This window comes from Alexandromys fortis, unplaced genomic scaffold (assembly GCF_014885135.2).
Source record: "Alexandromys fortis isolate MF-2015 unplaced genomic scaffold, M_Fortis_MF-2015_v1.1 scaffold_72, whole genome shotgun sequence".
In the NCBI taxonomy this organism is placed as follows: domain Eukaryota; kingdom Metazoa; phylum Chordata; class Mammalia; order Rodentia; family Cricetidae; genus Alexandromys; species Alexandromys fortis.
Genome location: NW_026067969.1, coordinates 1,096,501 through 1,238,166, shown reverse-complemented (window position 1 = coordinate 1,238,166; position 141,666 = coordinate 1,096,501). Strand labels below are relative to the sequence as shown.

Sequence of the window (141,666 nt, the reverse complement as noted above, 5' to 3'; positions counted from 1 at the left end):
CCTTCATCCACTTGGGCTGGTGGATTCTTAGCCATGCACCGTGGCTGCCTACCCAGAAGGGCCCAAGACCCTCACCCAGAAGCGATGCCAAGGCCCCCAGCAGCCAGGATAAATAGTGCCAGATGACCTACCTCATGGGTGTCAGGGAGTATTGGTGTGAGACAGGTTTTGTCTTATCAGGAACTCTGGAATTGGCCACTCAGCACATGCCAAGTGCCAGAGTCATCCTGGCTTTCCTAGAAAGCTGTGAAGTCGCCATCCTTCGACCTGCCCCTGCCATGACCCAGTGATCTTGGAGCCTCTGACAAAATCTAGCTTTGCTCAGAAAATTTGTGTCAGCATCTTGCGTTTGAGCACAGCCCTTCATCCCTTTGTCCTGTGGTAAGGAGGAAGATGCTGCATCAGCAGGCCCCTGGCTTTGTCCAGCTTTTATGATCTAGTGGAAAACTGCTGCTGGCCCAGGGATGCCTGCAGAGGGTGTGCATGGGGGTACATGATAGACTCGTTCAAGCCACATACTCCTCCTACACTGCTCATAGGTGGACCAGCCCCCTCCCTGCCAGTCTAAGAGGGACCTGAATGTGACTTTGTACAGAGCTGGCCCCACCAAAATGGAAGTATTCTGTTTTGGCTCTCACGACTCTGCCTGTGGAAGATTATGGGCCACTGTTAAGGGACCCACACGAAGGAGAGGAAGGCAACAAGGACCACACAGCAGCTTAAAGCCAGGACCCCCTTTTATGTAGTTAGGATGTGGGAGCTTCAGAGCCAGGGCAGAGCTCTACTGCAGTAGGAGGGGCAGGCCTGCCTTGACCTCTCTGCTCTAAGGATCCAGCTTCCAACCCCCAAAGATCTCCCGGATCTCCGCAGGCTTCTGTAGAAGGGCTAAGGGGTGGATTCAAGGACCTAGAGCTGCCAGCAGGGAGGCCTAAAGAAGCTGTCTCTGCCCCTACAGAAGTATAATACTACCACATTGCCCTTGGAGGGTGGGGTAGAGCTAGGAGGGAACCAAAGAGACCAGACCCAGAAGGAGATACAGCAGGCCCCTTGCTGGGTTGGAGGGGCTCAGTGACTGGGTGACTTGGAGGTTGGGGGTTTCAGTCAGAGCCAGCAGGGTCACTGAGGCAGACCCCCTTCCCACCCTTAAACTCTGCATCCCTGAGCCAAGAAGCTGGCACCAGTCTTCCTGGATCCTTAAGTGATAGATGAACAGGATAAAGACAGAATTCTAGCAAAGCAGACTGCCTCCTCAGGGACGAGGGCAGCTGAGCTGTCTGGGCAGGGTTGGGACAGAACAGAGTGAGGAACAGGGAGACGGGATTTCTATGTGGGGTGACTCTAGTGGGTATGTGGTTCTATCCTGTGATGCCTCAGGAACAGAAATCATCTCCGGAGGTAAAGGTGCAGGTGCCAACCCTGGACTGCACACAGCAGAAGTAGAGAGTGACTCCTGTGGGTTATCCATTCCTTCTCTCTCTTTCAAGAAATGTAATTAAGGGGCTGGAGAGATGGCTCAGAGGTTAAGAACACTGACTGCTCTTCCAGAGGTCCAGAGTTCAATCCCCAGCAACCACATGGTGGCTCACAGCCATCTGTAATGAGATCTGGTGCCCTCTTCTGGCCAGCAAGCATATAGACAGACAGAACACTATACATAATAAATAAATCTTTACAAAAAGAAAAAAAAAGAAATGTAATTAAAAAATATGTCACNAGCCATCTGTAATGAGATCTGGTGCCCTCTTCTGGCCAGCAAGCATATAGACAGACAGAACACTATACATAATAAATAAATCTTTACAAAAAGAAAAAAAAAAGAAATGTAATTAAAAAATATGTCACCCCAAAGGCCGGGCGGTGGTGGCGCATGCCTTTAATCCAGCACTCGGGAGGCAGAGGCAGGCAGATCTCTGTGAGTTTGAGGCCAGCCTGGTCTACAAGAGCTAGTTCCAGGACAGGCTCCAAAGCCACAGAGAAACCCTGTCTCAAAAATCAAAAAAAAGTCACCCCAAGAGTACAAAGTCACCCCAGAAACAGTCAGCCATGGCCCTCTGGTCTTTTTTTATTAGCATGTATGAATTACATATAATAATGAGTTCCATAATATTTTTCCTACATATTTACGATGTATTCTGATTCACCCATCACCCTCTCTTCTCTTCATATAGATGTCCTTCCTCTTTCCAGCTAGTCCCCTTCTGCTCTATGTCTCTCGTGTGTGTGTGTGTGTGTGTGTGTGTGTGTGTGTGTGTGTGTGACCTGCTGAGTTTCATTAGGGTTGCTTACAGAGGCGTAGGTGAGCAGGCAAGAGAGAAGGCTCGGCAGTTAAGAGGACTGGCTGCTTTTCCAGAGGACCTGGGTTTGATTCCTGGCACCCAACTGTCAGCTCATCCATTCAGTTTCCAGAGGATCTATTGCCCTCTTCTGGCCTCTGCTTGCACGGCACACATGTGGTACACAGACATACATACATGCAGACAAAACATCCATACCTGCAAAATAGAAATAAAGGTTAGAAGATAGAACAATGAAGACATGGGTGAAGGGCTATTGACAAGAGCACAGGTAACTTACGGGTGGCTCTACCACTGAAGATAATGCCTCTTTCCCTCAGCATCCATTAACTACCTGCAGCTCCTCAGGGAGAGGTGGGGCCTTGAGAACCCTTCTCTCTGGCTAGAATCTCCAGCTCACTGCTGCTGGATCCAGAAAGGCCCATTCCTCTCTCTCCAAACCCCACCCTCTCTGGAAATCTCCAACAAAGAAAAAGACGCCAAAAAGCCCAGTTCGCATTCTTGGCAGCTGCAGCGGCTCCTCCCCTCAAGTTGCCAGCAGCCCAGGTTCTGGCCTATAGCCTGCCATACTTGGGCACACACCACCTTCTGGAAGACACTTCATCACCCCTTACCTACAGGGTATTTAGATACCTGCTTGATTCTGGTGTGTGACTTCCTCTGCCTCTTCTGCCTCAATCCCTGGAGCTGGAGAACTCACCTGGAGTTGCTTTGCTCAAAGCAAACCTGTTCTTCTTTTTAACCTCTTTTAGATTTATTGATTATGTATATAGTGTTCTGCCTGCACACCAGAAGAAGGCACCAGAGCTCATTATAGATGGTTGTGAGCCACCATGTGGTTGCTGGGAGTTGAACTAGGACCTCTGGAAGTACAGCCAGTGCTCTTAACCTCTGGAGCCATCTCTCATCCCAAACCTGTTCTTTTACTCTTTCAATTTGGCTTGATCTGGCTAACTGTGCCAGCAGAGAAACCTACTATGGAGATACAGAAATCATATTGCTCTCTATGGCAGACTGTTGACAGGCCTTACGTCCATGTATGTGTACAGCACATGCACACTTGCATACACACAAGGGTGTGTGTGGGAGAACACTCTTCAGGGATTTAGGGAACTCCATCCACACAGTTGCTGTGAGTTAGCAGAGGGTACCACAGCCATGTCATACCCAGAGGACAGCATTCCACAATTCTCCACCCCTTATTCAACATTTTGGTTCTGCTTTTGTGATGTTCCCTTGGCCTTGCAGGGTAGGGGGTTGGGGGTGATATAGATTATTTCCTATTTAGGGTGAGGGATGATGATATAGATGTCCTATTTAGGGCAATCAACTATTTTTTTTTCCTTAGCACTTTGACCATCTTGTCTCCTCTTGATGGGGCAGGATCTGTCCCTCTTGGCAGAAGCCCTGGGTAGCCCCTGGCACACACACAGGCCATCCCAGCTTGTGGTTATACTCACTGAGGAGGAGGCAGAAGCCTGGCCTCACCCTGGTCTTGTTGGCCTCTCACCCTGGGATGCAAATAGAGGGCATTATGATCCCCACCTGGGAAGGGCAGTCGCGGGAACTTCCACTGAGAGCTTAACTTTGGCCACCTGGGTGGCGGCTAGCACTCTGCAGCTCTTGGAAGGTAGGGTTCCTGGTTGCGATTGTCAGTCAACTCCTTACAGGCCAAGGCTTCCTCTGTGACTTCCACAAGGAACTCCAGGACCTGGGGGTCTGATGTGGGAACTAGGAGGTGTTGGGGGGATTCAGACTCTATATAGGAGTGTATGTGGTTGGCTTGGGAACTGGGGCTTCCGCCCTGGGAGTTGGTGTCTTTCTCTGGCACCTGCCTCTGTTGAGCCACCTATGCCTCCCCTTGCCACTCAGTCAATCATGGACAGGACACAGCACCCTAACACAAGGGAACTTCTCCAATCTTTCACCGAGGAGGGAAAGAATAAGCTATGTGCCCTGTTCCTTAGGGATGGAGAGGACGTGGGAGTGGACAGTGATGACTTGAGCCTGGGACACCTAGCAGCAGGGTAAGGCGCTCAGCAGAGCCTTTCTTGGAATGGGCAGATCTGAGTCAGATAGCCTGGCTTGTTGTATCCTCCCAGTGCCTCCATGCTGGAGGAGGCTGGAGTTCTTGCTGGGCCTCAGTTAGATAACCTAGGGGTAAGGAGCTTTGGTGAGTCGGAATCTCCAGGGAGCAACAAGGGTGTGGGCCTGAAGAGCTGTTGTAGCATGAACTCAGGGCATCATTTCAACAGCCAAGAAGGGCCCAGTGTCCACCGATGTCGAGGGCTGACTAGTCAGGAAGTCTGCCACCTGCCACCACAGGGACAGACCCCCATAATGCTGGGAAGTGAGGCAGTCGTGGAAGGACATGTTCTATGGGATTTCACCAAAATGACGTCCCCAGAGTCCTCTGATCCACAGAGACAGATGGCAGAAAGTTGGCGTCACGGCCTGGGTTGGCTAGTGGGGTTGGGTCTATATGGGAAGATGAGCGTTCTCTGGATGGATGGTGGCAGGGGCTGTGCAGGTGTGTGGCTGCATGATGCAGCAAACTTAAAAGTGGTCAAAACTGAGGCTGTGTTGATGGCTCAGTTAGCAAGGCACTTGTGGGGTAAGCCCGAGGACCAGAATTTGGTTCTCCAGAAGCCATGTCAAGCTGGACATGGTAACACACATCTTACTTCCACTGCTTCTATGCCAGGATGGGAGTTAAAGGCAGAATTCCTAGAAGCTTATAGGCCAGCTTGCCTGGTGTACTGTGCAATAAACAAGAGACCCCGCCTCAAACAAAGTGGAAGGTAAGAACTGACGCATGAGGTTGTCTTCTGACTTACACACATGCACACAATCACATGCATACATGCATGTGCACACATGTGTGCCATGGCATGTGTCTCTACATTCATATATATACATACATACATGTAAAACATGGTCAAAATGGTAAATTTTTATGCCATTGTATTTTACTAAAACATGCATTGTGAGCTGAGCCGTGGTGGTGCACACCTTTAATCCCAGCACTCAGGAGGCAGAGGCAGGTGGATCTCTTTGAGTTCAAGACCAGCCTGGTCTACAGAGTGAGTTCTAGGACAGCCAGGGCCACACAGAGAAACCCTGTCTCAAAAAACAAATAAAATATACACTGATTAATGATGGAATAGATTCTGAGAAATGTATCATTGGGAACAAAATGTTCTCGTGGTGGCAACACAAGCCAAGAGTCTATGGACTCACACCAGTCAGAGCCACATGTGTGGCCAACTATTGAGGAGACGGTCTCAGCTCGTGGCAGCACACCTGTATTTCAAGAGTAGAAGAGATAGAAAGGAACCCCCTCATTGCTGCTGGGAGGACTAGGTGTGTCAGTGCATGCTGAGCACACAGTTGGTCACCTCTGCACCCCAGGTGGTGGGGTCGCCCAGTTTACTCTCAAGGTGAGCAAGGCTCTAGGCTGCAGAGGAAGGCTTGTGCTTTCCTGTCACCTGAGGTCACTAGTGTTCCCATCAACAGTGATGGGAGCCAGCACATCACTAGTTGAGCCTCCCTCCACCTAGCAGAGGGGTATTATTTTCCTCCACCTGCCCTGCTTGGCCAAGGTCAAGAACCCCTTCCCTTCTTCCCCTGTGAGGCCTTTCTTCTGCCCTTTTTTTCCTGCTAAGCTTTGCTTACCAAGCATCCCCCTTTCTTGGTGGGAAATGACTCTGTGCAGCAGAGACATGCTGACTGAACACTAGAGTACCTGCGTGGGGCCAGCCCTTTGTGAGCTTATGTGCCTCCGTGCCTCAGTCTCCCCAGGTTGTGTGGGCAAGGCCACTTTCTCTACCCTTGCTTGTTGAAATGTAGTTTGGCTCTGTAGGTCTATGTGGGCCAGATGGGGACTCGACACTCAGGAGACATTCTAGAGATGGAAAAGTTCTGGTCAGAACCAGGCTGCATACCATGTGTTATTCTCCTGGCATAGAGAGGGTAGCCCCTGCTCGCCGGTGGACTTGGCTCTGTCCTGCGTGTGGAGAGTAGGTGATGCTACGGATGGAGGCAGAGCTTGGGTCACGGCCACCCTTGCACTGACCTTTGTGAAGCCACACTGCCACCCTTCACAGTTCACTACATAGCACCATCACTCACTGAACCCCAGCAGCCCACGTCTGCTCAGCTCTGTTGCTGGACTCACAAGAGCCCCAGGAGGAAAGGTCTCAGTGCCCCTGGAGTCCTGTGTTGCCTCCTGTTCTGTCCTCACACCAGTACTAGGGGTTAGGGTCCTTTCGTTTGACAGGAAAAAGAATTCACAGCTACTGGCCAGTGGGATGGTTCAGCAGTAAAGACACTTTCCACTAAGGCTGACTGGCAACCTGGGTGGGGTACCCCGGATTCTAAAAGAGAAGGAGAGAACTAACTCCCACAAGTTGTCCTCACAAGTTCCACATGTGAACCATGGCACACACATACCCCAAAACACATCGGTTCTACTTATGAGGGTCTCCCCACCCTCACATATCATGCTGATTTACATGTTTTTCCTTTTTCTGTGGTACTGGGGATGGCACCAGGCTCCTTACATGCTAGACAAGATGCACTATTGAGCTACACTCCTGTCCCTCATTTGTTTTCTAAAAGCCCTCCATGGCCACCGGCAGGCCCACAGGCTGCTTGCCGCCCTACACGTGTTAGGCACCTTGAGTATCCTCTGGTTCTGATTTGGGTCTTCATCTTGGTCCTCCCACACTCACAGAGCCATTTGTTAACAGGCTGCAGGTCTGTCCCACGGGTCTCTGTGTTTCTGTGACTTTTGTTTGCTATAGGGTGGGCACTGGCCAGTGTTACCCTTCTCCATCTAGGAAACATGGGCTGCACTTTTCTCCAAGTTTCTGATGTGATCACACCTGGCCTGGGATTGTGTCTGGAGAGCATGCTGGGCCCTGGAGTCACCCCTTCCCAGTTCTGGCCAGGGAGCAGTTTGCTCCTGAGTCTGAGAAGAACCCTAGAAGCTTTAGGGCACTTCTGTGCCTTAGTTACATGCCCTAAAGCCCTTTCTTTTTTTCCTTCCTTTCTTCCTTCCTTCCTTCTTTCTTTCTTTCTTTCTTTCTCTCTCTCTCTCTCTCTTTTATTTTAATTAGTCTATTAATCAAGGGTCTCACTATGGTGACATGGGATTTTCCTCTGTATGCTGTGATTACCATTAATGAATAAAGAAACTGCTTTGGACCTATAGCAGGGCAGAACTTAGCTAGGCAGGGAAAACTAAACTGAATGCTGGGAGAAAGAAGGGTGGAGTCTGAGAGAAGCCATATAACCCTTTCCACCCCCCCACCCCCCCACCCCCCGGCTAGAGACAGATGCTGGGAACTTTACCCGGTAAGCCATAGCCACATGGTGATACACAGATTAATGGAGATGGGTTAAATTAAGATGTAAGAGTTAGCCAATAAGAAGCTAGAGCTAATGGGCCAAGCTTTAATTAATACAGTTTCTGTGATAATTTTGGGGCTAAGCGACCAGCAACCAACAAGTGGCTCTCTCCTTCTACATTATGTAACCCTGACTGGGTTGGAATTCACTACATAGACCAGGCTGGCTTCAAACTCACAGAGATCCATCTGTGTCTGCCTCAGAAGTGCCGGGATTAGAGGTGTATGCCACCATTCCTGGCCTCCTGAAAACATTTCTCATAGACCCAGAGCTGCCTGTGAGAAATTAGGGGGAACAGGGAGACAGGCTTGTCCTGGGGGCTGTTCCAAACCTGTTTTAGTGTCATAGAGGGTAAGTCCCCAGTAGAGGTGGGTGAACCATCTATTCCAAGGACAGGCTGGTTACAACCACAATGCCTCTAGCCTGGATTTCTGGGATCAGGATCTTGAAGCTGTGACCACTGACAAGCCACAGCCAGGCTCAACAAGAATGACCTGGGAGAACCTGGCTTCTGGCTGGGCTTTCATCTAACCTGTGAGCTGTACTCCCAAGATAGCTGCCCCCAGGAGCACCGGCACGTGAAGGCAGGAGGCCCAGTGTCCTTACCAGTTTATGTCAGCTTGACACAAACTAGCATCATCTGAAAAGAGGGAACCTCAGGACTGGAGAGATGGCTCAGAGGTTAGGGGCACTGACTGTTCTTCTGGAGGTTCTGAGTTCAATTCCCAGCAACCACATGGTGGCTCACAACCATCTGTAATAGGATCTGGTGCCCTCTTCTGACCTGCAGGGACACAAGTAAGCAGAATTCCATATACATAATTAATAAATAAATCTATTTTTTTTTNTTTTTTTTTAAAAAAAAGAAGGGAACCGCAACTGAAAAAAAAATCTCTCCATAAAATCCAGCTATAGGGTATTTTTTTAGTGATTGATGGGAGAGAGCCCATTGAGGGTAGGGCCATCCCAGTGGTGGTCCTGAGTTCTATAAGAAAGCAGGCTGAGCAAGCCAGGGGTAGCAAGCCAGTAAAGCAGCACCCCTCCATGGCCTCTGCATCAGCTCCTGTCTCCAGGTTCCTGCCCTATTTGAGTTTCTGTCCTGACTTCCTTTGATGATGAACAGTTATTTGGAAGTGTAAGCCAAACAAACCCTTTCCTCCTCAAGTTTCTTTGGCCATGGTGTGTCATCACAGCCATGGTCACTAACTAGGCACAGCATCTCTTCTTCGTCAGACCAGTGACTGTTCTGCCCCAGTAAAGCCAGGATTCTGGAGCTAGAGAAAAGATGGGCGTGAGACCAGTGGCCTGCATGTGCCTAGTAGTGGGCCCAGGGGTCTCGGAAAAGCCCCTCATTTCCTCTGAGTGCCAGGCCCGTGCTCCCAGGGGAGCAGGATAGGTGCCCTCAGTCCCTGGAGCCCCAGACTGTGGGAGTCTTAAGGCTTAAATTTTTGCACCCTGAGATCCCATGAAGGTTCAGGGAATAGAGGGCTCCATCATTTGGCTCATGAAGGCAGTTTCCAAGAGGACCTGGGTAGTCCTAGGAGATCATCTGAGTCACCCGGACCCACCTCCTACAGCGAAGTCTCTTCCGTGTCACTCCCACCACGTGGATGCTGCAACTGAAGCCTGGAGAGGGGGCAGCTCCCACCCAACCAGGAAGCAACAGGAGCAAGAAGGAGGCCCTTGCCCTGCTCCCAGCAAAGCCTGGGGAGCCCTGTGTAGTGTTGGCAGGTGTCCAGCCTCTTTGCCTGTGAGTGTCACAGGCCAAGGGGTGCAGGGAGGGTTGACAGGGTGTCAGGGCCTAGGACTGGCTGTCCCTCTCATTTCTACCCAGAGTCATGAAAAGAATGGAATGTAGTCGACATTGGCTCTGATTGGCATAGGGGCAAGGAACTGGGTTCAGGGCAGGCACGGAACACTACAGAAAGCACACTGGAAAAACTTGGGGTGTCTGAGAGACCTTGAGCTTGACCCCGACTAAAGAGGACCTGGGTCCTTTAGAGGGAACCTGTGATCTCCATGCTCGGGCCTAGAGACTGGGAGGTCATTAGCCTTTGGGTCAGTGGGGTCAGAAGATAAGAGTCCAGGGCTGCAACAGCCTTGGGTTTGCTTAGGCTGGGATTCTAGGAGTGTTCCACCAGGCGGTGGTGGTGCACACCTTTAATCCCAGCACTCTGGAGGCAGAGGCAGGCGGATCTCTGTGAGTTCGAGACCAGCCTGGTCTACAAGAGCTAATTTCTAGGACAGGCTCCAAAGCTACAGAGAAACCCTGTCTGAGAAAAACCAAACAAATGCTCAGATTCATGCTGGGCTACTGCAAAGGGCTTGCACTATGGGTGTGGAAGACTCACCCTTGAGGTCTTTCAGGGGGGGGTGGAAAGAGAGATGCCTGGCAACCAGGCTCCAGAGCCACCCTATAGAAATACAGAACCGTCTCTTCCCACGGCAGAGAGGTTGGCAAGTGACCCTTCCCGAGTGGGAAACATAAATTATTAGGCTTGAAAGCTCAGGCCATTTAGGCTTCACTCGATTGGCAGAGGCCCACGATGCCCTCTGTATCTTGCCGTTGGATTATACATCCGTACCGAGTGCCGACTGCTCAGAATACCATTCCTGGAACGGAGGCGGACAGCAGGACTCTCTGGAATGAAAATCAATTTGATTAGAGCGCAGTCAATTACCGCGGAGACCACGGCTGTGATCCGGGCAGAGAACCAGCTCTGAAAAAAAAAAAATGTGTAAAACTTTCCGAGGGATGGCCTGCCTGGGGGAGGGGTGCCAGACCCAAGGCTCCCTGGGAATGTCCACAGCTCAGGCACAGGCTGAGAGGTGTGGAGTGCCCCAGCCACTCTTTTTCCACTCGGCCTTGGCTCCAGCTCCGTCCTTACTTCTGGCCTTTCCATTTAGATGAGGTAACACCCATGTCCACAGTGAGGGTGTCGGAGGCTTAAGTGGCAATGTTTTTGAAGTGCTCATTGGTGCCTGGTGAGTAGGAAGTAATTGGTAAATGTGTTGGCGGGAAGACTGTGCCAAAGGTCAGCCGCCTAACACCAGGGCTCTAAAGGGACCCCACCACCCCCTGACCCTAAAGAACTGAAGCGATAGCTCAGCAGCTAAGAGCCCTTGTTGATCTTGCAGAGGACCTGGGTTTGGTTCTCAGCACCCACATAGTGGCCAGCAACCATCTGTAACTCCAGTTCCAGAAAGATGTGGTGGTGCCCCCTTCTGACCTCCGTGAATATCAGCTATGCAGGGCGTGCATATATACACAAGCAGGCAAAACTCTCATATACACAAAACAAACAAATAAATATTATAAAAAAGAGTTTCAGGATGATTCTGTACCAAGAATTGAGGGAAAGCTGAGTCCAGCCACAAATGCCTGCCTGAAACAAAAAGAGAAGGCTCTGTGGTTTATGACACCTTGACCCTCAACCTCTTCCTCTACAAACAGAGCAATAACACCTCCCGCACGTGGTCCAGGAAGGAGTGATGCTGTTACAGGGTCCCCACGGCATCCTTGTCTGTTGAGCTGGAATGCACTGAGTCCCACTGTCCCACAAGGGAGCTAACACTGCTCTATGCTGCCTTCTCTCTCATAAGCCTTGGTCAGGGCTTCAGGTCCCTCTCTGACTTCCAATCTTCCCCTTTGTCCTCTATCCTCAAAACTCTGAGGTGGACCTGGCACACTGTGGTGTCCCCATCCATTCCTCCTCTCCTTCTTCTCTTCTTCTTCTTCTTCTTCTTCTTCTTCTTCTTCTTCTTCTTCTTCTTCTTCTTCTTCTTCTTCTTCTTCTTCTTCTTCTTCCTCTTCTTCTTCTTCTGTTTCTCGAGACAGGGTTTCTCTGTAGCTTTGGAGCCTAACCTGGAACTCGCTCTGTAGACCAAGCTGGCCTCGAACTCACAGAGATCTGCCTGTCTCTGCCTCCTGAGTGCTGGAATTAAAGTGTGCGCCACCACCTCCCAGCTGCTTCAGCCAGTCTTTGTGCCGTGAGGCACAGGCACACATGTGCACTGTGGCCCTGCACTCAGAAGCCAGAGCTGTCAGTGATGGGGCTCCAGCGCCATCGTCTGGATGGGAGACCTTTGGAGTTGTATGAACTCTGAGATTTTGTAGAAGAGTCACAGTGGCTACAGGACTGGGGTGGGATGGACGCTGGAAGTCCCTTGGCCATTCAGTATCATTGGGTACCGCAATGCACATTGACAGCAGGTGGTGTCAAAGGTACCTGCACCAAAGGCCGGCTTCTCAGTAGCCCCTCATGAACAAGCTCACTAGGAGCTCCAATCCACACTAGCCTGGCAGGCGAGAAGGGGTTGAGGCCCAGGCTGAGACTCATTTAGCACACTGGGGTAGCGACCTCCTTTGCCATCGTACTTCAGAAGCTCTGGTGACCCACCCCTTAGTGCCTTGGCATGGCCTTATGTCTCCAGGGTCCCTGATGCGCTCAGATATCATATCAGGCACTGGCTCCACTCACCAGCTGGTGATTTCCACAGTCAAGCCCTTCTCCTCACAGAACCAATCATCGTGGAGACGTACCAGACTCAGGTGTTCAGGTAACAGAGCCACTCTGAGTGGCATGCTTACTGTGTTTGTATTTAAAGTAGGGTCACTGAGCAGATAACCATGTAGGGACACTTTTTTTTTTTCCTGAGACAGGGTCTCTCTGTGTAGTCCTGGCTGACCTGCACCTCTCTCCACAGATCAGACTGGCTCTGAGCTCACAGAGATCCACCTGCCTCTGCCTCTGAGTGCAGGGATTAAAGGTGTGCACCACCACCATCCAGCCTGTGTAGGGACACTTTAAACTCAGAATTCCACACAAACATTAAATTTAGATTTAGTATGATAGCTATTGCATGGAAATTAAAGACTCGTTGATTATTTGTGAATATTGGTGGTGTCTGACAGCTCCAAACTGATGCTTTCTGTATCAAGCACCCAACTCTCACCCAGAGGTGCCGCACGTACTAAATGGGTAGAGAGCCTCCTCTGTCTTCCAATCCTCCGCCTTTTCCCTCCTCCCTCTTCTCCCCCACCCCCTACGCTGGCTCTCAGGGGCAGAGACCAGTCACAGTAGCTCCACACAGTTGGGTCCTGCTGGTCTGGTACACACCATGGGATCCTCCTGAAGTCTCTCTTTCCTTCCTTGTCTATTTAGCAGGAAGGGAAACAGAGGCTGAGAGAAAACATTTGGCCAGAGTGGTAGGGCTCAGAGTGAGGCCTGTCTGGGTAGCTCACACTAAGGGAGGAAGACCTACTGACAGGGAATATCTGACTTAGGAACTTGGGGCCTCCCTGGATACCAGCACTTAGGCATGCTTAAAAATCTTCCCTGAGCAGGGTGCAGGAGGGCTTCTGGGTCTCTGCTCCTCCTGTGTTTTCTGTGTGGTCCTTCTGCACTCTCCCTTCCCACAAGCCTGTCCACTTTGCGGGGGAAGGATGATTCCTGGAGCTGCCCCCACTGCCCCACTGGCCAGCCCACCTCAGCCTCTCCTCCACTTCCCCTCACATCAGGCCAGGAGGCCGCTAAGTGCTTGGGCGATCTTATGCCCACAATAAATCTAATCATTCTGTCTCTCCAGGAAAAGGAGGAGCCTCAGGCGTTAGACTGGACAAATATCAGCTAGCTCTCCCCGCAGGCCAGTTGTGTTCCCACCACACTTCCTGTAACGGGCATTTGTGCTATTAATAAGCCACCTGGCTGACATTTATCACCTCTTTCTGGGGGAACTCAGTGGCCTCCGTAGGGGTTGGCAGGTAGCTGGGCCCTGTAGGTCTGGGGTACCGGGTAGCCCTAAGAAGAGTTAGTGGCCTCTCTGTGCATGGCCAGCAAAGCAGCCACATACATCCGTGGCCTGTACGGGAGCCCCACCAGCTAAGGGCTGCCACTTGGAGAGGTTATGAAGGCCAAGGCTCACGTGTAAGGTGTGGTCCCAACATCCTTCGCTGCATTTTCCCTGCGTTTAGATCGAGGAATATACTCGATGGCAGAACAGCTGCCAGGGATGTGTGAGGTCCTGGGTTCGATTCCCAACACTGCAGGAAAGTCATGCCTGCAATGCTGATGACTCTACCATTTCAGTAACAAGCCCTGCTTGGGCTCACTTAACCCTAGGAGTCCCAGGTCTCCTCTGAGACCTCACCTCCAAAGATTTCTATCTGTTGTCTTTTTTTTTTTAATATTTATTTATTATGTATACAATGTTCTGTCTGTGTGTATGCCTGCAGGCCAGAAGAGGGCACCAGACGTCATTACAGATGGTTGTGAGCCACCATGTGGTTGCTGGGAATTGAACTCAGGACCTCTGGAAGAGCAGACAATGCTCTTAACCGCTGAGCCATCTCTCCAGCCCCCTGTCTGTTGTCTTAAGGCAGCTTATGGGCAGCCTGAGGTGTTAGGCCAGGTCAGGGGACGCCAATCTTCGAAGCCAAGACCTTGCAGGCTGTCCCAATGGGAGTGCGGACTGCATCACAGGTAGGCTGCCAAGGAGGCCCCAAGGCTTGGTCAGAAGCCCAGGGCATCTCCAGTCCCTGCTCTCCTGCTGTCCTCTGCATCAGAGTTTGCCTTTTCTGCTCTCTCCGTTCCTCTCCCGACCTCCTCTCTTGCAGAGCTCCTAACGTGGGTTCCCTGGGCCCTAGGGAGTAGAACATGGGGTGTCAGAACCACTTGATAGTTGGTGATGCCTAGAGGAGTGCATGCATGTCAGTTCAAACACATGGGGACCCAAGCACTCAGCTACCTTCCTTGGGAGGGACAGCGTGGTGGATTCCCACTGGTCAGTGTGATGAGGCCAGGGGTTCCTCAAAGAGAGCCTAGACAAAAATGTGGTGGACAGGAGAGCAACTACCCTAAAATACAGAGGGGAGGGTGACAGGCTCCTTAGCCCCAGCAGTCTTCCTGGGCCCACACCTTTGAGATGGGAAGCTGGGTTTCTGGGTGCCAGTCGTAGACCCAGGACTCAGAGCCCAAGCCAGATCCAGCTAGGGCAGGCAGAGGCTAAGGAGGCCCCAGAAGGCTCCAGCCACCCTAGAACAACCCACTCCATCTCTTGTTCCCTGCCCCCTAGTTTCTGTGGGCACGATCCACTCCTGTGTTTACCCAGGGCGATTTCAGCTGCGAAGCTGTCGGCGGCAGTCTGCAAACAGCCCCCGACGCTGCCTGCCAAGCGTCGCCAGCCGCCAGCTTGCTTCGCAGGCGGTTCACACAAGCTGCCCGGCCTGGCACCAGGCTGTTAGCCGGCCTCCCCCAGGAGCTGGCAGCATCCCCAGGGTGTCATCCCTTGGTGTCCTCATCTGCCAAGGGCTGCTTTCTGTCCAGCCACCTTTGCTGCAGTCTCTGAGTACCCCTAGACCCAGGAGGAAATAGGGGATCCCAGGGTTCAGTGACACCTCAGGAATGATTGAAGAAGTCTGGGGAGATGGTAACCCTGAAATCCCTCAGGACCCTGGTAAGGGGTATACAGTACCCTTGAGGCTTGGGTATATGCCACCTGTATCTGAGCAAGCGGGCATCCTCTGAACTGACTCTGTGGTTCACCTGGGGCTGGAGACCTGACTGCCTTTGGGTCTCTTTATTAGATGATGCTGGTCAATCCGTTACAAGTACATTTATCGTCCTGAGATATTTCCTTCCTAACCCTGCAGACTGTGGATACTCAGTCTGGCTAGAAGAGTGGCTGTAGACCTGAACTCTCCTCTGCCTGAACTTCCTGGCCCTAGGCATGCATGGGGTGGTGGACCATCATTATTGGGAGAGGTATTAGCAGTTGATGAGCGCCTATTTGCTCCAGTCCTTGGTCCAAGTTCAACCTTGCGGACGTGAGGAGTTGCTAGGGTCACACTCCCGTCAGCTCTGCTGTGTGCTGCCTCTTGAGATTCCAGAACTCTGGACTGGCTTCCTGTCAGCCTAGACCTGCCATGCATCCTGCTGAGGGATGAAGATGTTAGAGGCCCCAGAAATCTCTGAGGCCTGGCACTCTCAGAGCACCCCAGTTTTAAGACAGCATGCTCCCTTCTCCACTCCTGAGCTCAGCCGGTTCTATTTTAACTGGTTCATCGAGGCCAATGCCACAGGTCCAGGGTCCCCTGAGGGCAGGAGACACCAAGCCTGGCCTTAGGACTGGCCTACATCCTTTAAGATTAATAATCCTGCTGTCTTATGGCTTCATAATTAAGTGCTCGTTCATCCCCATTACCATCAGGATGATTTGTTGTCCTCTGGACAATGAAAGTCCACCTGCTCAGGCAGGGGCCTGCAGGCAGCTCTGCCAGAATTATTGAGCAAGGCCGGTACCCGAGCCTGCAGGTGACTGCCAGAGACAAGAGATGGGGTGCCCACCCCTGGGACCATGTCTCCTTTGTTTTAGTTTTCCAAATGTTCTGTGGCTTAGAGTTAACCCTGGGACTTCTTTTGTGTGTGTGTGTGTGTGTGTGTGTGTGTGTGTGTGTGTGTGTTTTTGAGACAGGGTTTCTCTGTGTACTAACTCTTGTGGATCAGCCTGGCTTTGAACTCAGAGATCCGCCTGCCTCTGCCTCCTGAGTGCTAGGATCAAAGGCGGCAGCGCCACCACTGCCTGGAACCCTAGGATTTGTTTACTGATCTCAGGAGCTGTCTGAGGCTAGGACTGCAGATGGCTTGGCCCTGGCATCTAGCAGACCCCACCAGACAACCTCAGGGATCAGAGATGCTACAAAGCGGTATGGATGACCTCAGAAGTGCTGTGTCATATGCGCGCGCACACACACACACACACACCACACACACCACACACACACACACAACCCCACGCACACAGGCACACATACCTCTCTCTAGGACTGGGTCCTCAGCCTCTCCTCTCAGCTCTTCTCTCTCCTGTGTCCTTGACTCCATCTTCGTAAAGTGGGACAGATCTGTGTCTCCCCCCACTTCTGAGAAGGAGGCCTGTACCGAGATATGAACAACCACTCACAGCCTGTCTCTGATACCTGTCGCGCTCCATCCTGAAGCACTCTGGGCCAGTGAACCCTCCCCAGCCGTCTGGGCCATGTTCTGTCGTGGCAAACAGGTTACGTGGTCTTTGCAGGTGCAGGTTTGTGAGCCAGGTCACTGGGAGCCACCCCAGTGACTCAGACCCTGCAGGACCAGGACCCTCACCTGGCCCACAACTCTGTGTTCCAGCTCTACCTGGACCTGAAAGGTGGGAGGAGAACAGCAGCTGCCTCTGATCCACAAGCTGACTTGGGGCTCGTGGCCACAGAGGTCACCAGGTGGCCATTCTTTCCCCTCCCCACTGACTCGACTCTAGCTGGCAGGCGCCAACAGTGGAAAGAGGGGTTCACCTCTGCACCCCATGCTCTCCCTGTGATTAAGGACAGTGCCTGCCTGCCTGTGCTTGTGGAGCTGAACACTCGAAACACCCACGTCTCAGGGTGATTCGGGCACCCTGTAACCATGCATGGCACCCGTAGCCATAACTCACAACGAGTACACATAGACTGCTTTATATGACTTGGGGCTTTTTTTCAAGTTAGGGCTAAAACACATAGTAAGATTTCACCCCCATCTTGTGGGAAGAGAGAATGTAAAATCATGAATTAACAAAGGATATTTGATCAAACATAACCTCCCAATAAGTATCGATGTTAAAATTACGGTTATTAGCCATATTTCCTTTCAGGAGCAGTTAGAGTCACTTCAGAAGGTGAGGCAATTAATTTTTAAGTTTATGTTGCACATTATAACACAGCAGGCCATTAACAAGATGGCAACATTAACCTTAATGTACTTGGCAAAGACAGCTGTGGACATTGGCTGGCCGGGCTCCTGAGCTGCACAGGCCCGGGACATCCAACAGGCCAGGGCTGAGGGACTTCACCCCACTTCCCCAGCCAGTGGAAAAACCTCTATCCAAGTTCACCAGCCTGGTGGCAGTGGTTGCTGTCCACCCCAATGGAAAAGGCAAAAGTGTCCTGGGCCAGACCTGGGTAGAAAGCGACAGCTTGGACTCTCCCACAAGGAAGACGGAAGCTGGTGAGGGTCCAGTGAGTGGTGAGAGTCTCTGTGTTGGCTGGGATCAGAGCTCAGAGCTCAGTCTGGACATATGGTTAGAAGGCAGAGACGTGTGTCCCTGTAGCCTAAGAATCTCCTTCCACAAGCCCCTCAGAGTAGACACCAGGGTGCTCCCACTTTCCAGGAAAGGTTCTGGTTCAATGCTGCACCAGGTAGGGCTGGCATTCCTGCCTGCGGTGACTCCAGAGCCAGCGAGTGCATTCCTCCTCCAGGCCCTTGCACACCCCTTCTGTTGCCCCTGGCTGCACCCTACCTACAGTGTGTCCTCTGCAGACTCTACACCAGTAGAGACACTTCTGGGTGGAGGCGGCGTCTAGACACCAGGGAGAAGGGGGGACCGACTGGAAATGTGTGCCAATTCATCTTTGAAAGAAGCATCCCAGGCAGCACTGTGGCTCCAGGGTGGAGCCCTTGTTTAGTATCCCCACGTGGGAGGTCCTGGGGTCATCTCCTGAACAAGAAGGAGGGACCATGAGAGGTGGAGAATCTTTGGCCAGGACACAAGAGGCAGAAGCAGAAAGCTCTTGAACTGGCTTGAGTAGCCAGGCCACACAGGCCATGAGGTTACTTGGAGGATCCTCACCATCTCAGGCTAGCTGGGGGCTTGCCTAGGGCAGGGGACAAGCCTGCCTCTGCTCCATCTGGACTTCATAGGCTTTTAGCCAATTTTCTTGCCCACAATTGCAACTGGGAGTGGCTGGCTAGGAGGTGTGGACTGTGGTTGGCCCTGGAGTAACTGGCAGAGGCTGGGCGGGAGGGTGTCCAGGAGCAGGCAGGAGAAGGTTTGCCCTGAGGGGACAAGCCAGAGAACCAGACCAGCACTGAATCTTTTCCCTGGTATGAAGCTTGCTCCCCTCAGGTCCCAACTCAGATGTCAGTCGGGTCTCAAGCCGAGGGGGGAGCTTGGAGCATGGAGACTTGGAGATGGAGCACACCTGCGTTCCACAGCTGAGCAAAGGTAACAATTGGAAACGGTAAGGGCATGAGATATAGGAGATGCAAAGAGTGGAGGAACTGGGAAGGCTGACTCAGACTAGGGGCCAGTAGTGGGGTCCTTTCTGCTGTCGGCTAAGGAATGGGCTGGCTGTCACCTCCAGGAACTTTTCCAGCCTGTCTGCCCCAGCAAAGCGTCTCCTCTCCCCAGTTTGTGTGGATCAGGAGTGGGGAATAAAAGCTGTGTTGGGCTGGATGTGTGGGGGCAGAGCCCAGCAAAGGTGGGCTCACCCTAAGTTTTCCCTGGACATGAGGGGTGCTCCCTACATCTAAAGAAAGCAGCAGAGGCCATGGCAAGGGCACCTACCAGGTACTCTCCAGCAGACCCTGAGTGTCAGAGCTGGCTTCTAGCTCAGCTAAGTCCTGTTGCTGGTCCCTGTAGCCTGACCCAGGCAGGAACCTGTATCCTACATACCACATGGCTGGGCTGGAAGAGGTGGCTTTGTAGACGAGATGAGGGCAGAGGGCTGGAAAAAGAAGAGCCACCCATTCCTTCACTAACTCACCTCTTACTGCTGTCACTCACTCGCTCCTTCAATGGTGGTGCTTCTCAAGGCCTGACTAGCAGTATGGGACACCTAGTTTCCAGAGGCCTGTGCTACCTGGGGCGCATTTGGGTGCTGAGAGCTCCTCCCTTAAATCCAGGTGTCCCAAGTCCCTTTGAGAGAAGCCTTACAGTCACAGAAGGCACTAGAAGACACCCTTCCTCCTCATTCAGCTCCCCATGGTGTTGGGTACCCTTGTATTCTTAGTTTCCTGTCTGTGCCTCTGTTGCACAGAAGCTTCCTTGTCTCTGTGTGGTCGTATCCTGAGGACACTGGTCACAGCAGAGTCAAGGTCTTCTGTATTCAGTGTGGCTGGATTTCAACTAGTGTCTGACATTATATGTCTGACAACCAAACCCAGAGAAAGCACTGTCTGAATACCTGGGTGGGGGTCAGGACTTGGACCTGTCTTAGAGTCTGCTCCCTCTGGCTCCCGCCCTACACTATCAGCTGGAGACAGGCAAGCCCAAGGTATAGGCTCAGCACATTACCTCAGGCTTGACTCTTTTGTACACTAAAGCTAGCCCAACTATTCTCATTGGAAGCTGAGGAAAGCAGGATGGGAGGTGCCCTGCTCACTGTGTGAGAGCCTGGAGGGGCCTGGCTCCTGAGGGGCCTGTCTAGGACTCCCAAACTCTGAAGTGATGTGCTGCTTAATCCCCACCACGCACCAGGTAGACTCTTGAGTCCTGAGACCCCTTTGCTACTGTTGTGGCTCTTGCCCCAGGAGATGAACCTTCCTCCCACCTTGTAGGGCCAGTTAGAACCTCAATTAGCATGAGCTGATAAACGGGGAGGGACAGGGGTGCCGAGACAGTAGCCCTCTTGCCATCTTGCCTGGGACCTCTGCCAACAAGACTCAGATGGATCTGAAATGAGCCTGCCGGGTCTCACACCTATAACTTTAAATTAAAAAAAAAAAAAAAAGCCATGTGCTGTTCTGGGCTCCAGCTCAGCCTGGTGTGGCAGCCCCATAAAGATCATGTTATAGTACAAGCCATTACGCGCCGGTTTACTGTACACACATCTCTTAATGGTTCGGCAAACAGCAGCCTACTCACGGGCAGGGAAGGAGAACAGCTTCATTTGGGGTAACAAATGATCCTTGATTTGATTTTAAATGCAATGACAGCCAAATTTATTTCTTATTTAATCACTTCCCTGCGCCGCAGAGAGAGCGGGGCGATATTAACTCCACGGTGAGCAGACTGCGGAATCCACGCGAAGAGACGACCCATACATTATGTTTACAGGGCAGAGCGAGGCTGCTGTGCAAAGCACGCCACTAGAATGGGCATTTTTGTCATTTACACAGTGGCTTATATCATTATTTCTTCCTGCTTCCAATTTTTCAGTAATAAAAACATAGGCAATGTGATTCTCTTTGCATTACAGATAAACCATCTTGATTCTTTATTAAATATTTTTATTAATCTGAAGTGCTGTAAAGTGTCGGGGCAAATAAATCAGGCTGGCAGCAGTCATTTCCCTCTGCCGGTAGGAGCTCCATAAAGTGGCTTCGGCAAAGCGCAGTGCCCGGAAAGGCCCAGCTTCATCACTGGCTCCTGTCTGCCCTGCTTCGTGGATGTGTACACTTGGCAGAAGTGACAGTAACGGGATGTTTGTTCTTCAAGATCCAACTGGTTTGGGAAATCACTCTACAATCCCCCGGTTTGTGCTTTATTTAATTAGAAATTATTCTCAGTTTCACTCTGTGCCGGCTTGGGAAATGCCCTGCCCCAGCAAGGCTAGGAAGGAAGGGGTCCCCCAGAACCCTAGAGAAAGGCCGCCACTGGCCAGGGCCTAGGTATATTTGGGGGCTATGCCCAGGGTCATACTATAGCAGTAGTCCTGGTCTTAACAGGGGCAGACCAGCAACAGCTGAGGGTGGGCAGGGATGATGATGCCTTTCTAGCTGCTTGGCTCCTCACCCCTGTTTGTTTTCTCTTCCCTTGGTGGAGACGTGCAATTAGAGAAGTGGGCTAGGATCATTACAGGGCACCGTTTTTTACTGGAACATTCTCTCTCCAGCCTCTGCTAGCAACCCATTTCAGAGCTGGTCACAGTTACAGGCATGGGATTTGTTTCATCAGCATCTCTCCTTTTCCCTAGCTGTCTTATTCCTTAGGGAAGCTGACTGGTACCACTCAACTCTGAGACGACTACACAGAGAAGACCTCTCTGGGGTTACCTCCTCCTGGCTGTTGGGGTCATTGCTGCCTGGGGAATCTGGATGCATTTGCTCTTTGGTGGGGTATCTGACTAATGGGAGGTAGGTTGTCCTTTAATACCCAGGTTCATGGCTGGGCCTGGAGTTAAAAAGAGTTCCAAGGGTTTCTTGGCTTCAGTGGGACAAAATGTAGAGTCAACTCATGTGTGTGTGTGTGTGTGTGTGTGTGTGTGTGTGTTGGTGCCAAGGCTTTGCGACTCTGGAATTCCATTAGTCATGAGGTCCCATGACCTTGACATCTGCTCAGTCCTAGCCTGCCTCTTGAATGACAACGTCTGCCCACTTTGGGGTGTAGCCTCCTTCCTCAAACAGAAGCAAGGCTGTTGAGTCTTGTGACAGCTCTGACCCTGCAGTCCTGGGCCCGGTGACCCAGACAAGCCCTGACCAATGTCTAAACCATAGCTTCCAATTCAAGAATAGAATATCCACACGCATCTTGTAGTCTCATTTTCTCAGGCTGTGAACCCGGACCTGATAGACATCCTAGGAATGTTTCTCCCAGGTGATGGTGGAGGCTGGGCCCCTGTGGAGTGTCCATTAAGTGCAATGTCATTAAAGGGACCACAGAAGACAGACCAGGGGAGGACAGGCCAGGGCAGGGTAAAGTAGGAGAAAGGGAGAGGATGGCACAGTGGGAGAGGCAGATGGAAGATTCTAGAAGAAGACCAGCTTGGCAATACCTCCCAGGGTGACCCCTCAGAAGGAAGGTGAATGCCCACAGCTCTGTAGGGCCCAGCACTTGAAGTAAAGGGTATCCAGGGGACACTTCCAGAGAACCCTTGGTTACAGCCACAGCCGTGCTCAGTGCCAAGAATTCAGTGCTGAGTGTCTCTATGACAACCTGTGGGGGTGGAGGGTGCTCATGTTCCTACTTTCCACTGCTTAGGCCAGGGGTCAGGGGTGGCCTGGCTTCCCACATGGGGCTCCTGCTCTCCTCCTTCAAGCCTGTAGGTCCCCTACCTATAAAGCCTTCTTTCAAGTCAAAAGTGTTCCTGGGGTTTGGACTGTGTGCTGTGTGTATCTGGGAGATGTGTAGTTCCTGAGACTCAGCATTTGAGATGGGAAGGTACAGGACAGGGATGCTGTCTGGCTGGGCACCAGGAGAACACTGAGTCCCTGCCACCTCCTCAGCAGGGAGCATGAATGAAGCTCATGTGTCCTGACCTGCCCAAGGAGCAGAGGCTGGTGATACCAGCTTGGCTACTAGGCTTAGGCCAGAAGTGCCAACTGGGCAGGGCCAGCTGACTGGTTTTACTGGAAGGATAAGGTGGCTGGGGTTGGTGGAGGAATGAATATTTGGGACTACCCAGGCAAATGATCCTATCCCTTCTTTGCCTCAGTTTCCTATCTCACTGGTGAGAGTGTGACTCTCCTGGACAGCCACACTTCTGCTGCCCAGGCTAGAGACTATCTCACAGGGACCAAGTGGGTGCTTGCTGTGGTCACTGTGGGAACCAAGACTCTGAGTGCTGGGCTTCACTGGCAGTGCCCACACACTTGCTTCAGTGGTTTCATGAGCTGTCTAAGGGCACTCAGGGTATAGGAGGCTTATGTGGTGGCTTGAAGGGAAACCCATCCCTCCCAGTTCCTCTTGTGAGCTGGTCCTGTCCACTTTGGCACAACAACTGGAGACAGTGAGGTTGGTGACACCTTGTCTCCAGCAGGGGTTTCGGTTCAGGAAGGGGCTGTTTGGACACCAAAAGGGGGTGGATCCCTGAATGCTCTAGTGGGAGGACCCGACCTCTTACCAAGCAGAGACATTTCTAGAAGCTAAATCTTTAGGTGTTCCAGGGGAAGAGCAGGTGTGTTCATGGGCCTCTGGGTTAGAATAGGTTACTGCCACCTGTAGGTGGGAGTGGGTCCCTGCCATCCCCCATGGCTTAGGTCCCCTAAAGAGAAGCCTGAGCTTCTGTCTAGCCTTGAAGCTCCACTCAGACCCGGAGTCATGGACAGTGGCTATTTTGTGCTTTCATTCCAGTGACTGAGTGCTGTCTTTTCTGCCAATTGTGACGTTCGCACAGTTGGTGGAAGAAAGGAAGGGACCGGCCGGGCGGTGGTGGCGCACGCTTTTAATCCCAGCACTCGGGAGGCAGAGGCTGGCGGATCTCTGGGAGTTCGAGGCAAGCCTGGTCTACAAGAGCTAGTTCCAGGACAGGCTCCAAAGCCACAGAAAAACCCTGTCTTGAAAAACAAACAAAAAGTGGGCTGGAGAGATGGCTCAGCGGTTAAGAGCATTGCCTGCTCTTCCAAAGGTCCTGAGTTCAATTCCCAGCAACCACATGGTGGCTTACACCTGTAATGAGGTCTGGTGCCCTCTTCTGGCCTTCAGGCATACACGCAGAAAGAATATTGTATACATAATAAATAAATATTTAAAAAATGTATGGCCCAGATCTATACCATGTCCTCAAATATGGTGCTAAAGAGATAGCCCAGCAGTCTCAGCAATTACCTCACAGCCTCAGCCAGGACCACGTGCACACAGGAGACTAGTCTCTCAACTCATCCAGGAAGCCATGGACACCTGTCCCCTGAGAGCTGACATCCGCGTCACTGTCACAAGTGCGATGCAGCCGCTGCACCTCTCAGATTCTCTGACGGTTCCCACGGGAGCACTGAAAAAAAAAAAAAGAAAAACAAACAAAAGAAAGAAAGAAAGAAAGAAAGAAAGGAAGGAAGGAAGGAAGGAAGGAAGGAAGGGACCTTGTCCAGGGGCAAAGATTGAGGGTTTGGCAGACCTCACCCAGGCAAAAGCAAGCCATTCCTGACTCCTCCTGTGCAGCTCTAAGTAGGGTCACAGAAAAGGGCCCTGTGTCTACTGTGCCCACGCACTGTTTGCAGGACTTTGTTCACAGGTGCCCCGGTATGTACGTTTGGGTACGCTCATGCCATGCCACAGTGCGCATGTGGAGTTCGGGGGAATGGCTTGTGGGAGTTGCTTATCTCCTTCCGCCATATGGGTCCTGGGGATTGAACTCAAGAGGGTGGCAGTCCCAACTCTCTAAGAAACAGCCGTTCTTCCTAGAACACTCACTCTGAAGGAGGGTCCCCAAACCGCAGGCACCTCCTTAAGCCTCCCAGAGTCATTCTTATCTCTGTGACACTTGTGTCTGGAACCAGGAAGAAAGGCCTAATACACATATCTTATTATAATTTTGGGAAATTCCTGGGAATTGCTAGCCTTTTGAAGGAAGGAGTTCTGATGCTTCTTACAACATTGATGAGCCCTGGAGACTTTGTGCATCCAGTCACAATAACGAATACCGTGTGTGTGTGTGTCTGTGTGTCTGTGTGTGTGTGCACGCACGCGCACACACGCTGTATAGCTGCAATTAAAACTAGTAAAATTACGTATTTGGGAAATCCTTGGGGGGGGGACAGTTATGCCTGTGTAAAGGGGCGCAGGAGCCCACTGGAAAGGCCGAGAATGGAAGCAGGTGGAACCAGAGTAGCCGAAGGCCTGGGTTGTAACTGGAGTACATGAGCACCTTGGGTCTGTGCTACATGGAGTGAGCGAAGGAAGGGGTGAGTGGGGGATCGGAGACAAATCTCTCTCTCACACAGAAGAGAGTTCCAGGTCACTCAGGCACTTGGTTGCTCACCTCTCACATGTGGGGGCACAGTTATTTACTTTCTTAGGGCCAGGAATGGGGTGGCACTTCCCACAGAGTAGCCTGGCACAGGGCCTGCCAGGAGAGCAAGGTTGACAACAGAAATGACAGGCTGCGCTGGCAGGGTGGGATGAGGGCGGCCTCTGCAGGACAACCCCCGTAGTCATGAAGGGAGAACCCAGCCAAAGGGAGAGAAAACCCCTGCCCAGATGCACTCTGAGCGGCAAGGCCACCAAAGGAAAGAATGGTTGAGATGTTGGTATAGCCAAGTGGAACCTAGGGGGATACTGGATACAACACGTGCTGTCCCGGCACAGGATGGACAGCAAGTGAAAACAGCAGACCCGGATGAAAGAGACTAGATTCCTGGGAGCATGGGTACCAGGCAGTTCTGGGGTGTAACGTGGATAAGCCACGCACTTCATAGGCTGGGACATGTGGACCAGATCCTGTGTGGATTCCTCCAGTCCCAGACTCCAGACTTCTTTTGTAAGCTGGCCCGAGTCATAACCCCGGCCCTGGCCATCTATGGGGCACAGAGCTGTTACAGCCGCCCCATCTTATGTCGCAGCTGTGATGGACATCGCACCATTCCCCACAGAAGGGGAGTCTGGGGGAGAGCCTGGCAGAGGGCTCAGGGGCACTGTTGCTGGCTCTGGGAGGGACTTCAGAGAGAGACAGTGGCCGGAATAACCACATTTAACCCATCATAATGTGGAGAGTTTTGTTATGAAAAACACCAGAAAGCCATTAATGTAAATCATGAAATATTCATCAAGGAAGTCACTTAAATGTCTTGTGTTCCCAGAAGTGGCGCTGGGTTCTTCCTGCATCCGGGTGCCAAACACCAGCTACTGAACTCTTCCTACGCATTAGCGCTCAACTGGAAGCCATCGCTCATACCACAGGCGGTGGCCTCTGTGCCCTGGCTCACCTAACAGGAGTGGGAAGGTGTTGGGGGAGCCATGGCCATTCTTCTCCCTCATGTGTCACCCAGAGTGACACTCGTCTCACTAGACAACCCCTGGATCAGTCCATCAGTTCATATCCCTGCGTGAGCATGACCAGAAAGGGAACTGCCAGGCTGGAGAATGAGTCAGTGGTTGAGTGCGCTGGCTGCTCTTCCAGAGGACATGGGTTCAGTTCCCAGCACCTACGTGGTGGCTTATAAACATAAACACCCCTCCCCCCCCCACACCCGAGACAGGGTTTCTCTGTGTAACAATTCTGGCTGTCCTAGAACTTGCTTTATAGACCAGGCTGGCCTTGAACTCACAGAGATCTGCCTGCCTCTGCCTCTTAGGTGCTGGGATTAAATGTGTATACTACCACCACCTTGCATTTATAAACATTCTCTCTTTTTTTGTTGTTTTGTTTTGATACTGAAAAACTCAAACTGCTTTAGTTTGAGTAACAAGTTTATTTTTTCAAAAAGCATATATAGAGGGCTGGAGACATGGCTCAGTGGTTAAGAGCATTGCCTGCTCTTCCAAAGGTCCTGAGTTCAATTCCCAGCAACCACATGGTGGCTCACAACCATCTGTAAAGAGGTCTGGCGCCCTCTTCTGGCCGTCAGGCATACACACAGACAGAATATTGTATACATAATAAATAAAAAAATAAATATTAAAAAAAGCATATATAGACAATAAACAAAGTAAACCTTTAAAAGGTTGTAACTGCCCTTGACACTGCTCCGCAAGTCTAAACATTTCCTCTTAGTAATCATCATCTTCATGGAATCCATTACTTTTCTTCTGTTGAATTTAACTGTTGTTTTCTTTTCTGTCTGTTGGCTGACTTTCTCAAGTATTTCTATTAAACCTTGTTCTGACACCTTCCCACTTAGCTGTCCATACCGAGCCATCTGTATAAGGTAGTTCTTCTCTACTGTTTAGTTTTTTCAGACTTTACAAGTGCTAAGTTACTTAACCTGGCCAGGGCTGACTGATCCAGAACTTGGGCTAAGATACTGTTTCTCATTTCTGCTTTCCTTTGCTTTGCTTCCTGTTGGGCTGCATCACCAGGATCCCCGTGCTTGGCCTGCAGCTCCGCTAGCCTCTGCTTCCTCAGCTCCTCGAGCTCTTCGTCCATCCGCCATGGCGTAGCTGTCCCACGTCGCGCAGCCTCAGCCACCGTCAGGGGTCACGCAGCCGCATTTATAAACATACTTAACTACAGTTCTAGAATACCCTCATCTGGCCTCCATGGGTACCAGGCACACACATAGTAGACACACATGCATGCATACACACATATACATAGGAAAAATACTCATAGATTAAATAAATAATAAATAAATGTCTTTAAAAAAGAGGGCATGAAGGTGTGAGCAAGTGAGGGTGGATCTGGGAGGGGTTGGGGGAATCTGCCTAGGAAATGGGGGTCTAGTTCTCTTTGGTCTCTGTTCTTGTCAGGCAGGGCAGATGTTTGATGAAACTTCTGGGCTTCTTCAGGACTTTGACCCTCCAGCTGGCTACTCACAGGGGACAGAAGATGAACCTCCTGGAGCTGTACACAAGGAGGACCCTAGCCTAGCAGAGGGAATGAGTGTGCTGGGAGGCCCTGAAGGACAGGAAGTCCCCAGTGGGGTCCCAGGAAGCCTCTGTCTCATCTTCCTGTGTACCACAGTATCCTGGAGAAGGCTGATGCTCATCTTTGGACTTTTGATTCTCTCCATGTTTTCAGGGGTTTCCTGGGCCTTCAGAGCCTGGCCAGGGTAGGAAGGGTCAGATGAGGCTGGGGCAGGAAGTGGGGAAGCTCTGGCCCCTGTTCCTTTGCTTGTGTATACCTGGCCCAAGTTAGCCAAAGAAGCCAGGCAGTGGTGGCACACACCTTAATTCCAACGCTTGGGAGACAGAGGCAGACAGATTTCTGTGGGTTCAAGGACACCCTGGGCTACACAAGATTAAATCATTCTAAAAGAGAAACAGAGCTCACACCTTTAATCCCTGCTCTAGGGAGGTGGAGACAGGAGTGATATGACCGGTTGGAGAGAGGAAGATAAGTCAGGAGGAGACAGGAGTTCATGGCATTCGGTCTGAGGATTCGTGGAGACAGGATATTGTGCTTTGGTTCCGAGGATTTGGTAGAGGTAAGAAGTAGTGGCTAACTGCTCTGCTTCTCTGGTCTTTCAGCTTTCACCCCCTAATATCTGACTCCGGGTTTTATTATTAAGACCACTTAGAACCCGTACTACAGGGTTTCTCTGTGTAGCTCTGGCTGTCCTGGAACTCTTTCTGTAGACCAGGCTGGCCTCAAACTCAGGGTGATTAAAGGCATGCGATACCACTACCTGGCAAGAACCTTGTTATTTCCACAACCTCTGTCATGGTCCTGACACGTTCCACAGGGAGCTGATCTCTCAGGCCCCCTCGTGTGCAGCGTTGGTCTCTGTCATGGCCATCCCTAGGATGTCTATATTCTTTCTTTTCCCAGAGTTGAGAGGACCAAACTCAGGGTCTTGTGCTGGGAAAGCTTTAGACCCCTGAGCTAAATCCCCAGCTCTTCTAGACAGCCAAGAGTAACTGTGGCCACCCCACTGGCTCACGGGCACACTGGGGATGGGGAGGGCTAAGGAGGACCCAAAGTGAGCAGGCTATATGAGATCCCAGAGGAGGTGGGGTCTCGGGAGGTGGTGGAACCTAATTCTGAGCCTGTGGGCTCTGTTATAGGCATTGCCCTGGGTGAATCACAGGGCAACGTGAGGAAGAACAGAGGGTACAGAGGGTGAGAGAGCCTCACACAGCTGGCACCACATGGAACCTCTGAAGGTTGGGAAAAGAGGTTTTCTCTAGACAGTCTGGGATGAAGCAGTGGTCATGATGATAGTGCTGGGTTTGGGGGGGAGTCTGGGTGGTCCTTCTGTGTGTTGTCACCCTTGAAAGGAGGCATCTTAGAAAGTGTTCCGTCCCACAAGAACAATCAGGGAAGAACATTATGAAATTTGATTTTTCACTTACTGTGGACTTAGTAAACTGTGGTTTACTGGGCACTTGAGTCAGCCTCTAATTGTCTTAAACAGCAGAGAGAGCCTTGGAGAGCTGCTGCAGGGAGGCTTGGGAGACTCTGCTCCTTCATCCAGCCCTGGAGCGCCACTGGTTCTACCAGCGCAAAACAGAAGATTGACATCGGGCCAGACCCTTGGTCTTTGTCTTTCCATTTCAGATACAGAGGAGATGCAGAAAATCCACCTTGGTGTTCAGTCCTGGTTCATACTTCCAGACAGAAAAGTCTGTGGGAGTTAAGGTTACACAGGACTAGCCTGCACCAGAGTTAAGATTGGAATTCAGTGTCCATGCAGGTCTGGGTCAAACTTGCCTTCCAGTCACTCCAATCTTAGCAGCAAGACACAGAGTGGCTGCCAAGGCCCAGGAACCTAAGAGTGGGCAGCATCCCCTGTGCTGAGGGGAGGGGTAGCTGCTTTTGACTCTATAATGATATTCCTCTAAGCTGACAGAGAAGCAAGATGACCTAGTGTCCCCCTTGGTCTTTTGAGGAAGGGACAGGGCCCTGCTGCACAGTTGAGGGCCCAGTTCCCAGATGACCGGAATGGTGGCTCTCATCTCATTATTTTGGGAGCTGGGAAATTACTATTCATGACAGTAAACTTAAAAATGAAATAATAAGTCTGTCCTTTTAAAAAGCAAATTACGATGTCAGAATATTCATGAGCTGTGACTTCATGGGAAATGGCAGCCGCCGGGAGATTATCATTTGGTTAAGTCAGCAGCGGCAGAATTTAGGGAAATGTGCCTGTCAGTCTGAGGAGATGGTGATTAATACTTCCTGTTTGCGGCCCCTTAACTGGTGCATTTTAATGTAATAATTAATTAACCTTGGGGATCAGTCACTTTTCACAGCTCCCGATGCCGTGGCTCTGGGGCAGTGGAGGCAGCCTCTTTCTGCCAGATTCCTGTCCACCCTGGGCACTGGATCCTCGGGACTGGCCTCCTGAGGGGCTGAGAGGTCACGACTGAGCCCTAATCTCAGTGAGAGAGTGTGTACACAAGGGGGTGGCATAGGCAGGACAGGGGACAGGAACCCAATCCTGCGCTAGTAAATGTCTGTGCCTTCCCCTTAGTGCTGCACGTTGAGGGTCCCTGGACTCATGTCCACTTGGAACCCTAGCATGTGGCTTTTCAGGAGAGGGTCTCTGTAGGTACAGTGGTTTAGGATCTCAGATGACCTCGCTCTGGGGTTTAAGTGGCACTAAACCCCACATTGAGTGTTCTTACAGGAGGAGGGAATGAAAAGAGGCAGAGGGAAGAGGCCAGTGATCTGAGCCAAGGCTTAGGCTGCCCAGGACTGAGGGAGACACAGGAAGTGGGAGGGGCCTGGGATGGCCAATCTCACTGGGAACTTGTTGTTGATGACTGACCACCAGCATAGGTGAGAAGGCATTTGTGGTGTTTGGAGTCACAGACAACCTCATGAAGCTGCAGCTACCCCAGGACACTCCAGCGGTCTGCCAGGGTGGCCAGTGTCAAGGCCAGCTCAGGGAGGTCCTAGGGGAAACTCTTTAGGAACTGGATCAGAAGACCTGGTGCTGGCTTTTACAGTGAGCAGGACAACTCAAACACCAGCATTCTCCTCTCTAGGTCTAAGAGTCTCCCACTGTAGAGGGTTGACCAGAGATACACTTCTCAAACTGGATCCCCTCCCGTGCACTCTAAGGGAGCATGGGATCCGAAGCCTGCCCTTCTATTTCCTTCACTTGCTGCCTGGAAAACACAGTCATCCTTCCTAGCTATTCCCAGCACCCTCCTCTGGCAGTGCGTGCCTCAGTACTCTGTAAGTGGCACTGTCCAAGACAGCTCAGGTTGTGGGTTCTGCAGAGCATCATTAGATTCAAAGTGGCCATGCCAAGCTTTGGGGTCCTGGGTCACACACACCTGCTCATGCATATATGTGCACCACAATACCTGTGATGACTGTTATCCTACAGACACACACACGCATACTCCCGTATAAATTCATGCACATATGTGGACAAACATATCCACATGTATACATCCATATACATGCTCACACATATATATGCTCATTCAGGCTACACAGCCAGCCAACTCACAAATACCTGCTCTGAGCTGGACAGCAGCTTACCTGCGCCGTCTAGTGGCTTTTCCCAGGTACTGCAGTGTCAAATTTGCACCCTGGGGCCTCTGTCCTGTTCAGGGCTGGCAGGAGCATCTGGGTCAGACTTGATGCCTTTTTCCAGGGAGACCCTTTCTAGCTTGTCCAGCATAGTTAATGCCAACATAATATGTACAATGACACCACACAGGGCTCAGTGGCTTGGGGCAGGTCTCCGCAGGGTGCTTACCAAGGCAGGGGATAGGGAGGTCATGGGAAGGAGGGCCATGTTCCTGTCAGCCACCATTGAGGGATGCCAACCTCCTCCAGTGAACTCCTGGTGCTGGGGTAGAAGCCAGTACCTGGTTGTGGCAGCCGTCTCACCCCAGGTCTCCACACAGGGCTAGCGCTTTCAGAATCACAACCCTCTCTGGCTCAGCTGGGCCCTCGGGCCTGCCACGCTCAGACCAGTTGAGGTGGGAGCTGGCAGGCTCTGAGGGTACCCATTTGGCTTATTCTCTCCTTGAAAACCATATGGGTAGGAGGAGGTTCCTAAAGGTGTAAGTCGTGTTACGTGCTACAGGTTACTCAGATCCTCCTCATCCGGTTTTATGGGCTAGGGTCTGGGCTAGGGGTCCCATATGAAGGTAGGAGTGGGTTCATCTAGTAGAGTGTGTATCTAGCCCTGTATAGTGTGCTTTGGGACCTTATCCTGGTCCCCTTGGCTAACAGAGGTTCTGAGAGAGCCCAGGAACACCTTTGTAGATTCCTTTCCTCTCCGAAGTGGTTAAAGCTGATTTCAATTGCTTTAATCAAGAGACTTCAGAGCCTTGCCTAGCCCACCTTAGGAAACCGCGATCAACCAGTCAGGGAGCTCCCTTGCCTTCCCATGTCACACCCCTGGCATAAATAGCAGGTACTCAATAAACACATATCTTTCTATGGGCTGGCAGGGAGGGGGCATCATGTTTTCTGAAGCAGAGACTGAGATCAGGGAGAATCTGAGTCTCCATGCAAGTCCCATGCCTGAGCCAGGTGAGTGAGTGTTAGGATTCAGATATAACGCTAGCCTGCACAGTCATTGGGCAGAATGTGCCCAGGCAGTACCCTGGCCAGCCCAGTCCTGGTCTATTCAGGGGTCCCTTGAGGGACAAGCTCCACCCACTCCCCCACTTTCTTCCTTTCTGCCATTCTCTCTCTCCCTCTCTCCCCCTCCCTCTCTCTCTGTCTCTTCCTTCCTTCTCTCCCCAACCCTCCTCTCCTCTCAATAAACTCCACACCCAAACTCTGTGTGTATGGCATATTCTGTCACCCACCGTGGTTTGGACCCACCTGCAATGGGATGCCACAAAGGTCCCAACTTGTGCTGTTTCATAACATTGAGTAGGGAGAGAACCAAGTGGGTGTCCCTTGAATACTACATCAGCATCTGCATAGCTTAGCCTTAGAGAGGGCTGTGACCTTCAAGCTTCTGTAGCAAGGCTGACCTGGGAGGCTGTGCAGAGGGCTTTGAGTGGTGTCTCTGTGTCTACGTGGAAGTCTGGGTCTGTTGGAGGTGGGGACTTGTCACCCACTGGGGAGGGACAAAAAGCATACATTACAAAGACCACTGTCCCCACAATTTCTCCTGCTTACCATCCCTCTCCTGGGGATCCTGGAGAGCCAGATCTAGTGCGTGGAAAGGACTTGTTCTGTGTCCCTCTGGGCAATCCCTCCAGCTTCTTCAGTGGCAGCGTGCTCATACTGACTTTTGGCTCTGTGGAAATACTTTGCCAATACTCTCAGTATACAAATGGGGAGTCCAGGCAGCCATGACAGGCTTCCAGGAGAAAAGTGCCCTAAGCTTGAAGAATGGGCTGAATTGCCTAGGCTTTGGACAAAGAACAAGGATTTGATGGGGAGAGGACTGGGGGATTTGAAGATCAGCTGCTCAAACCCACTGCTCACAACCTGCATGGCTCGGTTCTGGGAACATCCTCCAAGACTGTGATCTGTGGCAGGAGCCTTCACCTGCAGGGCCTTGCGGACTGGAGACCCCAGGGTGGTGCAACACCCTGCACCCTACAACACCATGTTGTACTTAGCTAGAAATAGGTTCTGCGGACCCTTCTGGGCCTGTCTAATGTCAGAAGAAACATTGCTTGTGACAGGATCTCATGTACCCAAAGATAACTATTAACTTAACCTCCTGATCCTTCTACTCCTTTCATACCACCATACCTAGCTCAATGATAGTTATTTTTCATAGGCACCTGACCCTTTTCACACACTTCTGGTAAGGGAGCCGGGAACCCGACTGGGAACTACACCTCCCGGCATGCCTCGGTGTACTTACGTATTTCCTGCGCGGCGGCGGCGGCGGCGGCGGCAGGGAAGCGCCTACCAGAAAAACCACATCTCCCGGCATACTCACGAGCGGACATTACGCACTTCCGGTGCGGCTGCGACAGCGCGCCCCTGGCGGCTACTGCGACGACGGCAGCGGCTGCGAGGGGACAGCTCCGGCCCCTTTAGAGACGGGCGGCCCAGCCGACAGGAGCCGGGGCGGGGCGGCGGCGGCCAGCGAAGGAGCGCGCGGCGGTCCGGCCCCGCCCCTGGTCCTCCCGCCAGCTCCGGTGACCTTCACGGATTCGGGCGGCCGGCGCAGGCTCCGGCGGCGGCGCGATGTTCGTGCAGGAGGAGAAGATCTTCGCTGGCAAGGTGCTTCGGCTGCACATCTGCGCCGCCGACGGCAGCGAGTGGCTGGAGGAGGCGACCGAGGACACGTCGGTGGAGAAGCTCAAGGAGAGTTGCCTGAAGCACGTAAGGCCGAGCCCCTTACGACCCCGTTGCACCTCTGCCTCCTTCCTGGAAACCAGAAACTTAGACTCCTGTCATGGATTCCGCCCCTGAGTCCCATCTCCACCCCAGACCTTCGCTTCTGCCCGGAACCCGATCCCGGGATCCTTTGTACAGCCTGCGGTTCCCAGCCGTCGCACCTCTGGGTCGGGTTGGGACAGCTCCTGCCGCTCCTTTTCGGAGCGAGCCGCAAACCTAGGAGAGAGTCCGGCTCGGCTGATGGGCGAGATTTATTTAATTTCTGCAATATCTTGAGGTAGTGAAGGCAACAGTGAACGGAGACCGGGAGAGAGAAAGCAAGGGCTCATGGTTTCCTAGTATTAGGGCTTGTTTGATGTTGGGATGAGGTTTTTGTTTTACGTAAGGTTTCCCCAGAAGCTGAGAAGTAATTGGATCCCTTTATTAAGAGAGTCCGCTTCTTGCCTGAGAGCCAGCTACCAGGAGCCCCTGGCCTGGGCCTGGCTCTTAGCTGTAGTCACTTAAAATAGTCTCAGTCTGGGAGAAGTCCCTGGGCTTCTGTTTTCTCCTGGGGCAACAGTTGATTGAGTGGGAAGGTCCAGGACTAGGATCTCCTCACCAGCAAGTGGCCTTTGTAAAGTTTACTTACATGCTATAAGCTTTGTACTATAGTTAGCTTTTTGGTTTTAGGTAGTTCAGTCTTGGGATTAATTCTTGAAGCCTCTTTGCCTCTAAACTGCGCTCAGTTAAAGGTGAGAGAGTTAAAGGTGTTAGATCTCGTGGCCTATGGAAACACTATACCTGACACGATTGGTGCCAGAATTCATATTAAAGGTGGCCACAACTTTTTCGTGGAGACTCTGGGAAGTCAGGGACCTGCAGTGGTAGGTAGTGGAGCATTGTGTTGCCTCTAAAGTAGTCTTCAAGTTTTTGTGGCAGCTCCTTGGAAAGCGTAGTTTAACATCTCCCTTGTGGGGTCAATCTGTAATGTCAGGTAGACACCAGGAGATCTGGTTCAAACCCATGCTATTGCACAGATACTGGGTAACCATGGGTCTTGGCTTCTGTGGTTCACGTCAAGGAGGCTCACATGAGCAAGGGTGAGATGTATTTAGACTGCTTTCTTGTTTTTCTTCTTCTTCTTTTTTTTTTCATTTTGGAAACCAGAACATTTATTTTATGACAGATTGAAATCCTCAAGATGAACAAGATGCGGCAACAGCTGCCTTCTTGGGCTTAGGGGCTGTCCCGTCATAGAATCCATGTCTGAATCTTTGATAGACAATTTTTAGGTGCCTCATCCGCCCAGTCCCGGTAGTGTTCGTCTCTTAGCCTTGGCACTCCAGTTATACTTTCTCTGGCACTTGGCAGGGTAGCCACATTTGCCACAGGTACACTTCTGAAGGTGGTAGGCCTTAGAGCCACAGCGGCGGCACAACGTGTGCGTCTTGTTGCAATGCTTTCTGAAGGATGACTTTCCTTTAGTCATCTTGCTTCTGCCGCCGAGGCCAAAGAGACCTGCAGAGCTTGTTTTTCTTCTTAACAGGTTCTCATGGTCTTGCTATCTAGAAAACCCACAGGGTCAGCACAAGCGAAAAGGTTGGGGACTCCTTGGGCATCTAGACTGCCTGGGCATTTACACTTGTCTAGTTCTGTGCTGTGTCCTCTACCACCTGGTTGGGTTCCTTGGGGCTAAACTCGGAGTGACTCTGAAGCCCGTATAAGGATTGAGGGAGCCAGTGAAAATGTGTTGTCAACCCCAAACCACATCAACACGGGATGTCCCCTCCACTAGTGTGGCATTTTGCTTAACCTACTAATGGTGTGGATTTACATAATCAGTGTGGCAATATTTTATGAAGGGACTGGGAAATGATTCGTAAATGCTTACTAGCAAATTTCAGGAACAGTGGGGAAAATTAGGCAACTGATTTTGATATGGTGCTGATTGTTTGTGATAGTTAATATTTCAGTTGGTATTGCAGTTACAGCATTTTGAATTTGTGGGTCTTTATCCTTCTTTAAATTGAGATCTTATTCCACTCTGCACTTTCCAGGTGTGAGGATACAGCGTAATTAAATAACAGGACTAGAGAGCGGAGGATCAGAACTGACCCACGTCCAGGCCCCGTCATCTCCGAGTCACAAAGCGCTCGTCAGAAGAGAGGGTTTTCCAGTTGTCCCTGCCTGTCTCCCTGGAAACCTATCAGTGCACATCACGTTTCTGTCTTGACTCGACTTGCTTTCTGCTCCACACACTTGTACTGGCGTTGTTATTCCTGTGATTTCTCTTCTTTCTGCTTTACCAGGGGGGTATGATTCAGTCTTTCAAACTGTTCTTCCACAGTGTGGCTGGAAGTCTACTGCTGTATCGAGGAGTCTTGTCATTGTAGTTCTTAAGGAAATGGATTTGTTTTCTGCCTTTCCGGTTTTTGTTTTATCCTAAGTGACTTCACCGTGGTATTCCCCAGCTCCCATTGCCTGTGTCTGGGAAAGGGACACAGTAACCCTTTTTTCTAAAGGGGGTTAGTGGTGGTGTGGTGTGATGGAGCTGTAGTGTGGAGGAAAGTGCCCGTATGAAGCGCAGAACAACTGTCCCAGGTCCTGTGAAGATGTACAGTACCAGACACGAGCATGAGGAGCCAATGCAGACACCTCTGGGATATATGTATGTGAACATGCGGTTTGTGGTGGTGTGTAGCCATGACCTATGCTTATGTCTTGGTTCTGGTGTGCTGTTGACATGCTTCAGAATACAGGGTTTGTTTTTTATTGTGTTTCAGACTATATTCTGAACTTGACAAATCCACTAGGATTAGCTACAGATTTTTGAACTTCAAAGTAGCCCACTAATGGAAGCAGAAGGGGTGTTCTACTCTTTATTTGCTGTGACCAGGTACTACATAAAAGCATCTTAAGGGATGAGTTTATTTTGGTTCATTGAAGGGATGCAGTCTTTATGGCAGGGAAGATGGCTCTGTGGTGATGGGAGCTTGAGACTGCTTGCCCTTTTATCTTTAGATCAGAAAGCAGAGAGAGGGCAGTGCTGGCCCTCAGGTGGCTGTCTTCTTTTTATTCAGTCTGGTCTTCATCCCATGTGATGTGCCTTCACATTCAGGGTTGATCTTCCCCCTCACCTAACTTTCTGTGGAGAAGCCCTCAGTGTCACCCAGAAGTACCCCTTATTAATGCTCGACATTAATAGCAAACAACCATTCCTAGGTTCAAGTTCACATTTTCACAGTGGTGAGCATGTGGGTTGCTGTAAGGTAGATTCCATGTTATATGCCCATTGATTTTAACAGTTTTGTTTGTGTATGATGGTCTACTCTTCAAAACTGTCTTCCATCTGAGTCTGATGGAAGATTCTAGTTTTCTGCAATTCCAGCATTTAGAGGGGAACTCATGCTTCAGATTTTTTCTTCTCTTCTGGTTAGCAGCCATATGTAGAGGTTGTTGAGTGTGTGCATCATGGTATCAAAGGCCTGATAAGCCCTATGTCCCAGATGTGCTAGGTGGCCCATTCTGGGATGGGCCAAAGCTTCCTCCAAGCCTGTGTCTCAGTCTCTTTCAGTTTTAGAAAGTACTGATGAGCCATCTCATTGGGCTTCCTGGACTTCTTCCTTTTTAAATCTAACACCAAGGGATCCATAGCAGCAAAAAACAGTTATAGCCTTGGTCTTGTTCTGAGTTTGGGGAGGGGCTGCAGCTGACTTGGCATGATGTGTGGTACCTGGGCCTGGGAAGGCTGTATGTTGCTGGGCAGTGGTGAACTTGTGGAAACTTGTACCAGTATACTTGTGAGTGTGTCTGGTGTTGAACACACAGGCACTGAGTCCCTGTCTTTGTCATGTGGCACTGGCAATGTGTTCTTGGTCTCTGTCTACATGACAGTCTCAAAGGCAAGCAGGACTCTCTCTATCCTTGGAGATGGGTGAGTGCTGGGGCCTGGCTGAGATCGTGAGCTATGTTTGCCAGGCCTCTGCCTACAGTTTGTGGTGGAAGGTTGGAAGGGGCTACACAAGCCTCCACTCAGTACGTGAAGGCACTTGTTGTGAGGTAGCTTCTCTGGTCACCTGCAGGGTCCTTTTGGAGATGCTGTCTTCCTCAGTACTTCTGGTAGTTTGCTTTCTAGTTCCTGCCTACTCCTCTGCCTGACACTGTTTCTAGGTTTATGGTGCCCTGGGGGGCATAGACACAGCTGTGAGCCCCCTGGTCTGCTGTAAGCTGCATCTGGAATATGGTAGGATCTTGTGTTCCCAAACTCTTAGCCATCCTAAGAGTCTACTGTGGGCTGGTGATAGGCTTAACGGCCTGGCAGGATCAACGCTTGCTAACATATCACTCATCTTTTTATCATGTCTGCAGATTCTTTACTGTCGTTTATGCTTTAACATCTGGACTAGGAAGGAAACACAATAATTCCATTGGCTGGGGACATGGCTCAGTCAGTAAAGTGTGTGCCGTAGAAGCTGGAGGACTTGGGTTGGAATCCCCAGCACCCATGTAAAAGCCAGTGGCAGCAGCACATTGTAATCCAGGCATTGAGGTGGGGTGGGGCAGGGCAAAGACTAGAGGCAAAAAATCTCTGGAGCTTATTGGCCAGTCACCGTAGTTGAATTGATGAGCCTGGTTCAATGAGAGATTCTGTTTCAAAAAATAAAGTGAAGAGTAGTTGAGGGAGACTCCCAACATTTGCCTCTGGCTGTCAGATGCTTGTGGACACATATGCACACCCACATGAAACATATATACACTACACACATACACTATGCACAGAGATAGGGAGAGAGGGAGGGAAGGAGGGATGGACACAGACAGACAACAGACACAGAGACAGAGAAGAAGCCTCAGTAATTCTGGGTGTGGCTTGAGGTGTTAGGCCCTATGTTACTCCCATCACAATTCAATTTTGTTTATAGATATGTGGCTTGATTCTCCCCCCAGGGTGCTCATGGGAGCTTAGAAGACCCTAAGAGTGTGACCCACCATAAGTTAATACATGCTGCCTCAGAGAGGGTGCTGAGTGACACCAAAACTATCTTGGAAGAAAACATCCAGGACCAAGGTAAGGAGGCCTTGAGAGGCAGTATCCACAGAGCATGGAGCCTGTGTCCCAGTGCCACCCACATGGTGCTTTTCTGAAGCAAGAGACCAAACTGACTCTGGTTCTATTTATTTATTTATTTATTTATTTATTTATTTATTTATTTATTCATTCATTCATTCATTCATTCATTCATTCATTTATTTATTTATTATTAAAAGAAGTGTGCGTTTTGATGTACTTGTGAAAAATAGCAGAAATCTAAACTGAACAACTGGCAGACATCTGAGAAGCCAAAAGGGAGTGTTACGTTTAATCCTGTTTTAAAGAAAAAAATTCTGGAGCTTCTGGGGCTTTATTTTTCTATTGGACGCACTCATCACTGTGGCTGTTTCAGGGTCCGAGTGGTATTCTTCTGTTCTGCACACCTACTTCTTCATTCATACGTGACTCTGGGAGAAAATTTGTTTTCTGTATGTCATTCAGATGTGGACTTCAGGCTGTCATCCTTTATGATTGGCTGTGACTAAAGCTCAAAATGGCATGGACGATGATTCCCCTCCCCCATGATGAACTGTGGACTGGCTCCAGTTCAGGTTGCTCAGGCTTTAGGTCAAGTTATAGATTCACAGAGTTTTAGGACCAAGCCCTTGAAAATAAGGACATTGTGTAAGATGTCACCCAGTGCTCTGTATGGTTCTCAGGAATATGCTGTGCCCACCTCAGAAGCCACAGGTCATCTGTGGTGACCCAGTGGCCACTTCAAAGCTGAGGAGGGAATGCTGGCTTGACTTGGGGGGTACCAGAGAAAACCCCTGACATCAAGCATCCAGCACCATTCTTGTGTGTCGTGTGTGTGTGTGTGTGTGTGTGTGTGTGTGTGTGTGATATCTCACTATAGCCTATAGCCTGGTTTGCCTTGAACTAATTATATAGCCCAGGCTGGTCCCAAACTCACAGTATCCACCTGCCTCTGCCTCATGAATGCTGGTATTAAAGGTGTGCACCACCATTCCCAGCCCTTTTATTCTGCAGAGGTGTGTGTCCACATATGAATATGCATGTGGGGGTCGGGTTGACGTCACTTTATGCACTGAGGCAGGGTCTCTTGCTAACCCAGAACTTGTCTATACAGCTGTTCTGACTAGCTCGTCTCTGCCATGCTTACCTGTCACTCACGTGGTTCTGAATGAGTGGGGATCTGAACTCCAGTCCTTACTCTTCTATAGAAAGGCCTTAAACCACTGAGCTATCCCTCCCGACCCCCTTCTGGTACCTTTTATGTCATTTATGGCTATGAAATGGTAACTGTCTTCATAGATACAACTGTTATATTTTTTTTTAGATGTCTTGTTATTGATAAAAAAGCGTGTTCCTTCTCCACTTCCTAAGATGGCTGATGTCTCAGCAGAGGAAAAGGTAAGTTTCAAAGTTTGGAACTAAGGGCTCTTTACTGGTAGGTGTCTCTTGTGCTTCTGACTTCAGAGTGCTTGGTTTATTCCCTGGGCCTGTATAGTCCCTCTAAGGGGTCCTTCCTCGTGACTGACCTGTTCTGCTTGAGTGTGTTCGTGATTGGTGTCTAGTGACAGAGAGCTGCCATTGCGCTGGAAGCAGAGAAGAGTGAGGGCACCATCCCTTAATGGGTGCTTCCTCCTGTGCTCCAGTGTGAAGTGCCAGTGTTGATCTGTCTTTCCCTTCTCCCAGAAGAGTAATATAGAAAGCTGTAGCTAGATATATCTGCACATAAAGAGCGGGCATGCACATGCATTGTCCTGTGTTATGCAGTTATGTTGAGTGCAGTGTCCTGGAGTTTATGTTAGAGGGTGATCTGTGGCTTGCGCCTTCCCTTTATCTGGGGCCTTAGGAAGGTACCCACTTTGTTGTTTGCGTAGTGACTGCTCCAGAGCCCATCCTTCAGCAAGGTTCTCTTAGGCAGTGCAAGATGCATCCCGAGCACAGCTTGTTTCAACACCAGACCACACACCTGTGCTTGGTGGAGAGATGATATTTTAAAGATTAACTTTTAAAACTTTTTATTTGTGTATTTGTGTGAGTCTGTGTTTCTCTGCCTGCAGAGGCCAGAGAATATATCTGATTCCCTGGAGCTGGAGTTACAGCTCCTGAAGTGGGTGCTAGGAACTAGACTTAGGTCCTGTGGAGGAGCAGCAAGCAATCTTACCTGCTGAGCCATCTCTCCAGTCCCAGGATGTGTTCTTTTAAAGAGCAGTCACCTTTGTTTAACACCTTTTCCTGTTTCAGGAGTCTGTACTTTCTTTATATGTGCTCTGAGTGCCAGGGAAAGTGTTGTCTCAGGGAAGGATCAGGCCAGCTCTTGGGCTGGATCCATGGCCTGATGCAGATGAGCTATTTTGGAGACTCTTCTGGGGCCAAGGATATGTGAGAGCTCCTGGGTTTCACACCCTCCTTATCTTTGGCCACCTGGCCGTGGTGGTGTGGGTGTGGGTACTGACAGGCAGCAAATGGACAGCTCCATCCACCTTCACCAGACAGATCCTGGGCCACCCCTGCTTTCCTGAGCCAATGGCAGAGCTCATATTACAGACTTGAAACTCCTGTAGCTATTAAGAACATAGTTCTGATCACAAACTGTGTGGCCTACCGTTTGCTTAGAGTACTTACTCAGAGTACCTGGCTAGTAGCTTGCTAGAGCTGCCTTGACATAGTATATAACTACAAAGTGAAACATCGTGGCATTATTTAAAATTCTAAGTAAAAACAATGCAGTTATTAAGAGTCGAAGAGTACTACAAATCTAATAAAAATCGTACTGGACTCATAACTGTAAGTGTTGGGGACAGATCTCAGCTGCCTTGCGCTTGCCACCGAAACCCATCCAGCCCACTCTAATTCTTTCAGCTCTTATTCTTGGCAGTTCTCTCTCTTTCTGCTTCCTAGATACTCTGCATTCCTTGCTCTTTCTGCCTTTACCAGAGTTAGATTGTGGCTTCTTAGTGATAAGGATACAGCTTTCCTCCTAGTCTCCTTCCCTCAAGTGATAACAGAAGATGGGGTAAATACTGTTTTCTGTCTACTTACTGTCCTAGTTTGGGTGTTTATTGCTGTGAAGAGATACCATGACACCTACAGCTCATTTAATTGGGGTGGTTTGCTTACATTTTTAGAGGTTCAGTCCATTGTCATTATGACTCGGAACATGGTGGTGTGCAGATGTGCTGCCTCATCTTGCAACAGGAAGTCGACTGACAGTCACACTGAAGGAAGCTTGAGCAAAAGAGACCTCAAAGCCCGCCCCCACCGTTACTCACTTCTTCCAACAAGGCTACAACTACTTCAACAAGCCACATTTAATAATGCCATTCCCTTTGGGGGCCATTTCCTTTCAAACCACCATATTCTACTCCCTGATCCCCAAAGACTTATAGCCATAAAATAGTGCAAAAAAATGCGTTCAGTCCAACTTCAAAAATCCCCATAGTCTCTAACAGTCTCAAACTTGTTTCAAAGCCCCAAGTCTATTCTGAGATACATGGCAATCTCATAACTGTAATCCCTCTTTTGTAAAAATCAAAATAAAAAAGCAGGTCACAGGCTGGAGAGATGGCTCAATGGTTAAGAGCACAGACTGCTTTTCCAGAGAACCCAGGTTCAATACCCAGCACCCACATGGCAGCTCACAACTATCTGTAATTCCACTTCCAAGGGATCTGACACCTTCATACCAATGCACATAAAATATAAGTTGGGAAAAAAAACATCATATATTTCCAACATATAATGGTACATATAATTCCCAAAATGCAGGGAAGGGAGCATAGTGAGGAAATACTGGACAAGAGCAAGGTCAAAAACCAGCCGGGCAAACTTCAAACAGTGCAGTTCCATGTCTGATGTAAAAAATGCGCTTTAGATCTCCAACTCTGTTCAGCTCTGTTGACTGCAACAAATTCTTTCTCCTGGGCCAGTTCCACTCCTGTTAGCAGCTCTCCTGGGCTGGTATCTTACATCTCTGGCATCTCTAACATCTTGGGTTCTCCAAGGCAATCTAGGCTTCAACTTCACAGCTTCAAGAAAAATGGCCTGTCTTCTAGACCTCCATTCAGGGACACCCCGATACATGCCTGGCCTCCGTGGCTTTTATTCCATAACTCCTTTCTTCTGTTCTTAACTCTCAAACCAGAACCATGTGACTGAAGCTGCCAAGTTCCGCTGTTTGCTGGGGCTGGGACATGGTCCCCTGGTTCAGTTAGATCTTCACCAGCCTTCTGTCTTCACTGCCTAAACTTGACTGCCTGAAACTTTCTTTGTAGACCAGGCTGGCCTCAAAGTTGGAGAACTGCCAGCGTCTGGCTTTACAGTGCTGGGATGAAAGGTGTGCCCCACCACACCTGGATCTGAGCTTTTCGTTAGTTTCTTTTCACCAGCTGGAAACTTAACTGGGTGGGGTCTTACCTTGAGGCCACCACTCCCTTTATTCCATTTCTTAATCCTTGAACAGAGGATTTAGCTTCATTCCACTTTCTCATGGTCTTTTTTTCCTCAGATATTTTTCCTTGCTTAGCTTGCTCCTTTTCATTATATATCTGCATTTGAGTTCCCACTAATATCCACATGAAAGCATCTATACTAGGCTGTTCGGAGATTTCTTTTGCCAACAAATTAATACAAAATTCTTCACTTTACTCAGGCAGACTCTTTGGATAATGACAGAAGGCAGCCACTTCCTTCACCAAAATATCATGAGAACAATCTCTAGGCAAGATACAAAAATTCTCCTCTGAAACCTCTTGAGTAAGCCCCCTGTAGTTCACATAACTCTTAGCACCTCTGTCTTCCATGCTCCTACCAGTATGGCCCATTAAGCAGTGCTTAAAGCATTCCATGGCTTTCTAAACTCAAAGGACCAAAGTCCAAATTCCTCCAAACAAACACATGGTCATGTTTATGACAGCAATACCCCAGTCCCTGGTACCAACTTCTGTCTTAGGGTTTCTATTGCTATGAAGAGATACTATGACCACACCAACTCTTATAAAGAAAGCATTTGAGGGCTGGAGAGATGGCTCAGTGGTTAAGAGCATTGCCTGCTCTTCCAAAGGTCCTGAGTTCAATTCCCAGCAACCACATGGTGGCTCGCAACCATCTGTAAGGAGGTCTGGCGCCCTCTTCTGGCCTTCAGGCATACAGACAGAATATTGTATACGTAATAAATAAANTGGAGAGATGGCTCAGTGGTTAAGAGCATTGCCTGCTCTTCCAAAGGTCCTGAGTTCAATTCCCAGCAACCACATGGTGGCTCACAACCATCTGTAAGGAGGTCTGGCGCTCTCTTCTGGCCTTCAGGCATACAGACAGAATATTGTATATGTAATAAATAAATAAATATTAAAAAAAAAGAAAGCATTTGAGGAGGCTTATAGTTTCAGAGGTTCAGTCCATTATCATCATAAGGGAGAACATGGCAGTGTTCTCTCTCTCTCTCTCTCTCTCTCTCTCTCTCTCTCTCTCTCTCTCTTTCTTTTGTGGTTTTTTGAGATAGGGTTTCTCTGAGCACAGTCCTAGCTGACCTGGAACTAGCGCTTGTGGACCGGGCTAGCCTCGAACTCATCCACCATTGCCCAGCTGGTAGTGCTACATCTTGCTGGCAATCAGTTTCACTGAGGGAAGCTTGAGCAAAAGAGACCTCAAAGCCCATCCCCACAGTGACAAGCTTTCTCCAACAAGGCCACACCTACTTCAGCAAAACACATTCTAATAGTGCCACTCCCTTTGGTGGTCATTTTCTTTTGAACTGCCACACTTACTACTGTTGTTGAAGTATTCTTCTGTTCCAGGAGCATAATGTGTTAAGATATTTTGACTTGGTGGTAGTGGCATCCACCTTTAATCCTAGCATTAAAGGGAGGCAGAGGCAGGGAAATCTCTGAATTCAAGGCCAGCCTGGTCTACAGAATGAGTTCTAGGACAGCCAGAGCTAGAGAAAAAAAAAAGATTTTTGTTTTGGGGCTAGGGATGTGACTTAGTGGTTGAACACTTGCCTTGTGTGTTGTGTCAGTTGCTGCCCACTGTGCAGTCTTTCAGTGCTGTATGCTGGGTTTCTGTTGCCTTCTCTTGTTGCCACTGGCTTGTTTTCTGTACTTAGTACTTAGGCTTGTGAGGACAGAAGGCTCAGCTGATTCTTGTGCATTTTTTTCTGAGGTTGTGGGAGGATGTGTCTAGGTGCTTTTAAGCAATTGACAGGATTCTGTCACTGCTGTTAGCTGGGTGTTACTCTCAGTTCCTAGAGGCAGTTTGCATGACCTTCCATCTTCATCAAAGAAGTGGAGATTTTTAGTGGTTGAATCCCCTTGCTGGAAAGAGTGATATCCTTTGTAAGGGCCCTAATGGCCAATCCTAAAAAAATCATTGTGCTTTTTCTGCATTCAGCTGTGCCAAATGGCAAAGCCCAAGCCCAGGGCTGATCATTCCTGCTTATTTCTTAGTATCTTGCAGTCTTTGGGGGCTGTTATCAGGAAGCATAGGGCTATCTGAGTTCTTTTCTGCAGAATTGGGTATCTTCTGTCTTGTTCCTTTGGTGTGTCAGACTTGACATCACTGTGATATAACACCTAAGGAAACATGCTAGAGGAAGAATTTATTTTGTCTTAACTTCAGAAGTTTCTGTCTGTGGTCAGCTGGCTTTATTGTTTTAGCTATTGTAGTGCAGAAACCTGGAGGAAGAGCATAGCAGACAATAGCTGTTCACTGCATGGTAGTCAGGAGGCAAAGAAGAGTGGCAGGAAGGGGTCAGTCCAAGTTAATACTCTGTAAAAGACACATCTGCAGCTGGGCAATGGTAGTGCACGTCTAATTTAATTCCAGCACTCAGGAGGCAGAGGCAGGCAGATTTCTGAGTTCAAGGCAAGCCTGGTCTGCAGAGCTAGTTCCAGGACAGCCAGGGCTGTGCAGAGAAACCCTGTATGAGGAAAAACAAAACAAAACAAAAAGATACATCTTTACCCATTTCATCTAACCTTGTCCCCAGAGTTCTGCCATTTCCCTACTGACACTTTGATTCTGTCAACGGATGAAATCATTGATTAGGCTCCAGTTCTCAAAGCTCTTTTGGAACACCCTCTCAGACACACCGCAGGTGTGCTTTACTATCTTCTCTGTGTCTCTCAACAAACAGGATAGGTGAAACGTGACTTCGTCTTGGTCTCCAGGCTTGGCAGTCCACATCTGATCTGAACAGAGTGTTACTCTTGGCCTGCTGTGATCACCTTCTTTCCCTGCTCCGTCTGTCTGTCTGAAACCTGGGATTTCTATATCCTGAGGAATTGTGGAATTTCATTATGCACTCTGAAATAGACTTTCCCCAGATTCTGAAGATTCAGATGTTTCAATTCTAGAAATTGACTTCTGGATCTTTTGCATATTCTAAGACAGGGCCTTGCTGTGTAGCTCTTGTTAGCTTGTACTTCTGTGTAGACTAGGCTGGCTTTGAACTATTGGAGATCTTCTTACTCCAGCCTCCCAAGTGCTGGTATTACTGATGTGTGCCACCACACCTGTTTGTTCTGATTGTTCTTGATAATTTCTTTCTTGCTTTCTTTCTCTGAAGCTATTGTTGGCTGACCTGGTGGGCTTGCCTCCTGTGAATTTCCTTGGCCATATCTTGTAACCATTCTGTATCTTCTTTCCCTGGCTGTTTTGGCTCTTGCTGGTGGCACCCTGGTGTGTTCATGCTGGGTTGGTATGACTTCAGGTTGCTGGTACCAAGGTACCCACCTCCCTTACCTGCTCCCCCTCTTCCTTTTCCTCACTACTTCCTTATACTCCTGGCCTCTGAGAGCCCTGGAAGCTTGTTGGTGCTTTGTGCCTAGATGACTTGTGCCAGTTGCTGAGCTCAATGGAGCAGAGACCCTTTTGTACCCCTCTTACTCCAGTCTACCCTGTTCTTGTTGGCTTGCTGATTATGTGAGTAGCTGGGGTAAACAAGAAGCAAAGCAGTAGCAGGGTACAGGAAGGTTCCCCCTTCCCCCTTCTCCCTCCCTTGTTGTTAGGACCGCTGTTTTTTGTTTTCAGGCAGTTCAGCCTAGAAATAACCACTCAGAAACTATACTATTTAAATCACTGCTTGGCCCACTAGCTCTAGCTTCTTATTTACTAACTCTTACATCTTAATTTAACCCATTTCTAGTAATCTGTGTATTGCCATGTGACTGTGGCTTACCAGCAAGATTCCAACTGGTGGCTGTCTCTGGCAGAGCTACCTGGCTTCTCCCTGACTCTGCCTTCTTTCTCCCAGCATTCAGTTTAGTTTTTCCCATCTACCTAAGTTCTGCACTATCAATAGGCCAAGGCAATTTCTTTATTCACCAATGGTATTCACAGCATACAGAGGGGAACCCCACATCACTCTCTCTCTTAAGTGCAGGCTCCCACTTTAGGCTTTCAGGTTTCACCAGACTGTTGTTGGCTAAGGCCAGTGAGGCAGAAGTATGGTTCTGGCACCGGTATCCCAGTGCCCTTCAGTAGGTTGGTATGGCCTTGTTGTATCCTATGGGCTCTTGGCATTAACTATGGCCCCAATACACCCTTTGTGTGCCTTTCTGGACCTTCTGAACTTGCTGAGTGCTGTTCCCTCTGCTGGTCTGGTTTTCTCTCCTGTTCTTATCTGTGAGCTTCTGCCACCTTCATCTTTCCTTTCATTCATGGAGGCTTGGGAGACCTCCGGGCTTCACTGCAGCTGTGCGCTCCTCTGGAGACCTCTGCCCCAGCCCACTAAGGTACCACAGGGCTGCCACTCTGCAGCACCAGCCTCTCTGTCTTCACCTGCATATGGTTTATAGCAGGTACGATCATGTCCTAAGCATCTTTTGGCTTCTGCTTCTAATACTGTGCACAGCACTTTCCAGAATCTTCTAGCCCAAGGGGATCACAGCTAAGTCTTAAGAGGTTACTGTTCTCCTCGCTTTTGGCTGTTGGTCCAGATTCATTGTCATACTCTTCATGTTCCTGGGCTCTTCTTTCTGACTTGAATCATTTTCTCTGCAGAAGAAACAAGAGCAAAAGGCTCCAGACAAAGATGCTATCCTCCGGGCGACAGCCAACCTGCCTGCCTGTAGCACAGACCGGACTGCAGTCCAGACCACCATGAGAGATGTGAGTACGTTCCTAGTGTGGGGCTAGGGGCATGTCCTGTGGGGTAGCAAGAAGCTCTTTAAAAGTGTTTAGGGTTAGTATGGTGGCTGACATATGCTTATGGTCCTGGCATTCAGGAGGACTTGAGAAGGTGGCTTGAGCTCAGGTTTGAGGCTACCTTAGATATTATAGTCATAACACACACACACACACACACACACACATCGGAAACAGAATATTGAGGGACTTTTTACTACTTTTGAACTGTTGTACAAATACTAATTTTCTCAAACTACAAAACTGACAAGATATCTGTATCACTGAACAGACAGGCAGCTGTAGGGAAATGATGGCTTCGCTCTAAACACAACAAAGCTTTCATGGAGGAGGGAGTCTGAGCGCCCCAGTCACTTCGGAGAAGAAAACTAAGTTGAAGTCAAAAGCCTGCAGCTTCCATGGGCTAATCCATGTGAGAGTATGCATATGTCTATGCAGGAGTCAGGGAAAGTGGCCAGCATTTAACTTTCAGCGGTTCTGGATCCGTACTGACAGTGCTAGGAGCCCAGCTTCCCTGGGGACTTCTTGAAGAGTTCCATTTGATAAGAGTTTTGTAATTCTTCTGCATTGACTTGGACATGTGGCCCTCCTTGGTTTCTATGGGTCCAACCCTGAGTAGGGTCTCAGGAGGCTTTAGGTTGTTCATGTCCCATCTCCAGGCCCAGTACCAGACAGGGGGCTGGTACAGAGGGTGAAGGGATCTCTGATCTCACCAGTCTAGGGGTTTTGTTTATTAGTGAGACAGAGTCTCACTGTATAGCTCAGGCTGGCCTTAAATTCGCAGAGATCTGCCTTCAGGTGCTGGGATTAAAGATGAAGGCCAACATGCCCTCAAAGATTTGGAGGGCTATGTCCAGGGTAGAGTTGCAGATTGAATCAGGTTTGTTGGATATTCAGAGAAATGATTTTTTTTTTTTTTGGAGACAGGGTTTCACCATATAGGTTAGGATGGCCTTAAACTTGCAGCACTCTTTCTGTCTCAGCCTAGCAAGAGCAGGGATTACAGGTGTGCATCGCTGTGCCAGGTATGATCTCTTTCCTTATTCTGCTGCAGTTCCAGACTGAACTCCGGAAGATCCTGGTGTCTCTCATTGAGGTGGCACAGAAGCTGTTAGCACTGAATCCTGATGCAGTTGAATTGTTTAAGAAGGCAAATGGTATGAGTGGGTCCTAGCTTGTATCTGCCAGTTGTCTGCCCAAGCCTCAGAATGTGTCCCTAGCCCTTACACTGAAAGCAGGTTCTGCTTTTGGTTGTTGGCGGGAGTGGTTGGGGGTGGGGGTGGGGTGATTCCTGGCCTGTTATGTGGCCATTTCTTGTGTGTACATAAGAGCTGATGTTAGGGCTCAAGTTTTCTGTGGCATCCGTAATTGCTAGGAGCCTTTGCAGATGAGCTTATGGGTGTCAAAGGACTTAGGAATCCTCTCATGGTAGGACTTCTCTTTCTTCTCAGCAATGCTGGATGAAGATGAGGATGAGCGAGTGGATGAGACTGCCTTGCGGCAGCTTACAGAAATGGGCTTTCCTGAGAGCAGAGCCTCAAAGGCCCTTCGACTGAACCAGTATGCTTTCTTTCTTTCCTTTTTGGAGCTTGACCTGGGCTTCCCTGTGCCCTCCCCTCCCAAACTCTGATGGAGCAATACTTTTTTTCTCAGATTTATTTTACTTTTTATTCACCTGTGTATATACATGTGTATATGTATACCCCACCCCCAACTCAGATCCTCTGGAAGAGCAGTATGAGTTCTCTATCTTAACCTCTGAGCCATCTCTCCAGTCTGATTAAGTCATTTCTAATATGTGTGTTTTAAAAGACGCACCTTAGAGGCGGGCGGTGGTGACGCACGCTCGGGAGGCAGAGGCAGGTGGATCTTTGTGAGTTTGAGGTCAGCCTGGTCTACAGAGTGAGTTCCAGGACAGGCTCTAAAGCTACATAGAAACCCTGTCTCGAAAAGCAAAACAAAACAAAAAGATGCACCTTATTGTTGTGTCTCAAGTAGTTTATGATCCTTTTGGTGTGCATGTGTGTTTTGAGGGTCTCTGTCTTGGACTCCTGGACTCATGCAATCCTTCTGCCTCAAGCTCCTGAGTGAGTGGGACTGAAGGTGTGAACCACCATACCTAGCTGCTAGGAAAGTTAAAAATCAATCTGTAAGTAGGCCCTGCACCCTCAAATTAGGAGAGCTCTAAGCCAAACTTGCCCCCGGCAGGGCAGTTCTTTCTTAGTCTTCTTGCACTCCTGGTTTCAGTCTCTTATTCAGATCCCGTATGAATACTATAGTCCAGAGCTGGTCAACGGCTGTGCTCTTTGAGCTGTGGACCTAGGACCTAGACTCCTTTATCCCTTTGTTTTGAGCACCTGTCTGTGCTTGCCCTGTTGGGTCTTGGGAGTTTGAGGCAAGGGCTGTGTGAAGGTTTCCATCTCCGGAGATCATCTGCTGCTGTTGCTGTTCTTGCGGTCTCTGTTGAATTATGTTGGAGTACATGGGATAGGAAAGTCTCCAGTGACTATCCTGGATCTCTTGTCCCCTTTCAGCATGTCAGTGCCTCAGGCCATGGAGTGGTTAATCGAACACTCGGAAGACCCAGCTATTGACACACCTCTTCCAGGCCATGCCCCGCAAGCAGGGGCAGGTGCTGCAGCTACCACCTCCACCTCCCATGAAGCTGCTGGGGGAGCAGCTGTGGGAACTAGTGCTGGAGATGAGGAGGCCCGGGATGAGCTCACAGAAATCTTCAAGAAGATCCGCAGGAAAAGGGAATTCCGAGCCGATGCGCGGGTATGTGTTGGGGGCCTCCGCCTGAGGTTGTCTTTGTGTTGTGTTGTGCAAGGAAACTGGGAGGCCTGGAGTCTGGGTGGGAGTTCCCATTTAGGCCCGGGCAGACTTGGGTCTTCATAAAATTTTCCGTGCTCGGGTTCAGTTGGCTTCTTTCTGCTCAGTGACATCTCCTGAAAAGCTGAGTGTGCAAGCTTCTGTCTGCTAGAAGTTTGCTGCTGCACCTGTTGCTGTGGCCTTTGGGCTGGGTGGGCAGTGTTCCGAGAGCTGGAGGAACATCTCGTGGGCTGGCAGTGGAGTGGGAATATGTCATGCTGGCTGACTACTGGACAAGGGCCTGGGATCTAGGATATCTGTCTGCCCTCTATCAGCTGCCACAAGTGCACATTTATGGCCCCACCTGATCATCGCCACAGGCTGATACTTTCTTGCCTTTGTGTTCTTTATCTCTCTCCTGTTCTTGGCTGGAGTTTTGATTCCTCCTTTGGCCTTTCACTTTCTTTCAGGGGGCATATCTGCCCACTCAGGGCACATGCTACCTGCTCTTTGGATTTTGGCATGTTGAATAAATGGTTTTCTCAGGGCATCAGCTGTGGCTTGTATTTTCCTTAATAATCCCATTGGCTAGGTTGAGAGATTTCTAAAGATAAATGGGGCTTTAGTTGTGCAGGGCTGAGGGAAACTGGCAGCTAGGGCCTGTTTAGTTAGTTGTCCTGGTGCAGTCATGTGCAGTACCAACTGCACTTCCTCTGACTTCTGTCCTTGCTCTGCTCTGGCTTTAAGTAAAGGTCTCAGTCCCCTTTCCTACCTTAGGTATGCCAAGTGTGATCCATTGCCTGTGACTGACTGAAACAAACCTGTACTGCACGTAGTACTGCTCCCTGGTGGGCAGTGTCCTCTGGTGAGGCTGACCGGCTTGTTCTTCCCTCTTAGGCTGTCATTTCGCTGATGGAGATGGGCTTTGATGAGAAGGAAGTGATTGACGCACTCCGAGTGAACAACAACCAGCAGAATGCTGCTGTGAGTGCCAGCAGATTGCAGCCTGCGCATCTAATGTCACCTTTACCTTATGTGGCATGCACTGGGAATGTCCCTTGTCTCGGAGTTTCCACACATAGTTGGTGGTGGCACTTTTTATGTGAAATGCTAGGGCAAATGTTTCAAACAGAAACTGAGAAAATCCTGGACCCACAATGCTTTTGTGTATATATTCTGTGAGTTATTAGCTGTTAAGATCAAGTTCCATAGGATGGGTGTGGTAGTGCGAGCCTCCAGTCTCAGCACTTGGGAGGCAGAGGCTGGTGGACCTCTGAGTTCGAGGCCAGCCAGGGCTCCACAGAGAAACCTTGTCTCAAAGAAACAAAACAAACAAACAAACAGACAAACAGAAAAGATCAAATACCATGTCATGAACACACAGTGGCTGCTAACAGGTTCTCTGTCCAGGGAGTACTGTGTGATGGGCCTATGGCCTCCTCACGTGTGTGTGGAGTTGAGGCTCAGACACCTGAGGCACAGTTCTATATCCAGACTTCCCAGGATCATTGGCTGTGGAGAGATATTGCCATACTGAGGTTTCCCTCAAGTAAAGCCAGTGTTAGGGACTATGCTGTGAATAAGGCCATGTCAGTGATCAAATTGAACTGCAATGCTAGCTCTGCTAAGAAAACAAGGTTGATACTTCCTTCTGTCTCTATCCTGGCTGAATGTGGACCAGGTTTGTTTATGTTAGGGCCCCTTCCTGGTATTGCAGCAGCGGGGGCTTGTGGAGAACCACAGAAAGGGACAGGTAAGCCTCAGGTGCTTTGAGAAGGGACTAACTGCTCCTCTGATGTTCTTGGTTTAGTGTGAATGGCTGCTAGGGGACCGGAAACCATCCCCTGAGGAATTGGACCAGGGCATCGATCCCAGTAGCCCTCTGTTTCAGGCCATCCTGGACAACCCAGTGGTGCAACTGGGTTTGACAAACCCTAAGACATTGCTAGGTATGTGTGTCTACTTAGACCAGCTTGGGTAGGGGACACATGGTGGGTGGGTTTCCTGCCACAAGCCACAGGTGCCAGTAAGAGGTTTGGGCACTACTAGTGTGCCATGCAGATTGGCTTCTGCAAGGCATTTTAGGCATCTTAGCTATACTTCTGAAAGCCTGGTCCCTGGAAGTTGGTTGGGCTGTCTTGGTGGGATGGGTATCTGCAGAAGGTCACTGGAGAATGGCAGAGCAGTGGTCTGAATGGGGATAGGAGATGAGGAGATGGTGTGTTTCGGCTTTTGCTTATTATTTATAAGACACTTCTTTGATAATTATTTTAACTTGTGATATATATTTATATATTAAAAATTTGCCATTTGGTGGTGGCACACCACCACCTTTAATCCCTGTATTCAGGAGACAGAGACAGATCTTTGCATTTGAGGCTGACCTGGTCTACAGAGCTAGTTCCAGGACAGCCAAAGCTATGCAGAGAAACCCTGTCTCGAAAAACTAAAAAAAAAAAAAAAGAAAAAAGAAAAGAAAGAAGAAAAAAAAATCCACATAATGGGGCTAGCAAGATAGCTTAGTTGGTAAAAGAGTATTTGCTTCTAAGTCTGAATTTGACCCTGGAAATCACATAGTAAAAGGTGAAAACTGACTTCTGCTTGCACAGTGGCACGTGCATTCCCCCTAAACAAACAAACAAACAAATAAATGCCAAAAATATAAATAAAATCTATACTTTTAAAAAGCGACAGAGCTAAATAGCCTTGCATATGGCATTTGTTTGTCAACAGTACAGTGAACCAGTTTTAGTGGTCATGTCCCACATAGCTGTCATCATCAGTGTCCTCAGTACTGGTCCGGGGAGTGTGTGCAGATCGCTCAGGTCTCTCCTAATAGAGCATAGAAACAGATGTGGCTTACCCGGGCAGTCCCAGAGAAGGACAGCCTAAGCTAGGAGTGAGACCTTGTCTCAAAGAAACAATAGAAGAAGCACAGTATTGCTTATACTCTCTAGATTCCTTTTGGCATCTAATGTAACATAAAAGCCAGGGGATTGGCTGTGATTCTGAATTGTTCAGGGATGATGATAAAATGGAAAACTCCATATGCATTTGTGTAATGCACATTTTTTTTTTCTTGAAGTTTTATGTTTGTTTGCTTTTTTTTTTGTTTTGTTTTGTTTTTTGAAGACAGGGTCTGGCTATACAGCCTCCTGAATCAAGGTGGGTGTTTCCTCAGAGTTTTATTCCTGTGAATGTAGAGGGCCGACCCATCCAATCCCTACTTTCTCTGAGCCTTCACATGTTTTTCCCATACATCACTCATCCCCTTGAGGGCCTTCCTTCCTGGGCTTTCCTGTAGGATTTGTTTTGGCCACTCTTTTATACATATTTTCTGTCACTTGTCCCTGCCTTATAATGTGGCATCGCTTTTTAGGCTACTTCTGTGGCTTACTGCCATTATCTCCTCCTGTGAGGTATACTATTCCATGGGCCAGAGATGACTGTATCCTGCTGTCCAGTGGTACATGGGTTTTTTCCTTGCATTCAGGACCTTGTTGCTGTCCCTCATGCACATGGGCTCCTGTGGGCTGGGCTTCCAGAACCAGTGGTGAGCACAGAAAAGCTCCTGCTGCCTGAGCCCAATGTGTTTTGTGCTCTCTGGTTTCCGATGGAGTTCAGCAGCAGTGTGTGACATCACAAAAACTTCTCTGTCTTCATGTCCCTTTCCTTCTTTTTCTCATTGTTAAGGAAGCTTTCACATTGTGAACACAGGCCCTTCCTAGTTTACTGTGTATGTGGTCCCACTTTTGGCTTCCTATCAAGTAGCTTTTGGGAACAGAAGTCCTCTATTCCTTGAACTTGAAAGGTGCCTGTTACCTTTATGTTCAGAAAGACATATCTCTTAGGTTATTGGAGTATTTTGTAGTTTAAGGCCATCACTTAGCGGAAAATGTGTGTGTGTGCGTGCAGGTGTGGGTTGTAGCACATGTGGTATAAGGTCCAGAGTTTGCCCTTATGTGTTTGAGCTGTGTTGTTGGTGTTTTTGTTATCACTGGTCCTTCCACACTGACAGCATCACTCTCCCAACCCTTACCAGGCTCTTTGTGGCTCTTTTTTTTTTTTTTTTTTTTTTTGATTTTTCGAGACAGGGTTTCTCCGTAGCTTTTGGTTCCTGTCCTGGAACTAGCTCCTGTAGACCAGCCTGGCCTCGAACTCACAGAGATCCACCTGCCTCTGCCTCCCGAGTGCTGGGTGTAAAGGCGTGTGCCACCACCACCTGGCTCTTTGTGGCTCTTAAGAAAATACTAGGTGCTGTATTGGGATCTGACCAAAGGACTGTGTGTGTGCTGGGGATCCAGGGCCTGGCATGCTAAGTACACACTCTGAAGAGCTTTCTTTTTGTTTGTCACTGAGGATCTTGCTGCGTGGAGGCAGTGGGTTTTAAGGTACATTTGGTCAGATAAAAGAAGCTCTCCGTTTTAGGTGCTGGTGTTTAGCCTTATTTTTTTTTTTTTTTAGATTTATTTATTTATTATTATACAACATTCTGCCTCCATGTATGCCTGCACACCAGAAGAGGGTGCCAGATCTCATTACAGATGGTTGTGAGCCACCATGTGGTTGCTGGGAATTGAACTCAGGAACTCTGGAAGAGCAGCCAGTGCTCTTAACCACTGAGCCATCTTTCCAGCCCGTTTTTTTTTTTTTAAGACTATTACATATATATTTAGCTAGTGTTACCCTTTCTTCCTTTTTTGAAATAAGCCACCTGGAGTAAGCACCCTTAGTCTGCACCTAGTGTGTGTGTGTGTGGTGGGGGGGTCTGGGTCTGGGTTAGGACCCAGATACGTGAACTGCTCCTCACAGCAGCAGCCTGTTCACAGGGCAGGGTGACCAGCATAATGGGACTGAGTTGCCTGCAGCAGTGGCACATGGCTCTCAGCCATGTCTGCACTGCAGGCTGCTCCATCGTGAAGTACTCCTGTGAAGGTCCAGCCTTCCATGATGTGTTCACTGTGCTTGAGTATGGAGGTTTTTCCAAGCTGATGGTGTTAAATCTGCTGGAGTACAAAGGGTTATGCACATGGCCATTTCCTGTGGTGTCTGGAAATGGGAGTTGCAGGCTGACTTGAGTCTTGCTGGTGGCTTTCCAGAGTTGACGTGCACTGAGGGACTGTGAGCTGGAGTACTAGGAGCACACAGGCAGTCCGTGGCTTTGCCAAAGATGTGAGCAAAGGCAGCCGACCACCCTGCTGAAGGGCCATGGGCTGTGGGTGCTCTGATCACACTGTCTACCTCCCTGTTGACAGCCCCCGAGGTCTGACCTCTCTTCTCAGGCACTGTGTTGGCTTTTAAGGGTGAGTGCTAGGGTCAGTATTGAGCACTTTGTGTCCCTGCCCTCTATCACTACAGGGCCACTGGGAAAGGCTCAGTGTGCCCATTGGTTTTGGGTGCTGCCACTCAGCTCTGTTGTCTTCCCACAGCATTTGAAGACATGCTGGAGAACCCACTTAACAGTACACAGTGGATGAACGACCCAGAGACGGGCCCTGTCATGCTGCAGATCTCTAGAATCTTCCAGACACTGAATCGTACGTAGGTGGTGCCTACTGTGCTCCTTGGCTGTGCAACCTCAGCAGCCTCCGAGGCAGTGGGCACAGGGCCCAGCCGGGATCTTGCCTGGATCACAGCTGCGGTAACTCTCCTTCCCTGACCTTACTGCTTATCACCTTCTGCCACATGGCTTGAAAGCTGCCTTCCTAGCTTCTGCCAGGTGTTTACAGGAAGTGGCTCTTGCACTGGGAAGGTGAACGATTGCTGCCCCCTCCCCTTCAGATGCTCTGCTGGGCTCCTGAAGTGCTACTTGAATTGACCCTTAGGTGTTTGCTTGTGGAGCCCACTGTATTTTAAAGATGGCATGTTCTGATCCAAAGTGTTATGTCAAGTGTGCTAATTTAACCAGAGTGACTCACAGATAACTTTAATAAATAAACCCTTTTCCTATTTTCAGTTGTCTTACTCCACGGCAGCAAGGACATCACATGTATTCTCTAGGCAGTGTGCATGCAGCCTCTGCCCAGAGCAGCTGTCATTGCCACTTCTCTTTTTGAGACAGGGTTTCTCTGTAGCCCTGGCTGTCCTGGAACTTGCTCTGTAGACCAGGCTGGCCTCAAACTCAGAGATCCACCTACCTCCAAGAGTGCTGTGATTAAAGGTGTGTCATCATCATGTTGTGCTCCCCACTCCCCCCACACTTTTATTGCCACTTCTTTACCTTGGAATATTGATCTTCTGGGATGGCCTAGCTCAAGTTGGGTCTAGGGGCAATGACATTTGCTGGAACCAGGCTTTTTCCGCACAGGAACAGCTGGCGGAACAGGGAAGTCTCCTAATGCCATCCTTTTTTTTTTTATTTATTTATTTATTATGTATACAATGTTCTGTCTGTGTGTATGCCTGCAGGCCAGAAGAGGGCACCAGACCTCATTACAGATGGTTGTGAGCCACCATGTGGTTGCTGGGAATTGAACTCAGGACCTTTGGAAGAGCAGGCAATGCTCTTAACCGCTGAGCCATCTCTCCAGCCCCCCTTTTCTCTCTTTTTTTTTTTTTATATATTTTTATTTTTTAAAATTCAAGTGAATGTGTGTGTATATGTGTGTATGCACTCATGGGTGCGTGTGCTTGTGCATGTACTTTGTGCCACAGTGCACTTGTGGAGATCAAACCTACACAGGAATTGGTTCTTTCCTCCCATCATGGTCCCAGGGATCAAGCTCAGATATCAGTCTTGTGCACCAAGCCTTATTTTTTTTTTAAATACCTTTTGACTCATCTTGCTGGCCCATGAAGGAGTCCCCTTCCTGTGACCCCTGCTCAGTGCTACTGTGTAAAGCTCTCAAGTGTGTTTAAGCATCTTTATAAAGCAGCCTCAGTTGCCTGACCCCCACCTCCATGGTGAGCTGTAGCCTTGGCACTCACCCTGTTGCAGAATCATCTAAGAACATGTTTCTAGGTGCTGGGTAAGTAGCTTGGTGGGTGACGTGCTTCTGCATAAGTGCAAGGACTTGGAGTTTGAGTCCCTAGCACCATGTGAAAAGCTAGGCATGGTGGTTGTGCCTGTAACCCCAGTGTTTGGGGAGGGTAAGTGGAGTTTTGATCCTGGAGGCTCACAGTAAGCTGGAAAGTGATAGAGGAAGAGGCACACAACAAGGACTACGCTGCTGTCAGTCCATGCCAGGCATCTGCCTATCTGCCTAGTGAGTTGAAGAGTCAGGGAGCAGAAGCTCCGAGGGAGGGTGGAGAAATGACTCAGTGCCTAAGAGCCCTTGCTATTCTGGCAGAAGATTCAAGTTTAATTCCCAGCATCCACATTGGGTGGCTCACAACCACCTGTCTGACTCCAACCCCAGCTCCAGAAGATCTGGTTTCTTCTAGTCTCCGCACACACATCCAAATATAAATAAAGGGGTTGTGGAGGCCATGGAAGTGTCCTGTACTTGCAGATAGGCCCCGATGCTCTGGGTTTTTTGTCCAGGATCTCTGTGTGTTTTCTATAACATAAGTGTCCTCGGAGTGACCAAGCAGACGAGCAGCTGTGCCCATGTGACAGCTTCAGAAGCTAACACAGATTGACTCTGTAAAAGGGTCTTCATTTGGAGAGATTGGATTTTCTGTTCTTTTTTTTTTTTTTTTGTTTTTTTTGTTTTTTTTGTTTTTTTTTGAGACAGGGTTTCTCTGTGTAGCCCTGGCTGTCCTGGAACTCACTCTGTAGACCAGGCTGGACTTGAACTCACTGAGATCGCCTGCTTCTGCCTCCCGAGTGCTGGGATTAAAGGTGTACTTACTTTCAACCAACATGGATTTCCCCTTCTTGATTGTTCTTACAGAATGCTTCCCCTGCTACTGTGAGCCTTATGTGGCTCACTGGTAGCCCAAGGGTCTAGGTTGCAAATGCACTTTCTCCAATCTCAACCTCTGGTGTGCATACAGCAGTGGGTCGATGGGGTTGTAGTTTTTCCGGCATTAAAAAGAATCTTGAATTGTTAATGGTGCGTGTGAGAGAGTATTTTTTGAGCCACAGTGCGTGTATTGAAGTCAGAAGATATTTAGTGGAGTCCATTTTCTCCTTCACTTTTTTATATGGATTTTAGGTGTCTGACTTAGGTCGTCAAGCTCACCTGCAAGCATTTTACTTGCTGAATCAACCTCCCAGCTCTGGGTCATAGTTTTAATTCACTGTGGAGTTCTGGAAAGAACCACAGTGCTGGTAACCAGTCTGCCCTGGGGCCCCAGTGAGTAACTACTCTAGTGCCAAATTTCACTCCTTCTTTGGCCACTGGGGAGTGCACAAGGCATTGTTGTGCTCTTGCTACTTGATACACATTCAGCCTCCTGTGGAGCCTGTTGGGTGAGCGCTGTCTAGCAGTCATTGTTTAGGCTGCTGTTGCATGGCTGGCAAAGCATGGATTTGTCATTCTGTATGTAGACTTGAATTGAAAGCTGGGACCCAGAGAGAAAAAAAACACTGTGCCTTGAGCTGGCTTTAATTTCAGTTTATGTCTCAACTGTTGGTGGCTAAGTGACTTCAGCTAGTTGCAGTGGGTTCTGTGGCTCTGATATGGAGCTTTTGCTGATGAGGTATGGACATAGGTCTGGTGACAGAGGTGGGTTCTGTGGCTCTGAGATGGAGCTTTTGCTGATGAGGTATGGACATAGGTCTAGTGACAGAGGCCTGGTGGTATTTGCACAGTTGTCTTGGGGTGGAGAGGGAAGACTCCCAGGTATATTTGGATTTGGACTCTGTACGTACAGAAACTGTAGTCTGAGATGCATGTCATGGGGCAGAATAAGGAGTGGACATGGCACTCAAGAGCCCACCAGACATAGAGTTTCTCTGTGTAACTGTGTGGATTGTGGACCAGGAATAAGGGGTGGGTGGAAAGGTATGCATGCTGCCCTGAGGAAGAGTATGAACCACGGAGTCTTTTGTCAGCTGGCCTGTCGGTTTTCCATCCTTGCTAGACCCTTGCCACCTTTTCCCTGTGATGCCCTGTCCTTCATTCATACCCTATGACCCCAGCATGGCAATGTTGAGACTGGTCCTTTGGGGGTCTTGTTCCCTGCTTGGTTGTATAAGGCCTGTAGCACCTACATGTTCCTGTCAGCAGGTTGCCATGGGAGCCCAGCTGGGAGGTGCCTACCAGCTGCAGAGCTGTGCAGGTAGATGAAGGCAGGGAGTGGGAGGTGGAGAACCATTGCAAGTTGTAAAAGGTGAAGATCTTGAGTCTAGGGTTGGCATGGGGGTTGCAGAAGGGAATGGGGAGGGAGATGGACAGGAAAGTCGTGGGGATAGAGTTCTGTGCCAAAGAAAAGGGCCTGAAGGACAATAGATACAGATTGCAGACAGGGAAGGGAACTTGAGTATAGGTGAGGGTACTCTCTTCACTACCAGAAGCCTTGACTCCTAAGCATAGGACTACTCTAGAGGGTGGTGCACCCCTGGCTGCTGTATGTTTTCCAAGCATAGCTCCAAGAGCAGCTATTTACCAAATATAGACTGGTGTATGATTCATCAATCCCAAGATACCCTAAAGAAGTGAAAGCAGGCTCTCCAGCAGGTCCTGTGTTCATTGCAGAAGCTGCCACGTAGCCCAGAGGTGGGACATTCTGGGTCAGCAGCCTGTGGTCCATCCATCATGTGAGGCACTACTCGGCCTTATTCAGAGGGAAATCCCCTCCTACAATGGGAATTGATCCGGAGGAATCATGTTGAGTGACAGGAGCCAGACAGGTTTCCAGAGCTTACAAAGCCAGGACAGGAAGTGAACTGTGTGTTTCACGGGACAGTTTCAGTTTAGGAAACGGAAGTTATAGAGAAGTGTGATGACGATGGTTGACTGTGAATGTGTTAGTATACTGAACTGAAGTCACAGTGAAGTCGGCTTCCAACTCCAAATCTAGGACCAAGGGATGAAAGAATGTAAGGGTACATGTCTTTTAGTGATGCTTAGTGAGGAGAAGCAGCGGCCTAGCTTAGAGTGCCTCAGGAGACAACCTTCCTTGCATGGGTGGGTGCCCTGGAAGAAACCCTTAATTGCCTGTTCCTCTTTCTAGCTTCTTTCTGGCCAAGCTGAGTGACCCAGCACTCTGCAGTCTGGTAGTGCTCCCTGGGGACAAGAATCAATTCTGATCAGCCTGTCAGGTTCCACGCCCAGGAGAGTTGGCAGAGAGACCAAGATGGGTGATGCTGTGCTGTCTATTGAGAGCTACTTGGGTGTAGAATAGCCCCTAGAGAGATGCCCACAGGAGGCTGTGTGACTGGCAGCCATGCTGAGGACTGAAGAGCTGTGCCTCAGGCTCAGATGTCTAGATGGAACAGATGCAGAACCATCCTCTACCCATCCTTTCCGTCCTCTGTTTCATGGGAACTGTGAGAGCCTCACAGGTCCCTGGAGAGAGGACGAGGCTCCCAAACACCCTCTGGGTGCTACAAACAGGCCCCAGTTGCTTCTAGGCTTCTGGTGCCATTCTAAAGGAGGGTTCATTTGGATTTCAAAGGTTCCTACCAGCTGAGAGGCCCTGACTCCTGGTGTCATACTGACGTTTTGGGGCTCTTCAGGTCTCTGCCCCTAGTGGCTGGTCTCTGGTTAGATCATAAGGCACAGGCCAGAGAGGCCATGGTGGTGGTGGTGGTGGTGGTGGTGGTGGTGGTGGTGGTGGTGGTGGTGGTGTATGGCTTGTGCAGACCATCCAGCTCCTTGGATTCAGTTCTTTTTGTTATGTTTTTACTTCTGACCACCCAGCTCCTGGATGACAGCAGCCATTTCTGCCAGGTGCCCTTATACACATGGGGCTGTGGCTTGCCTTGTTCTGTCCTTGACTTTGAGGGCACCGCTTTGTTCTGATATATCCTGGTGCCCTGCCCTGCAAACTGAAACCATATGCTACTGTGTCCCTTGAGGGTAGGTTTCCAGTTAAGAAGTGTGATGCCATGTGTAAGGTCTCCCCTACCATTGGCCACACAGAGACAGGTTACACCTAGTGTTTTCCTTGGGAGCAGCTCTACTCCGTGATTTTACTGTATCCGGACAAGGTGAGACCTCTGATCATAGCAGCTGTATCCTTGGATATGCAGAACCTATATCCAGGCATGGATGGATATGGAGATATATATCCTGGAACTCACTCTATAGACCAGGCTGACCTTGAAGTTACAGAGATCCATCTGTCTCTGCCTCCTAAATGCTAGGATTAAAAACATGTGCCACCATCAGGCACTAGGCATGACTTTGACATTTGGTTTTATCCAGTTTGTGGAAGTCTTTTGGAACTAAGGGTCTGTGTGTAGGACTTTGCCCTCACTACCTTGGGGTTACGCCTCAGTTTCTTCCTTTACATAGACAGGAGTTTGGAAACTGCTGGTGGGTAGCTGCTCAGACCTGGGTCTCTGCTGAGCTGAGTTCCATCTTCCTTCACACCTATTTTATTTCACTTTGGTTTTTCAAGACAGGGTTTCTCTGTGTAGCCCTGACTGTCCTAGAACTCACTCTGTAGACCAGGCAGATCTTCCTGCCTCTGCCTTCTGAGTGCTGAGATTAAAGGCTTATGCAACCATCGCCCCACCTATTCATACCTAATTTTAATGTGGGTCCCAAAGAAATGTGGACACATGTCCAGTGTGCAGAGATACAAGTGCCCCAGGGCCACACAAAGTCAAGCCTTGATTATGTTCTTCAGCATTTACCCTGTCTCCAGAATTCAGAAGGTCCAAAGATGACAATAGGTAAACAGTGCTTATGTTCCAGAAGCAGCTGGCCTTGAGGTGTATGAAGACCACTCAGGAGTGGTGTGGCCAGAGGCATTTGACTGGGCTCAGGAGACCCCAGACTTGGATCTGGGTAACATGGAGTTTTTCTATTTGCCACTGTCCAGATGAGTGTTCTCATTCACCACAAGGCTGAAATCTTGGGCTGGCATGGGTGAAAACACAGCTATGTCCTTGGTTTGGGCTGTGTGGTCCACAGATACCTGACTAGTAAGGAGACAGCCTCCAGGCCACTCAGTCCATTGTACAGCACAGTGCCTGCTGTGTGGGTGAGTGGTGGGGTGGGGGCTGGTATATGTTCCAGGAGGGCAGGCAGCCAAGGGCTTCTCAGCAGGCCCAGAGCTGGGATAGGGGTATACCATCTTAGGCGCTTAGGAACTATAACTCCAGTTGCATAAAAACCTGGGCAGGCTTGCTTGTCTCCAGAGGCCTAATGGCCAGAGGAGCTTTAGTAAGTGTGTAGCAGACATCTAAGCAGAGGACAAGTGGGCATCCCCGGAGCTTGTGGCTGCATTCTGTAGGATTTAGGAACATCATGGTTATGTTGTAATTTAAAAAATGGCAGGCAAAAGAAAGACAACATGCAACAGAACTCATGTGGAGGGGTTTTTTATTGGGGGAAAGAGAATGGGAAAAAGGGGGAAGGGAAGACGGGAGACCAGCCTCTGGGGATAGGAGCATCAGAAGAGGGGAGTTAGAGAGAAACAGAAGGAGATGGGAGGTAGTCAAGGCCCACCTTTTAAAAGGGAACAGTGAATGTGCACAGGAGGAGCTCTTAGTGGCTGCAGCTGAGGACGTATCCTGACCTTCCTTAGGGTACCTTTAGTACCTCAATAAAGCATTCCGTCAACCAAACGAGAGTCCATATATCAAGTTTAGTTGGGGTGGGGGTTGTGCTGAATTTTAGTTTTTTTTTTTTTAATTCATAGCTCTTTTATTTGGATAGCAGTCTCATCATATGTGGTGAAGAACATTCAAATATGAACCCAGTAAATCCAGTATGTTAAATATTGGTCTTCAAATTTTATAGCCACTTATGATGCCACGTTTGCCTGTCATCTCCGATATAACCACAGTCACACTTCAGTGGCCACCAACTATTCAACACACCTTCCTTAACTGTTAATTATTGAAGATACCAGTTTTAGCACCTGGAACTTTTTTTCAAGCTCTGCGTAGCTGCTACAGGGAGCTCAGCAGGGAGTTGTAATCAGGTCAACCTTGGTGTCTTACCAAAATGTGGCCAATTGTGGCTTGAGTTTACAGTGCTGGGACTTTCTCTGGCAGGTTACTGATGAACTCAGCTGTGGTCTAAGGTGGAAGGTCCATCACCTTGAACCACCATCTGAATGTTACCTCTGGAAGCTTGTCTGTTGTTCGGTGTTTTTTATCTGTAATTCAGTTCTCCAATTTACAGGAGATAAAAGCTAATATGAGATACATGGTGGAACCCAGTTTCAAGAGGAAAAAAGAAGACTGAGTTTTTAAACCATTTGTGTTGAGGAACTAATTCCCTTTACTTCTCTAAGGCTATTTAAAATCTAGTTTCTCTTTTTCTTTTTTTTTGGAAATATGTACAGAAGTGGCCTGTGTTTAGAGTGAACAGCGGATGGGTTTTCTGTATGTGTGCAGTGGGCCCTTTCCTGTTGAGAAATGACATTCTGGTGTTTACTTAGTTGTCCCCTCATGCTGGGTCAAGGATACCAGAGCTATATGCAGGACCAACTCCATCTCTTTCCCCCACAGTGAATAAAGTGAAAATTGTGTCACCCTAGGAACTAATTCTGAGGGGTCATCCTCATTTGGGGGTCAGGATGGAGCACCATAAAATTGTAAACCTTTTATTTCAAACATGCTACAATCAAAACAGCTTGAATTTGCCTCCAAAGCTGTGTGTCTTACTATGAGCAGGATTTACTTAGCAGAGAAGTGCTCCCAATGTGGCTACCGCGCTTGCTGCCCACCCAGACATGGCACTAGCATCATCCCTCCTCTCAGCAGCTCTAGCTGTTTTCTTTTCAAACTGGAAAAACTCTAGAGAATACACCAGCATTTCCACATCTGGAAATACAAGGGGGCTCTGGAAAGAAGACACTGGCAGGAGGGGCACAGACATCATCAGTTGCTTTTCCCTCTGGTGGAAAGCAGCCCTGCTCGTCTCGGTGTTAATCAGCAGGGGAATGGAGGCATGGAGGTGATGTAATTGCTGGGGATTCCCATCCCCTGGAGAGTCTCCTATCTCTAGTGTCAGTCCATGGGCTCTGTCCAGTTTGGGGCAGTCAACTTCAGCCAAGAAGAGGCCACGGGCTTCCAACCCACCCAAGGTTCCGTTGAGGCACTCTGGGCCTTGATGGGGTTTGCAGGGAGGGTCACACCGAGGGTCCCCAGCTCCTGGATCTGAGGGCACTACCAGGAGCAGATGATCTGCTGTGAGATGGAACCCAGGAAAGCCACTGCCAGTCTGGATTAGCTATAAGCCATACTCATCCTCAAGACCCTCCCTGGCAATGGTAACCATCAGCTCCTGAAAAAATCGGCTGTTCTGCATCCTCAGGTAGAAGTTGCTATTGATGGCGATGCCACAGACAGTACAATCCTGGTCTTTTGTATTCAGCTTACCGTCTGGCTCTCCCAGGCTCTTGGGGATTTGGAAGGTGGCTTGGTCTGAAGCAGTTTATCTTCAGTCATGTCCACTGGGGGAGGGATGAAGGGAGAGTGGCAGATGTGGATGAACACCTTTCCTTCTGAAGAGTTGGTCTTTATACAGAAACCAGGCTGGGGCTGGATCTGCATAGAGATTCTGGCCTGGCTATCTGGGCTTGCTCTTTGGAAGCTGGCAGCAGCAGCTTCTGAAACCACACAGCCTCATTGCCTATTGACTCTGTGTCTCTTAGCCCTGGGGCCAGAAGCTTCGAGTCAGCCATAACCCTGGGAAAAACTAGGTATCTGAAACATGGAGAACTCTTCCTGGATAAACAAAGGTGGCCTGTTGTAGGGCCTCAGTTGACTCTTAACACACAGTACTGTTGCGCGAGTTCTAATTGGTCTTAACAATAAAAACCTGGAGTCAGATATTAGGGGGTGAAAGCAGATCAGAGAAGCAGAGCTGCCAGCCACTAGTTCTTACCTCTACCAAATCCTCAGACTTGTTCCTCTCTCTGCCCAGCCACTTCACTTTCTGTTTCCTCCTCCTAGTGCTGGGATCAAAGGCGTGAGATCCCAAGTGCTGGGTTTAAAGGTGTGTGCCACCGCTGCCTAGCCTCTATGTTTAACTAGTGGCTAGCTCACACTCTGATCCCCAGAGAACAAACAAAACATCACCACTCAGTACTCAACCTCTAACAGTCTACAGTCCCATTATGATGAGGGCATCGTCCTCAAGTCTGTTGGGTTTGTTGGTGAGTCCTGTTTGGTAAATGGGTAAAAATTGTATCTCTTTTCTAAAAAGAACTTTGAAATGGGGCTAGCAAGATGGCTCAGTGAGTACAGGTGCTTGCACTAAGTGGGTGACCTGAGTTCAATCCGTAGACCCGCAGGATGGAAGGGGGGAAATGGCTCCTGCAGATTGTTCTTTAATCTCTGCCTGTACACTATAGTACATGTACATCCTCATACACAAAATTTACAAAAATGTTTGAGATACAATATTATGTCACACAGTTCACTCTTTTGAAGTGATTCGGTGGTTTTTAGCACGTTTCGCACATCTGTCTAGATCACGGCATTCCTGATCCATGCCCATCAGGCCGCAGCACTTCAGCTCCTCTCGATCTGCTGAGTCAAAGCACATTTTCCACTCTGGCTTCTTTTCACTTAGCACCAGGCTGGAGCACTTCCCCTGCACTATAGCCCGGGCCGGTGGTTCATTCCCTGTAGGAGTTAGGTATTTTCACCAAGCTGATTCCTTTGTATCATAGGCCATTGGACAGTTGGACCCCAATGTTTATGCTTCATCCATTGACGGACCCCTGACTGTACTGTCTCTTGACTCTATGGATAATGCTGCTGGTGTGTGGGTGTCCATTTTTGTTTGATGTCCCTTCTACATTCCTACTGGACACAGGTGTCCACACCTAGTCCCTTCTGTGCTATGTACCCCTTGGGTAAGCTGTTAAAACCCAGACCTCTTCTGAGAGGATGCCCTCCGTTTTGAGACAGGGTCATGCTGTGTGGCACAGGCTGTCCTATAACTCTCCATCCTCCAGCCTCAGTCCTCCCAGGAGTGATGCTGGGATTACACGTGCATGTCACTACACTAGCAAATTAAAAATCACTGTTGCAAATGTTATTTTTCTCCCTTTGCCATGACAGAGATGAAATTTAAGGCCTTACACATGCAAGGCGAGTGTGCGACACTAAGTCATATCCCCAGCACTGTTTTCCATTCATTCATTCATTCATTCATTCATTCATTTGGTTTTCTGAGATGGTTTCTCTATGTATCCCTGGCTGTTCTGGAACTCACTCTGTAGAGCAGGCAGGCCTTGAATTTCTAGAGATCTGCCTGTCTCTGCTTCTGGACTGCTGAGATTAAAGGCATGCTCCACCACCGCCCAGCCAGCCCTGTTTTTCTGAAGATTTTGTGTGTGTGCATGCGTGGGTGTGTCTGCCTTTCTGTCTGGGTGTATTTATGTGCAAGGGACTGAGATAGTTGAATCTCCTGGAACTAGAGTTAGAGGCACTTCTGAGCTGTTATGTGGGTTCTGGGAAGTGACCTGGGTCCTCAGCAGGAGCAATTAAATGCTTTTAGACCCATCTTTCTAGCCTATGCTGGCCCCATGTTAAAAACAAGCAATCTAGGCTGGGCGGTGGTGGCACACGCCTTTAATCCCAGCACTCGGGAGGCAGAGGCAGGCGGATCTTTGTGAGTTCGAGGCCAGCCTGTTCTACAAGAGCTAGTTCCGGGGCTGGAGAGATGGCTCGGTGGTTAAGAGCATTGCCTGCTCTTCCAAAGGTCCTGAGTTCAATTCCCAGCAACCACATGGTGGCTCACAACCATCTGTAAAGAGGTCTGGTGCCCTCTTCTGGCCTTCAGGCATACAGACAGAATATTGTATACATAATAAATAAATAAATATTAAAAAAAAAAAAGAGCTAGTTCCAGGACAGGACAGGAACCAAAAGCTACGGAGAAACCCTGTCTCAAAAATCCAAAAACAAAACAACAACAACAAAAAAACAAACAAACAAAGACAACTGTCAAAATAGGGCTTGGTGTGGTGGTGTATACCTTTCAGTACTTGGGAGGCAGAGGCAGCTAGATCTCAGTTTGAGGTTGGCCACAGCTACATAATAGAGACCCTGCCTCAAAAGAAAAAAGTCAAAATAGCACATACAAATGTGCTGCCGTCTCATTCTTTGTCAATGTCATGTATACAAGCACAAGGCCAGAGGTCAATGTTGGGTGTCTTCCTTAATCAGTCCTTAATGTGTACAGTATTCTCAGTATTCTGCCTGCATGTATGCTGTAGGCCAGAAGAGGGCACCAGATCTCCTTACAAATGGTTGTGAGCCACCATGTGGTTGCTAAGAATTGAACTCAGGTCTTTTGGAAGAGTAGGCAGTGCTCTTAACCACTGAGCCATCTCTCCAGCCCCCCCCCCCCTTTTTTTTTTTGACGGTTTCACTGTAGTTCTAGAGCCTGTCCTGGAACTAGCTCTTGTAGACCAGGCTAGCCTTGAATTCACAGAGATCCGCAAGTCTCTGCCTCCTGAGTGCTGGGATTAAAGGCGTGTACCACCCCTGCCCAGCTTCTTCATCTTGTTTTAAAAAATATTATTCTTATTTTTTTATGGTTTATGGGTGTTTTTTATATATGCGTGGCACATGTGTTCCTGGTGCCTGTGGAAGTCAGAAGAGGGCACTGGATCCCCTGGAACTGGACCCAGTTGTGAGCTACCATGTGTGTGCTGGGAACTGAATCCAGGTCACTTAAGCCATTGTTCCTGTCTTAGGGTTACTCTTCCTATGATTTGACCAAAAGCACATTGGGGAAGTATGGGCTTATCTGGCTTCTGCTTCCACATCACTACTCATCACTGAAGGAAGTCAAGACAGGACTGCAAAGAGGGGCAGGAACCTGGAGGCAGGAGCTAATACAGAAGCCATGGAGGGGTGCTGCTTCCTGACTTGCTACTCCTGGCTTGTTCAGCCTGCTTTCTTACAGAACCTAGGCCTTCCAGCCCAGGGATGGAACCACCCATAATGGGCTGGGCCCTCCCCCATCAATCACTAGTAAAGAAAATGGCTTACAGGAGAAAACGGAGGTATTTTCTCAAGTGAGGTTCCCGTCTCAGATGACTCTAGCTTGTGTTGAGTTGACATAAACTAAGCTCTTAACCAGAGTCAGCTCTCTAGTCCTTCCATCTTAGTTTTTGAGACAAGGTCTCTCACTGAACCTAGCTTGCCAGTTTAAGCCAGTCTCATTGCACCCTCTAATCAAATGCTATCCAGTAAACACATGTGAACAGGAAATAGACCTCAGAACAGGTGACTGGGAGAATTTCTGAGTTCTGTGTCCTAGCTGGTGTCTGCCTGAATTTTTTTAAAAAAATTTTTTTTATGGCTATGTAGCAGAGGGTAGCCTTGAACTTGCCATCCTCCTTCCTCAGCCTCCTAAGTACTGAGATCCCAGGTTTGCATCACCACATCCGGCTTCTATCTGGTTTTGCACATAGAAGTGTCTCGAAGGGATAATGTTTTTGTTGGAGACCTCAGAGAAGTTTGCACTGGGGTGTGGAGCAGCCTCCCTCCCGATTCACCTCTCAGCTCTGTCCAGATTTAAGAGAAATGAGCCCAGGAAGGGGAAGGGGAGCAAGGGGAGCCTGCTCTCAATGAGCCACACAGCCTCTCACTAGCAGGAGCTCCTATTGTGCTCTAAACCGGGCACTGGTGGAGCTGTGAGTATATAGGGAGGACTCCTGGAAATACCGTAGACTCCCAGCTCCAGGGTGGGAGCACACAGCTGTCCTAGCTTATAGGGAAACTGTTACAAAGGCTTACCTGCTCAGTGTCCTCAGGTGCGAGAGCCCTCCAGGTGGCCTCCTCCCAGCTTCCTGTGGTGCTATCTTGCTTTTTGTTGTTTTTCCAACACAGGGTTTATCTGTGTAGCTCTGGAGCCTGTTCTGGAACTCGCTCCATAGACCAGCCTGGCCTAGAACTCACAGGGATCCACCAGCCTCTGCCTCCTGAGTGCTGGGATTAAAGGTGTGTGGCCCCCCCCCCCCCCACTCTGTGGTGCTGTCTTAAAACTTTTTCAGAGCTTCCTGTTGTGCAGGGAGGTATGGTCAGGGGTCTTCCCATTATTCATGCAGGGCCAGGATGCTTTTGATTTCTCTGCTGTATGCACAATTCTGATGCAAAGGCCAGGAAGAGTGCAGTAAATACTGTGTTTGAGCAGGTCATACATATCAAGCCTTCTGTGGCTATATTCCCTTTGTGGACATGGGCCATACTCGCCACTGCCACAGATCGGGAGTGGGCCTCAGAGTCACACTGCATCACGTTCTCCCTGGCATCAGTGATGAGCCTGTGTCTAACAGTAGTGACTGACAGCATATGGGGTCATGCCTGTTGTGTGTCTGAGTGGGGGCAGAGGACCAGCTTGAACCAGAATTTTTAAGAAGACCGGTCAGCAGGCCCTGGCTTGCCAGGCAGACTGTTGGCCTCCTCTGGGAGACTCTAGGGGGTGAAGGACAGGGTTGCAAGCTGGTTGTGTGTGTGTGTGTGTTGTTACTGCCCACTGTTTGATTGGCACTATCATTGTATCCTGAGGATTCAAGGGTGGCCAGAAGGAGAAGCTGTTCCTCTTGTCTCCTTAGAGCCTGCTAGTGTCTCTGATAAGCCACGCTCACCTCCTCCTCGAGTTTGTTGTAGGTGCTGGGACAGAGCTTCTCCTTCCCATGTTAGCTGTGGGCACTGTGCAGAAGCGTGGGCCAATGGCTTTGAGGGAAGATCCTAAAACTGAAAACAAGCTCAACACCTAGACAAGGGCTAATCTTGCCAACTAGTGTCTCAGAAGGCAGCTAGTCTCTCAGAATACAGGGCTCTGACCAGCCCAGTGTAGCTACTTTTCCTCTAGGCTCAAGGTCATTCTTCTCTGTGCAGCCTGCTGCAAGGGACCTCGGGCTGTTCCTTGAGCCTGGGGCACCCTGTGTTGCTGAATCCTCCATCTGCTTGTTGGCCCAGTGTCACCAGTGACTCCAGCACATCCTTTGATGGTTCTATCCTGGTCAAACTCAGTAGGTCTCCCTAAACCTTCACCCATGTTGTAGCCTCCTGCCCACTTGTAGCAGGGAATGCAGCTGGCATCATGTTCTGTCTCTGCAGCTGAGACAACTGTCCCAGGCCTTTTCTTGTCTAACCAACCCATAGTGCCTTGGCTCTGCCACCAGTACAGAACTAGCTGGTGCCCACTCCAGTCAACCTTCCTGCCCCAACACCTCCTGCTTTCTCTCCTGCTGCTAAAGGAGGAAGAAGAAAGGCCCTCCCTGCTAGGTTTTGGCCCAATCGTATGATGCCAGCACTCTGCCAACCTATCCAGCACCAGACCTTCCTACTACTGCAATATGCCAGTGGGCATCCCAATGATGTAATCTTGCCAATCTTAAAATGGACTTGGTCTACTGTACCTTCTGTAGCCCCTAAGTCCCACCTCCCCTCCTGAAACTGCACCTATTGTGAGAATTCTTCCTCTGGGGAGACACAAACCAACCCTTTCCTCATAAGGATAAAGCCTCGAAGACAAACCAGAGTTCACTGTGTGGAACCAGTGAATTTATTGGGCTCACTTACAGAACATGGGTGAAGTGCTAGTTATAAAAGGGTGGGACCCAGAGATAGAGGCCAGCCTGGTCTCTAGAGCGAGTTCTAGGACAGCCAGGGCTACACAAAGAAACCCTGTCTCAACCGCACGTCCCAAAAAGTGTGGGACCCCAAAGCAACTATAGCAGATTTTTTTTTTTTTTAAATCCTGGCTGTCTTGGAACTTGCTATGTAGACCAGGCTTGCCCCTAACTTCTGGAATTAAAAGTCTGAGACACCACACCTGACTTTGCACCAGAAAGTCTTTACTCATCATGGGTGTTTTCCTAATTGCTGCAGAATGGAGGTCTATCTGCTTTAACACCTCCATAGGTCATATGCAGTTAGAGCATTATTACACTCAGATGGCTGGAAGGTGCAGCAGGGAACACTTGGACTCTCAGGTAAGGGTTCAGTGACCCTTCTCACACACCCTCCTTCCAGCTGATCTGATAAACCTGACAGCTGTCTTGCTCAGAGGACAGTACCCCATACCTGCTGTCCGTTATGGCACTGCACCACCTGCCTCCAGAGACCTTGTCTCTCTGTTACAGCAACTGCATCCTGCGCCTGGTGGAACCTCCGTTTTTCCTCATAGGAACAGTAATCCCTGTCTTCCCTACCTCACCTTTACCTCAGCTTTTCTAAAAGGGTTGTTTGGTTGTCAACTTGAGGGGATTTAGAATCTAGGAGACAAACTCCACGACACGTCCATGAGGGCATTTCCTGAGAGGTTTAGCTGAGGGGACAGGACCCACCCTGAACGTGTGTGGCACCATCCTATGGGGGTGGCGATCCAGACTGAATAAAAATGAGGACACAAGCCGAGCCCTAGCATTCATTTCGGCCATCTCACACTCCCCCTGCTATGCCTTTGCTGCCATGATGTGTTCTGCCCTCAAATTGTGAGCTACTTGTTAGTATTTGGTCATAGCACGCGCGCACGCGCGCGCGCGCACACACACACACACACACACACACACACACTAGTAATACAGGATGCAATGCAAATGCTCATTGTGAAGATGTCTGTCTCCTTCAGGCCTTTGTTTCACAAAAGTGCCTGTCAAGGATAGGAAGAGCCCATGAACAGTCACTCTCCAGACTCCTGAACTAGCTTCTTTCTCCTCCTCTGCCTCCTCCATCCTGGTTGAAGACAAGGCTTTGGCCCAAACCCCTGGACTTGAATAAAATAGACAGATTCCTAGGAAGACACAAAGCATGGAACTTGACTGAAGAAACGTGATTTGAGCAGACCTCCAGCAAGGAGGAAAGTCTGTCATGAAGTCATCTGTTGGCCAGCTGGCTCGCTACACAAGCCTGAAGTTTGGTCCCTGGAGTCCACTGTGGAAGAAGAGAGTTGACCCTGAAAGCCATCCTCTGACTGGCACAGTGCACCATGGCACATGGACTTGTGTGACCCTCCTCACTACAAGCCACCCAGTAAGACCAAACCAGTCTGTGAGATACTGAGAACATTCATACCAGCTCCTCCCGAAACTGTTAAGAGGACAACAGTTTCCTCTTAACCTAGATGTCCCTCAATCAAAGAATGGGTAAGAAAAATGTAGTACATTTACACAATGGAGTACTACACAGCAGAAAAAAATAATGACAGCTTGAATTTTGCAGGAAAATGGATGGAGCTAGAAAATATCATTTTGACTGAGGTAACCCAGACCCAGAAAGACAATTAACACCTGTACTCACTCATAAGTGGTTTTTAAACATAAAGAAAGCCAGCCTACTAACCACAATCCCAGAGAACTTAGACAACAATGCGGACACTAAGAGAAACTTACATAGATCTAATCTACATGGGAAGTAGAAAGTATAAAAAGACAAGATCTGAGTAAATTGGGAGTATGGGGACCTTGGGGGAGAATTGAAAGGGGGAGGGGAGAGGCAGGGAGGGGAGCAGAGAAAAACGTAGAGCTCAATAAATATCAATAAAATATAATAAAAAAAATCCAAAGCAAGTTGAGTTGGGAGGAGAGTTCCCATCACATCTTTGGTCATCCTGGGAATGTCTTTTTCAAGGTGCATTATTTATTTACTTAATTTATTTTCATACCTGTATAAAAAAAAGGGGGGGGCGGGCATAGTGGGTGGCTCATGTCCATAATCTTAACACACTGGGAGGCTGAGTAGGAGCTTGGCATAGAATGAGTTTCAGACTAGCATGGCCAATAAGGCTTTGCCTCAAATAATTAAACCAAACCAAACCAAGATCACAAAAGGAACACTCCCAATTTACTTACTTTGACCAGTAGCAATCTGCTACTAAAACCACCCACAGACACCACAAGCAAAGTGAAGACTAGAATCTGCCATGAAAACTCAACAGATAGCAGTAAATGAAGGTAGGTACATATAAAAAGGATTATGCTCATGCCAAGTGGAATCTCTTCCAGAATACAGGGATAGATCAGTATCTGAAAACCAGTCAATATACACCACAGACAGAATTGCACATGACCAGCAGGTGCAAAACAAAGCCCTTGACAGAAAACACGGTTTCCAAACTGAATGTCTTCAATTCCAGCACGGGGAGGGCAGGGAGAGCAAAGACAGGTGGATCTCTGAGTTCGAGGCTAGCCTGGTATACAGAGCTAGTTCCAGGACAGTTAGGCCTACCTTGTTTCTAAAAACAAACAAACTAAAAGCAAAAAACCCCAGTTTCATGAGGAAGAACATTGTGCCAACTTGGAATAGATGGATTTCTTGAGCTTGATAAGGAACACCTACCAAATCCCCACACTCATAGTCACTGCAAAACGCTTTCTTCAGGTCAGAGTAAGACAAGGAGCCTGGTTTTCATGCCAGTCCACAGGGCTCTAGGCAAGATAGTCAGAAAGGCAAGAATGAAAAGGCTCCCAGATGGGGAAGGAGGAGGTAAGGCAGACAGACTCCTCTACCCACAGAGGACATGTCTGTATCAAGGACATCTCGAGAACCCACCAAGAAACCATCTAAACTAGCAAATGGGTTCTTCGGAGCTGCAAAATACAGGGCCAACACACCAAATCTCTATCCCTGACCCCTTTTTCACCTCTCCCATTTGCCAGCTTTGTCCTGCTACCTGCCTGGTACCACCCCACATCCCAGTCAGGCCAAGTTCTGCTGTTCCAACCTTTGGCCTGGGGCTCTGTGTTTAGTGGCCTTGCTGTTTCTTACACACTGGGGTTTAGATCAGCCTACTACAGCAACCCAGTCTACTGTCAAGGTCCGGCCTCGACAATCTTCTGCTTCCCAGACAGACTCACATCAAGCTCACGTCTTGCCTCTTTCTACCCTTATGTCCCCCTCTTGTCTCTCCCTGGCAACCTAGCCCTAACAAATTTTTATTTTATTTTTGAGACAGGTCCTACTATGTTATTTTGGTTGACCTGGGATTCGATTAGAAATGGGTGTCTTTGAAGCCACAGAGATCCAATTACCTCTGCCTCCCAAGTGCTGGGATTCAAGGTGTGTGCCACACCAGACGTCTATGCACTTTTCGTTTTTGAGACTGGGTTTCACCTCTAGGAGCTGAAGCCGGCCTTGAATTTCATTCAGATCCTGCCTCTACCTCCCCAGTGCTGGGGTTACAAGCATGGGATACCATGTCCAACCTCACCCACCTCTTATTTATTTATTTATTTATTTATTATTACTTTATAAATAATACCAATCCAAATTTCCACTTCCTCCCCTCCTCCCACTTCCCTATCACTCTCCCACCTCCCCTCCCAGCCTCCAGTCCTAAGAGAGGGCAGGATACCCCGCCCTGGGGGAAGTCCGAGGCTTCCCCCCCCTCCATTCAGGCTTAGGAAGATATGCATCCAAAGAGAATAGGATTCCCAAAAGCCAGTACGTGCAGTAGAGACAAATCCCAGTGCCACCTCATCCACCTCTTGATCTGATTGCATGCACTCTCTCCTCGAACATCCACTCTACCTACTTACTGTCTTTTTGTGGGTAAGGGATGATCTGACTATGACAGAGGTTGAGCACCCTGAACCTTACAGGGCCACTACGGCCACCCACACCCCGCACACCCGGGGTGCTGGGTTCCTGCTGCTTCCCCGGGGCTGGTGCATACACCATCGCCTCTCCAGTGATGTCTTCCGCATTGCGCATCCAGGTTTCACAAAAATACTCTTGTTCCTTTCAAGCACTAACGCAGGCCACACGCGGCGCTGGTCTTAAGCATCCATTCCCCTAGGCGCCGAACCTGAGCAAGAGAACGTGCCAGTGTCCGTCTGGGGTAGTGGGGCTCGAGGTTGCTCCGGACTCGAGCGCTGATCTCAGGTGCTGTTTCCAAGCCGCGTGCACTCAGCCTGCCCCGGCGGCGACGTCTCGCGATCTCCGTCGGCAGGCCCAGCGCCCGTGCAAACCCTAAGGGTGCTCGGTTCACAGGGAGCCGGCTTTAACAGAGGAAGAGACGAACCGCCTCTGAGCGCAGGAGTGAAGCTCCTTCCACCCGCGGCGCCCGATGGTAATCTCCCAAATCGCTGAAAAAGAGGCGGGTCCCCAGCAGAGTATACTGCGCCTGCGCAGATCCGGGCTGGGGCGGGGCAGGGGCGTGTCTACTGTGGTAGAAGAAGGGGGCGAGGCTGGGTGGACCGGCGTGGTTACTGCGCTTGAGGAGGAGGTAGGGGCGGGGCCGAGGGCGTGTCCACGGCTACTGAGGACCCGGACTGGGCTGGGTTAGAGGGGCGTGCCTGCTGCTCTGGCAGGGGACGCGGGCTGGGGGCGGGCCGAGGGTGTGTCTAGAGCGCCTGAAGAAGGGCACAGGTACTGAGCTTGCGGAAGGAGGGCGGGGCGAACGGGGGTATGGGGGCGGTGCCTACTGCGCCTGCGGAGAAAGGTGGGGCTGCGGGAGGCGCCAAGTGCGCCTGCGTGACGCGGCGGCGGCGCGTTAGCTTCTACCCGTTGGCCGCCGCCTCAGCTGCCGCTCCTCCGGGGCCGCGCACGCGCCGCCACCGCCGCCGCCCCCGGCCCGTGCCCGCACCGCGCCTGCCCCGCGCCTGCCTTGGCCGGCGCTTGCCCGCCGCCGCCTTCCCGGCCGGCTCGGCGCCTTCTCGGCCTCGGCTCGGCGCCCGCAACATGCAGCAGCAGCAGCCTGGGTGGCGGCGGCGGCTGTGAAGCAAGGGCCGTGTGCCCGGGCGGGCGGCGCGGGAGGGCGGCGGCGTCTTTGTTGCGGCCGGGCCGCCGCGGCCTTTGTCTGCAGATGGACGCGGGCGGCCGCCCCGCCGCCGAAGGCTGGAGGAGGATGGAGGCACCGCCGGAGGGCGCCGACCTGGTGCCGCTGGACCGCTACGACGCGGCGCGGGCCAAGATCGCAGCCAACCTGCAGTGGATCTGTGCGAAGGCCTATGGCCTAGGTGGGCGGGCGCGGCGGGGTCCGGGGCAGGGGGGATGGGATTACTGGGGGACGAACGGGGAACGAATCGGACTCCGGGTTGGTACTAGAGGGGAGCCGACGGGACATGGACTGCTGTCGGGCGCGACCGAGAGATGTCGGACGGGTGCGGGAGCCGGGGGATGGGACCAGAGGGAGACGAACCGGGGTCGGACGGGATATGGGACCAGAGGAGGACGCAATAGCCATAGGATGGGACCAGAGGGAGACAGACAGGGAATAGATTGGACTAGGTATGATACAGAGGGGACAGAAAGGGGACTGACATGCAGGGGGATGAGACCAGAGAGGATCGGACGCTGGACGAACCGGGCAATAGGACCAGAGGGGATCCGATGAGTCGGAGGGATGGGGGACACGGAGAAAGGTCTGGGGACGAGGAGTGGAGACAGCCAAGGTTGGGAATGAGGCCGGTGACAGGGCCAGGGCGCGCCTTCGCGTGGTGTCGGTTCAAGACTTGCTGTCCTGGCGGGTGGCCCAGGTGAGCGAGCGCTGAGGTCGGCCGGAGTAGGTCCTGGCACGGGACTACGCTCGTGTATCATCCATACTCTTGAGTCTGGGGGGGGGGGGGTAGAGGGTGCCTGTCTGGTGCAGTGTTGTTCTCTGGCTACTGGACTGGCCGTCTGAGTCCAAAAGGGACTTTCTTATGTGAGTAACGTCCGTTTAGCCATCTCCTACTGCAACAGTGGCCAGAAGGCTTAGTTTGAATAGTTGGAGGCTTAGTCCAAGGGGACAAACCCAGAGTCCCAGCCATTCTGGTTTATATATTATGAATTTTGATACTTTCCAGAACATGAGCTATTGGATACTCCAAAGATAAATTTTGTGTTACACAAATTGTGCAGAAACAACCCCTTTGGCTAATTCCTGTTGTGAAGAACAAGGTAACCTTGTGATGAAACCTCATTTATGAGGCGTAATATGCTTAGTGGATTAAGACGTTCTGGCTTGGTGCTCTGGGAACTTTGTAGGCCAAATAATGCTGGTGATGAGTTGACTGGGAGGCTCTAGTATCAGTGACAAGTACCTTGTTTCAGGCACAAAACTAAGTATTAAATACTTGTGAATCCCCTTAAAATGAAGCATGAGTCACCCTTGTTCTGGCAGAACCATTACAGACTGGGTTGCTGGAATAACCCTTTCAGGAGAGGGTTAGGTGACCAGTTTAAAAAACTTGCTAAGCAGGTGTTCTCTGTGACAGTGGACTGTGTCACATCAGGGCCTCCTAGTCCTAGTCATAAGGACAAGCATGTTTTGGGAGTAAATAAACTGCTTCCTTTATTTTATTTTAACCTTAATGCTATGGTGTAAAGCTAGCAGTGAGGAAGTAGTTCTGTCTTTTACAATTTTTAGTTTTATAATTCTTGGTCACCGTTTTTGTTGAGTTTCAGGTTTTGCATGGTGGTGGAGAAACACTGCTGTGTAATTGGCTTTATCTGACTTTAAAAAGTACAGTTGAAGAAGCCAGGTGGTGGTGGCGGCTCATGCCTTTAATTACAGCACTTGGGAGGCAACATAGAGAAACCCTGTCTTGAAACCCGCTCCCCCCTAAAAAAAACCCCAGAACACCGAATAACCGCTGAAATGGATAAAAAGGTGTCTGATACCTGACTAGAGCAAATAGTGAGTGCCTAGCCAGTGGTCACATCCATCATTGCTGGCACCACACACCCTTGTTACCTTAGCACCTCCTCCACTGCTGTAACTCTTTGCTGTTGTTCTAAGCTATATTATTCAGTATATTTGTTTATTTTTGGGGACAGGGTTTCTTTTTCAATAATTTATCTTCACTGTATGTGTATTGGTATGAAGGTATCATATCCCCTGGAACTGGAGTTACAGACAGGTATAAACTGCCGTGTGGGTGCTGGGAATTGATCCCATGTCCTCTGGAATAACAGTCAGTGCTCTTAAACACTGAGCCCTCTCTCCAGCCCCGAGACAGGGTTTCTTTGTGTAGTCCTGACTGCTCTGGAACTCACTCTGTAGATCAGTTTGACCTCACTTACAGGGATCTTCTTGCCTCTGCCTCATTAGTGCTGGGATCAAAGGCGTGGGGCACCACAGCCTGGCATTGTTCAGTTTTGCATGATCTTTCTTTCTTTCTTTCTTTCTTTCTTTCTTTCTTTCTTTCTTTCTTTCTTTCTTTCTTTCTTTCCTTCTTCTTCTTCTTCTTCTTCTTCTTCTTCTTCTTCTTCTTCTTCTTCTTCTTTCTTTTTTCTTTTTTGAGGCAGTGTCTGGCTTGGATTCCTGTTTAGACCATTCTGGCCTTGAACTCAGAGATCCATCTACCTCTTTGTCTCCTGAGTTGCTGGCATTAAAGATGCATGCAGACATACTGGCCTAGTTTTGTGTATTGTTGAACCTTTTTAAGTGCTGTCTTTAGAGGCTTTCTTTTCTTCTATAGATTATGTTCATAAGTTCATCTTAGCTCCCAGCATTCTTTTGCCCGGCTGTTTAGTATTTGACCAAGGCTAGCCTACCACATGCCATTGTCCTACTGAGAGGTGCTGGTTCATTTCCAGCTTTTTGCTCTTAAACATGGTGCATCCTAGTGCACAGCTCCTAGTCTTATGTACAGATTTCACTCTTGTGTATATGTATTCTTTTAACCTTTGTGCTGGGCATGGGACTCAAGGCTTTGCTAGGCAAGTACTCTTGCTGAACTGCCATCTGTGTTTTTAAGGTTGGCCATGTGGAAATAGTTTACTTAGACTCTATTTACTTTGTAGTTTCTCTAGGAGGGTGTGTTTAGCAATAACATTCAACTTGGTATCTAGAGATAAATTTTCCTCTCTCTCTTGTTGGCACCTGGTTTAGTTTTATTCTAGTACCAGATTACTCATGAGGTCTTGTTGCCTCATCAAATAATGGAGCAAATGGGCTTTAAGGTTTTAGATTCTTTTTTTTTTTTTTTTTTTTTTGAGACAGGGTTTCTCTCTGGAACTGGATTTGTAGTCCAGGCTGGCCTGAACTCACAGCTATCCTCTTAACCTCTGTGTGTGCCACCACGCCCAGTGGTTTTAGAATTACTTAGAGTGCTTATTTGAGGACTGGGAGGAAGAGCAGGACTGAGGACTAGCAAGGGACCCAAGCCTAGGTGTCCCTATGACCTGAGTCAGGGCCTCTGCTAGCAGAATGCACATCATATGTGGGTTAGAGGTCTGGTCCCTTCCGTTCATTGTTGTAAATGAGAAGGTTTCCATTCTAGACCCAGCTTCGGCATTTGGGAGGTGCCAATTTTTATGACCAGGCTGGCTCAGCTGGACAGTTGTTTATGGTGTTCATAGCCTGGTATGGATTTACTTCTACCAGCCTGGAGTTGTATCTTCCAGAAATCAGGGTGGGGAGGGAGTTTTGGCAAGATATAGGGGACATCCTCCTGCCCCCCCAAAACAACTCTGTTCCTATTCCCAGGGTGAATCTTTATCATTGGCGATCTCCATGTGATCTCATCTTAGGCTGCTATTCATTGGTCATGCTGCTTTCCATTTGGATGCTTCAGAGACAACTTAGTTTGGGTGGGCGGTCATAGGGAAAGGGTCTTGTATGTTTTATGTGTTTTGCACTTTTTGGTTAAGTCTGGAAGTGAAAATAGTTTTCCTTCTGTGTAGGAGTTGGAAGTGTGGTGGAACTGTGGGGCTAACTACTGGAGTCTCCATTGTCACTTGCCCCGAGAGTCCATGTTCCTATTTCAGCCTGCAATCTGTAGTGAGTGGCAGGCTCTGGAGCTCACCCTAGGCCTTGGGCTTATGGTTATGAAGAAGCATTTTCTCAGATTTTTTCTGCTCTGGTGCCACAACCTAGATTTGGGCTCTGTCCTATACTTCTGTTTTTAGGTTCTTCTTGGGGAATATGATTTTCGGGTGTGTGACTTTTGTTATGCTGCATTTGATTAATTGTGAAGCTGTGATTCTTTGCCTGTCTAAACTACTTGATGGTCCTAGTAAAGAACAGCCAATATGGAGGCAGAAGCGAGGATAGGCGGGGCCAGCAGGCAGAGTATAAATGGAGAAACGAGAAGGCAAACGAGGAGCAGAAGGACATCAGGGGTCAGCCACTCAGCTACACAGCAAGCCATGGAATAAAAAGTATGGAAGGTTATACAGAAATAGAGAAACATAAAAAGCCCAGAGGCAAAAGGTAGTCGGAATAATTTAAGAAAAGGCTGGGCATTTATATTTAAGAATAAATCTTCGTGTGTGAGATTTATTTGGGAGCTGGGTGGCGGGACCCCTAAAAAACCAAAAGAGTAAAAGATCACACAACATGTTCTTTCTCTTCTTTTTCTGGCAACTCTTGCATTACATTGACAGTCTTTTAGTTATTTTTTGGGAGTAACTTATTAGGCATGCTGAAAATTGTTTACTTAAATGTGTTTGCAAAGAGGAGCAAAGTCTGCTTAACTGTAAGAGTATAGTGGCATTTGTGTGAAACCTGCAATAAATAAGTTCAAAGGGGTGATTTGAAGGACCATTTATTTTATAGATAGTGTGCTAGACCAGGGCTGCAGCAGTCCTGGCTTTTGCTTCTGGTTTATTTGCATTGTATTTGTGCCCTTAGCAAACTCAGAGGTATCTAGATTTTGGTTCCAGGGAATAGTGGGGGAATATGAGTTTTTATCTGTCAAGGACAGCGGAACACACAGGGACCGGATGAGAAGGTTCTCAACTGTTTGCAAGGAGATTGCTCTGTGGCTCAGCAAAAACTGATTTGTCCTTTTGCCCCAGAGCTGAGCTGTCCTGAATCCTAGGCCCAGTCAGGAGCTCATCCTTCTCATCTTACCACCAGCAGCAGGCTGGGTTGGAAAAGGGTGGTGACCTAGCTGGAGGGTTAGGTCTACTAACCAGGAATGTTGCTCTCTGTCCTTTTTTCGGCCCCCCAACTCCTGTTCTCCTATGCTCACCAGAGTCCTACAGACTGCTACTTTGAAAAACACGCCGTAGAATAAGAATTCCTATGCTGACCTGTGACCAATGGAGCCCAGTTCCTAGGAAATATGTGCTAGAGCCACTGCAGGCCACAAAGTGCTTTTTTACGTTGGTTGGCCTGGCCAGTGTTAGGAGCAGAGCCCTCTCCTAACTCTAGGAGTCACCGCATTGCCAGATTCATGGTATTGTTTGGTTTAGTGGCATTTGGTCAAAAGGAGTTTTGTTGTGATGTTTTACTCTTTCGGCTTTTAGGGGGGCCCACCACCCAGCTCCTAAATATACACAGAGGCTTATTATTATAAACACCCGCCTTATCTTGCCAGCTTTTCTTAAATTAGCCCGACTAATTTCTTAAACCTCTGGGCTTTTTATCTTTCTCTATTTCTGTATACCTTTTTTTAATTCTCTTCCATGGCTTGCTGTGTAGCTGGATGGCTGTCCCCCCCCATGTCTTCCTCTCCTTGTGCTCTTGCTTCTTTTCTTCCTCGTTTCTCCTTTTTTTATACTCTTCTTTCTGCCAGCCCTGCCTGTCCTTCCTCCTGCCTTAAAATAGCCAATAGGCCATTCAGCGTTTTATTAGACCATCAGGTGTTTTAGACAGGCAAAAAAAAAAAAAAAATCACAGCTTCATAGAGTTAAACAAATGCAGCATAAACAAAAGCAACACACCTTAAGACAATCCTCCCCAACAGAGCTCGCTTCTTGAAACCTTTTTCGATAGCTCCAGAGCTGGCTGGGACTGCTCACTGCTCCTTTCTTTTCCTGGACTGGGCAGGTTTCCCTGGGAGCAGTCTGCTGCCTGAGCTCAGTTCAGAAGTGTCTTACCAAGTAGTTCTAGGTCACAATTTGTTCTGACCACTGTTTCATGAGTTTAGATTGTGGTTTTATTTACTTTTATTTTAAGTGTCTGGGTACATTGTCTTCATGTATATATCTGTACCTGGTGCCCTCAGGCTAGAAGAGGCCTTCAGGTCCCCTGGCACTAGGCATATATATGGTTGTGAACTCCTTGTAGGTGGTGGGAATTAAACCTCAGTCCTCTGGAAGAACAGCCAGTGCTCTTCAGTTCAGGGCTGAGCCATTTCTCAGCCCCTACACTGTAGTTTTTAAATAGCCTTTTGTTATTCTTGGCAAGTGAGTTGGGTGTTTCTGGGTGGGCGGGTCCAGGAGCCTCAAGTGTTTGCTGATCGTGAGAAGTCTGATACTGTAGGGGCTGCTGCCTGGCAGCGGTTGCCATGACCCTTTCTCTGCAGGGTGTCTGGAGAATCTCCTATCTTCTTGTTTTGGTATCTCTGCAAGATTGGGGGTCCTGGCTCTCACATGTACTGTTGTGCCCACCTGCAGAATACTCTGGTGCGTGTTATGTATGTGGGGGGAATTTATGTCTTTAGAGTTGTGCTAATACATGTTCTCCTTCCTGGCCTGATGCCAGGAGCTAAATACTAATCAGAGAATGAAAATCTGTCTTTAATCTCTTAGCTAATCCTTTGTTTGACCCTCCGAAGGGTTAGCTACTATTGTGTTTCAAAATGTTAATTTTGGCTATACATTCAAATGGCTTTTAAGAGGGGGACTGGTTGAGACAGGGTCTCACACTATTTAAGGCTGTCCTGGAACAAACTTAACTGCTGCCGTGTTGTGTTGATTTTTGTTTCAGGATAGCCCTGTCAACTTTAGGTATGCTAGTGCTCCCTCTATCTCAGAGTTGCACTGTTCAGTGACCTGGTTGGCTGTCAATTTTCATCTTGTCTGAGGATGACTAACATGGAGCCAAGATTAGTTTCATCTAATGTCTATTATGTGCATAACTATTTTTTTACAGTATAGGAAATATAAAGGGAAAAGACACATGGTGCCATCTAAATTTGTTGATCACAATCCTCATGAAATATGGACATTCATGGAGGCAATGGAAGGGTTGAAGGTGACTACATAGGACTGAGGAGACAGCTCAGACACTAAAGAGCTTGTGAGGCACAGGACTGGGGAGATGGCTAAGATTGGTAAAGTGATTGTTAAACAAGCATGGAGACTTGAGTGCAGTCTCAGAACCCATACTAAAAGCCAGGTATGGAGCTGGTGAGATGGCTCAGCAGATAAAAGATGCTTGCTGCCAAGCCTGACAACCTGAGTTTGATCCCTGGGACCTAAATAACGGAAAGAGAACTGGCTCCTACAAGCTGTCCTCTGACCTCTACACATATGCTGTGGCATGCATGGGTATACATGCACACATACGAATGAATAAATATTGTTGTTTTCAAGATAGGCTTTCTTTTTGTAGCTCTGACTGTTCTGGAACTCGCTCTGCAGACCAGGCTTGCCTTGAACTCAGATATCCGTCTTGCTGCCTCCTGAGTGCTGGGATTAAAGGTGTGTCCCCCCCATCACTTGGCATAAAGTAATTTTTAAATATTAAAAAAAGTCAGGTGTGGTATATGGTTGTAATCCCATACTGGAGAGGTAGAAATGGGTTCTCAGACCAGCCAGACTGGCCTACTCTTTGACTCTAGGTCAGTGAGAGACCATGAGTCAAAGAACAAAAGTGCTCTGAAGGGTGGTGAAGGCCTGGATAGCCCCTGAGAGCAGGGGGTGGGTATCTGACTGCACCACTGTGTAGCAGCCAAGTGATCTTGTGCATTGAGTAGATGAACTGTGCTTAGGCAGAGGCGTAAAGGCTGACACAGTAGGTGATTAGTTTGGAAATAGTCTGGGGCCAGGTTGTTTACCATGTTCCTGGTGTCATTAGGGATTTCTTTGTATGTGCCTGGGAACACTTTTGAATAGGAGATGGTTTGCTGAGAGCCTGGGAATGTGCTTTGAGCAGGTAGTCCCCAGTTGCTACAGTTTCAACCAGTCAAAATTAGAGGTGTATCAGTCCAGGTGAACAATGTCTTATGACCCGTGGGAACTGAATGGAGCTTGGAAGGTCACACATGCAAAGACCTATAAGGAGAATCCTGGATGGTGCCTCATTTACAGAGGAGCAGATGCCACTAGCAGGTCAGGTGAAGAAGAAGATCTGGATCTGGAATGCCCCATAAAGAAGTATGTAGTCTAGGCAAGGGCAGGGAAAAGGAATGGAGGTAGGTGTGGGTGCAGCTAGCACAAGCCTAGGCAAGTGGAATTTAGAAGCTGAGATTAGCTTGGACAAATGGCTGAGTTTCAGTTATTGGGATGCCTTAAATGACAAATTGGTAAACCCTTGCTGGGTTTACTTATGGACTGTTCTTAAGGATATTTTCCGAGGAGGAAAGAGATCTGGCTTTTTAGCAGGGCATAGTGGGTACTGCTCAAGTGGATTCTTGTTTATTAAGTGGATGCTTGTCTTGGACCTTTATTGTAGTATAGTTGATATACAGTACAAACTAAGTTTTGGTGGTGTGCCTCCTCCAGATCCCTGTCTCATCCTGGCCTTCCTGTACCTCTTCCTGCCTGGGGTTTCTTATTATTTAAGCACATCAGGGTCCTGCACCTCTTTGTATCTCATGGTGTGCAGGTCTTTGCTTAGTAATAGTATTCCATTGTATGGCTAGCCCATTTGTCTGTTGGTGAATGCTATTGGGGTGGTTTCTAGTTTTGGGATATTATGAAAAAGCTGCTGTGTGCATTCATTTCTCTGGACAGATACTTTTATTCATCTTAAATAGGTGTAGAAGTAATGGGTCATGAGATAATGCATTTTTAATTTATAAGAAAGTATGAAGTTTTCTAGAGTAATTGAGTCATTATTTCCCATGAGCACTATATGAAATTCTTTGCCTTCATGTCAGTGCTTGGTGGTGTTGGTCTTTATACTTTTAGCCAGTCAAGTGGGTGGATTGCACCTTCCTACTGTGGTTTAGTATGCATTTCCCTGATGACAAATAAAGAGGAACTTTTTAAATAATGCCTTTTGTCCTGTTAGTTTCTTTCCATGTAATAATAGCTTTTAGGATCTTGGACAATATAAGAAAAATTAAACTATTTTGAGGTTTATTAACATGTAGTTGTAAGACGTTCTGCAAAGATTCTGGATGCCTTTACTCAGTTTCTCAATGGTAACTTCTTTTTTAAAAAAATTTACTTATTTTTATTTTGTGTGCATTGGTGTTCTGCTTGCATCTGTGTCTGTGTAAAAGTGTCAGAAGCCCTGGAACTGGAGTCACAGATAGGTGTGAGCTGCTATGTGGGTGTTGGAGATTGAACCAGGTCCTGGAAGAGCAGCCAGTGCTCAGAACTGCTGAGCCATCTCTCCAGTTCTGCCAGTAGTAACTTCTTATAAATCTATTAGAAAATTGCAGCCAGATTTTACCCTTTCATGGCTGTGACTGCCTTGTGGCCTGACTGTTGTTGCCCTTCCTTTTCTAGTTTTTGACTAGACTTAGCCTGCTGACCCCTGCTTAGACAAGCAGTTACTGTGGCAGTGCTACCTTCCCTGCAGCTCACATGTGTTGGTAGTTTATTGTGTGGTTTTGTTTGTTTGCTTGTTTTGGGATGAAGGCTTATGTAGGCCAGGCTCAACTTAAATTTAGGGATGACCTTGAACCAATCTTCCTGCCTCTACCTCCTCAAAGTGCTGAGATTACCATGTGTGTCACCATGTTGGGTTTATGTTTTCATGTTTATCTATTTCTATGTGTGAAACATTTCCTTTGATGCTTGCTTTTATTTCATTTTGTTTGCTATGAAAAATACCATAGCCTAGGTAATTCATAAATGATGGAGATGTATTGTTTACAGTTCTAGGGGTTGGAAGTCCAAGTTGAGTGCAATAGCAGATCCTACACGTGATAAGGCTCTGGTCCTGGTTCCATACCCAGCACCCATAAAACTGGGTATTGTGGCATGTGCCTGTTATTCTAGTACTTGAGAAGTAGAGAGGAGGATCAGGAGTTCAAGATCATCCTTATATACAGCAAATTGAAGACCAGCCAGAACTTCATGAGGTCCTGTCTTTATTCCCATCCCACATTTAAACATTCGAACACAGCACAATGCAAATATACCAGTTTGATACTTACATGCTGAGGAATGAGGATGGGAAATATTTTTCTGTATTAAGCTATTATGTTTCTATAGGAGCAGAAAATATTATGTTATAGTAAAAACATTGCTGTTCATGACACACAGTATCCTTGAATCTAAGGTTATATTCAGGTTATATTTGTTGGCTTGTATGGTATGATGGCATGTACAGTGTGTATGCTGTGTGTTCAGAACCAAGGCTGCAGTGAAGTTTTTTGATAAAACATGAGTGAGCACTGTCAGAAACATTTTGGATCCATGATACATTTGGTTTTGAATTGATTTTCTGGTTGTTGTGTGTTTGGAAACTTTTTACTGTTACTATTTACTTCTAGCTCCCACATTCAGTTATGTTGCCCCTATGAACTCAAGACCTACAGTGTAAGAAGCTAAGACCTAGAATATAATTTATTTTGGTGAATGTTTGGGCATGTAGCAAAGATCATTTTAAACAACTTCTTGCTCTCCTCGCTTGCCTTCCAATCCTTCTGTTCCTTTTGGCTAAGCCAAAGAGCTTTCCTTCAGGCTCTGTTGACCAGATGCAGAAGGTCCAGGCCCTTGTGCAGTTCCTGTCTGGACCCTCATAGATTAAGTTATGGCAACATCTCCCATTTCAAAATCTCCAGCTCTGTTTGATTCATCAGGACACAGGCAGAACTGAGGTGTGTTGCCCACAGACCCTTGGGATAGAACAGTGCAGGTGGAAATGCCATTCATACCTTGAGCATGAGCATGATATTCTGAGAAGAATATCAGAGTAAGAAACTAAGCCGGTTATTTTGAAGGAAGAGAACTGAGTGTGAGGTGATGAATTGGGGCTTTAGTTTTCTTTTCAGTCCTTTCTCTAATCTCTTAACATTAATCCTTTTTCAATGCTACTTCCCTCCTCTCCTTTTGTTCCTGTTAACTGGTTTATTTAAGAATAAAATGCCCAGGAGTTCCCAGATCCAGATGACACTCACTAAGAGGGTGGTGGGGATTTTCTACCTGTTGTCACTCTGTACCCCCTCATGTTTTTATATTCCCTACAGCTAGCTTCTTTAAACCATCTTGGCTTCTAGGCTTCTGTAGAATGTGAGTCCTATGGACCCAGATTCCAGCAATAAGCATTCTGTCAATAGCAGCCTGGGCTTTGTGTACAGGTAGTCTTGGTGTCCTTGTTGGCTCTGATAGCCTTGTCAGTTGCTGATGAACAAGTGCTAGTGGATTTGTCTGCTTTATTAGCTCTGTCAGATGTTTTATGTATTTTGAGTCTAGTTAGTATTAACAGTAAGCATCATTTACTGTTTGTCTTTAGTAATTTGTGCCCTACCTACCTTTTTTTTGTTTTTGTTTGTTTTTCACGACAGCATTTCTCTGTGTAGCCCTGGCTGTCCTGAAACTAGCTTGGTAGACCAGGCTGGCCCCAAACTCACAGAGCTCTGCCTGCCTGCCCTGAGTTCTGGGCTTAAAGGCGTGCACCACCATTGCCTGGCCTCCTCTGTTTTTTCACAGCCTTCATTGTACTGTCATCCTCACTTAGCTGTTTTTCATTTTGTGCAGTATGCTACCATGATCAACTGCAGTCTGAAAGTGTTTAATGGAAAAAAATCCAGAAATAATTTCTAAGTTTTAAATTGCATGGCGTTTGGAGTTGCACAGTAGTTCTCAACCTTCCTAATGCCATGACACTTCAATGCAGGTTCTCATGTTGTGGTGACCCCTGACCATAAAATTACTCGGGTTGCTGCTTCATAACTAATTTTGCTGCTGTTATGGATCATAATGTAAATAAGTGATATGCAGGAGATCTGATATGTGACCCTATGAAAGAGTCGTTCAACCCCCAAAGGAGTCTCAGCTGCAGGTTTAGAACCACTGGAGTAGTGTGATTAATCATATACTATCCTTCCTGGGCTCTTAAAATTGCTTTACTGTGAATTGAACTTTATCAGCTACATCTGTATAGAGGAATAGGGTTTGGGACTACTTCAGTTTCAGATGTCCCTGGGTGTCTGGAAACCAGTCCTGGCAGAAGAGGATAGAGGGCATTGTAATCCTTTCTGATAATGTAACAGCTGCTGAAAGAGTTTAAAGATTTCTCCAGGAAATCCCATGACAGAGAAGGAATTACTGGAGGAGAAAGGTGTCCTGGAGAGTGTTAACTTATGGCTCTGATAATTTACCTGATACTTATAACTAATCCCACAGTGCCTAGTTCCTGGCTTTTCCTTTTTTTTTTTTTTTTCTGTAAACTGTAATGTGGCTAAAGGGAAGGCTGAGAGAAACATATTTTCCTTTCCTCATTTGGGTCTAAAATTTATATTTCCATTGACCAATTTCCTTCTCTCAATTTTTTGGTAGAGAAACCAGCAGTGGACTTCAGATTCTACTAACACCATCTTCTTATTTTTGCATAATATAGATATATTTTTTTCTGCCCTACATCTGCCCTAGGCTATACCCCTAATCATGGTGTATCTGTTTCCATTTTATTTGTTTATTTGTTTGTTTGTTTGTTTGTTTATTTATTTATTTATTTATTTATCATCCTTATCCTCTCCTTCCATCTGTTATTCCCTCCCTTCCTTGTTTCTTTTTGAGACTAGGTCTTGCAGTGTTAAACTCAGGCTAGCCACAAGTTGGTTTATCTTGCTGAATTAGAAGTGAGTTTCTTGTGAACAGCGTATTTGTTGTTTGAGATAGGGTCTCTATTATGTAGCCTTGGCTGGTCTGGAACAAATTATGTATAGCAGGCTGGCCTCAAACTCAAAGACATACGTCTGCCTCTACCTCCCGAGTGCTGGGATTAAAGATGTGGGCCACTAGGCCCGTGGTTCTGGTGTGGTAGTTTTGTTTGTACAGTGTTTCAGTGAAAACTCCAAAGGACAGTCTGCTATAGTTATCATACTGCTCATTTCTTCCTGCTATTTTTTCTTAATGCTTCATTTTCTTTCTCTTTGGAGGACTTACTTTAGCCATTTTCATAGTTATTATTTTTTTATTTTACTTACTTACTTTTAAAAATTATTATGGGAGGCAGAGACAAGTGGATCTCTGTGAGTTAGAGGCCAGTCTGGTCTACAAAGTGAGTTCCAAGAAAAAAATATATATATAATATTTGCTTGTGTGTATGTCTTGTACCACTCCCCTGCTTCATGTACAGGGAGGCCAGAAGAAAGGTGTCAGATCTTCTGGAACCAGAGTTACAGTTGTGAGCCACCATATGACTTCCAAGACTCAGGTACTCTGCAATATCCAATACTTTTAACTGCTGAGCCGTTTCTCCAGTCCCTGGTTATTTGTGTGCTGGTTTGTTTGTGTTTGCCACTGTGTTTGTGTGGAGGTCAGAGACAGGAGTCGGTTCTCTTCTTTTATTATGGTGGGTTCTGGGGATGGAACTTAAGTCATCAGGCTTGGCTGCAAGCACTGTTGCATATTGACACCACAGCTTCAGATGACAGTCCCACTGTCACAGAATTCCCTTCACAAGTATGTCTTTCCTCTGCTTCAGAATTTTCTTTTTAGCTTTAGAAGTTTGAGTATATGTCTTGGCTCAGATTCCTTTGGGTTTTCCTGATTCATGGTTTGCTCAATGTTTTTATGTTTTTGTTTGTTTTGTTTTTTGAGACAGGGTTTCTCTGTAGCTTTGGAGCCTGTTTTGGAACTCGCTCTGTGGACCAGGATGGCCTCAAACTCAGAGATCTGCCTGCCTGTGCCTCCCGAATGCTGGGATTAAAGGTGTGCGCCACCACCTTTCGACTCAGTGTCTTAAAACCAGTAGGTTGTTGTCTTTCATTGTATTTGGTAAAATTTCAGTCATTAATTTGCTCTGTACTCTCCTTGCCACCTTTTCCCTGGGACTCTGGTGGACAGCTCCTCTTCCGTAGCTCCGTCTTTTTTCTTCTTCTTCCCCATTCTAGTCTCCTTCTTCTGCCTGTGGTTCAGATTGGATGGATGCTATTGATGTAAGCTTAAAACCAGCCATTTAGTCCTATGCCATTGTCACCCTGCTGTTCAGCCTGTCCAGTGAGTTTCTAAACGTCTGTTGCTCTCCTTTTCGTTTCTATATTTAGTGTTTTAAAAAACTTTCTTTGCTGAACTTTTCTAGTTTGCTTCAGAGTTTAATTCCTGCAATCATTTTGTGCTGGCGACTTTCACATGTCAGAGATGTTTCAACACTTGCATGCTGGTGTGTGTCAGTTGGTCATCTTACTGAGTGGCAATTTCAGGTGATTCCTCATCATCTTAGTTATTGCGTGAGGAGGCAGGGCTCTCAGTCTGACTTTAACAGCCAGTCTCCTGTCAGGTTTGCTTGCAGCCTTGAGTTTCATTGTTGGCTCTGGTTGTAGTAAGTCCTGTGCCCCAGCCCTGTGCTTCTGGTTCAGTCTACTCATGGGCCTCCCTGCTGCTGTTGCTTAAGGGCAAGAGGAACTTCCCAGGCTGGGTAGGTGGGACGTTGCCTACAAGACTGCTGGTTATTTCACACAGTTCTGACAACTTATCGACCCATTTTATAGGACAGAGCTGTGATTGGCCAGTGATAGGCAGGACCATTCCTTGATGTGGACTGCTTAATTATGCATGCCTTTTCTTTGAGCCTAAATGTCATGTCAGTACCCTAAAGATGGACTTAGAGGTCACTGGACCCCGCTATTCTTCCGAGTGTGATCACAGTGAATACATTCTTTTCTGTCTGTCTCTGTCACTTGTACCGTTAATTGGTGTATTGATGACAGGTAGCCAAGCCTAGCTCGTTGGGGATACCAGGGACCAGAATTATACCCAGAATCTCTGTAACAAGGTGATTCCCTTTACTGGAATCCCCAGCTGTATGGGGAGAGGAATTTCATGACCAGCAGGGAAGGAGAGTTATCTTCTCTGCCAGGTGCTTTTGGTGAGACCTTGTTTGTTGTGTTCCCTGGTCCATGTGGCTCTGACTTTAGGGAATGGTGTCTCAGGTTGGATATGGAAGCAGAGCACCTTTGCCCCACAGTGTCTCCATGTCCCCTGATGTTTTATTGTTATTGGGAGCCTCCTCTTGATCCCCTCCTTCTAAGGCTCAGAAACTAGTTAGTTGCCTTGCCTGCTTTGCCCGATGTACTGGGAGTCCGCAAGCATCAGGCCTGCCCTTGGTGGGGGTGCCCTGCAGTGTGAAGTCCAAGCCAGCATCCTTCTCTCCACTTCCTAGTTCCCCTCTGCTTGTCCTTGATTTTTTTTTTAATATTTATTATTTATTATATTCTTTCTGCGTGTATGCCTGAAGGCCAGAAGAGGGCACCAGACCTCATTACAGATGGTTGTGAGCCACCATGTGGTTGCTGGGAATTGAACTCAGGACCTTTGGAAGAGCAGGCAATGCTCTTAACCGCTGAGCCATCTCTCCAGCCCTGTCCTTGATTTTTTCAGGGTTTGTAGCTGCCTTCTACACAAAGGGGCAAGCAGGACTGGTCTGTTGGCCTGGCCTGACAGGAATACCTCTGGTACATTAAATAAAAAATATTTTTGCCTTTGGATTCTGTCAGTGTGATTGTAGTGCTTTTTTGACGTGGGTTTCCTTTTTGAGTCTTGCTGGTATTTTTAGTGGTTTCATAAATTTTACAAGGATTGGAAAATTCTCTGCAGTGTCTGCTTAAACATCCTTCTGCCATGTTCCTTCTCCCTTCTGGGCTTGCAGTTCCTTTCTTTGGTCTAACAACCATTGCCACTTGCTTTCTCATCAATGTCTTATTGTTATACTTACTATTTGAAAAATGAAGCTTGTGCCCTGGCTGTGCTGAAGCATGCATGAGCAGCCCATATATGGCAGTTCTGTTGAACTTGTACATGTTGGGTTTCATGGTCTAAGTTGATGCTTGCTATCTACTCATCTTCATCTCTCAAGTGTCTAATCTAAATCTGCTTTCAACAGCTCATTTTATGAAACTGGTTCAGTCAGTATGTGTGTGTGTTGATTGTTGTTCCAGAGTTTCTATTTTGCTCTTTCTCTAGTCCATCACTTTTTTCTTTATTAAAAATACTCTTACTTTTCTACCTTGTCGTCCACAGTCAGCTAGTCTGTGGATGATCAGTTCTGTTGCATTCTGTGGGTGCCTGAACCTGACGTTCTTTGAGTTTGTTTATTTTAGGGTTTGCTAGGCTTCCTGAGCTTCTTGAGCTGGCCTTGAACTCAGCAGGATCCTCTTGTCTCAGCCTCTGTCTACTGCTGTGTTAGAGCTTTCACAGTTGTTGCCATTCTAGTTGCAGTGGATTTAGCAAATAGATCTCTTGAAGTGGCCAGGACATTTTTATATACACCTGACTGTAGTAGGCTTTCTTGGACCACCAGCCTGCAAATCATGACACACAAACTTATTAGTTATGAATGCTTGACCTTACCTTATGTTTGTCCCACTTAACCTGTTTCTCCATCTACATTTTGCCTTAGAGCTTTTTACTTTTCTTTCATTCTGTATATCTTACTTTCACTGCTTTCTCTGTGTCTGTCTGTCTGGTGGCTGGCTGGCCTGGGACGTCTCTTCTTGCTCCCTCCTCTCCTATTTATTCTCTCTGCTTGCCAGCCCCTGCCTACCCCTGTACTGCCTAGTTATTGGCCATTCAACTTTTTATTAGACCAATCAGGTGCCTTAGGCAGGTAAGATGAAACAGTGACACATCTTTACATAGTTAAAAAAGTGCAGCCTAAACACCTTTGCATAGTTAAAAGTTTTAGTCCACAACATCCGACATCCCTTCCCTTTTGTTTTGAAATTTCTCCCCACTCTCTGAGGTCCCCCTCCTAACCTCTGACTAGTAGCCCAGTCTGCACATCTGAGGCTACACTGTCCAGAGAATTCATGGAACCTTCTTTTCCTTGGTGTGCCTGTTTCTGATGCTGCTGAGGCATGTTGATTTTGGTGGCTCTCCCCAGTGTGTTTGGGTGGAATAGGGGTGGCCATATAATTGCCAATGTCTCCTGACCACTTACTAGTTCCTTTGGCTTGTCTTCCTTGTCTGCCTAGCCCAGGGTGAGCCACTAGTCTGACTGCTCATGTTCCATTCTCACTGTGCCCTCTTTCTTGAGTGTTCATACATATCATACATAAATGCTATCTCTTTAATTTGTACTTCTGCTTTGCACATGTTGGCCTCTTCAGAATGCCGCCCCTCTCCCCATATAGCTGTGCGTCCCTTATGGAGCTCCTCTTTCTGCTATGGTCATCTTCTGGGCCATAGTTCCTACTTCAGTGACAGGGCCTGTCCTGTGCCTGGCTGGTGTCCAGGCCTGTCTTCTACTCTAGGAAACAGCAGTGAACATTATTTCCTTATCCTCTTCTTTCCATTATTTCCCAATACAACCTGTTCTAGTTTATTCTTTTTTGTGCTTCTAGAGTATATAAACCTACTCAGTGCCCTGACAGTTGAAGGCACAGCATTCTCCTATTCTGAACTGTGTTTCTTAAAATTGTCTGATGAGAGTCATTATCTTTTTTCTTGTTTGCCTAAGCTGGGCTCTGTGCATACTTCAGTGTGATGCTTCTTGTTATGGAAGTTGCCTACTGTTTTTTTTTTTCCCCCTCTTCAGAGCCTCAGAGTGTTTGTTGAGGGTGATGGTCTTCTACCTCCTTTTGATGGCCCGGAGTGTTCATGCATTTCCCAGTTCCTGCTCAGTAATTGTTCAATGATTATGAACTGCTGTCTTTGCCTTTTATAGGGCAACAAGTCACCCCAAACACTCAGAAGACATTTACAGTGCTTTTGTATTATTTTTAAAATATTTTATTATCATTATTATCATCTTAAAATTATGTACGTGTATGTGTGTGTGTGTGTGTGTGGGGGTGTTGTTCATATGAGTATATTGCCACAGAGGCCAGAAAGGGTGTTGGAACTTTGCAGGCAAGTAGTTATAAGCTGCCCAATACAGGATCTGAGACTCAATCTTGATTCTGCAAGAGCAGTATGTGTTTTTAACCATTGAACCACTTCTCTAGCCCTAAATTTCTTTGTTTTAAGAGTAGTTATTGACTGCTATATATTAGAAGAACAGACGTGAGCAAACATAGCTTCTGATACGAGCTGAGCTGAGTATTATCTAGGAACAGACACTGCACTGGTGGACTGGGAGAAGTAGGTGCTCCCTTTCTGAGCTAGGGACAGTGTCTGCCATGAAGGGCCAGAAAGGAGGTTCAGTTGCTGAGTGGGCTGTAGCACTTTGTAGCTGGAATGGAGGGAACTCACATATTGTGGTGAATCTACTGATCTGGGATTGCTGTCATGAATCTCAAGTGTACAGGAATGGTTATTGTTTTTTAAGGATCCGATGTGCTGATTACATGAACCACCTCAGGCCCAGGGAAACATTTCCATTTGGACACTTAGCCTGGATGGTTTTTTCTGTCTTGCTAGCTTCCAAGTCCAGGATGTTTATGTCTTTATACTGTGGCTTGAGCTCCAGATCCTCCCTAGGTCTTCCCTTGTGTCTGTCAAAGACTAGCTCTTGGTGTGCTTCTGTGGTGTCCTGTCTCTCCTGCAACAGAGAGAGGCTCTGTAGGGTCCCTTCTGAGCTGTGCTATTTCTGCTCTCAGAAAGGAACCTTACCGGCTATCCAGGTAAGTGGCTTGGGGAGCCAGTATGGCTTGCAGTATTCACATGGATGTTAATGTAGGTGGGTCAGAGGAGGTAGCTGGGGCTAGTATACATGTTGGGATAGACATACATCCATGACTTTTCAGGTCTCAAGGTGGGTAAAGTCCCCCAGAGGTGAAGTCAGATGTGTTCTTGGAATTTTTGAATATGCAAGAAGAACCTGGACAGAGCTTGAGGTATGGGCTGAAAGTTAGGCGAGGGGTAGTAGTAGCTCTTGCTGGGAGCCCTGGTAGCGAGGTACTGCTACTAGGCACTTAAAGAAGGTGTAGGCCTAAGAGGACTCTTGTCTATTTTCCTGGCAGCAGCACAAACTTGGGGTTTGGGCTCCCTAGCTCAGAACCTTGCTTGATTTTTACCAGTCTAGAACCAGATCCCACAGTTTCTGATGGTGTGATCTGTGCCTCTCAGTTCTGTTCCATGGGACTCCTCACTCGAGTGTGGTGTGGCTCGTCCCCTCTTTCTGTGCTACACACTTGGCATACAGCTCTTTCCTCAGTCATCTGACCAGGCAAGCAGAGGCCTTCCCATGTGGAATACCCAGGGCTCATCCTTTTATTACCACCACTCTCTGTTTAGTGTTAGTACTGTAGATGGCTTCAGAATAGGATGCTACCCAATGTATGGGTTTTGACATCCTCTAAGCCTGGGCAGCGAGCACTGGTGCATAGCCCTGTTCACTACTTTGATTGCTGTAGTGACCAAATCCTATATGCACAACAGAGCTTCAAAACTAAAGTGCTGTGTAAACTCTAGCCATGTTGTTAAGAAATAAGAATCAAAAATAAAGTCGGGATTGTGGAGCGGGGCTGGCAGTGGGTAAACGTGCTTGTCATATAAGCCTAACAGAATGAGTTCTGGAACCCATGTAAAGGTGGAAGGAGAGCGCCAACTCTACAGGGTTATTCTGTCTTTCACACTCATGCAGTAGCTTGTATGCACTCCCTCATATGTATATACAATAATAAATTTAGAAAACGATTGTGAAACAATAACAAGAGTCTAGAGACCAGTAATTAGACCCGGGCCTCAAAAAAATAGTACCTATCAGAAACAAAGAAGGGAGCAGAGAAAGGATGCTGGGGCAGGGGAGGTAGCTTCTGAGAGCTGACCTTTTCTCACTGTGGTGGCTAGACCTGGCATAAGGCTAGAAGAGTTTGGATGTTTTCCTGTTAGGGTTACTATTGCTCTGATGAAGCACTATGACCAAAAGCAAGTTGGGGGAGGAAAGGGTTTATTTGGCTTACACTTCCGTGTCACTGTTCATTATTGAAGGAAGTCAGGCTAGAAACTCAGGGCAGGGACCTGGAGGCAGGAACTGATACAGAGATCATGGAGGGGTGCTGTTCACTGGCTTCCTCCCCATGTCTTGCTCAGTCTGCTTTCTTACAGCCCCAGGACCAACTGCTCAGGAGTGGCACCACCCACAATGGACTAATCAATCACTAATTAAGAAAATGGACCAGGCAAGGTGGTGGTGGCACTTCCTTTAATCCTAGGACACAGGAGGCAGAGGCAGGCAGATCTCTGTGCGTTTGAGGCCAGCCTGGTCTACAGAGCTAGTTCCAAGACAGCTAGGGCTACACAGAGAAACCCTGTCTTGGAGAAAAAAAAGAAAGAAAGAAAATGGACTGGGCATACATCTTTAATGCGAGCATTTGGGAGGTAGAGGCAGGTGGCAGATCTCTGTGAGTTCAAGGCCAAGCTTGGTCTCTGTAGTGAATTAGAGGACAGCCAATGAGATTTAAAAAAGAAAGAAAGAAAGAAAGAAAGAAAGAAAGAAAGAAAGAAAGTGCCCTAGAGGCTTGCCTGCAGCCTGACCTAATGGAGGCTTTTTCTCAATTGAGGTTCCCTCCTCTCAGGTGATTTTAAGTTGTTGATACAAATCAACTAGCACAAATGTCCATGGATTGTGGGGTGATTGTTTCGTTTCCACCCATTTATTTGAATGCCCTTCTTGGTGATTGCAGCTTTCTAAACTCTCCAGGAGGTAAGGATGTTTGAGAAGACCAAACTCTCAGGTCTGGGGCTCTGGGTAAAAGAATGAGATTCTTTTTCAGGACTTTGTACTTTCAACAAAGAATAGGTTTCAGTATCTTACAAGTGGTGCAGAGAATACAGAATCAGTGTAGCACACTTGGTCCCCTGGTCATGTGTCTGCTGTAGGCAGTGAGTGCATGAGAGACCAGATTGCGGTTGGTTCCTGTCTCTTTTGACATTGGACATGTCATATCTTTTTGCCGTGCCTCATTTTCTTGTCTGTAATGTGGGCACATTAGTCATTAGTCTTGATCAGTAGAATTATGATTAAATAGTGTGCTGCCTGAAGCAGAGATGAGTGAGTGAAAGCTGCTTGCCTTTGTTCTGTTGCTACAGTGCACCAGATTTGACTCATTTCCTAAAGAGGAAGCTGTTGAGTCTCTGCTGTTACCTGGATCTTGATTTTGAAAGAAGACACACAGAGCTCCCTCCCCAGAACTAATGCCACTGTGTTCACAGCCTTCTTATTCAGGGGTCACCAGATGATGCATCATCTCAGCCCTGTTGCATATTGGTTTCCTTTGAGCCCACTAAGACCCCAGGACTTTTGCGCTTGTATCCCGCCATCATTCAGGTGATGGTGGAAGTTTAAAATGCCTCGTATTACCTCTGTTGTGCAGATGCTAATGAGACTGTCAGTTGGCCCTGGACCTTGGTGTGTTGATTGTCACCTGGTCAGTGGGCTGCACCTTGGCTGACATTGTGCTGGAAGGTACTCCTCTGTGTGTTCTCATCCATCTGGTGATGCTCCAGACTGGATTGTGCATGACCACTCACCCAGTGCTCTCTCCTGCCATAGACAACATCCCTGAGGACCTCAGAGATCCTTTTTACATCGACCAGTATGAGCAGGAGCACATTAAGCCACCCGTCATCAAACTTCTCCTGTCAAGTGAGCTGTATTGCCGTGTCTGCAGCCTCATCCTAAAAGGGGACCAGGTGGCTACCTTACAAGGACACCAGTCTGTCATTCAGGCCCTGTCCCGGAAGGGCATCTATGTGATGGAGAGTGATGATACCCCTGTGACAGATGCTGACCTCAGCCAGGCACCTATTAAGATGGTAAGTGTCTGACAGGCATTCCTTCTGTTCCCTTGGATGAGCAGGCAAGACTCAGTGCCCTGCTGTTAGGTGACAGATGGTGAAGTCTGTCCATGTGCATTGGTGGTCCTTAATGACATGCCTGTATTTTAAAAAAGGCCCCCATTCTGGAAAGAGCAGCTTGCTTCTGGTTCTTCTCACTGTGACGCAATGAAGTGTGACGATGTAAATGTGGTGGTGCACAGCACTGCAGAGCCTTTCGGTTGGATGGCTATACTAACCAAAATCAGTCGCCCTGTCCTCAGAGCTTCTTCCTGGTCCCTAGCCCACTATGTCTTTGCATTGCTTTTGTTAACTTGTTCCCTGGCATTTTGTGTGCCATAGCTTTTTTCACTCACTTTAAGGATGACATGTTGTGGGTGAAGAGAAAGTTCTGAAGAGACTGAAGGTAGGGTGATACAGAAGAGTGCCCTGTTGGCATCCCAGAGCCTTAGGAAGCAAAGGGAGGGTACAGCCTCTTCCCACAGCTTTTTCAGGGCTACAGAGGAAGCTTATAGTCTGCTGGTAAGAAATGAGGACCCTGTACCACTATTGCAGTCTAGAACAGTGCCCAGCCAGTGTTGTTCTTTGTGGGGAAGCCAAGGCAGAAAGTTTTTTTGCATTGGGACCTGGTTTAGGATACTGACTGCTGCCTCTGTCCCCAGAGTGCCCACATGGCAATGGTGGATGCCCTGATGATGGCCTATACTGTGGAGATGATCAGCATTGAGAAGGTGGTGGCCAGTGTCAAGCGATTTTCTACATTTAGCGCCTCAAAAGAGCTTCCGTATGACCTCGAGGATGCCATGGTATTCTGGATCAATAAGGTGAGTGCCTGTCTAGCTCTCTCTTGATCAGGAGCTGTCTGCTTCTTGTTCCCCTTGCTGGGACTTAGGCAGTAGGACTTGTCATTTAGGGCTGCCTTATGCTGTATCCAGCTAGGTGTCCAGTAGGTTAGCAGACAGTCCTCACTCCTGAGCACTGAGAGTAGAGCAAGATGAGTTGTGTGTGGAAATGTACATATATGTGTAGTGACAGCTAATGAGGTTTCATTTTTATCTGAGATACTTGTATATAGTACTTGTTCATGATCTTTGCCAATAATTATTGGGGAGGGATCAAGTTTCTTGTATATTTCTGTGTTTGAGTGATTGGTTGATTTTTATCACTGTATACGTGTGTATACACATATACCTATGCGTGCCTGTGGAAGAAAACCTCAGGTGTTGCTTCCACCTTGTTTGAGACAAAATCTTTGGATCTCCACCTCACATTTTACTGTAGGAACACAGATTTCAAACACTTGCTACTGTGCTGGCTATAGGGGCATCGTGGCCTAAGATAGAGTCATTTTGGAAGAGAGGACCTCACTTGGAAAAATATACCCACTAGATTGACCTGAGGGCAAGCTTTTAGTGTGTTTTCTTGATTGATGGTTAATGTGGGAGATTCTAGTGATTCTTGGTGCTGTAAGAAAGCAGGTTGAGCAAGCCAATGCTGCCAGGAGGTAGCATGCTTTCATAGCCTCTGCTTTAGTTCTTCCAGGTTCTTGCCCTGACTTCCGTCAGTGATGTACTGTTACCTAGAAGTATAAGAAGAAATAAATACTTTCCTCCCCAAGTTGCTTTTGACCATGGGGTTTTAGTGCAGCAATAGAAATTATAACTAGGGGCTGGAGAGATGACTCAGTGGTTAAGATCGCTGGCAGTTCTTCCAGAGGACCTGGGTTCACTTCCCAGCACCCACATAGCAGCTTACAACTGCCAGTAACTCTACCTCCAGGGGATCTGACACCCTCGCAAAAATACCAATGCACAGAAAATAAAAATTATTTTAAATAAAAAAAACAAAACAAAATAAAAAAAGAAGAAACTATAACTATAGTTTTTGGGGATCTGAGTTGGTTGCTTATGCTTGTTTAGCAAGTATTTTGATAGGTTTCTGAGCTTCCTCCCCCCCCCCCGCCCCACCCCACCAAATCCTGCATATTCATCAGGGTTTCTGTTACTGTGAAGAGACACCATGACCACAGCAACTCTTATATAGGAAAGCATTTAATTGGGGTGGCTTACAGTTTCAAAGGTGTAGTCTGTTATCATCATGGTGCGACATGGTGGTATGCAGGCAGACTTGGTGCTGGAGAAGGAGCTGGGTGTTGTACATCTTGACTCACAGGCAACAGGAAGTGGTCTGATACACTGGGTGTGACTTGAGCATATGTGAGACCTCAAAGCCCACCTTTACAGTTCCTCCAACCAAGTCATACTTACCACAACAGAGCCACACCTCCTAATAGTACCATTCCCTATGAGCTTATGGGGGCCAATTACATTTAAACTATCCCCCCCTTTTGGAAAAAGGTAACCTGGGTTGGCCTTGAACTTGCTGTGTAGCTGAGGATGACCTTGAACTCCTGCCTCCTAGGTCCTGGGGCAGGCGCACAGACATACACCATCATGTCAGGCTACATACATATTCCAAGTAAATAAAATATATTTTTTGTCTTCTGATTTGTCCATGGTAGACATAATGTGCTGATTTGAGATTATGAAAATTATGCACAACTGTCACGTAGCCCTCCATTTCTGTCCCTTGTTCTTGGGTCACAGACACATTGGCATTCCACCATTAGATTTAAATTACTGTGTTTTGGTATCTGCTTATACAACCATATTCCTGTTCTAGGACCACAGTTTGTTTTTCTTGCTTCAGTTTTCATAAACATCATTCTTACCTAATATTTGTATTTAATGGCTTTCTATTTCTTTAGCATTTCCACAGCAACTTACAGTCCTTATTTTCTTGTTTTCCTTGGTGTGGCTTCTCTAGTGGTTGCTAGATTGTAGGCTTTTTCCTTGGTCAGAGTCATCAGATGTAGTGTGTTTTCTGGCTAAATGGTCTCCCAACTCTGCATCCAGGGTGAATTGTCCAGCATCCAGAAAAGTGGAGCTCTCTTGTAACCTTCACATTTGTGTATTCTTAGAGTCTTCTCTACAACTTCACAGGGGCCTCATAGGCTTCAGTGTTGAGGTATGTATAATGTATTGAGTTTTTTCCTTGTGGCATCCCTCTGGGATCCTGTCTTCCCCTAGCTTAGATAGTGGAAGCCTAGTCTGCCTGCATTTCTGCCATCCTGGACTCCTTTTCTCCTCCTAGCTTGAGGCTTAGTTGATACAGCCTCTACTGTGATTGAGCATCTTGGGTGGAAAATCTGGCACAGGACTACAGCTGATCAGGTGTATATCATTTTGGTTCTCTGTGTTGAAGGTGGCCTGAATCATCTCTGGTGATCACTTAGGGTTTCCTTACCTCTTAGGTGTTCTGAGTTGTACCATTGGCCCATCTTTCTGGGGCTCATTTAACTTTTTTTGGTGTGTGTTATATGTTATATGCATATATGTGTTTGCATGTGTATACGTGTGTATATGTGCATTGGCATGACTACATATGGAAGCAAGAGGTCAAAAGTTGTAAATATCTTGCCACCAAGTTTTTTTAACTAGGGGCTTACACTGAATGGATTGCTCCCTAATTGGCTAGAGTGTGTGGCCATTTCTCTTAGGTTATCTATCTCCATCTCAAGAGTTGAGATCGATTGATTGATTGATTGATTGATTGATTGTTGGGTGCTGGGAATCTGAACTCAGGTCTTCATGCTTGCACAGCAAGCACTTCACCTCCTGAATCCTCATCTCCAAGATTTTAAACTCACTCTACTGCCGGGCGATGGTGGCGCACTCCTTTAATCCCAGCACTCGGGAGGCAGAGGCAGGCGGATCTCTGTGAGTTCGAGACCAGCCTGGTCTACAGAGCTAGTTCCAGGACAGGCTCCAAAGCCACAGAGAAACCCTGTCTCGAAAAACAAAACAAACAAACAAACAAAAAAAAAACAAAAAAAACCTCACTCTACTGAAACATAACTAATGAACCATGCCACATATGGACATGATTCCTTGCATTTTAACAAGCGATGATATCCTTTAAATAGCCACCACAGTCAAGGCAGTTTTTTGTCATCCGTAGAATGCTGCCTTGGGCTCCTTTGCGGCCAGCCCCTCCCCCAGGCCCAGACTCATACCCATCTGCTTTTATCTTTCTATCAGTCTATCTGTCTAATTTTATGTGCATTGGTGTTTTGCCTGTATGTATGTCTGTGAGGGTGTTGAATTTCTTAGAACTGAAGTTACAGACAGTTGTGAGCTGCCATATAGATGCTGGAAATTGAACCCAGGTCCTCTGGAAGAGCAGTTAGTGCTCTTAACCACTGAACCATCTCTCTACCTGTCCCCCCCTCCCCATCGGCTTTCTTAATGGGATTAGTTTTGCTTCATCCAAGTTTTGCTTATAATGTTATTGTAACTTCTTTCACTGCACCAAATGTAGCTGTAAGTAGTTTGGTTCTGTTTATGCCTTGTAGAATTTCTTTATGTGATTGTGCCATGGTTTGTCAGTCACCTGCTGAGGGACATCTGGGTGTTTTCCAGTTTTTGTCTATTTTGAATAAAGCTGCTGGGGCATTTGGGTGTGTATCTCTGGATGTTGATATTCTTTCTTTGAGTAAATACTTAGTAGCATTGCTGGGTCAGATGAGTGTATTTTAGCATTCTTGGTTCTTTGTTTTGACAGAGTCTCACTAGACCAGGCTGGCCTCAGTCTCACCAGTTGCCTCTGACACCAGGCGCTGGAACTAAAGACCTATTCCACACCCAACGTTTAGTTAAGTCTTTAAGAAAAAAGAAATGCTAGAATATTTTCTAAGTGAACACCTTTTTAAACTCAGGGACAGGATAGAAATCTTTTGGCTCTAACTGTTAATCAGTACTTGATCAGTTGGTCTTTGATTTGGGGCCATTTGTGTGGCTGTGTAGTAGAATCTCTTCTGTTTCCTGATGTTTATATTTTTGCAAATCCTTATTTGGCTGTTTTACACAACTTTTATTTATTTTGTTTATGTGTTTGAGATAGGGTCTTACTTTGTAGTTGAAGCTAACTTGAGCTTTCTGTCTTCCTGCCTCAGTCTCTTGAATGTTGTGATTACAACTGAGTGATATCATTCTTGGTTAAACCAGTTTTTAACTGGGTTGTTTGTCTTAATCTAGTTGTAAGAGTATGTGTACCTTGTTAGGACTGTCTGTTGTGATTTTCTTAGTCTTGGCTTCTTACCATTTCTTAGTAATTGCTGTACCAAAGCAAAGGTTTCTGGAATTTTGAAGCCCAGTTTACATTTTTCTTGCTAAGTGTTTCCTGCACTGCCCCAAGATTCAAGGATTTGCTCCCTTGCTTCCTTCTAGTGGTCTTTACTCTTGCCTTGAGCTTTCTGATGCACCTTGAGTTTATCCACTGTGCAAGAGGAGGGAAAGGAATGAAATCTGCCTTCTTTTTGCCCAGAGAACATTTAGAGTCTCCCCGTAGCAGAGATTTTTCTTTCCTCTACATGCTACTCTGGCAGCAGCTCCATTGGGACCCATTTGAGTTGCACATGGGAGTCTGCGTCTAGGTGTTCCTTGTCTATTGAATGGTGTGACTAGTTCCATGGTCACTTGAGGTGAGTGCAGCTTATGCAAACTGTAGAATGTAATAATGACTTGAATTTGGACAACATATGTCTTTGAACTGGATTCTTATTAAAGAAAACATTGTTTCAGCTCTAGTAGGTTATCTGCATGTCCTCACGAATTTTTAGAATCAACTTGTTCGTTTCTACAAAAGCACTTGTAGGGATTTTGATTGGGAGTCCATTGAATCTAGATCAGTTTGAGGGGACATGGATGTGTTACCCTGTTGAGGAATGCAGTCATTGTCCTTTTCATGAAATTTATCCCCAGAATTTCAGTGTTTTGAGTTGTGTTGCAAGTGGTGTTTCATAGTTCCATTTCCAGTTGCTTGTTGCTAATCTACAGAAGCACAATTTAAAAACCCTTTTCCCTTATGGAATTGGCTAGGACCTCTTGTAGAATGTAGAGCTGAAGTGGTAGAAGGCGGCATTTTGTTTGTCCCTAATCCTCAGGACCCAGATGGTGCTCTGCAGTTATCTTCCGAGCATTACATGTCTCTGCTATTTAATATTTATTTTCTCCTTTTACCTTGATCTTCTTTTTTTGTTTCACCTTAAATTAATTAATTAATTTATTGCGACAGAGTTTCTCTGTATAACAGGCCTAACTGTCCTGCAACTTGCTTTGTAGACTAGCATGGCCTCCAACTCTGCCTGCCTCTGCCTCCTGAGTGTTGGGATTAAAGGCACGCCTGTCTAGCACAACAATGCCTGGCTTATCTTAAATTTATTTTTTTAGAGATAGGTTCTAATTCTTTAGCCCAAGCTGCCCTTTGAGTTCCCAGCATTTCTGCTGTCCTAGCCTCAGTGTTCACCTCTTGATTGTTACTTGCGCATAGCAACTGAGCATATTTATGCAGTGATGTTTAGTACCATGTAATGGTTAGATCCAGTTAGCATATCTGTAATGTCAAGTATTCATCTTTAGGCTGAGAGCAGATGAACCTTGTTTCTAGGGGCTGGGCAAGTAGCGCAGTGGGCAGAGATGCTTGTCTAGTGTTCAGGAAGCCTTGGGTTCTAGTCTCAGCACTAAAAACAAAAGCAAAATGAAATGTTTCAGCTATTGGAAGCATTACACACTCTCTGCATATATTGTTAAGGTAGAAAGCTAGTTCCTTCATACTTGAGCTTCGCTTCTCCTGTGTGAGGCCATGAGGTGGTGCATCCCCTCAAGCAGTGCTTTGCTTTGTCTCATGGACTTACCGATGCTGCGCTTCGTCATTCCCTTTATTTTGTTTCATTTGTGGTTTCTTGTTTAGTGGGTTATCTGAAAAGACTTGTTTGATTTTTAATATTTGGAGGGAATTTATTCCAGACACAGTTTTGTATTTTGGGCTTTATTTTTTAAAGATTTCTTCTTATTATTTTTATTATGTAGCTTCTGGGGGTGGGGGTGGGGCATGTGCATGCAAATGCATGTACCTGCCCAGGCCAGAGGTATAGGATCCCTGGAGCTAGAGTAACAGGTGGTGGTGAGTGCTAGAAACCAAACTCAGATCCTTAAAGAGCAGTATCTGCTGTTAACTGATGAGCCATCTCTCCAGCCCCTGCTTTTTGATTTCCAGTTTAATTTGGTGGTATGGTTTGAATTCCCTGGGATGACTGAGTCCCCTTGGCAGCTGGTGGTACCTTCACTAGTTACAGTCTTCCTACTCCTGAGGGTCATTCTCTAGGGGAACAGGAGCTGCAGTGTTGTCCACTTCATGCTTCATTTTGTCAGCTCTGCTTAGGTTCAGTCTGTTATTAGGGTTTGTACATTTTTACAAATTAACCCCTAGTCTTTAAGCTGTGTCTATCAAAAGTGAGAAATAGCCCTTGTCCCCAGAGGCTTTCTGTGTTTAGAACCCAGTATTTTTTCTAGCTGCCTTGTGAACAGTATTGTGCCTGTGCTTTACCTCTTTCCTTCTTTGTACTTGTTTTGTGTATGTGTGTGTGTTTATCTCATTATATAGCCTGGCTTGCCTTGAACTTATATGTAGGCCAGGCTGGCCCCAAACTCAACAGAATCCACCTGCCTCTGCCTCGTGAATGCTGGTATTAAAGGTGTGTGCCACTGTACCCAGCCCTTTTGCTCTGTTGTCTTTTTGTTTAAGTGGATTCTTGAACACACTGTAGTTAGCCATCCTCATTTATTCATTTGATAGCCTCTGACTTGTATTAGAGTGTTTAGACCAGTTAGATTAGTGTTATTGTCCATGTGTCTGAATTTTACCATCTGGCCTGATGTCTGGTTGTCTCGTCTTTTTTTTTTTTTTTTAACCTTCCCTCCTTTCTTTCTTTGGGTTACCTGTAGTTCTCCAATATTTCATAGGGGTTGCTGTAGGTTATGACGTGCATTGTTAGGTTGCCAGGGGCTACTGTGACCAGAGTGATATATTCACGGTAATAGGAGACATATTTTTCTCCTAGGAGTCTGTTGTTGTCTAATTCATTTTATGGCAGCCCCACCTAGTTAGTTCTTTTATTTTCAGCAGTCATTTGTTTATTTTGTTTTCGGTTATTTTGTACTAGCTGTGGTTGTTGCTGTGGAGGCTGCTGCTGACCAATGCTTTCTGGTTCTTGTGCCCTTCCTGGTTGTGAAGAAACAGCAGTTCACAAAGACCATGTGGTGTCCACACTGCAAAAAGACAAAGAGAGTCTTGATATTTTAAGAAGATATTCTCTTTGTTGGAGGGGCATTGAGTATTGTTAAGTGCAGGTGTACAATGAGACCAGAGGAAGATGTCTGTTATTTCTTCTCTTCTTTCCTTATCCCCATGTCACAGGGTCTCTCATTGAACCTGGTTTTGGCTAGACTGGTTGGCCTACAGTGATCCTCTTCTCTTTGCCTCCCACAGTGTTGGGGCCACATGTACTGTTGGCCTGTACTACGTGTACTATGGTACTACTCACTATGAGACAGTTTTCGAGTTGGGCAAGGGCCTGGAGATTTAAACATACACACACAGACAGTGACACAGGTCTTCCTTGAAGCAAGAATGCCTCCTTTATTGTGTTCAATAAAGGGCAGCTTATATTGTGCTCTGGCCATGCCCCAGCTCTCAGGATCTTTCAGTTGCAGACCCATCAGGGTCTTGAGTTCAGAGCAGCTGCAGGCTGTTCAGAGCAGAAGAAAACAGTTTGTTGACAGGAGATTCAGGGTCTGGTGGTCTACAGCCACAGGTGCACCTAGTCATGCTCAACTTAAAAGAAATTACATTTTTTAAAGATTTATTTATTTATTATGTATACAACATTCTGCCTCCATGTATGCGCAAACACCAGAGGAGGGCACCAGATCTCATTACAGATGGTTGTGAGCCACCATGTGGTTGCTGGGAACTGAACTCAGGACCTCTGGAAGAGCAGCCAGTGCTCTTAACTACTGAGCCATCTTTCCAGCTCAAGAAATTACATTTTATCTGTCTGTATATAAAAGTATGTGTGCTTGTGCTAATGGTGCCATACAGAGGTAAGAGGACAACTTGTGAAAGTTGATTCTCTAATTCTACTATGTGGGTTCCAGGGATTGAACTCGTATTGTTAGGCTTGGTAGCAAGTGTCTTTACTCACTGAGCCTTCTTGCCAACCAGCTTCCACCTTACCCCTCTTTCAACACTGGGACTTACTGAGCCATCTCCTATATATTTTTATTTACTTTTGGTTTGTTTGCTTGCTTGCTTATTTATTGGTTGACTGATTAATTCAGGGTCTCTCTCTATAACTCTGGCTGTCCTGGAACTCACTCTGTAGATCGGGCAAGTCTTGAACTCACAGAGATCTGTCTGTCTTTGCTTCCCAAGTGCTTGGATTAAAGGTGTGTGTCTATATTTATATCTTGAAATGGGGTACGCATATCCCAGGCTAGTCTCATACTGGTTATTGTTATATAGTTGAAAATGAATTTGAACTACTAGTTCTCTTGCCTTCATACCCCAAGGGTTATACCTAGTTTTATGTGGTACCAGGAATTTAACCTAGGGCCTTGTGAATATTAGATACTCTACTGACTGAGTTATACTAATCCCTCCCTTTTTTAAGAGACAGGATTTTGCTATTCTAGGTTGGCCTGGAACTCACTATGTGGCTCAGACTGGGCCTCAAGCTCTCAGCTCCCAAGTGCTGGGATAAGCTTCGTGTACTACCTTGCCTAGTGTAATCCCAGCAGGATCTCTGATGGTCCAGCTGTAGTTTCCTTCCCACCTAGTAATTCCTGCAGTGGTTTTTATAGACTAGGTGTGAATTCTTTGAGCCTTGGCTTCCTGGAAGATACTTTTTTTTTTTCTTTTTTTGGATTTTTGAGACAGGGTTTCTCCATAGCTTTTGGTTCCTGTCCTGGAACTAGCTCTTGTAGACCAGGCTGGCCTCGAACTCACAGAGATCCACCTGCCTCTGCCTCCCGAGTGCTGGGATTAAAGGAGTGCGCCACCACCGCCCGGCTGGAAGAGACTTAATAGACATTTTTTTTCAGGTGCTACTACAGCTGGATATAGACAGTGGTTGGCAGCATCTGTCTTTGGGTGAAGAGGAGGCACTGGGGGCTGAGATGACAATTCTTGCCCCAATTATATTTTTTAAAAGTCAGTATCTATTCTCATGGTCAGCTTTACTTCCCCCTCAGAATGTGGGGTGTGTGTCTTGTATCCTCTCTTCCCCTCCTGTCTGTTTCTCAGCCCACTCCTGCCCTAGCTGCTATGCTTTCCCCTGTGCTTTCTGGGCCGTATGGCTCCCAGCAGACACTTGGTTTGCTTTGCTGTGGTTATTCTCCTTGATTCTGAAAATAATGTATGTTTTCCTTTAAAATACAAAATTAATTTACATTTTAGGTACAAAGATAGAATTTTATGTAGTACTTTAAAATTTTTTTTTATATATGTAATAACAAGGACCTCATATATCCAAGACTGGTTTGGAACTCAACTTTGTAGCTGAGGAAGACCTTGAACTTTTGATCTTTCTGCCTGCATCTTCCAAGGGCTGAGATGACAGCAGGCACGAGCCACCTCATCTAGTTTTTGTGAGTGGCTTTACTCTCTTTCAAAAATCTGACTATTGGCTTGGTAAGATGGCTTATCAGATAAGGGTCCTTGCTGCCAAGCCTACCAACCTGAGACTGGTCCTTATCCACATGGTAGGAGAGAATTGCTTCCTGTAACTTGTCTTCTGACCTCCATGTGTGTACTGTGGCACTGTGAGCACAAGCACATGTACACACATAGAGATAGACAGACAGACAGACTATGTACACCTATGGCCTTACCCTGTGTGGGGCAGAGATAAGCAGTTGTTAACTACTATGCGAGTGCTGGAACTTAAACCCAGGACTCAAACTCAGTAGTGCTTTTACTACTGAGCTCTCTCTCTAGCCCCTTTATCTTAGTTTTAAAGAGATTTTTCTACCTTCTTGATATTATGTAATGTAGTGGTATTTCATTTGTATTTTAATAAATAAAGCTTGCCTGAATATCAGAGAGTAAAACAGCCACACTGGTCAGCCATACAGACCAGGCAGTGGTTTGGCACACCTTTAATTCCAGTAGCCACACTAGTTAGCCATAGAAGCTAGGCGGTAGTGGTGCATGTCTTTAATTCCAGCCCTAGAGAGGAATATAAAACTGGAGGAGACAGGTCTCTGCTCAATCTCATTCTGAGATTTTCTAGAGGCAGGATTGCCATTTTGGTTTGAGGTAGAGGTAAGAGCCAGTGGTTGGCTGTTTAGCTTTTCTGATCTTCAGGTTGAACCCTAATATCTGTCTCTGGGTTTTTATTATTTGTATCACAATGTAGTTCAAATACTGTATTTTTATTTGTTGATGAGCCACTCAGTCATGCACATTTTCACCTAACTATCACTCTGACCACTTCTAGGTATTAATGTGTATTTTTACAAAATAAAATTATTATTTTATAAATACAAATTAAGGCATTTTTGTTTGTGTGCAGGATTACTTGTGGGTGCACATATGACACAACAAGCATGTTGTAGCCAGAGGACAACTTTGTGGAGCTTGTTCTCTCTCCTTCTGTCTTTATATGGGTTCCAGGGATTGAACTCTAGATACTAGGCTAGATTGACAGCTGCTTTATCTGCTGAACTAGCTCACTAACCCAGTATAAACAGAAATTTGATACTATCTTAATTTCAAGAGAGATTACTTAAGTCTCTGTTTTTTTTTTTTAAGGGATGTACAGCTTGGGTTTTATAGTTGAACTTTATTTTGTGTTGACTTTCTCTGGTCAGATGTGACCCAAGATTAGGTAGATTGTTATGGGTTGTCAGCAGACAGCTGTGTACACAGTGTGCATGGGGTCTGACCTTCATGACCACAGTGGAGAGGGAAGAGCCTTGCACTGGTGTTTGGAGGCACAGTGATTTCTTTGCAGGAGCAGGCTGACCCTGTGAGTCCTGTTAAGTCTTGGATCACATGGAATCCAACTGTTTTTACATCTTTGTGTCTTAAGAGTTAACAGTAGGTGCTCTGGATCTCCCGGTGATGAAATGGAGATATAGGGGATGACATGGGGGAGCAGTGGCCTTCTTAATGCATTTTCCTTCTGTCTTAGGTAAATCTTAAAATGAGAGAGATAACAGAGAAAGAAGTTAAATTAAAACAGCAGCCACTGGAAAGTCCTGCCCATCAAAAGGTAAAGGGTAAATTTAATTTCTTCAGAACACATTAAGTTAATGTTAGTAGTAAAGAATTATGTCTGTTTCTACTTGCTCATTCTATATTTTTGTCATTCCAAGCAAGCTAGCCTCTTAGATTCTACTGGTGGCTGATTCTCAATGCTTCAATTAGGCGTTACCATGGGCAGCCTGTCTTCTGTCCCTACCCCCAAAAAGGGTTCATAGTTTGAACAGGGGGTATTCTGGGAGGACTTGGGAGGATCAATAATGGAAACAATGTAGCCTGAGCTGAGAGTGAACTTCTGAAGGTAAGAGATTGAGCAGAAAACAACTGTAGTAGCTGTGCCTTTGCAGATTCTTGAGATGGCCTGTTAGGTTTCATGAGGCTGATGGGGGTCTGAAGCCCAGTGCCTGGAGCCAGTGGAAAGTGTGTACCTTGGAATGGGTGCAGATGGGTGTGTTCATCCCACATTCTGGCTTTGGCCTCATTTCTGGCCATTTTCTCTTTTGCCAAGGCCATGTGTTATAGTCAGTGGTGTTGACACAGTTTTACTGCTGAGAGCAACATGTATTCTCCCCTTGTGGTTTTCTCTCTATATTGTCCAGCTCTAGTCAGTTGGGTTGAGTGCCTACCTAATCCTTGGATGGGACAGACACACATGGGCATAGACAAAGGGAGCAGAACTCTAGCCTGGTCCCTGACTTTGTCAAGTGTGGAACTATTCTTTGCTGTTGTGAAGGATAGAGTTGTGAAGGGGAAAAGTTATCTTCAAGTTGAATTGACTGGTATTGTGATCGACTGAGGTCATGCACACTGGAAAGCCTTTGCTTACCAGAGGCTATCTCCACCTCTTCGTGTGAGCATGTGTGTCATGGCCACGCCTGGACCTACAGTGCTGACATTCCTTTCCACCTTCCTTCCCGCTTCCTGAGCAGTCTCCCTCCAAGTGGTATTGGAAGTTAGTACCCGTAAGTGACCCAGGCCACCAGCCGCAATCTGCAAAGCCATCTTGTTGCCATCATGCGCTTCCATTAAATTGCTCGCACCCAAGACTGGGTTTTTGTTTGTTTGTTTAAATGTCTACCTGGGGGTTGTGTTACATCTTCTCTAGCATGAGCCCTGCTGGCCACGCTGATGGGCTTTGTTATGTGGCACTTTGGAATTGCCATGTCCATTTCCCCCAGGTTCTAAGTGATCTCTAAGTAACCAGTGTAGCATAGCTGACAGGAAACAGTCTTTCCTTGTAGACCTCAAGAGTCTGACGGTGACCTAGTGACTGGCCATCAATCCTTAACCTTTTTTCCTGCTGCTACTTTGCCTGAAAGGTGGTTTCTACCATGACCTTTCCTACTACCTATATCCTAGGCTGTCAGGTTGGGAAGGTGTTCCCCCACTGAGGGCACAGGCGGGCTGCAGAAAGTACTCTTGCTGGTGTGTCTGGATATGGTTCCTTGTTACCATCCCTCAGGCCTATATGGAAGTCAACTCAGATTCTGCAATCTGAGTTAGGTCAGTTCAGATGCAGGGCTACTGAAATAATTTTAATACAAATTTTAGAAACCAGGATTATATTTAGTAGTTTCAGCAGTACCTCACTAGTGACCAATTCTGGAAGTGGGCCAGTTTGTCACTGCCCTTATATGCCTGGTGCCAACTGGTGCTTTTTCATGTGAACTTTTGGGCACATATCTCTTTGCAGATGGTTTTGAATGTGCCCTTTGATTGCTTGGATCCTGTAGCTTCATTATTTGGCCCAGATTGTCCTTTGGGTTCTCACTTGGACCCATGGCTGTGGGCTACAAAAAGCTTATGTAATCGTAGGTTGTCCTGCCTGAAGATGTGTTAGAAGGAGAAGGCATGCTTAACGGGTGTTTGAGTCCTGGGTTTGACTAAGGCAAGGGCTCACAAACTCAGGTGTCAGAGAGGTTTGGTTTCAGATAAGTTTCATGAAAAAAGAGAAATATAACCAAAATTAATCTCCCTTATCTTGCCTTTGTTAGAGAGGCTGTGGGTGTCCTATATTGATGTTTAGTAAATAGACCAATAAGAAAAAGTGTGGCAAAGATCGACAGATTATGGGTTTTATCTGAATGTTTCACAATAGAAGTTTGAAGCTGTGGGTGAGCAAAACAGTCATGTGAGCCTCCTGCGCCCCTGTAGTTCAGTGTCAGCCTAATTTTTACCCATACCATCCATCTTAACTCAAGAAATCATTTGCTTTACTGCATGCCTGCTCACTCCCTGTCTGCTCTCTCCGTAAAAGCCTGGCCTGGAGCATGCTGTGATGCATTGCATGCTGGAACCTGTGGACTTTGCACGTGTGGTACAGTATGAGGCGGGTTCCCTGTGATAGTACATGTCATGGGCTCTGAGAAACAAGTTAAAATGTATGTTGGAATATACAGTCAACACAAAACAAGCCTTGTTGCTAAATCCTAGGGGATCTGTTGTGTTTTCTGGCAAGCATCACTACTGGTTATTTCGAATTTCTGTAGCGGCATCAGCTTGAAGTCTAGATTCTAAGATGGTTAATTGATTTGGATTCACCTGCAGAACTCTCAGAAACCAACAGTTCTTGTTATAGACAGGTGCTGGCTTTCTTCTTTTTTAGTTTCTGTTGTGTATGTGCCCCCTCTGGAGGAAATGTGACTGGTGGTTATCCTGCCCTGAGCACTGACACAGACAAGAGCAGTACACTGCAGCTCTGGGGCAGTTCTCTTCACTGAGCAGCCCTCTTTGCTAAGTTCTCTCTGACCATGGGCAAAGAGGCTTGGACTATGGTGCTTAGAATACTGACAGGAGGCTTCCTCAGGTGTGAACATGAGGGAGCCTCGGCCTGGCATTTGCTTGATGATCTTGTAGGTTTTAGTCCTGATGTTTCTCTTGCAGTTCTTGGTGACTGGTGTGGAAATGTGAGAAATTTGTTGAACCTGGTTTCTGAAATTTCTCAAGCAATCAATGCTATTTTATTAATGATCAATGCTAATCTTGATAATACTTAGAAAAGTGCCTGTAGCTTGGGTCTTTCAAGCTCTGAATGCTCACTGTTTAACTTGTTTCTCATTAGTTTGTAATGCATTGGCTTATAATAGTGTAGATGTGCGTTTTGTCTCCTTCCCATGTGTGCCCACTGCCAGAGTCAGTTTAGAGTTAGACTGGCCCTGGTAGTGTTAGCAGTGGATCTCTGCCATCCAGTGTACCCATGGACCCCGTCCTGGATCTGACTTGTTTATTCTGGACAGAGGATATCATCCACACAGTCTTAATTTTTCTAGGCAATAACAGTTGGTCTTTATGTGGCTCTAGGCTTGGTGTAAACCTTACTCTAGCAGTGTGCCTATAACATACACAGGGTGAAGTGATCTCACACGCAGAGACCATTTTCCTTTTATCAACTGCAGGTCCGCTATCGGCGAGAGCACCTTTCCGCTAGGCAGTCACCCTACTTCCCGTTGTTGGAGGACTTGATGAGAGACGGCAGTGATGGCGCTGCTCTCTTAGCGGTGGTTCACTATTATTGCCCAGAGCAGATGAAACTGGATGGTGAGTGGAGAATGCTTCCCCTGAACAGACCTGAAAGGGAACAGTGTGCATTTAATATGCAAGGAAAACCCAAGGAATTAGTATGGAGTCCCTGTATCAGCTGGCATACTACCACATACCTAGAAATGCTGAGAGACCAAGTATCTCTGCATCGTATGTGATGTGGAAATTGCCCATTGATATTTGGATAATATGTCATTGTATTTTGTGACTTTGCCTCTGTTTCAGAGTGAGTGAGATTTAAAATCCTTTATTTTGAAACACCTAGAAAGTAAGCCGGACAGGGTGGCACACACCTGTAATTCTGGCATTTGGTAGGCTGAGTTTGGACCAAGATCAGCCTGGGCTGAATAAATGAGACCCCTTGTCAGACCAAAAATAAACAAGTCTGTAGACCTTTCTGAAGACATAAGGATGAATGCTAGAATCAGTTTGTTTCCTGCCTTGGCCTGATGCCCAAAAACCTCTTTCTAGGTGATTGTGTCCTGCAGGGGGAGGAGGAAAGTGAGTGGTTGTGAAGGGCTTGGCGCAGACCTGCTAAGGTGATGTGGAAGCACCAGTTGTCAGTGGCTCTGTGTCCTAAGTACCTTTTGTTTGGCGTGGGCAGGTAGAAGGCTAGGGACCCCACTAGTGCCTCTACTGGACATTGCCTCAGACTTTAGCCCTGGACATCTTAGGCTGGTGTTATGCCTACTCCAGGCATGGAATCGCAGATAATACATTCTTTACAGATACAGAGGTGACTTGTAGGACAGGGAAAAGGGCTAGAGGGATGGCTCAGCCGTCTTCCAGAGGACCTGAGTTCAATTCCCAGCACCCACATAGCAGCTTAAAACTGTCTGTAATTCTAGTTCCAGGGCACTGCCAACTGTGGTAAAACACCAATGCACATAAAACAATTCTGGGGAAATAATGCAGTGGTATACACTTGCTTAGCATGACTGAGTCCTTGGGCTCAGTCTCCTGTATCACACAGAAAAGGAATAATGTTTTCTGGGGTATAGCTCAGTAATTTAATGCTTATATATAGCTTGCAAAGGCACCAGGATTCTTCAATGAAAGTAAAACTGGTTTAGTGTTAGCAACACTCTGGCCCATCTTTAGAAACCACATTTTCCAAGGAAATGTGCCTCAGTGGAGCTCTTAAATGTCACACAGGTTTAAGGCCAAGACTTAGGTGGAAGAGCATAGACTGCTTAAAACACGGGGGGACATAAAGAAAGAAATAGAAGTGGTAGGGAAGAGGGTAGGGCGGGCACTCCAGCTCAGAGTTTTGGGGCTTTCCCTTTCTGCACTGCAGCTCCAGCTGACCTGAAGCTCTAGGTATTCTAGACTTCCCTTGAACATGTGTTCCTCCTGCCTTCTGAGAGTTAGAGACGCACTACTGCCTGTTGTGCTTTGCCATCTCCTTTTACATCTACAGCTCCGTCTCCACTTGTCTGCTTTGTTTGCTTCTCTGTCTATTTTGAGACAAGGTCTCTACATAGCCCTGACTGTCCTGGATCTCAGGGTAACCTCAGATTCACAGAGATCCTCCTGCTTCTTCCTCTTGAGTTAGGTTCATTGCAGCAACCTAAAAAAATCTGACACAGGGCTGGAAAGATAGCTCAGAGGTTAAGAACATTGCCTGTTCTTTCAGAGGTCCTGAGTTCAATTCCCAGCAACCACATGGTGGTTCACAACCATCTATAATGAATGGGGTCTGGTGCCCACTTCTGGCCTGCAGGCATATACACAGACAGAATATTGTATACATAATAAATAAATAAATATTAAAAAAATCTGACACAATCCCAGAGAAAAGTAAAGGGAAGAAAAATGAAGTTTTGTGACTGTCTGTAGAGTGAGCAACTGAAGTTCTAGGCTCTAAGGAGCTGGCTAGCCAAGAAGTAAAACAGAAGAAGTACAGAGGAGGTCAAGCCAGAGAATCAGTGCAATTCACCAGCCAGAATTCTGAAGCTGCCACAGGAAGATGGAAGGACTTTGGCTAGCAGTCATACATGGGGGTGTCTTTGAAAGTCAGTCTGAAGATCGGTGAGAGCCAGGGTCCCCCTTTGCTTCCAGCAATACCCTCCATGTCCAAAGACTGGGGATATAACACACTTGGGGGAGACTGAGCCTGTAAGTCATAGTCTCAGACTTCAGCATGGGACAGGCAGCAGTGAGGTGACCAGAGGTTTTGTGTGAGCTTCCTCCAGTCATCTGTATCATTAAGCCTTACTTCCTTGCTGGATTTCATTAAGACTTTTACTTGTTCCACATGCAACACAGGGAAGGCGTTTTCTTCGCAGAAACTTGTCTTAAGGACAAGATCCACAGTTATTGAGGTTTGGCATTAGCTGGTTTTTTATATTGGTCACCTGCAGCAAAGGCCACTTCCTAATGCCTTCCTCTAACAGTGAAGGGGTGCCCAGGGTGCTCCCCTGACATTTGAGAAAATCCCCCGAGTGTAGCTATAGTTCAGAATATACAGACAGCAGTAAGGAAGCTGGGATCTAGTTGCTAAGAATGAATACTGGGAATGGGCATTTAGAAAACAATCATATGGTCTGTCCACATTAGTTTCCATATAGTTCTGAGGAAGTGTGTGCATTTTGGTATCTGAAGTGTAAGAGTCTACTAAAGAGTTAGATGGCTAAGTAGAAAAAAGAATCTCCCAGGAAACAGAACAAAAAAGCGAAGACATGGAAGTAAAGGAGAAACTAGAAAAATGAGATCAATTTAGGAGGAACTAACAGAATAGAGAAGATTTAGCCAAGGGAAGTGTAGATGTCCCTGGGATGAGCATAGACAAATTTTAAGAATCTTCTGAATGTGTCTAATCAAAGGACTGTGGTGTATACACTAGGAAGGCCCCAAATAACTTAGTGAGGAGGCAGAGCAGGTTACACAGACTAGGAGATTGTATGACAGCAGCAGAACCCTTGGCCAAGTCCTGGAAGCAACACAGCCTGCTCTTTCTAGTGCCCCCACCCCACACCTCTGTACTCCAGGTTTGCTGGGGAGAGGCGACATAGAACACTTCATTTTTCTTTGTGGAATTTAAAAGACAATGTATCTTGTTGAAATAAAAATAAAAAAGTAAATTTAGGAGTAAAATAGTAAAATAGAAACATTTTAAATGTTTTGAAGAGAAAACTGTAAAACTTAAAGCTGTTCTTTTGACAAATTAATAAAATAGATAATTTTCCAGACTGCTTAGTCAATAAAAGGGGGCAAAATAAAAACTGCAGAAAACAAAACAACATAAATTCAGGTCTAGTAGACATCAAATAAAAATATGAAGAGTATTTCTGTGCTGAGTATGTTGACAGTGTTCTGACACAAACAGCGTATTGGAGGAGAAGGAGGAATGGAGAGCTAGAGACTCATGACTACAAGGCAGATGGACTCAGACATCAAGAAGGACATCCTTGTGGTCTGACTTCTTGTGGGAACTTTTGCTGGGGCATTTCCCATACTTGTAAAAAGTTGGCAGTTTCTGTGGTTTATAAATTGTGTCAGACAGTAGGGAAGATGGAATGCTGTTGGTCTCTGTGTAAGAGGGTTATCCCTGGCTTACTGGGAAGAGACCTCAGAAGATAGTTAAGGCTGGCTTGTCTGGTCAGCACAGATCGAAACCTTGTGTAAAATGTTGGAAGACAAGACTCGAAACCTTTACACCTGCGTTTTACACAACTAAACACAACTAGCTTAGTAGGTGTACTTCCTGGCCTGCAGTGATGTAATTTTACCTGGCAGATGCTGTGGTCTACAGGCTGCCCCAGCTGTGGACCAGATATGAACAGGACCAGTACCTTGTGTCCTGTAGGCTGACTGCACCAGGAGGCAAAGAGGAACCCTGGTGATAGCCCAGTTAGTCCTGAACCTTTCTGTAGTTCTTAGAAGAGGCTTCACATTCTTAGATGGGGAGAGGCAGTATCCCAAAAATTATAATTTCTTTGCTGTTCTGTAAATATATTGCCAGTCCAGTAAGTACTTTCTTTTCAGTCATCAGTTACCTTTTTAAATATAAAAATGAATCCTCTTTTTAAAAAGTAATGCAGAAAAAAAAATGTTTCCTGAATTCACAAAACATTTCAGACAAATTTCTTAGTCAGATGTTTATGGATTCTATTCTACAATCTAGCTTAATCCGCTAGGCAGAAGCTTCTGAAGCAGTTACTGACTCACTTCCTTATATACCCGTGCACAACCTTATGTCTGATATAAAAAAAAATCAACAGTGCCAATTTTTTTTTTTTTTTGAGCCACCGAAATATCCAAAATAGCCAGTCATGCCAGACAGAAACAGACACTTCTGCCTGTAAAAGTCAACACTGATGAGAATATGCTCAGAAGCACCTCGGACCCAGGAGCTCTCTGGAGGGAGTGTGGCAGATTCTATTGTAAGGCCATGACTAACTTGCCACAGAATCCCCACGGCCACATATTTAGTCGTGTCAGACCCAAATGCTGGAGGGACTGAGGGCCCCTCTCCTGCCACATCCAAACCAAAGTCACAAAGATTTTGCTGTTCCTCACTGTGGTAGACTGGGGAAAGCCACCCTGTCTGGAGCAGAGGCTGATGATGCACACATGAACACAGGCCCTGCAGTGTCAGTGCCAAGGATGCCCACAGACTCAGCCCACGAAGCACACCAACACCTGTGCACCTCAGCTCCTCCACAGGCTGAGCCACACTCACATTTCTCACAAGATTCTGCTTCTTTGTAGACCTCCAGCTAGAATCTTGTGGCCCTTTGGCTGAGGTGTGTGTGGGGGGAGCTCCCAGCTCTCCCAGCTTGCCCAGACCCTTGACCCTCAGCCCACCCTGCCAATCACAGGCAGCAGTTCTAGAGACTGCCCAGAGCAATACTTTTGTTTTGTTTTGTTTTTAACCAGGATTGACAAGGCAACACAGGGGCAAAGTTGTAATGTTTTATTTTGGCATAAGTTTAATATGTAGCAGATGGCTCAAGGAATTTTTGTTTTTTAAATCTAGCTTTCCCAGGATGAGACTTTTCACTTTTATGTTTGGAGTAGCTTAGGGAACAGAGGCTTTCCTGGCAGCGCTGGTGTGTTCACTGCTCAGGGAAGTCCTGAGGCATGCTATCTGAGACCCTGTCCAGGCTTGCCAACTGTCCAGCGATGGCCTTTCACCCTTCACTCACTGTTTTCAGTTGTTAGGCCTTGCAGTCTCCCTGAAGCCACAGTGCCCAGCCTTTGCCTCTCTTGATTTTCAGGCTGTTGAGTTGGTCCCTTGTCCCCCCTGGTTGATTGGTTTGGTGTTGCCTTATGCTCTGCCTTCCTCAGACTACAGTGTGCATCCCAGCATCTGTGCCCACTGTGCTCTTGGTTAAGGTGCTGTGCTGGCCTCTTAAGACCCCCTCAAGAGAAGTGATTGATGCTTCATGATTTGCTGAATCCTTTATGGGGGAGACTCTTGGAATATGGATCTTCATATATCATCTCCCTCCTTATCTGGATTTTACCACTGGAGTTTTCAGCCTCATTTCCTGTCATTCTGCAGGGATAGCTTTGTCTTTTTCCTTCCAGTATGTCTGTTTGTTGATTCATGAGTTGAACTCTTGTTACAATCTCATCATCTAATAGCCTGTGTTAGATTCAATTTCTCTCATCATAGTTGTTGGTTACGTTTTTACAAATTTTTAGCTGCATTAATTTTGAAGAATAAGAACATGGGGTCCTTGTTCTATAACTGTTAAATTTTGTTTGACTTTACACTGGCTGGAGTGTGGCATTGGCCCAGGGCAGTCACTTGGAACACAGAACAGCACACAAACCACAGGAAAAAGACATTCAGTAGAGAGCTGTGTGTTGAGAACAGGGAGGACTGGGCAGTCAGGAATTTTGCAAACAGTATTTCATGACCAGGTGACAATACCTCACTTGATACTGACACGCCCTGTTCTTGGACTGATGACCTAGACTGGAAGACAGCATTTGAGATCTTTGCAAAAGAAGACGAAGAAAAAAAAACCCCTTTTTTTCTTATTTTTGTTCTTGACTATGCTGAACACCCCCCCCCCCCCGCTTTAAAAGGTGGCATATACTCGGAGGCCTTGGTGCATTTGTCTTGTGATCCTACAATTGCTGCTTACTGACTTTTACTAAGGAGCATCCGGACAAACACTAGAGGCCCTTTCAGGGGGTCCTTATTTACTGCCTGTACCACATTTCCCAGCGGAGGGTCTGCTTTCCTGAATTTTCCTACCTGAGAGGTTGGAAGGATCATTGCTCTTCGTAGAGGAGGCTTGTACTATGTGTAGTCTTCATTTGGAGAATCAGAGACCTTGTTTGACAATTGTAATTGTGTGCATATCCTAGCCCCCACCCTTTGCAAATATATTAACCTCAGGCAGAGTATCTGCTTGCTGAAGAAAACGCAGACATTTTAAAAAATTATTTGAATATTATTTATATATGTGGATGTTGGTGTGATGGCACAAATGTGGAGGTGAAAGAGTGCCTTTTGGAGTTGGTTTTCTCCTACCTTTTTGTGAATCCTGGGGATTGAACTCAGGAAGTTGGAATTGCAGGGTGAGAGTCTTTATCTGGGGAGCCATCTTGTGGACCCGGAAACAAATCTCTCTAGAGGTGATTTCCACTGTTCATCTTTTGCCTGCCCTCATGCTGGGGATGAAACCCAGTGCCTTGCCCGTGGCAGGCAAGTGCTCTGCTACTAACCTCTAGCTGCAGCTACCACTGTTCACTTTAGGAATCCGGTCTGGAACTCTCATACAATTTATGTTATAAAGGCAGATTCTGGAGATTTCCCATATTTTCTTTTTACGTTTACATCACCTGTGAAACTTACTATCTTTTAAAATTCCTTAATCCTGCCTACTTTATCACCACCCCTGCTACGTAAAGTTTCAGTTCAGAATTGTGTATCTACACACACCCTTGTGAGCAGAATGTGCATGTCATAATACAGTCTACCTGACTATCTACTAGATATTTGCCTGAAGGAGGTTCCGTCTATGGCTGACAGCCTATATAACATCCGGCTTCTGAGGGAGTTTTCCAACGAACATCTGAACAAGTGTTTCTATCTCACCCTGGAGGACATGCTGTATGCTCCCCTAGTGCTGAAGGTAAAGCTACCATCAGACATGTGCTTAAAACCAGCTGCTTTTGAGCAGGTCCTTACTGTGTCTGGGTTGTTGTGTTTTGTTTTAGCCGAACGTTATGGTTTTTATTGCTGAGCTCTTCTGGTGGTTTGAGAATGTCAAACCAGATTTCGTGCAGCCCCGAGATATTCAAGAACTGAAGGATGGTGAGTGGTGACTGAGTGATCATAGCGTTTTCTTGAAAGCCCAGAGGATTGAGGAAGCCCATATAACTATAAAGGCCAAGGTGCCCTTTCCTGTCTGTTCATGTTCCAGTCTGTGTTGTCTTTAAATTAGGTATTTGTAATAGTCTTCGAGGGTCAGCCTATGGCTTCACCTGTTAAAATCAATTTTGAGAAGTTTGGTTTTAAGTAGAAGTTGGGTTGTTTTTATGGTTATAAAAGCTACAGGTTTTCTGTTTCCTGCTGATACTGTAACTATAAGTAATAGATGTATTTCTGTGCAATTGTCATTTCTGCAGCTAAAGCAGTGTTGCAGCAGAAGAGCAGCCGGCCTCCTGTCCCCATCTCCAATGCAACCAAACGTAGTTTCCTGGGTAGCCCTGCTGCCATGAGCCCCGCCGACCTGCCAGCACCCACTCAGCCTCTCTCTGAAGGCAGCCATCGGTACCACCTCCACTCGGAGGAGCCCGAGTGTCTGTGAGTCTGTCATACTGCTTTTGGGGTCAGTTTGCCATTCTGTTTTCCTTCTTATAGAGGCCAAAACTATTTGTTGAAGTAGGTAATGCAGAAAGTACCTGACTATCTTCTGCAGCTGGCTGTCCTCCTGTCTATTCCAGGGTTTTAAAATAAGAGTATTCATCAATACAATTTAAATTAAATTAATCAAAACAGTTTAAATACATTAAACTGTAGTATAGAAAGGAGATTTCTCAGCTGTGCAGTGGTGGTGCACACCTTTAATCCCAGCATTTGGGAGACAGAGGCAGGCAGATCTCTGTGCATTCGAGGCCAGCCTGGTCTGCAGAGCAAGTTTCAGCACAATCAAGACTATTTAACAGAGAAACCCTGTCTCGGGAGACAAAAAAGGAGTTTTCTGCGTTGTCTCTTCACAGTGATACAGCTTCATGAGTGGTCTAATGAGAAGAGTCTGAGCAACAGTCCAAGTGTGCTCTGAAATGTAATCTGATTGAGGATGCTCACCTTGATCAGTACTGGTTCGTCTACTTCAGTGAGCAATGGCCTTCACAATGAGACAGTAAATGGAACTCTTGAGTGTTTTTTTTTTAAATAATAAATTTATTTATTTATTATGTATATAATATTCTTTCTGTGTGTATGCCTGCAGGCCAGAAGAGGGCACCAGACCTCATACAGATGGTTGTGAGTAACCATGTGGTTGCTGGGAATTGAACTCAGGACCTTTGGAAGAGCAGGCAATGCTCTTAACCGCTGAGCCATCTCTCCAGCCCCTCTTCAGTGTTTTTTTGAGAACTGATTTTGTCATTAAGACTTAGAATTTAGCTGACTGGATCCTGGTTGATTGGCTACAATCAGGTCAATGGGCGTGTGGGATAAGGATGAGAGAGCTCTTTTCAGAGGGGGTTTGAGCCGCTTGTATGGAAGGAGAGTCTGAGAGAGTATTTTCAAATGGAAACATAGTTTTAAAATGTTCAGCTTTCTGACACTGGCACTAAGGATGCTAGAGGGTTGGACCAGGAAGAGAGTGTTCAGAGGGCACGAAGTATGTCAGGTGGTACTTGGAGTGTTAAGGGCTGAGACTCACTGACAGGATCAGATCTTTGGAGCGGAAATGGAATGCTGTGTATGGCTCAGAGCCCATGGGTACAGATGATGGCTGAGATGTGACAGCATCTCAAGGGCAGAGCTGCACAGCCGCGTGGCTCCTTATGTGAGTACCTGGGTATTCTTGCTGCAGTCCTTGCATTCAGTCCTGGTCTTGGATCTTTATGGTCAGATCTAGTACATGCAGCTTGTATGTGTGCATGGAAGTTGGTTAAAGCAGCATTGGTATCACATGTGCACTGGCTCAGCGACCTTTTCTACCTAACAGTGACTGTGAAGTTTTCTCATTCATCAGTCTCTTCCTTTGAGCAGCTGTACACTGTAATACATTCTGGTTCTATTCTGTTTGGTTTTTGCTGGTCGTTGTGCTATGGGTGGTTTGTAACCTTTACCCTCTGCCGGGAAGTCTTCTCCTGCCTCTGCTGGGCTCCTCTGGGGTCCCTATGTCTTTCACCCTTTCTGTGCAGTTTGCTCCTTTTGTCTCCTTCTCTACCTTGTGTCTCCTCCATCTCTGAAGAACCTTTCCCTGTCTTTGTCTTTTGGGCTTAACCATATAGTAACTACAACCCTGGGTATGCCTCTGTGATTCCTGCCCACACTTTATTACTGTCCCTTAGCCAAGTTCCTCCCCAAAGTGAAATAGCAAAATAGCTACGCTGCAGTGTGTGTTTCCTGTTGGGCCAGCTAGTGCCATCCCCCATGGTTGGGTGTCAGGCTACTGTAGCTGCGTGGGACAGTGCTCAGCTGGTCAGTGCTTATGCAGCACACATTGGTCTCTTGTGAGTGAGTGTCCTTATGGCCACAGCCATGAATTCTCTTTTATTCAACCTGTGATTGAAAAAGTAGAAAAGGTGTGAATAGTTGTGGATTTTCTGTGTCTGTTTCCTTGTTGTTCTGTAAAATGTGAGTATGTTCTCCCGGCTCTGTGGGAATGCCCTACTTGTCCATGTAGGCTCATGCTCACACTCAGCACTTTCAGTTAGTTTGTATAGTGGAATCATCTTTGTGGTCTTTCTGTTTACTTTTGTGTTTTAGAGATAGGGTCTCACTATATAGCCTTAGATGGCCTAGAACTTGCTATGTAGATCAGGCTGGCCAAGAATTCAGGGATCTGACTGCCTGTGCCACTACCGCCTGGCTTGTGAGTGTGACATTTTCATATATACATATGCATCGTCTCTACCCCCACTCCTGTCCCCTTGCAGGTCTCTTTTGTGATAGTCACTTGAGTTTTTATGTCAGATGCTGCAGCCAGAAGTTGTATGATCTCTGTTTGCAGCTTTGGGATTTGTGAATGTTTGTGCACATGTATGTATGTACCTGTGCAAGGAGGACAGAAGTTGATGTTGGTGTTTTTCTTGACCACATTCTACTTTATCTTTTGAGATAAGGTCTCTTAAGCTCACTGATTTGGCTAGACTAACTGGTCAACAAGCCTCTCTAGTGCAAGGATTGCAGATACATGTTGCTCTGCCTGGCTTTTTTAGGTGGGTACTGGCAGTTGAACTTGCATGGCAAATACTTTACCAACTGAGCTATCTCTCCAGTCCAATTTTGAAATTTTTATCTCAGATTCAAAACTTTGTTGGTTTTCTTTTGGTTCAGTTTTATGGGAACTGTTTTCTCAGAGAAAACTGTTTACTCCCAGCTTAGTACAAGTGTATAATGGTTTCTGTTACTTGTATGTGTTTGCCTTTTACTTTCATATTGATTGATTGTGTATATGAATTTGTGTATGTGTGTGTATTTATTACACACATACCATAGCATCTATATGGAAGTCAGGACAACTTATAGGAATAAGTTCTCTCCTTCTACTATGTGCGACCTAGCAATAAAGTTTAGGCTGTCAGGTTTTCTCTGCCAGTGCCCTGCTCAGCTGAGCCATCTTGCCACCCTCTACTTTTGCTTTAGAACTTGAAGAAGTTTGATAAACTCATTATTTTCTCTGAATTATTTTTATTTAGTGGGAAAGGAGCTTCCACATTTAGTCCATCTCATCCTTTGTTGCCACTGAGGCAGAAACAGCAAAAAGTGTCACAGGCAGAGGACGTCCCCGGTGAGAGCATGATTCACTTCTGTTTTCCCTTTTGATACTTTTTACTTTCATAGTTTAGTAAAATAATATTACTCAAAATTGAATGATCTTGATCTAATATGTATCCATTTTAGTTAATAATAGCAGGAATTTTTTCTGATGTATATATATACATATATATTAAAGATTTATTTTATATATGAATACTCTGCTTGCATGTATACCTGCAGGCCAGAAGAGGGCGTCAGATCCCATTATAGATGGTTGTGAGCCACCATGTGGTTGCTGGGAATTGAACCCAGGACCTTTGGAAGAGCAGCCAGTGCTCTCCAGCCCTAGCAGGATAAATTTTAGTTTGTATTGCTACAGCTCAGAATTTATAGTCTTGTGGTATAAATGTCATTTCAAATCTGCTAAGTTCTGCCCAGCATCCTGAGTACTCTGCACTGACTGCACTGTTCTTCACTTGCTGGAGTAGCTGGAAGTTGCACTCTTCTGGTTATCTGCTTTCCTGAGTGCCCTTGTAGACTGAGTTAGGGTTTATTATCCAGAGAAATGGCTGTTACATTAAAAGAATTTACAAGTGGTACAGAGTTGGTCCCTTAACATTGACTGTGCTTATTTCCTCCAAACTACAGATCAGCGACATAGATCGAATTCTTTAACTCGGGTTGATGGTCAGCCACGAGGGGCAGTAGTAGCATGGCCAGATAAAAAAAACAGGTGAGTAACTTGGAACTGTTTATAATTAGGTGTCCTTTAGACTAAGCAACAGTTCTTAGATGTGTTTCAGGGACCCTTAAAGATTTGCCAAGCTGCTTCAGGGAGCTGGCAGCCAGTGTTTTTGCAACAGTGCCAGTATATGCTTGCTCTATTCTGTGCTCGGCCTCTCCTATGAGCCACTATGTACTTGCAGAGCGGCTCTGTGATTTGTGATGTCCCAGCAATAGAGTGAGATGTGAGAGTCTGCCAGATGTCAGGTCTGTAGTAGCAGTAGTGCCACCTACACTATAGGTCTTTCATTATTATTATTTAAAACACACACACACACATGTGTTTTATATATTATTATTTTTCAAGTTCCTTGTGATATTTACTCAGGGTTTAAAAAGTATCTGAGCTTTCATTTGTAGTGTGCTGAGTTTAGTAAATCAAGGATCATTGAAACTTTGTTTACTTTAAAGGGCATGTGAAGGGGTGCTGGGAGAAAAATGTTTGAGTCATTCACCCACTTGAAGTTGCCTCTGGTGCTCTTTTGCCCTAGAGCATTTTTTATATAATTCTTCTATGTGGAAGATTGGTATTCTCCCTCTCTCTTCATACCTTGAACTCCTTTCCCTCAGGATTTAAACAGTGAGTTTCTCCCCTTGTTTCAGGCCTGTGTCCCAGCCAACACCCTTTGCTCTCCATCATGCTGCAAGTTGTGACGTGGACCCCAGCTCTGGTGACAGTATCAGCTTGGCCCGCTCTATCAGCAAAGATAGCTTGGCATCCAACATTATCCACCTTACCCCACAGAATCAACCCCATCCTTCAGCTGGAAAGACGAACGGGAAAAGCCTCCTAAGCAATGTCAACATTGAGGATGAGGAGGAAGAACTTGTGGCCATCATCAGGACAGATGTATCTCCTCATTCCCCAGAGATCCCCAGGACCTCACCTCAGGCCCCAGGCCTGGTAGCAAGTGTCAGATCTCCCCAGAGACAGGTTGACACTCTGGAGAGTAAGCCTGACAGTTTTTATTTAGAGCCCCTGATGCCAGCAGTACTTCGGCCAGCCAAAGAGAAGCAGATTATCACTAAGGAAGATGAGCTTGGAGAAGGGAGGCCAAGGACCACCATGTCCAAGAGGCCTAGTGAGGGCTCCCAGCCTCTGGTACGGAAGAAAGTGACTGGTAACCATGGCAGTCGTGACCTGAACAGAACTTTCACCCCAATTCCTTGTTCAGAATTTGCTGCAAGCATTGATCCTGCAGAGGTAGGACCACAGTCAGCAGAAGCTGCAGGAGAAGGGCAGCCTCTGGCCATGGGTAGATTTGATCCGTTACCTCAGGGACAGACTGCTGATGGCTTCTTCCTCCATGTAGGCAGGGCTGAGGAAGATGAAGGGAGGTGGTATGTTGGTTCACAGAGCCCCAGCTCCCATGACTCAGAACCCTGGACTATCCTGAGACAGGACTCCGACTCTGATGTGGTAGACGTAGAGGATGCAGAGCAGGATTTCATTGGTGAGGACCATCCTGTGGTTATCCCCAGATACGCTGGTGAGGAAGAATCAGCCAAACTACAAGAGGATATGAAGGTGAAAGAACACGAAGACAAGGATGATGCCAGCGGCCGATCAAGCCCATGTCTGAGTACGACCTCTCAACTCAGCAGCATGTCCATGGCGAGTGGCAGTGTAAAGATGACCAGCTTTGCCGAAAGGAAGCTCCAACGGCTCAACAGCTGTGAGACCAAGTCCAGCACCAGCAGCTCGCAGAAGACTACCCCAGATGCATCTGAAAGCTGCCCAGCTCCTCTGACGACATGGCGCCAGAAGAGGGAGCAGAGCCCTGGCAGGCACAGCAAGGACCCTGCCAGTCTTCTGGCTTCTGAGCTGGTGCAGCTACACATGCAGCTAGAGGAAAAGCGCAGGGCTATTGAAGCCCAGAAGAAAAAGATGGAGGCGCTGTCTGCGCGGCAGCGTTTGAAACTGGGCAAGGCAGCCTTTCTGCATGTTGTGAAGAAGGGGAAGGCTGATGGTGCCCCACAGCCACTGAGGCCCGAACACTTCACTAAGGAGTTCACACAGCACAATGGGGAGGACTTGGATGATGGCACTTGTAAAACTGAAGGATTCCTCGTCAAAGAAGATCAAAGAGGTCTCGGTGAGTCTCAGGATATGGCATTTGTCCAGCTGCATAAACCCAGGGACCCAGCTTCTCTGCATGAAGGCGAGAAGCACAGAGTGATTTCCACTGCTCTCCTAGAGGACAGTGTCGGCGAGGTAGATGTGACTGAGTGTGACCTGTCTATCGAAAAGCTGAATGAGACCATCAGTACACTGCAGCAGGCTATACTGAAGATCTCCCAGCAGCAGGAGCAACTTCTCATGAAGTCTCCCACAGTGCCAACACCAGGCGCTAAAAATAACTGCCAGGACCAAAAGGTAAAGGCCCCAGTCCACTTTGTTGAGCCACTCTCTCCAACTGGTGTGCCTGGCCACCGCAAACCCCCGCGGCTTGGCCAAGGCCGGAACTCCCGTCCGGGAAGGCCAGCTGAATTGAAGGTTCCAAAAGACAGACAGCAGAGTTGTTCCCGGAGCAAAACCCCAACACCCAGTATGGAGACACTCCCACATCCTCGATCTTTGCCCCCAAGCACCCATCCACGGTCGCCCTCCGACCCAGGTGGGGAACCCCCTGAGAAGTGTCTCTTTGACAGTTACAGGCTCCATGATGAGAGCAACCATCGGATATTAGTTCAGTCCTCTTGCAAAGATGCAAACATTGTATCAGAACAGATGAACTTTAAAGAGGGTCTGGATACAAGTGTGAAAGAGGCGGGGCTGAGCTCCTCTGCCATCTCAGGCAAAGAACACACCCTGATGGAAGAGCCGTTGAGGAGCAAGGCCAGCCTCATTGAGGTGGACCTCTCTGACCTGAAGGCCCCTGACGAGGATGGGGAGGTGGTTGGCCATGAAAGCTCAGCAGAGCTTGGTGGAGATGGCGACCAGAAGCCTGGTGTTGGTTTCTTCTTCAAGGTGAGTGGTCATGAGGTGTGCTTACATCACCTCGCATATGAGGGCGTCTCAAGAACTCCTGTTCTAAGCTGACTCCATAAAAAGTCAGGGGAGAAACATGTTTAACTTTGTGGGTACAGAAGCCTCCATCCTGAGGGTCAGATGTTACAGGCAGCACACCCTAGAACCTGATAATTTTCATGGGTCTTGAAATACTTGATTTTTGGATGACATTTTGGTAAAAAGTGCTCAGAACTTGAAAACTGTACAAAGACATCCAGGCCAGATACGACCTGCGTGCTGCACTTTGCCCACCCCTGGCATGGAAGCCAGGCTGCAGAGAAGCTTTACAAATACCTCTGCTTCTCTGCCCTACACTTTCTCAGAGGTGCAGAGAAGTGTGGGTTCCGGGGTTGCTCTTGTGTCCTAACCATTCTGTTTTCTCCTGACCGTATGGCATAGTCTCAGCCTTATAAGACTCACATTTTATTGATATTTGTGGTTTTGTGTGTGTGTGTGTGTGTGAGAGAGAGACAGAGAGCATGAGGTTGATATTGGGTGTCTTCCTTGATTGTTCTCCACCCTATGTATTAGACGTGATGGGATGAGTTCAGGGTAATATGTCCATAGTCCCTTATATACTAAGGCAAGGTGTCTTACAGAATGCAGAGCTTACCATTTTAGCTTGGCTAGCTAGTTTGCTGTACAAGTTCCCTATCTCTACGTCTCATTGGGATTATAGGCAGGCTGTCTTTCCTGCCTGACTTTTTGGTGGGTTCTGAGGATCTGAACTTAGATCCTCATGCTTGCCCAGCAAACCTTTTCTCTGCTGAGCCATCTCTTCATTCCCATTTGTTCTTTGTATGGTATGAATGCAGTCACATTGCCATTAGCTCAGTTTGTGGAGAAATGTGTGGTTTTGCAGGGAAACTGAATTTGGTGCAGGCCATGTGGAAGGTCATCTAACTGAGGCCGATTTGATGGCTTGGACTTTTTTCTGTTTGTGTCACAGTTATGCACATATGTTAAGCTCATTCATTAATTAAGGTGTCAGAGCTGGGTGTGGTAGTGCATGCCTTTGGCAAGCAGAGGCAGACAGAGTCTGAACCCAGCTTGGTTTGCATGGAGAGGCCAAAACAGGCTACATAGATCCTGTCTCCCTCTCTCCCAAAGAAGTCAGATTTTCTAAGTGTATGTTACAGTCTGTACTTGATCAAGGTAAGCCTAGATTGGATAGTTTAAGGGGTTTCTTGTATTGTCACTGACTGTAAAGTGATGGGTTTTGTAGGATGAACAGAAAGCAGAAGATGAGCTTGCTAAGAAGAGGGCAGCCTTCCTTCTGAAACAGCAGCGCAAGGCTGAAGAGGCTCGTGCGCGCAAGCAGCAGCTGGAGGCTGAAGTGGAGCTCAAGCGAGATGAAGCCCGGTAACCTCTTCCTCAGCAGCCTCCAGCTGTGTCCAGTGGGACAGCATAGCCATGCCTATAGATGGTATACAGGGCCAGATTGGCACACCCAAGTTGGAATAGCATCTCACAGCCCCTTCACTCATTCCTCATTCCTGCTCTTGCCACTTACCATTTACTAGCCATGACAGTACACATCTGCACAGCTATTACGTCAGATAATTCCTTTGAATGATCCTTAGTTTTCAGCCCTATGAGTCCTGTAAGTGTGTAGCACAGGAAATAAGTTGTCTGTGGTCCCAGCGCTCTCCAGAGAGTCTACTAGGTGATTCAGTCCCATCCTACCCCTTTCACCACTGTCTCTTGCTCCTATACTCCCAGAGCTCTAGTAATCTGCGGTGGGAACCACAGAGAAGTACCCTGGGGAGAACTGCAGGAGGTGGGGCTGGTAGATTCCTATCTAGGAAGAATGCTTCTGACCCAGTCTCTTGTGAATCTATTTTGCTCTTAGGCGTAAGGCTGAAGAGGATCGACTACGGAAGGAGGAGGAAAAGGCCAGGCGAGAGCTTATTAAACAGGAATACTTGCGGAGGAAGCAGCAGCAGGCCTTGGAGGAGCAAGGACTTGGCAAACCTAAATCGAAGCCTAAAAAGCCTCGGCCAAAGTCAGTTCACCGAGAAGAGTCCTGTAGTGACTCTGGAACCAAGTGTTCCTCCACCCGTAAGCAGCCTCATCCAGCACCCACGCTGCATTTGCTGTTTAGTGCTCGGCTTCTTTATCTCCTTGTAATTTCTCGAGACCTGAGTGAGGCGGGCAGGGTAATGGGGGATTATCCCTTCAAACAGGCTTAAGAAGTTGAGACCAAATGTGATGCTTTGAGATAGCTAGGGGCATCCAGGGTTTGGGCCAGAGAGTTGGCTGGGTTTGGCAGAGGGAAGCTCCGTGCCACAGTGAGTTATGGCAGCAGGGATGGGCCTGGTAAAGCTCTTCACAGTCTGCCGCTTTCTTGTCCCTGCAGCTGATAACTTGAGTCTCACGCACTCTGGCTCCAGCCTGTCCTTAGCATCTGCAGCAACAACAGAACCTGAGAGTGTTCATTCAGGGGGCACACCTTCTCACCGGTAAGGAGGCCAAGCAGCTATGGCATCTCAGTGCTCTAGCCAAGAAAAAGAGAACCCTCCAGATCCAAGCTGAAGGAGAGATGTTTTGTAACCAATTCCACAGAGTTTAGGAAGAAATCAAACCTACCTCCCCACCAGGACTTGGCAGCTTCTATCACATCCCCCCTCATTCTTTCCCCTTGGCATCTCTGTCAGGTGTGCACTTGTTGTTGCACAGGAGTAAGTGGGTGACACCTAGCCCCATCGCCCACATACTTCATTGTGTATCTCATACCATCGTACTTGTCAAATAATCATTTTTTTTTATCCCAATCTGTCTAGTCCTCTGTCATCTATTGCCCCCATAACTAACACCAGCCTGGATCTGTTGAAATGCTGTTAATTCAGGACTGTCCACCATCTCTTCTGATCTTGACAGTTTTGCAGCCTCCTCGTCCACCCGCCCCAATGGAGTCACATGGTCTCAACTGAAGTGTGAATATCTTTCTCAGGTTGTAGGCAGGCAGGGCCCAATGCTTTTGGGATATTTGGATCATTAAAAGTGGTGTTTCCAGCCATGCGGTGGTGATGCACACCTTTAATCCCAGCACTCGGGAGGCAGAGGCAGGCGGATCTCTGTGTTCGAGGCCAGCCTGGTCTACAGAGTGAGTTCCAGAACAGAACAGGCTCCAAAGCTACACAGAGAAACCCTGTCTTGGAAAAAAAAAAAAAGACAACAGTTTTTTTTTTTTTTAAAAAAAAGGTGGTATTTGTTTTCCACAAGCTGTTGAACCGTCCCCTTTGCGTTACAAAGTAATTTTACAGGTGCTGTGGGTGCCTGTCCAGACATCAGTGCATTTTTACTGCAGGTTTAAGAACCCCTGCATGTTTCTGACTTCTTGTTGTAGCCAGGGTTCACATGAATGATATCATATATTGGCATCTGTGAATGCTGTCTGTGAAGAGGCATTTTCCTGCCTCCTTAGTGTCTAGTGGCTTTTTGTAGCCCAGAATTTGTGGAGGACTCCTGGAGAATCTTGAATAGTGCTTTAGTTTTTTTGGAAGTTGGTTACCCAGCTAAATTCTACTCTCAGCCCTGTCAGCGTGCCGAGAGAGCGTCAGCCTACCTTTTAAGCAGTTTTCTCAGTCTTCAGCATTGGTATTTACTGTTTGATATAGCATCTCTGCATGTGTAGCCCAGACCTGTCAGGAATCAGAGAGTATCTGAGGCACGAGTTTTCAAACTAGCCCCACTGTGCTCCCTCCTTCCCTGGGTCTCGTCACTTATTTGACAGCTGTTAGTCACTTGTGCTTTGTCCTCTGTTCTTGAGCCTGCATCATTCACTCCCTGCACTCTGTGGTGGCGCCCTCTAGAAATAGCTAATAAAATCTTAGCAGGTCCTCCACCTTCACAGGAAGGCCCTGTTGCAGCAGTGGGCATGCTTCTAGCCCTGGTGGTACAGGTGGCCATGGTAGTAGAAGAGCATGGTACAGCTAGAACATCTTGTCATTTTCTACCTGCAGAGTTGAATCACTGGAAGCCTTACCCATCCTGAGCCGCAACCCCAGTAGGAGCACAGACCGAGACTGGGAAACTGCATCGGCAGCTTCTTCTTTGGCCTCTGTGGCCGAGTACACAGGTAACAGCCACACACCCTCTTTAGAGTATATTGGGCACAGGGGCACCCAAGTGTAACACTCCTTAAAATACATCTTTATTTTGGCCAAAAGGTATTTTTTGAAATTAAGTATTTATCCAGTGTCAGAGCTGTATCTAAATGCCAGGTATCTATAGCAGGGAGATCCTGACCTGTCCTCACATTTGTCTCATGGGCAGTAAATAATGCCAAGTCCCTACTACTTTTTAGGGGGGAGCTAAAGCAGGATCACACATCCTGGGCACTTGGAACCTTAGGTTTTCAGGTTTTTGGGTTTGTAATTTATATAATAAAAAGACTCAAGTCAGAGAGTAGCTATAGTTACTTTAATCTGCCTCCTTTTTTTTAAAATTTATAATTGCAAATTCTTTTGAGTAGATTTGAAGAGGTCTTTATGATCTGTTTTCAAAAATGCATAACTGTCCATGATTGAAGCTTTCTGTATTTTTCTGCTGAGAAAAGTGTTGCCCTTTTGTGTGTGTTTGACCTTTGTTATTAATTTTGCAAATTTTGATCTCGTTTCCTTAGGTCCTAAACTCTTTAAGGAGCCCAGTAGTAAATCAAACAAACCAATTATTCACAATGCCATCTCTCACTGCTGTCTGGCTGGAAAAGTGAATGAACCTCACAAGAATTCAATATTGGAGGCAAGTGTTAAATTTCTTTTATTTAGAATAAAAGGTGCACATAGATTACAATTCTATTAGCCCCTGGTGTTTGCTCAGAGCTGTGTTCTCTTTCTCTTATTTTAAGCTACCCTGTTACTGAATAGCCATGGAGTCTTTTTCTCCTGATTACCAGGGAGTAGAGGATGTGTCCTGAGGCCTAAACACAGAGTTCCTAGGGACCAGGCTTGGGGGCCTCACAGAAGACGGAATTTTGAAAGGTGGAGAAAGATGGAGCTTTGCTTCATTAAAAATTCAGTTAATGGTTTTATGCGGGACAAAGCTAAACATAAGGCTTTCTAGCTGGGGAAGAAGACACTTCTGTTTGTGGTCTCCATGGTATGTGGGCTCTGAGAGGGCCAGGACACTGGTCTAATGGCGCACATTCCTGTGGGGGAATATATGGATATGTTGTTTGTGGCAGGGTTTTGTTGTTGGTGGTGTAGCAGTGGAACCCAGAGCTTTATGCTGGCATATACACAAGTACCCTGCTGTCAAGCACATTCTCCCCCAAGAGTAGATCAGATGTTTTTAAGTGAAGAGCAAATGTAAATAGTTTGGTGTACTTGAGACAGAAAGGAAGCAGGTGACCCTGCTGTCCTGCTAGTGAGTGCCCATGGTTGGAGACAGGCATTAGAGAGAAGGGCAGGCCTTGGAAGCACTTTGGGCACCTGAGTCACCAAGAGCTTAAAAGTTGTGTCAGGTGAAATGTGGCTTGTCTTTACTGTGTTGTCACCTTCCCTTCTAGGTCTGGGTACAGCAGCTCATGTCTGTAATCTCAGCACTTAGAGGCTGAGGCAGGAGGACTACTGTGAGTTTGAGGCTAGCCTGATTGTAGTGTAAGACTTTGTCTCAACAAAAGAACAAGGAAAGGTAGTAGCATTACCAAATGTAAGGGTGCAGAAGGCAATGAAAAAGTGCGGGTCAGAGTCAGGGTTTGACATGCTTTCCATTTGGGAGCTTTCAGTCTGGGTGGTGAGGAGGGAGGCCCACATCTGCACAGTGAGTGCTTACAGAGTGATATTGGCGAACAGTGTGCAGTGACCAGGGGGGACAGGTACATCGAGTGGGCTACTATCTAGGGTGGTGGAATCCATATTGGCTCTGTGGGTCATGCAAGAAGAAAGCCAGGCTTGAGAGGTGAGTGTGGACATCTGATTTCATCAGACTTGGATTCACAGCGTTTGGGCTTCAGACAGCAAGCAAGGTAATGGAAAAAGAGCAGCAGCAGCAGCAGCAGCAGCAGGGCCTGGGTAGAGCTTCCCTAGGCACAGTGCCCAGAGGTTGAGCCCATAGGTCTTCAGAACAGCGGTTGCAGGAAAGACAGGGTGTGCAGTTCAAGGGCAGGTGAGAGAGGGACTCTGGGTTCAGGGTCTGGTCAGAGGTCACAGGGCACTGGGCCTCTGTGAGTCAAAGCAAGACCAAGACTGGCTTTACCCTGAGTAAAATGATGGTATGGATATGAGCAGAGGAAGACAAGAACTGATTGACCCCTCAGAGGGTCAGAGAGCAGATGAATGAGGAGCAGGGCCTCTGGAGGGAGCTTGAGGGGGAGGAGTATGCTTCTGCATACCTTTAGAGGGCAGAGCCTGGAGAGCGACCTGATTTCATAGAGAGCAGATGACACCTGAGTTAGGAGTGACTTTGGGTCCTGCCTGTAATAGAGGAGGTGCTATGCTGGCTCAGGGCACAGTTAGTGGAGGGGGGAATGGTAGAGTTCTCTGAACCATAAGCTGACCTTGAGCAAGATGCATACCCAGGGTCTCTGGCTGTAGACACCTGAAAATTAGGGATGAGTTCTAGCATGGTTCCTTAACTTGGCAGGAATGGAATTCTTGTAAGAGAAAGCTATGAAAGCAAGTGGCCCCATATTTCAGGGGGGTTTATGAATGTGTTGCTGACCTTGGGGTACCAGAAAAATACAGAACAGTGTTCTGTCTTTCATCAGAAATTGTGTTTTAGTATTTACTACCAAGCCCTCTTCCTCATTTGCTTGTTTTTAATAGTAAAATTGGTACCCCTGGAAGAACTTGTTTTCTCCCACCACCCATCCCTTTATCTCTTTTGCATCCCCCCTTTCTCCTTCTCCCTTCTCCTCTCTTCTTGTCTCTTTTTATATATAATCTTAAAATATTTTCTCTGAGAATTTCATACAGTGTATTTTGATTATACCACTTCTCACCCCACATTTCATCCCAATTCCATCTCTTCCTTCTCCCTCTTCTTTGAATATCCCGCTGAGTCTAATCAGTGTTTTCCATGTGTGCATGGCCATGGTGCCATCACTAGAGCACGAGCAACCTTCAGTGGCCACACCTGTAAAGGAAAATGACTATATTCCAGCTGTCATCACTGACTGATAGCGCCTTAGCTAGAAGTTGGGTCTTGTGAGTCCCTTCCTATTCATGCTGGAATGTTGACTGGCTTGATCTTGATCAGAAAATATTTGGTTGCTCCCCTAGTAGTCTTGCCACTGTTCCATCAGTGGGCACATCTTGCCCTGTAGGTAGGTATTAAAGCATCCAGTTCCAGCATTGAGTAAGACCATTAAGGTCTTTTCTTCCCCAATGACCAGTAGCATCTCCTAGCACAATGAAAGCTATCCAGCAGGGAGGAAGTTTTCTTTATTTCAGTTTCTTTATTTCTGTTTATTGCTTTATTTCCATGCAATCAAAGTGTGTTGTGTCATCAGCAGTTAAGGTCTTATTGTCTAGTTATAGTAGGCAACCAGGACAATGGCAACAGGCTGTGTTCTGAGGTCTTTGGGACCCTTGATCAAATACTTGTAAGGAAGTATTCCATGCCTGGCACAGATTTTTTGTTTAATAATGCATGTGTTTTTGGGAGCAACATTGTCCACGCTTTAAAACAAAAGTCGTATTTTCTAATTAACATACAAATTAGTGGGTTTCAGTAAGGCTTTGCTGTATGTCTTTACTTTTTTTTTTTTTCTTCTTAATTAAAGACTGGGGAGATGGGTCAGAAGTTAGGAGCACTTTTTTGTTCTTATAGAGAACCTACATGATATCCCTGCACCTACATGATAGCTTTCAACTATCTGTAACTCTGATTCCAGGGGACCCAGTACTCCTTGGATACCAGACATACATATGGTACACATGCATACATGTATACAAACAAAACACTCATACACATTAATTTTTTTTATTAGAACAGCACATGGTTGTAGCTGTGTAGCCTTATATCTGCTTCTTCTCTTCTCTGATGGTCTTTGTCTATCTTGGTGTTTACCATACCACGTGTTTTGAAGTGCTTTGAAGTCAGATATAAGGTACCTTCTTTTTTCATTCAGGATTGCTTTTTTATCTAGGGTCTTTGGTACTTCCATATGAATTTTAAGATTATTTGTAGATGGAAGTTTCTGTCCTGCCTGGTCCCTCAGCTGTTCAGTCTCAAAGAAACACACAGAGGCTTATATTAATTATAAACTGTTTGGCCTCTTAGCTCATGCTTATTATTAACTAGCTCATTAAATTAACCCATAATTCTTGTCTATGTTTAGCCACATGGCTTGGTACCTTTTATGAGTAAGGCATTTTTATCATACTTCCTTTGTGTCTGGTGACTTTGTCTCTGCCTTTCCTCTTCCCAGAATTCTCCTAGTCTGGTCACTCACCTATACTTCCTGCCTGGCTACTGGCCAATCAGCATTTTATTAAACTAATACGAGTGACAAATATTTACAGTGTACAAGAGCATTATCCCACAGTAATTATGTTTTCTATTTCTGTGGAAAGTGTCACTGGAGTGTTGATTGGAATTGCATTGAATCTGTAGGTTGTTTTTGGTAGGATGGCCACTCTCACAGTGTTAATCCTACCGCCAGTCCAGGAGCACAGAAGGGCTTTCATCTCTGTTCTTTTTCTGTTTCTTCTTTGATGTCTTAAAGGTTTGTTTGTTTGTGACAGGGTTTCTCTGTGTGTAACCCTGACTGTCCTAGAATTCATTCTGTAGACCAGGCTGGCCTTGAATCTAGAGTGCTCTGTCTCCCTCTGCTTCCTGAGTGCTGGGATTAAAGGCATGTGCCACCACACTTTTTTTTAGAAATGGGTGCTATTGGGCTGGAGAGATGGCTTAGTGGTTAAGAGCATTGCCTGCTCTTCCAAAGGTCCTGAGTTCAATTCCCAGCAACCACATGGTGGCTCACAACCATCTGTAAAGAGGTCTGGCGCCCTCTTCTGGCCTTCAGGCATACACACAGAATATTGTATACATAATAAATAAATAAATATTTTTTTAAAAAAAAGAAATGGGTGCTCTTAGATACTTATGCCTTGAAATAATACCTCCCATTAGGCAGTTATGACGACCTGGGTGTCAGAGTGTCAGTGTCATTCCGTGTTTCCCTCTCCTCCCCTTCCCCAGGAGCTGGAGAAATGTGATGCCAACCACTACATCATTCTGTTTCGAGATGCGGGGTGCCAGTTCAGGGCGCTGTACTGCTACCAGCCTGACACTGAAGAAATCTACAAACTCACTGGCACAGGGCCAAAGAGTATCACCAAGAAGATGATTGACAAACTGTATAAATACAGCTCAGACCGAAAGCAGTTTAACCTGATCCCAGCCAAGACCATGTCCGTCAGCGTGGATGCACTCACAATCCATAACCACTTGTGGCAGCCCAAGCGGCCCACAGTGCCAAAGAAGACCCAGACTCGTAAGTGACTGTGGCAACCAGGACTGAGAGGATGTGCTGACGGGATTCTTATTTATTATTTTCATTCATTCGGTACGAAATGTGAGGAGCCACAGACAGTGTTTACAGAGGTTCCTACAGAACAGAGAAGATCCTCTCACCCCTGCACGCATGGACGCTGGGCACGGAGAATACAGGAGTGAGTGCTGTTTTTCATGGGCACAGCTGCTGTCGCCCTGCAGACCGCTGAGATCCCCAGAATAAGGGACATCGTGGAGTGAGGTCCTGGGCTGTGAACCCTCACTTGAAGTTCTTCAGGATAAGTTAAATGTGATCTGCTCTCTGGCCTCCCTTCACCCACTCCTTTGCACATTGCCTGATGCCCCATGTTGGCCAGCTGTAATCGTGCGTGATTATAGGGCCGAGGCTTGTTCTCGGGTCAGGGTGTTTGAATGTCTTCATAAAAGGAGTTCGTATGGGAAATCTTTTTCATTTTAGAAATTGTATGATATTTATTGACTGTGTCTACTGCCAACCTTTATATCCAGTTCTAAGATTTCTGAAAGAAAAAAAAAATCCTGTTCCTTGCTGCTCAGAAAAAGTTTACTGAAAATATCAGTTCACTAAAAGCACTGAAATCAGCAAAGTTTGTCTTCTGCTAAAATGACGTTTACATATTTGGAGTGATTATTTCTGCCACACAGTTGGGAGGGTTGTGGGGTACTGCTAGCTGATGCTGGCCTCGTTGGAAGCAGGCAGCCTAAGCCAGCTTCAACCACCACTGGTTAGGTGTGGGAATGTGCTTATTTGTTCACTTTAATAAAGGCAGATTTTGGTATAGTAGTGTACTCTCCCCCTTTGGCCGCCGGCTCCTTTGTGGTGCTGTCATGTCCTGGCTTGCCTACCATAGTTCTTGCTTCTGGAGGAGCACATGCTCAGCCGGGTGTGCAGTCTCAGGTGAGGTTGGTAATTCTTCTTGGTTGCCTCTTTAAAAACTTGGTTATTTGCAGTTATTTCAGAATGGTGTAGCTGCTTCGGGTCCTTTTCCCCGGGTCCCTGTGGTGACTCTGTCAGAACAGACATTCCTGGGGAGCAGAGGTGCCCAGCGATGGATCAGTTGTGAGAAGACCCTGGAGCCACGTTTAGTTTTGCACATTTCTTTTTGAGAGTGTTACTTGAATCTGAACTGCAGGAGGGAAGCGAAGGTAATGGAGGAACATTAGACAAGTGTTGGCCACCCAGGCAGACAGGAAAGGAGCCTGGGACAGAAACCAGAGGAGGTGAGGTTGTCATCTTCCTCTTCATTCAGTTGGGGTGGCACCGTGTTGTACGAGCATTAAAGTCTGGCCACCTGTCACCAGCTGTCCCCTGTGTCTTCATTTCTCACTGTGCACTTGATGTTATATTTATTTTAAGAAAGCACTGAAATGTAATAAAGTAATGAGCTGGCTTTCTGTTAGCCATGTGTGTGGTTGTCACAACTCCTTCTGCTGATAGTGTCCCCAGGTCCTGGCCTCCAGGGCTGCACATGACTTTTGTGTTGCCTTGGAATTTGATTATTTTTCGTGAAGCACTGGAAGATCCATTGTAGAGGCAGGAAGCTGCATTTCTATGCAACTTGTGCTGTGATGGGTCAGCATGGCCTGTCCTGGAGACCGTCTCAGAACTCAGAGTTTGGACGAGAAGTACAGCACCTTAGGTGTCAGGCAGCAGCTCTCTAGGCCATGTGGCGTGACAGCTAAGACGCACCCCTGCCTTCTGTGCACCATGCCACAGCAGTGGGTTTTATTAGGATGTTTCAGGTACAAGGCTGTGGTGGGGATCTGAGGCCTTCTGGCTGCAGCAGGCTCTGCTTACACGCACTGCTTTCTGAGTCCTCCAGTGTGTGGGTGCCTACCGTGCCTTCACCAACTGTGCTGGGAAGGCTGCTCATCTCACATTGCCTCTCAGGCCTCCGGCAGCATGAAGACCAGGTGTTGTACTGGTTCCTGCTGGGGCTTCATGCAGGAGGTGTCAAGTGATTCAGTGCATGATGACTCGTGGATCCCAAGGAGCACAGGATGGGCGGTATTAAAAAAAAGCTCAGAAGTAGATGTGCAGACACATGGTGAGTGAGGGGACCTGTGCAGGTGTTCATGTGTGCACACAAGCATCTGCAGGCACGTGTGTGTAGACATGGGGTGTACCTATATGTGGATATGGGAGTATGTGCAGGTACTGTGTACACACATGTGAATGTGTGTATGCATGCCAAAGATAATATTTTTTAGTGTGACCTTTTGACCTGATGATCTAAGTATATTCCTGCAATGCATTCCTGCAGTGCAATCTCTAGTCAGATTTTTCAGGCCCAGATTTCTTTAGGCAATATTAAACAATAACATAAAATTTACTTCTAGATTGTTTGAAACTATGATTGTTATTTTGAAGAAGAAAGTATTAAAATAATTTTTTTTCTGTTAAGAGTTAGTTGACTTGGGTAAACCTTTACAGATTGAGTCTGGTTGATTCTGGTTTTAGTGAAATGGTTTTGGTCTTGGAGACTTGAGCCTGTCTATGGTCTCATTTTATGGTTGGCTACCTATGTTCAGTACCACGTGTGGAAAGCTAGTGTTGTCTCCAGTGTTGTGGCTGTGGCCAAGTCACCAGCCCTAGCTGGGAAGCAGTCATGCCCAGCACCCTCTTATTTCTCACTGATTCCTTTGCAATAAGCTTGTACCTTGCGGGCGTGGGGCCTTTCCTGTGTCTGAGGTGCAATTCTTGAGGGCATTTCTGCTATCTGTTATCGTTGGTGTTCTATGCTTTGTGTTGCTGTGATAAATCAAAAACCACGATCAATAAAAACCACGACCAAATGCAACTTGGGAAAGAAAGGGTTTGTTTGGCTTACAGATTACAGTCCACCACTGAGGGACACCAACTGAAGCGGAGACAGTGGGGTAATGCCACTTCATCTTGCTTCTTCCCCCACTCACTCTGCTGCCTTTGTTTGTTTGTTTGTTTGTTTTTACACAGGGTGGACCCTCCTACATCAGTTACCAATCAAGAAAATGCCACACAGACATCCCTAGGCCAGCCTGATGGAGGCAGTTCCTCAATGGGGATTGTCTCCTCCCAGGTATTCCTAGGTTTGTGTTGGCAACCCTATGACAAC

The 141,666-nt window shown here is 47.2% G+C and overlaps 2 protein-coding genes, 1 long non-coding RNA gene and 3 pseudogenes across 5 annotated transcripts; 3 read left to right on the top strand and 3 right to left on the bottom strand.

Moving 5' to 3' along the window:
* The first annotated feature begins 20,891 nt into the window (after positions 1–20,891).
* LOC126509220 (uncharacterized) lies at positions 20,892–23,717 on the top strand. The gene is made up of 3 exons (XR_007594116.1): positions 20,892–20,973; positions 21,415–21,574; positions 23,511–23,717. It is a non-coding gene; the product is annotated as an uncharacterized lncRNA (long non-coding RNA).
* A 3,144-nt stretch (positions 23,718–26,861) lies between these two features.
* LOC126509329 (programmed cell death protein 5-like) lies at positions 26,862–27,237 on the bottom strand (annotated as a pseudogene).
* A 6,428-nt stretch (positions 27,238–33,665) lies between these two features.
* Ubac1 (UBA domain containing 1) lies at positions 33,666–56,985 on the top strand. Of its 2 annotated transcripts, XM_050155254.1 has the most exons (11): positions 33,666–34,020; positions 38,962–39,082; positions 40,407–40,480; positions 48,080–48,187; positions 49,278–49,380; positions 49,675–49,783; positions 50,758–51,001; positions 51,932–52,018; positions 52,845–52,983; positions 54,167–54,199; positions 56,464–56,985. In XM_050155254.1, the coding sequence occupies exons 1-11, from the start codon at positions 33,883–33,885 to the stop codon at positions 56,577–56,579; spliced, it is 1,272 nt and encodes a 423-aa protein (XP_050011211.1). In that variant the 5' UTR covers positions 33,666–33,882; the 3' UTR covers positions 56,580–56,985. The 2 variants fall into 2 exon arrangements, with proteins under 2 accessions (XP_050011211.1, XP_050011212.1); XM_050155255.1 differs by lacking the exon at positions 54,167–54,199 and having other exon boundaries at positions 33,667–34,020.
* LOC126509381 (60S ribosomal protein L37-like) lies at positions 34,042–38,954 on the bottom strand (annotated as a pseudogene).
* A 5,003-nt stretch (positions 56,986–61,988) lies between the features above and the next one.
* On the bottom strand, positions 61,989–67,153 carry LOC126509299 (PIH1 domain-containing protein 1-like; annotated as a pseudogene).
* A 9,414-nt stretch (positions 67,154–76,567) lies between these two features.
* Camsap1 (calmodulin regulated spectrin associated protein 1) lies at positions 76,568–139,869 on the top strand. 2 transcript variants are annotated; one of them, XM_050154990.1, is made up of 17 exons: positions 76,568–76,978; positions 98,398–98,660; positions 99,344–99,505; positions 110,776–110,856; positions 114,242–114,383; positions 121,344–121,483; positions 121,569–121,665; positions 121,980–122,157; positions 125,232–125,323; positions 125,941–126,025; positions 126,679–129,046; positions 130,314–130,450; positions 130,941–131,149; positions 131,448–131,550; positions 133,054–133,169; positions 133,716–133,834; positions 138,239–139,869. In XM_050154990.1, exons 1-17 carry the CDS (start codon positions 76,825–76,827, stop codon positions 138,539–138,541), a joined length of 4,749 nt encoding a protein of 1,582 aa, XP_050010947.1. In that variant the 5' UTR covers positions 76,568–76,824; the 3' UTR covers positions 138,542–139,869. The 2 variants fall into 2 exon arrangements, with proteins under 2 accessions (XP_050010947.1, XP_050010948.1); XM_050154991.1 differs by lacking the exons at positions 76,568–76,978; positions 98,398–98,660; positions 114,242–114,383 and having other exon boundaries at positions 99,488–99,505.
* Positions 139,870–141,666: the final 1,797 nt, after the last annotated feature.

Coding starts and splice junctions, on each gene's coding strand:
- Ubac1 (XM_050155254.1), top strand. CDS start 33,883: ATGTTCGTGCAGGAGGAGAAGATCTTCGCTGGCAAGGTGCTTCGGCTG. Junction 40,481..48,079: donor ATGTCTCAGCAGAGGAAAAG/GTAAGTTTCAAA, acceptor TTTTCTCTGCAG/AAGAAACAAGAGCAAAAGGC. Junction 48,188..49,277: donor TCCAGACCACCATGAGAGAT/GTGAGTACGTTC, acceptor ATTCTGCTGCAG/TTCCAGACTGAACTCCGGAA.
- Camsap1 (XM_050154990.1), top strand. CDS start 76,825: ATGGACGCGGGCGGCCGCCCCGCCGCCGAAGGCTGGAGGAGGATGGAG. Junction 114,384..121,343: donor AGAGCAGATGAAACTGGATG/GTGAGTGGAGAA, acceptor ACTATCTACTAG/ATATTTGCCTGAAGGAGGTT. Junction 125,324..125,940: donor ACAGGCAGAGGACGTCCCCG/GTGAGAGCATGA, acceptor TCCAAACTACAG/ATCAGCGACATAGATCGAAT.